This window comes from Coffea eugenioides, chromosome 11 (genome assembly GCF_003713205.1).
Source record: "Coffea eugenioides isolate CCC68of chromosome 11, Ceug_1.0, whole genome shotgun sequence".
Classification (NCBI taxonomy): domain Eukaryota; kingdom Viridiplantae; phylum Streptophyta; class Magnoliopsida; order Gentianales; family Rubiaceae; genus Coffea; species Coffea eugenioides.
In genome coordinates, this window is record NC_040045.1 from 4,517,817 (window position 1) to 4,639,877 (window position 122,061).

General features: G+C 35.4%; 7 protein-coding genes, 1 long non-coding RNA gene, 1 other non-coding gene and 1 pseudogene across 19 annotated transcripts; 3 read left to right on the top strand and 7 right to left on the bottom strand.

The window, feature by feature from the left end:
• Positions 1-1,718: 1,718 nt before the first annotated feature.
• Positions 1,719-7,917, top strand: LOC113754306 (annotated as a pseudogene).
• A 2,075-nt stretch (positions 7,918-9,992) lies between these two features.
• LOC113751400 lies at positions 9,993-16,683 on the bottom strand. Its single transcript, XM_027295407.1, has 15 exons — positions 16,296-16,683; positions 16,114-16,198; positions 15,868-15,970; positions 15,645-15,729; positions 15,087-15,173; positions 14,835-14,909; positions 14,191-14,651; positions 13,758-13,839; positions 13,476-13,652; positions 13,355-13,408; positions 13,077-13,169; positions 12,932-12,997; positions 12,158-12,204; positions 11,224-11,925; positions 9,993-10,694 (listed from the first exon to the last, which is right to left on the bottom strand). Exons 1-15 carry the CDS (start codon positions 16,413-16,415, stop codon positions 10,313-10,315), a joined length of 2,619 nt encoding a protein of 872 aa, XP_027151208.1. The 5' UTR covers positions 16,416-16,683; the 3' UTR covers positions 9,993-10,312.
• A 548-nt stretch (positions 16,684-17,231) lies between these two features.
• Positions 17,232-21,194, bottom strand: LOC113753749. 3 transcript variants are annotated; one of them, XR_003465073.1, is made up of 5 exons: positions 21,023-21,194; positions 19,092-19,204; positions 18,284-18,330; positions 17,736-18,063; positions 17,232-17,590 (listed from the first exon to the last, which is right to left on the bottom strand). It is a non-coding gene; the product is annotated as an uncharacterized LOC113753749 (long non-coding RNA). The 3 variants fall into 3 exon arrangements; XR_003465071.1 differs by having other exon boundaries at positions 17,736-18,330; XR_003465072.1 differs by lacking the exon at positions 21,023-21,194 and adding an exon at positions 19,693-19,732 and having other exon boundaries at positions 17,736-18,330.
• A 190-nt stretch (positions 21,195-21,384) lies between these two features.
• Positions 21,385-30,747, top strand: LOC113751212. The gene is made up of 8 exons (XM_027295139.1): positions 21,385-22,189; positions 25,697-25,796; positions 25,976-26,032; positions 26,612-26,721; positions 27,650-27,737; positions 28,999-29,060; positions 29,175-29,271; positions 30,260-30,747. Exons 1-8 carry the CDS (start codon positions 21,702-21,704, stop codon positions 30,317-30,319), a joined length of 1,062 nt encoding a protein of 353 aa, XP_027150940.1. The 5' UTR covers positions 21,385-21,701; the 3' UTR covers positions 30,320-30,747.
• A 16,919-nt stretch (positions 30,748-47,666) lies between these two features.
• Positions 47,667-50,697, top strand: LOC113751842 (gibberellin 2-beta-dioxygenase 8-like). Its single transcript, XM_027295991.1, has 3 exons — positions 47,667-48,154; positions 49,080-49,401; positions 50,455-50,697. Exons 1-3 carry the CDS (start codon positions 47,667-47,669, stop codon positions 50,695-50,697), a joined length of 1,053 nt encoding a protein of 350 aa, XP_027151792.1.
• An 827-nt stretch (positions 50,698-51,524) lies between these two features.
• LOC113751688 lies at positions 51,525-58,283 on the bottom strand. Of its 2 annotated transcripts, none has more exons than XM_027295786.1 (14): positions 58,131-58,283; positions 56,716-57,391; positions 56,268-56,480; positions 55,804-56,008; positions 55,431-55,506; positions 55,161-55,296; positions 54,940-55,044; positions 54,639-54,719; positions 53,983-54,072; positions 53,837-53,902; positions 53,272-53,328; positions 52,255-52,332; positions 52,121-52,168; positions 51,525-51,995 (listed from the first exon to the last, which is right to left on the bottom strand). In XM_027295786.1, the coding sequence occupies exons 2-14, from the start codon at positions 57,340-57,342 to the stop codon at positions 51,924-51,926; spliced, it is 1,854 nt and encodes a 617-aa protein (XP_027151587.1). In that variant the 5' UTR covers positions 57,343-57,391; positions 58,131-58,283; the 3' UTR covers positions 51,525-51,923. The 2 variants fall into 2 exon arrangements, with proteins under 2 accessions (XP_027151587.1, XP_027151586.1); XM_027295785.1 differs by having other exon boundaries at positions 54,639-54,722.
• A 4,140-nt stretch (positions 58,284-62,423) lies between these two features.
• LOC113751542 (probable tocopherol O-methyltransferase, chloroplastic) lies at positions 62,424-71,217 on the bottom strand. Of its 5 annotated transcripts, none has more exons than XM_027295585.1 (9): positions 71,087-71,217; positions 70,913-70,979; positions 67,975-68,075; positions 66,956-67,225; positions 64,250-64,419; positions 63,472-63,576; positions 63,154-63,357; positions 62,888-62,990; positions 62,424-62,783 (listed from the first exon to the last, which is right to left on the bottom strand). In XM_027295585.1, exons 1-9 carry the CDS (start codon positions 71,136-71,138, stop codon positions 62,680-62,682), a joined length of 1,176 nt encoding a protein of 391 aa, XP_027151386.1. In that variant the 5' UTR covers positions 71,139-71,217; the 3' UTR covers positions 62,424-62,679. The 5 variants fall into 5 exon arrangements, with proteins under 5 accessions (XP_027151386.1, XP_027151389.1, XP_027151388.1 ...); XM_027295588.1 differs by lacking the exon at positions 70,913-70,979 and adding an exon at positions 67,689-67,749 and having other exon boundaries at positions 71,087-71,185; XM_027295587.1 differs by lacking the exon at positions 70,913-70,979 and having other exon boundaries at positions 71,087-71,184.
• A 2,380-nt stretch (positions 71,218-73,597) lies between these two features.
• Positions 73,598-80,437, bottom strand: LOC113754484 (protein FAR1-RELATED SEQUENCE 9). Its single transcript, XM_027298922.1, has 3 exons — positions 80,265-80,437; positions 76,160-78,015; positions 73,598-74,085 (listed from the first exon to the last, which is right to left on the bottom strand). Exons 2-3 carry the CDS (start codon positions 77,720-77,722, stop codon positions 73,918-73,920), a joined length of 1,731 nt encoding a protein of 576 aa, XP_027154723.1. The 5' UTR covers positions 77,723-78,015; positions 80,265-80,437; the 3' UTR covers positions 73,598-73,917.
• A 3,503-nt stretch (positions 80,438-83,940) lies between these two features.
• LOC113751680 lies at positions 83,941-99,846 on the bottom strand. 4 transcript variants are annotated; one of them, XM_027295773.1, is made up of 14 exons: positions 99,180-99,846; positions 97,835-98,116; positions 95,692-95,871; positions 94,992-95,127; positions 93,072-93,415; positions 91,418-91,547; positions 87,952-88,080; positions 87,779-87,823; positions 86,841-86,920; positions 85,735-85,831; positions 85,555-85,644; positions 85,311-85,364; positions 84,562-84,627; positions 83,941-84,491 (listed from the first exon to the last, which is right to left on the bottom strand). In XM_027295773.1, the coding sequence occupies exons 1-14, from the start codon at positions 99,635-99,637 to the stop codon at positions 84,339-84,341; spliced, it is 2,244 nt and encodes a 747-aa protein (XP_027151574.1). In that variant the 5' UTR covers positions 99,638-99,846; the 3' UTR covers positions 83,941-84,338. The 4 variants fall into 4 exon arrangements, 3 of the variants coding, with proteins under 3 accessions (XP_027151574.1, XP_027151573.1, XP_027151572.1); XM_027295772.1 differs by having other exon boundaries at positions 93,072-93,412; positions 95,692-95,883; XM_027295771.1 differs by having other exon boundaries at positions 95,692-95,883.
• LOC113754559 lies at positions 95,900-96,054 on the bottom strand. The gene has a single exon (XR_003465242.1). It is a non-coding gene; the product is annotated as a U1 spliceosomal RNA (small nuclear RNA).
• Positions 99,847-122,061: the final 22,215 nt, after the last annotated feature.

Below are 122,061 nucleotides of genomic sequence, written 5' to 3' on the forward strand. Positions count from 1 at the left end.
TTTTGAAAAATATCTGATATTAGAGATGTAATAATTGTGGATATGCGTATTCACACGATAAGTTAGTTATGTGTAACTTTGGAGGTGTAATAATTGTGAATATGTGCATTCATATGACAAATTAGTTACGCGTGAATTAGGTGCTTTAACAGATGCCTCATTAGAGAAATGGTTAATGAAAATAGTGCTCAAATACGGAAGTACAAGAGGTCTAACTTATATATGAATTGGGAATCAAGGAAAAAAAATACTAAAACAAAATATAAGCACAATCATCTATCTAAGGAAATGATATACACAATTAATCAATTAAGATTGGCAATCCACAAACAACTCTCTAACTTCTACACTTACTAACAACTAGCTAGTAATAAGTTAGGGAGACACCACATGGCCTCCCTCCCATGAATTTTATTTGTTTTGTTTTTCTAATAAAGTTTCTTTTAATTTTTTTTAGTGAGAGTTTTTATTTCTCCTAGGGATTCATAGTGAGAATTTTCTAGAGATTTTGTGTTTTTTTCTTATTTTATTGTCAGATCGAAATTTATTTCAGATCTGGTTGTCAAATTTGAAATGTTTTATCTAGTGCATGTTTAACCTATCATTAGAGTAATGATGTAAATGAAATCGTGTTGGACAATTTCTAGCAATCTATTAATAAAATTTGCTTTTATATATATAAAAAAACAACTAGTAATAGGTTACATGTTTTGCACGTGATTATAGTATCATAAAATATAATATTTTAATGCTAAAATTGTTCTTTTTTTATAAAGTTCTATTGTTAATATCATAATTTAATATTTGCATATTTTCCATCTTCTTATTTTCTTAATTTTTCATCTTCTTTAACCAATTGTTATTTTAAATTGAAAGAGACAAGTTTTTTTTACTCATTTGTTAAGATTTCTTAGAGATTTCATTTTAATTTATAGATCTAAAATTTTGTGAATTTTTTTAGCTTTTCAAATGTTTTACCGGTAATCTTTCACTTAAATCACAATGTTAGAGTTTTTATACACAAAACAAGATGAGAAAATTAATGTTCCTAGATGAGAAAATTAAATATACATCTCAAGCGTGGGAGCAACAAGTACAATTATAAATACTTATAAAGTAAAGGTTTAAAATATAATATCAAAATCTAGAGAGGCATTAGGGTTAATGTATTTGCTTATATTATTTTTTATAATTCAAGACACTTGTTATGCTATTCTTTTACTCCCAATATCCCTTCCACCATACACTACAAATATGATTTAATTCATTTTTCCATGGCAAAATCATTAACCAGGCAGAGTTCAAATATGTATTTTTTTTGAAGCAAAAGTAAAATTCATAATGGATTTTCTAATGAAATCAACAAATTAACACTACACTGGATAGTAGGGGTACTGAGAAATGGTGGTTTTGGTGTTCTTTATGAGATAGTTCATGTTTCTTGGAAAGGCCATGGTGTTATTGTGTTGCATTTTAGTCCACCAAAATACTCAATTGAGAAAAAAAGTGATTGAATGTTGAGAAAAGGGTACTTACAACTGTTCCATTACCAAGTTGCTTGATATTTGGATAGGAATATCTGATCTAAGTATGTATGGACCAAGTGTTCCAATATCTAAGTATTAGATTCCATATATATGGTTGGTTCATGGTTGAGAAAGAAAAAGTGATGGTGTGGGGGCAAAAATGTCCCAGAAAAGTGTGAGGACATGGCTGGCACAGTACAAGATATTGGGAGGGAGATGGGAAGCAGTTGTTATAGCATATTACAGAAGCCAAAAGCAGTTGTATATATATATGGTGATATATATATATATATACATATCATATGAGGAGGAGTCAAAACTTGCAAGGCTGATCCTACATTTGATTTGTTGTATGAATCTGCCAGTGTACAGACATATATAGCAGTGTACTATGACCTCCTCCTCCATGTTGACAATGACATGTCCATCTTCAGCAACATTAACAGCAACAACTAGCAGAGCTAGAACTAGTCTGCTGCTGCAACTCAAATTGGGTTGTCATCATTGGTCTCCGTCCAGGTCCAGGTCGTGGACGTGTCTCAGATATGGACATGGACATGGATATATTGGAGGAGAAGGAGGAGGAGGCGGGTCTCTACTTGGTACGGCAGCCCGCCGGCACAATGTTAGAAAAAATCGGGCTGTGCGGGGAATCTCTATGTTCCTCAACACCAGACCAAAACCGGTGGTTAAGGATGGAGTTCTGAGCTTTAATGGGACGGAAGCACTCAAGGACATGCCCCATAACATTGTCATTAAGCCCTGGTACGACTCATCATCTGCAGCATTCTTGGGTGCTGCTTTCACTGATGAATCTGAATCCTCCTCCTCCTCCACTTCTCGACTTGTCTTCAAACTTGGAGTCATACGGTACTACCCTCCTCCTCCTCTATCGTCTCCTTGCACCCTTTCCATTTTTTTTTTTTTTAAATCTAGTATTAGCATTCTTCTTGTAGATAGATGTGGGAACTCTCTGCTTTCTTTCTGTCATGTATGCATGAAGTCTAGGCATTGTGGGAAGAGGGGTAGGAGCGATTTTCAGCACAACCGTTCAGGAAAGTATAATTGGAAAGCACATTAAACAATGACTAAAAGAAATCAGAATGTTCTGTTTAATCTCCACATTTTCTATTTCTCCTATCTATCTTGGTCCGGAACATTGTTGTCAAAATTCTCTCAGATTTGATCCTTTCAGTTAAAATTACAAGTACCTGGCAGTTTCCTCGTCTGTAATTTGATTGCAATAATGTCTCAGATGTTTAGTTTGTTCCTGGCAGGGAAACCCGATTGTTGTGTTTGTTTAGATTCAAGATTTGGTGGTCCATTCCACGAGTAGGGAATTCAGCAAGTGACATTCCTGTTGAAACTCAAATGTTACTGCTGGAAGCTCCCCATGACCACTCAGCTTCTTCTGATGGAGCCACTGCCTACATTCTCTTCTTGCCTTTGTTAGATGGTGAAACCAGAAGCAGCTTGCAGGGAAACTCTGCTGACGAGCTTCAAGTTTGTGTTGAAACTGGTTAACATTTCCCCCCCCCCCCCCCCCGCCCTACTATATACCAATGCCTATTATTTGTAACAGATCATTCCTGCTTAGGACGGACATTCATCTGTTCTACTACATCATCAAGACATCCCCTTGATATGTTCTGCTGAGTGATACTCCTACATAACCTTCCCTCCTTAAACAAAATCCCACCTAATTTTGCAGGTGATCCTGCTTTACTTGCATCAGAGTCTACTAAAGCCGTGTTTGTTAACTACGGAGGCAATCCCTTTGATTTGATGAAAGAATCTATGAAGTAGGTGGGCCTCTGAGCATTCTATCTATATATATATTACTGGAATTGCTTGAAAAAACTTCAAAGCTTTCTTCGCTTTGTAGCTCATTAGCCAGAAAACTATACACTACTATCATATATGCAATATAAGATGATGATTTCTAAGAAGAACGCCTCGCAAAATGTCTTTGATTTCCATTTTGACTTGGATTTACCTACTTTAGTACCATGCATAAAAGTATCCAAATTTTTGATTCTGATTTTACTTCCAAATACGCCCAGGATCCTGCAGACGTACAGCGGAACATTTGCTCTGCGGGAGACCAAACAGGCAAGTAGCAGTGTGGCCACACTGAGCAGAGTCTTGAGTTATATTGTTGAGATAACGCCTATTAAGAAATAAAAATCTCCTCTCTCTCTTACTTCAGATGCCTGGAATGCTAGATTGGTTTGGTTGGTGTACATGGGATGCATTCTACCATGATGTCAATCCTCAGGGAATCAAAGATGGGCTAAGCAGGTATATCTCCTCCAGTTTTACATATTCCCAGTGCTTTCCTTTTCAATTGATTCTTCTTCCTCAAAACCTTGACTTATGGACAAGATGACCATAAGCTGCTTCTTGTTTATTTTATTTAAACAGCAAATGATTCAGGTTTCTGTTGTATCCAAAAAAATACTGCCCTCGAAAATTTGTGAGATGAACAGCTCTATGTATTAGCAAGGGCTAGCTATAAAGACATCAGTATCACAAATGAGTTACTATTTTTGTCACCATGTCGAAAATTGTATCCAAGAATAGGAAAAAGGTTGAAGGATTAGCCTCACATTTCCAGTTTCTTTTTGTTCTATGGCCATGTCTTCTTCCTGTTACTTCTTCAAAATCAGTATTCTTCATACTCCAATCTCATATACTCTCAAACAAAATTAGCTTGTCAAAAGGTGGCACACCTGCTAGATTTCTTATAATTGATGATGGTTGGCAAGACACGACCAATGAATTTCAGAAAGAAGAAGAGCCTTTTGTTGAAGGGTCACAGTAAGTCTCCTCATTCTGTTCCTTGCAGTTATAATATAGTTTTATGAAATTCTGTATATCATCAATGCAGGTTCGGTGCCAGGTTAATGAGCATTAGAGAGAACATGAAGTTCCGGAAGGCATCAAGTAAGGCTTCCAGCGCCCCGAATAGTCTCAAGGAATTCATTTCAGATATAAAGAGTACTTTTGGCCTCAAGTAACTAGCCTCCCTTTCCCTTGCTTTCTGTTTTTTTCCTCTCTTTCTTGATCTAAATTAGCACAGTAGAGGTTGAAACAAGCAAAAAGGAAAGACTGATTCACTTCTTTCATCATAAACTCCGCCATCTACATGTATCTAAGTAATGGATCTCTGAGTCTATTGCTTATTTGAGTGTAGGATGAGTTTAGATTTCTTATGATCGTATCTTCTCGCCCAGGTATGTCTACGCATGGCATGCACTGATGGGATACTGGGGCGGGCTCCATTTAGATGCTCCAGGGACACAGAAGTATAATCCAACGCTGAAGTACCCAGTACAATCACCTGGAAATCTTGCACATAAAAGGGACATCGCTATGGACTCCATGGAAAAGTACGGTGTTGGCACCATTGATCCTGCCAGAATTTTTGAATTTTATGATGATCTACACAGATATCTTGCATCACAAGGAGTAGATGGAGTTAAGGTAGATGTGCAGAACATCCTCGAAACAGTAGCCACTGGTTCAGGAGGCCGGGTTTCACTTACTAAACATTTCCAACAAGCCTTGGAGGAGTCCATTGCCAGGAACTTCCAAGATAATGGCATAATCTGCTGCATGGGTCAGAGTACAGATTCTATTTACAAGTAATAAACTCATTACCTGATGACATTCTTTGGACAATACTTTTTATGACTTAGGCTTAAGAATATGGTAAATCTTTCCTACACTAATGAGTAATTACAGGTAGATTGTAAACTTTTGCTCTGAGATCACTTAGGATGAAGAGCTTATTTTCTTGGGCTGCAATCTTTAAACTGATGCTTGAAAGTCCATTTTCTTCTAGCTCTCCAACAGTTATTAACACTTTTGTGGCATCTGAACCGCTGCAGCTCAAAGAAAAGTGCCATCACGCGTGCATCTGATGATTATTACCCCAAGAATCCCAACACGCAAACACTCCACATAGCTGCTGTAGCTTATAACAGTATATTTTTTGGTGAAGTAGTTGTGCCAGATTGGGACATGTTCTATGTGAGAAGCTGTCACGCATTATCATTAATAAATTTCTTGCAAGTCTCAACTAAGGTTTGTGAGTTTAATTCTCTTACCAATGACTTGCAGAGCCGCCATAATGCTGCCGAATATCACGTGATTGCTCGAGCTGTTGGAGGATGTGGAGTTTATGTAAGGTAAAACTTCCTAATTCGGGGACACACAATCTGAAGCCCAAGAGATGAAGTATCCATGTGCTATCTGATATCATCTCAAGAAGAATGCCTTTTGAAATGGTACAATATGAAATCTAAATGTGATCTATAAAGCAATGTGTCCTTGAGATGATCTCTAATGATGAGTTTAATTTATAAGGCTAAACTGTTAAAATGCTAGGATTGGTGCAGCAAAAAAAGGAACCATGAAATTCGAATCCTTAAATTTGTTTTCTCGGATGATTAAATTGGCATGGTGCAGAGTCAGGCAGAAACTTATACTAGCATTATGCATATACATCTTCACTCGTCAAGGATCATATACTACAATAGGAACACAGAAAAGTATACTTCCCCTGGATCGAAGTCCATGTAGTTTTGAGCTTTAAATTCAGTTTAAGAGGATGACAGCAAGTAATAAAAATCATTGGGTATGTGCAACCAATTTTTGTCATCTGGCTTATACAGCTTCTGCTGTTTTGAACCAAAGGAAAAAAGTCATTTCCACAGTTTAGAACTTTTGACATTTACTACAAGTTATCTAGTTTATCTGACTTCCTTTAAAGGAAGGTTTGAAGTGCAGTTGTTTAAAATCTTCAATTTGTGCTTTGCAAATTGCCTGGTATTGCATTGTCTTCAACTGAGATGATGGACAAGAATGACATTCTGAGATTGCAATAGCTATTTCTTCAACTTCACCTCTTAAACAGTGTCATGTAGTTTATAGCAGCCTCATCCATACGCGCTGAGTGCTGATTTCTATCTTTCGAAACTTATGACTAATTTGCTGCAATGACTTCTAAAAACCAGCATAGTACCCTGGTCTGGAGTTTGATTCATGCATTAGATATCTTGATTTTCCTGCTAAATTATCTGCCTATGCTGACAAGAAATATAAAATTACAAAGTTCATTTTCGCACAGAAGCTAGTACCTTATCGTTCTTTAGTTTCCTAATTTACTTGTATCTTTGAATTGTCTCGTTTTGAGCATAATCCTTTCTTTATCTTTGTTCTTGACAGTGATCAACCTGGTCAGCATGACTTCAACATACTTCGAAGACTCGTGCTTCCTGATGGATCAGTGTTGAGAGCTAAGTACCCTGGGAGGCCTTCAAGGGATTGCCTATTTTGTGATCCAGTTATGGATGGGAAAAGGTAAAAGTTTCCATCAGTTTATTCGGATTTTTTAATCTGGAGGTATTTCAAATTCTGACTTGCCTGCATACCATTTAAATTCAAGCCTTCTGAAGATATGGAACCTTAACAAGTGTACTGGAGTCATTGGCATATTTAACTGTCAAGGAGCTGGTAGCTGGCCTGGTTGGAAGACAGTCCTAAGATGAACAGTCCTGAGATATCAGGAAAAATCTCTCCATCTGACATTGACTATTTTGAGGAGGTTTCAGGAAAGTCATGGAAAGGAGATTGTGCAGTCTTCTCCTTCAAATCAGGTAATACAAATCTATTGAGTTAACAACTGTGGAAGTTCTTGGATGTTCAATCTTCTCAAATCACTATAGATAAAAAGGAAAACACGAATTACAGAAACCTTTCTTGACTTGTTACATATAATCTGGTGATAAAAATGAAACATCTATACAGTCTAGTGACATATTTAGTGCTGCTTCAGCATCACTCTTTCGGCTTGCAAAGCATGGAAAGCTCGACATCACCTTAGGGACATTGCAGTGTGACATCTTTACTGTTTCACCTATCAAGGTTCTGCCATCTTATCCCTGCTTCAGTTTCTCTCTTCTTCCTGTGGATGAATGTATCATCATGACCATCACTTTTTCTTTTTGTTCAGGTTTATGGTAAGAAGGTTGAGTTTGCACCGATCGGTTTGATCAACATGTACAATTCTGGAGGGGCTACTGATGCAATTGAAGTCATTACCGAGTTTTCTGATTTTGGCATAAGAATCAAAGGAAGAGGTCCAGGTATTTTTGGAGCATATTCCAATCTGAAACCGAATTCTTGCTCCATGAATTTGATGGATGAGGGATTTGAATTTAGAAGTGAAGATTGCCTTTTGACCATTCCTATTCCCAGCGGTACAGATACGTGGGAAGTTGCAGTTTACTATTAAGGCCTCAGAGTCCACCTGAATACATTCCCAGTTACAGAAATTATAGGAAACAGTAACCACTAGTGGTAAATTACAATTCATTTAGGGCTAAATGGGGTTTGGGATTTCTCCCCCCCCCCCACCCACTAAAAAAATATATATATGTATATAATTATATATAATATTTAATTTAATTAGTTATAAACTTATGATAATGATATATTATTAGTTATATGTATTATATAATGTCTATTAGTAAATGTAATATAATTGATATTATCAATTATATTAATAGAAATTATTAATTAGTTATACTAAATTTACTAATACATTTATATTAAATTTCTAATTACACTTAACACAATAACTCTTTTTTCTCCAAAAAAAAAAAAGCACAAGCACAATAATGAATTAGTGATTGTATTGGTGCCAAAAGTGAAAATTTGACTACTTTAGTTGTATTTATTTCATCATATTGGATTGTATTCAAATAATTTTTGTTTGATTGTTTTTATGTGTTTCAATTATAAAATTACAATAAATAATAACTTGGTGATGTATTGATATTTTAGTACTTGATTATTTGTTAAAATTTAATTATAATAAAATTATATAATAAATTTTTATTAACCGCGGAAGCAGGGCGGGGCATGAAGCGGGACCAGGGCGGGGGAGGGGTCCCCCGCCTCAACCCCGCCCCCGTTGCCATCCTTAAGCACAGCAGCAGAGGAAAGCAGTTGCGAGTACTGATCAAATTCTTTAAAGCGTACCATTGGAATGTTCATCAAGTATAGAATTCCACGTTGGTACACTCCAATACAAAGTAAAAACCTGAAGAATTTGTTCGCTGTATGCGGCGACGGCTCTGTAGAGCCAAGAATCCAACAGCTTTTTCGTATATTGGAATGACTTATACATCATTGGTCCGGTGGTGGCCACCATCTAGCTTGGTGGTGTGGGAGGCAAGGTTTGAACCCTTAATTGTCACATTTAAGTGGTTTCCTTCAAAAAATCCAGGCGGGTGTGTTGTGCACCCGTTTGATTCGGTAGTGATTCAGTCCCATCCGGATTATCCCTGGACCTCCTTAGGTCCGCCCCCTCCTCCTTAGTGTAGAATAGATTAGGTTATACAACAATTGTCGTCTTCGGAAAAAAAAAAAAGAATGACTTATACATCATTGGGAAAATTTTTATTGATCATCAGTACACTCCAACTTAGAATGAGAAATTTCTTTGTCGTTGTCATCTTTTATGGATCATATGATCCAGCTAATGGTGTAGCAGGAGTAATAAAGAGGTAATAGTAAGGGATCCAGGAAGAAAATTCATTCAGCAGAAATTGGAGAAAGTCCATGACCAATCAGCCTTGCAATTTGGAGGCATTGGCTCGTTTGAATGCTTTCGTTTGGGCGTAGCATCTCTGTTTTAAGTTTTAACATCTGCATTGGTGGAGACAGATTGTCAAACTCTGTCGTCACAGATAAAAGCATCACTTTTTAACAAAAATTGTGCGTGATATGACTAAAACGCTGCCCATGTTTCCTCTAGTAGACGACGATCTTATACATATTTGTACAATTCATGTGAGCATGAAGTTGATCAATTCTAATTCTTTGAGCAGTGGAAAAACCATGCGGTAAAACCTATGTCAATTGATCATTTTCTCTCTAAATTCAGTTTTCGAGGACTCAATTTCATGAGATTTGAAAGTAAACTTGCTTTCTAACGTTCAATTTGGACATAGCAAACTTTGTTAATCAAACGTTTGAAAATTGTTGGATAGTTTTCGACTTTTAGAAAAATCAATCGTTCTTAGGTTTTGAGAGAAAGAAAAACCCACAAAAAAGTCTCAAGTAAGTCCCAATTAGACGTATATTTTAAATGGATATCATTGAATATATTTTCAGTTAGATCTAGTCTTGTATTTTACATACCCATCCCGTCCAAATTGAAAATCTGGGCATGAGAGCCCATTGCCGTTGGGTGCTGAGACTTTTTGCCAGCTCCACAGCTCAAATGGAAATGGGGAACTTTGGAGATTAGAGCGAGTAAAGAACAGAACATCATTCCGTTCGAGTTTTGCTAGTTTCACAATATTTTGGTGAAGGATGAAAAAAACACAAAATGAAAGTGTGTATAAACATGGATGAATTGAATGGAGCACAACCAATGAATCAAATCCAGAGAATAGAAAAGGAAATCTTCAATATGGACATGTACGTAGTAAGAATTATCATACTTGCTAGGTCCTCAAAAATTACTACTAACATATAATTAACTCATTTCATTTCATGCTCTTATAATCAATCCTGTGGGTGGACGCCATCTGCAATTCATTGGCTAAACTTTATATGCCCACTCAACTCAACAAGCATAACGCCAGCCAGAAGTCTTCCTTTCCTTCCTTTGACAGCATGCCCCTTCTTTCCCCGTACATGTCTCGTCTCTTTAATGTGAGCAAGTGCTTGGAGGTTACACAAACTTACCAAAAACATTCATGTACTAATTATACAGGAGAAGGGGAGAGAAGAAAATCCGGTTGTGGTCTTTGCAACAATATCCCACAAAATGGACACAAAGGTTTTCTAGATTCCTCAGGGGTGAGAGATTCAGAAACATGATTGGAGTCTAATGGAGATTTCGGCATTGTAAAAAGAGCCGTATGTGCTAAAGACGAAGCATATCTATGACAACATATGCAAAACCAGGTAGGAGTGTTAGGGCAGACCATCATGGAAACGGCGCACCGTCGTAGTTTGTGGCTCTGCCCAACTCCATCATCAATTCTCTCTCCCTCACAAAATGCAACTTCTGTTGATTCAAATGGAACAGGTGCTGAACAGAAACTACATCTCTCTTCCGCTACATAATCGCATAAGGAGCGAAGTCTGCCACAGAGAAAAAATATAAGCAGTTAATCAAATCAGCAGGAGGCTATCCAAATGAAGCAAAGACAGGAAATGTACTCTTTTAAGTAGTACAAGAAGCCCATCACCGAGCTTCATGAATAACAAATACTACTACAGGCATATATATATATATATATATGTCATTCTTGTTTATACCCAAATACTGATGGGAAATCTGTAGTTTGTTTATAAGGATAGGGAATCATATACATATGGTTTATAACCTTCAACATGTCTTAGGCAACACCTGTTGTTTACTCGCAAAAGGGGTTCAATTGACACCATGGCAACAAAACTAGGCAATAAACCGTCTAGAATGAAATTTAAGGTGCAACCTGAGAATTAAAACAAAGGAATAGAATCTTTCCTTCTTGATCTCCATCACAAAGAAAGCGTATTGAATGGCCCAAGACAAAAGATCCAGCACTTAAAAAGAAATGACATAGAGGATTTAGCATGCAACTGAAATTTATGCATGCCAAGATGGTGAAAGCAATAAGTAGAGTACCTCTTCTCAATCTTTCCAATTTTTTCTGTGAGAACTTTAACATGATAGCTTAATTTATCAGGATTAGATGCAACCCATTGCACCATCTGGCCTAGTCCAACAGCAGTCCAGCATCTAGATTTTGAAAACTCGGCGGTGGAATTTGAAACAATTCTCAAAATGGCCAAGAAGTTAAAACACACAAGCCTTTCTCGTAGTTCCTTTTCAATGTTGCACACCAGATTTAACCAAAAACTTTGCTGCGGTTCTGCACCATCAAATCCCTCGAAGTCCTGCAGTTTACAATTTATCTGCTCTGCCTTCAGTTCTTTAAGAAATACACATCTGCTAATGACATTGAGCATGTGCAACTGACGGGATGTGGTGTTTGATAGTAGTTTACATATTTTAGATGAGATTGAAGGTGAAACCTCAAATTCTGATCGAAAAAAGGTTCTCATCCATCTAATCAATATATGCTCCACATAAGGGGGTATAGACTGCCTGAAGGCCAAAAATGGAGCTACAACGTCCCAGATAACCAGTGGCTTATTCATATGCTCAAATTGATTGAATGACCAAAATACATTATTCTTCCAGCTCATTAGTTCTCTCTCAGGTAAACCTGTAAAAGCTTCAAGTTCAGGATCTGGATGCATGTTCAATGTAAGGTCCAGCTGCTGTCCTCCAATCCAAAGGAACTCAATGGCACCTTTTAAAGTCCTGGGTGATTTTGCCAAACTATAAGCATCTCTAAAGCAAAATACTCGCAAACATGTAATGCTAGACAGGACCCTTGACTGAAACTTGTAACAGTCAGATTTTATTATTTCAAAGAAAATCTGGGTAAACATGAAAGAGGGAATGGGTCTCTCACTTGAAAATTTTGCTTTTACCATGCACACTAAGGTAGTAGAAACTTGTATACAGCTTCGGAATATTATTAAAAACCAACCTTGCCTCATACATCGGATCTAACAGATCAGTGTCAAAACTGTGAACCTGCAAAACCAGGTAATGCCTCACCAAGTTGATCAAAGGATAACTATGAACATATCTGAAACAAATCATCGCATGGAAGCCAATTTGATTTAAATCCAAATGAATAGGAAAAAATAATAAGAAATCAGAAGCCACTGCAGAAGTACAGGTCAAAAGAATATAAGATCAATTACCTTGGGCCATACTTGATTAATAACACTAATAACTATTAAAGAGAGAGCTAAAGAGCATAGCTATTTCAACTGTGAAAGAGATTCAAGGAGTAGCACACCTGGAATCCCTTAATCTCATGCTTTTTTCTGTGAACAGCACATTAAGCAAGACTTGAGGGTCTAAAGCAATTATGCTTGAAGTAGGCCATCTAGGGAAGAACATGGCGGGCTCTAAATTAAAAAAATTAAGCCTAACATGCATGAAGGACATGGTGGTTCTAATGCTCAAGAAATGAACCAAATAGAAACGCCGAAACCAACATCAAGCAAAATGTATATCTTTCAATATTTTACAAATTTATATTGTTAATTCTCCTGAGGTTCAGCTGATTGCATCCATTTGTTTAGTCACAAGAAAATCACATGCGAGTGAAGCTTGATTCTAGTCATCTGATGTATAATGTAAATACAAAGTGCTAAGAGCGCATGCAGACCTACATACCCAAAAAAATAAAATAAAATAAAATAACAAAAAAGAGCCTAATAAGAACTTTAGAAAGGAAAAAGTGTCGTACCGCGGCCATTGCTAAGTTTCCAGGGGATAATGCCAAACCAAAGCATGAATCATATACGTTTGGAACCTACAGGGAAGTGATCAGCTTTAAGTTTACCATTAAATTCGTATGTAAGAGAAACAATACATAAATAGCTTCATCATACATCAAATTGGCTCCTCACGCCAGTGGTATTTGAAGGAAGTGGTACTCCACTCAGGACATCGTCATGCAAAATCCAGCAGCGGACAGTGTCATCCTAACGTTATGAACAACAAATAACAGTAAATAAAACTATTGGCTTTCTATTTTAGGCAAAAAATTTGACTAATAATCTTTCATAAGTTCTACAATGGTAAACTCATGAGACAACATATTGTTAAATTTGGAAAAGGTGACTCAGATAAGGACCTATTGCAACCGAGTCCTATCCATTTTACACACCTGGCTGCAGCTATACAAACAATTTGTGCCAAAGGCCCAAGCTAAACCGGTAACCTGAAGTATGCCACAAGAGTTAGCTACCATAATTGGTGGAAGTGTTAAAAAATTCGCACAAACTTACTATATGCTCATGAGCATCAGGACAGCACGCTTTGTCAAAGTTGCTAGATTTTAATTCACCAATCCAAACTTCTAATGATCCAGATCCTCTGCCAATAGCTAAGAATAGTTTGCCTGTTGATTCTATGGGCACAGTAAATGAAATCACAGAGGCTGGGGAAGAGTCAATGGTTGAAATCTGGTCACATGACAAAATGGAGAAGAGCAAAGAGTATGCAGTCAAGTCCTTTTGAAAGCAGTCAAACAAATAAGTGAAAGTGTAACAAAATTTAAGAAAAATAACCTCCTTCAGCAGAGAAACTAGTACATCACTAACTTCTGACGACTTCAGCAGTTGATTGACATATGCCTGCCATACTTTCACACTACAAAAGAACAGATTGCGAAAAGATAATTTGAGGAACTCAGAAAACTAAAAGAACTCGATGAAACATTCAAGAAATGATATTCAGACACCAATAGATGTTACCCAATAGAAAATGTTTGCACACTACCCTTAGAGCTCTCTACTTTTAGTTAAAGAGGTGACTAGTTACGTGTTTGCAGACAAGGTATGTCGGCAGACCTTATAAGTTTCCTGGAAAAGAAAAAAACTAAATAATTCACCCAATAGCTGTAGAAAATCTGTACTGAGGCGGCCCCCTTATAGAACTTCTCATAAGCTTACTATAAGTGCAATATAGTGGCATGACCAGTTCATTGATGTACCTACTTACCACCCATTAGAACTACCAGTAGCCAGTAGAAGCTGAGGGTTTGAAGCATCTGAAATATGCAGCCAACTAAGTGCTGTTATCCAAGAATCGTGTGCCTGGAAAAGTCCAATGAGTGAAGCAGTTGTCAATTCCCTAGAGTTTGTGCTAGAGTAGCGCTGTGGTTGACATATCCTCCAGAGTGATATTCTACCAGATTTTGCTCCAACTGCAAGCACAGAGCAGTTGCTTAGGACATAATCAGCAGAAGCTTCTTCAACCCCTGCAGTCAAGATCATATCGGGGGACCAAGCCACAACAAGTGATGCCAGCATCGAATTGCGAGATGCAAATTGCTCTGCAGTTATTAGTGACAAATTACAATCTTCTGGGCCTTTTTTGGCATGCTTCCGTCTAGAATCAGGCACAGCAACAATGTCACGCACATTATTATTTTTCAGGTTGCCACGTGCATTCTCAACTACCTAATTACAGAAATAAACATCAGCAAAGCAGAAAAAACCAGTTTCCTGTACATACAGATCGGAAGTATGAGATTAAGCAACAAAATCAAATATAGTTAATGATCATCTCTTCCGTGAAATGTGAATTATCAGAAAATATATGGACAAAGAGAAGCGTAGAAGGCAATGACAAGTGTACATTACTGTCAATGCCTTTAAGATGGACACTTGCTGGGTATCTCCGCAACTTTGGTCCATCTGAGTGTCATTAATTTGCTCCTAAAAACAAAGCCAAGAAAAGGAGATCATGATCCTTAGATCCAACTAAACAACAAAGACAACCAAATTGTGGAGTCAGTAAGAGTGACATTTAGTTGGGAGAAGAAGTCCAAATAGCAGCGAATAGCAGAGTTTAACTGAAACTGCAGGATGGATAGGGAATCTAGAAAACCAAACCTCTACAATTCCAGATGATAAAACGTCTGATTCCTTAAAATTGACACTCGCAAGATAAGAGTGAAACATCTCAGAAATATCTGCAACCTAAATAAGTTCAGAGGAGCATTTACTTCAAAGATCCTGACGAGTTGACCATTAGAAGAGAACAGTGCATCGATAAGTTTCTCTATAAAAGTGATTGATGCTGATTTGCAGAAATAATACTTAAAAGCAGATGTGGAGTATCCCGGAATTTCATGCAGGCAATAAGATATATGCAGGGAAAGCTGTCAAAATAATTGTTTATCCCCTTTCGAGTATGACGAATGGATGAATGTATCTAAGAGGGTGACAATTGAAATGATTCTTCTATTTTAGATATGAATCTTTAATTCCAGTAAGCACACTAGTCCATTTTATAACAACATCTCTTAGACTTTCGTAGCAGAGCTGGTAATAGTTCAAAGCTAAATTTCCAGAGAGAAACTAGGTCCTCGAAACTGGTATGTTCTTGGACTTGAAGTGCACCCATACTAAGTAAAAAGCCACCTACAAGTTTGGTTGCTGCATTTTTACCTCTATCCACTCTGCTGAATACTCGCAGTAGGGCATACGATAAAGCTTCACATGTCCATCAGTGCTGCAAACAGCAAGCAAACAACTACACCGAGTAGAGCAAAAAAGACGCATTTAGTAAAAATAAAAACGAACCACATCATCCGTTAGAAGGGAGAAAAAATAAAATTTAAGAAGAAGAAGAAGAGAAAAGGCATATGTGAGATGCAAGAAAGAATAGTACCCTGCATTAGGAGCATATCCAATTGGAGACCAAGAGATTGACCGGACACAAGGACGAGCATCACGAGATAAACTAGTAGGTAAGATACAAGGAGCGAGGATATCTGCCAAAACAGCAATTGGAGAACCAAAACAATCAAGAAAAAATAGTCAGAAAATCCATCATCATTTCGCGAAACAAAAAATGTAAACTGGTGAAATTACAGATTTTTACAACACATAAATGGTGTCTAAAAATGGTGTAAACCTTGTGGATGAATCACTCCAATTGGAAAAGGCTTGTAAGCAGGCAATGTGATGAGGCCTCGTGGTGCAACTGGAGTTGCTGGATTCTGACAACAAAAACGAATCGAATCGAAGAAAGTAGTAGTAGCAGTAGCAGTAGTAGTTAAGGGGGGATGGAATAATAATAATGGGTATTAGGATTACCAGAATGGTAACAAGGTGGCCGGATGCAACTGCGATTAAGTTCTCCTCGGACCAAGCTACGGCGTTCGGGTAAGACGGCGACGCCACCAGCGCAGCCGCCTGGAACCTCTGCTGCGACATCGTTTTCTGGAAGGAAACAGAGTGGACAAAATAAACGAGGTGGAGGAGAATTAGAGAATCAGACGATCATGGTTTCCGTTGGAAGGAAGACAGCGAAAGTTGGAGGGAAAATCCTTTCATCTTTCTTGTGCGCGCGACGACGCGAGAAAGAAAGATAGATTACCCAGCCAGGGATCGAAACTGCCTAGCTGCGAGAATAAAATAGAATAGAATCACAGATTAGCTAGCAACCATTCTGCTCATTGGACTTTCTTTCACTTCTAGTCGTCAAGCGGCACCAGCCAGAAGAACCCTAGTTCGAAACTTGGACTCGTCCGTCTTCCTCTTGTTTTAATTTCTACTATTTGCTCTTACTCATCATTATCGTCTATGAGAAAAACACAAAAATAGTCCCTCACCGTTTGAGTTTTGCACCTTATTTTTTTCAGGAGTAAATCTTATATATATACACACGGTCACGATTGGATGTACGACACACATGCAAAATTTGAGTTTCAAATTCAAATTCAGATTATATATCATGCATTTAACGAGGAAAGTGTATACACATATAATGTCAGTGTAAAGAAAATTAACCCTTTTTTCAGTCCCTCAATTTTAAAATCATGCATTTCAAAGCTTCACATATAGGAAAATTTGTGTTGTGTTGTAGTTTCTTTACTTTTAAAATGGTGTACTTTGATCTTTTACATGTCCAAAATGCACATGAGACGAGATGACACTTTCTTATTCATTATCTTTGTGAGGGAAGCAACTTTCTAGCAAGTCTCCAAACACAAAATACCATAACTCAATATAGGGGCTTCACATCACATGCCAACGCCCAAGATCAGGATTAAAGGATTAAAGAGTACAAAAATACAACGAGTATCTCAAGCCCTCCGGCATGACGCTACAATTTTTGACTTCAAGGTGCAATTTCATTTCATGCTATCAAAATGAAGCAAAGCTCCAGCCCTCACTCCCAACTCCAACAACTTACAACCGAGACAAAACTATGCATGCCTCTATACACTGGAAAAACTGGACCATCAAGATTTGACGGAGTAAACTTTGGTGAATCTCCAAGCGCCTGAATCCAGCTTTATGCAAGAGGACAAGGATGTTTCTTTCTCTGCAAAATTTGGTCCCAACTAGAAGGATGCTGGATAAGGACATTTACAATTCTGGTTCACCTGCAATGCAACAGATTCGTTAGCATTAGCTTTCATAATTAAACCACGACCATCATAATACGGTCCATTTAGCCAAGGGAATCCTCTATTTATGTACAAGAGTGGAAGTGAAAAAGCAAGATAATGCCAAAGATGAGGTCTATACCATCATCATCATCACTTATGTTAAAGTCGTCTTCGTCATCATCAAAATCAATGTTCTGCAACAATTTTCAGAGTTTTGGTGCATCTATACCAGATGCATGCATCTATGATATTTGCTATGACAAATATTTGCCGTGCTAACAGTTGATCCCACACCCCCCTCCACCCAGGCAGGGAACTCTGGGGGGGGGGGGGTGAGTGCTAACAGTCTTGATTGTTACAAATACCAGATTATAATCACCATCATCACTATACTCCTCTTCTTCCTCTTCAACGTTTTCATCTTCTTCCTCCTCTTCATCCCCCTCCTCCTCATTTATTTCTTGACCCTATTGCATTTGAGGTGAATAGAAACAGAATTATCAAGACAACCAACTACGACAAGCGAAGAAAGCGAGTAGAAAGATACATTCATCTTCTCAAGAATCCTTACTTCTATTGTGCTACTGAATAAAGAAATCACTTTCTTTTACTTCTGCTGTTTGGTGTTTCAATCTTCTCTACTGAAAGAGAGAAAGCAGTGCTTAAAACAAGCAGTGGCACTCTTACCTGACACTTCTGCTCAAGCTTTTCAAAGACATCCAACTTCTGCATGTCTGCCACATGAAAATTACTCAGTATGAAACTTTAGACTCTACAAAAGGCAAGCAAAGAGAGGCTTTACAGCCAGTTAAAGCCCTTGAAGCATCACTCCGGTGTTAACAATCTAGCACAGTCTGGTTCGTGGGAAACAAGTTTCAATATTTCTCAAGTCCTGGTTTTGGCGCCCGTACCCCCCCCCCCCACCAAAAAAAAAAACAACATTTTAAACAGAAAAAACTATCCTAGGTACCAATTAGTCAATTACTGGTTCCCAGAACCAACCAGTGAAAAGTAAACAAGTATAATTAAGCTTCTTTTTGGTGCGTAAATAATTAAGATTACAGATATTGATGATTTGATCTTACAGAGTTTAACTCAACTTTTATTGAGAGAAAAAAGTGACATGGGACCCCTAAGCCCACAGTAGTTGAAGAGATTTAATTCTCAATTCCGGTTTTTCTCAAGACAACCAATTATAAAAAATCTTCAGATAAGCTTAGATTTCAATTCAATTACTTTACAAGATGAAAGGCAAGTAAACGTAGAGATTGATTGATCACTGATTCAGATACGCTTTCTTTGTACCTTTCAAATGCTTACAATTCACTGCCCCACCACAAGACTTAACAGACTCAATCTATTTTCAATCAGCTCAGATTCATTCAATTGAAAAGAAATTTTTCACAACCAAGAAGGTGATCAAGCAGCTTACAAGAAAGGAAAAGTTAGGTAGACAAGACATATGATAAAAGGCAACAAATTCAGTTTTAGTTACTGGAAATAGTTCAAATTTCACTTGCTTGGCAGCATGAAAGCCACCACCACCAAAGCCATTACGTCCTCGCCCTCCAAATGCCATGTAACAAAATGTTCTTCTTTGCTTGCCTCCTAACAAAAAATAGGCCAGAAAGGTGCATCATTATCCCGTAAACCTGAGCAAAAATAGGGGCATATACAAGGTACTGATATATGTCATTCTAACTTTTCTAAAAGGCAACAGGTGGAACAATGTGGTTAATTATAGCTATAAATACCAAAATTTGGTTTACAGAGCTTCTCAAAAAAGGTCAGGGCCAATCTTTTCCACCATTTTTTTCCGGCCCAGGGGTGGGGGGGGTGGGGGTCTCTTTTCTTTTGCAATTATTTAAGAAAATTTTCTTTGTTTGGATAGAGTATTGAATAATTACTGTAGCAGTTTTTGTGATGTAATGTACGTGAGATAAAAAGGTGGATTGGAAAATGTGTTTATGATGCAAACGAAATTTTTTTTTGGAAAAATTTGCTATCCAAACAGAACATTTAACTGAAGAAATCAGTACTCCTATACATACAACTGCGGAAGACAAGTTTCATCTAAACCACCAAAGGAGTCCTACCCTCGAGAAATTCATATATCCAATCACGTGGTTGACGTTTGGTGGAAAAAAAAGAAGGAAATTAGAAAAGTTTAGTGAAGGTGATATCACTTCCATGACAGCAAGAAAAAACTGATGGGGAAGAAGGAATGCACATCTTTAGGCATGGTATGCTTTAAGCATTTCTTATATGTTGCCAACAAATGTCCAATCAGCTATGGTTACACATCATTAGATATTATTCTCAATTTAGAGGCCGTTTAGTTAAGAGTTACTTGGGTGACCAGAGGGAGGGAACATATATCAATTTCTGTAATGTAAAGACACTTGTAGTCTACATGATTATGCTAATCTTACAGGCTCCATTAAAGATCAAGGAGAGTCCACCGTAAAATCCCCAAAAAATGAACTTTCCCTTTGTAAATACTCCTTACATAAGTTATAAGCATGTGAAAGAAAAAAAGTGATACTTTTCTGGTGCTACTTGTTCATTAGGCTTTAACTATTCTGCTGCCTCCGCCTAATGCAATCATCTAGCTATTGTTCCTCAGATTCTATATGTCCATCAATGGGCGCCATGCCTACTGATATTTTTCCTCATTCCAAATGAAACATATCCACTCTGATGGAAAAAAAGATGATCCCAAAACTCACCAAGTGAATTTTACACTAATGAAGTTGAGAGTCAATTAGGATGTTTTTCCTTATTTCTAATGAAACATATCCACTCTGATTGGAAAAAGGATGATCCCAAAACTCGCCCAGTGAATTTTACACTAACGAAGTTGAGAATCGATCAGGGTAGCCATATATTCATTGCACATAGGAAAAAGCCAACACGACAGCAAAAAATGTTGGAGACACAAAAGCTCTCTGATTTCATTATGTTTCACAAGCCTAAAGTGATTTTTTTTTTATTGCACGAAATAAAAGTCTCTTAGCGCAAACACATTTCCATCTCCCAATCAGCTTATATGAACGCTGGAAACTGAAGGAAAATTCACCACTCCAAAAATGGGGAACAGAAAAATAAAAACCACTTCCCAAATTGCAAATGTACTTGTTTTTTTTTTCCAATCTGAACCTTAGGCATTCAATTCTAAACCTTTAATCCGGAAGCTAAATGTTAAATCAGCTCTAGCTCTAAGAATTAAAAACTCAACAAATTACGCTCATTCGATTTGAGGCTGAACAAGAAATTCCGTCTACATAGCCAATATTCCATGAGCGAACCTCGCTATCAAAAAGGAAAAGAAAAAAAAGGAATAATTCAACCCAAAAAGATGCTCCTGAAAGAAACCAATTTCCTTCTTTAAAAAGCTCTCGAATTTAATCAATATCCAGAATTTACCTGAAGTTCCGGTGTTTTGCAGGAACTCCGGCGAGTTTAAGAATTGGGGAATGAAAAAAAAACATACAGAGGTGGAGACTGGAACTTTCTAGCTATGGCTGGCCTCCAAAATTGGAACAGAGGAAGGAGGCGGCGGAGGAAGTGTTGGCGCTGCGGCGGAGAAAGAGCAAAGCCTGAGACTGAAACTGGGACAGGGAGTCTGGGAGTGTTCACGGAGAAATTAAAAAATTCGTAAGCCGAGCCTCAGCAGAATTACGATTGTGCCACCAAAATTTTAGGCGAAATTCCAAAACTGTCCCCGAATAAGATATAAATATGCGGATTTCGACTGTTTAAATTGTCTATTCTTTCACTTTCCCTTTCTCCTTGTTGTGTTCAGACTAGACTCCCATTTTTATCCTGATCCTATTTCTACTAAATTTGTCCCCAGTCCCCAGGCACTCCTTCTTCTTCTTCTTCTTCTTCTTCTAGCTCCGTTTCTAGGGTTATGTTTTCACTAATAAATCTCGCGCCTTTCCTGTAATGAATTCCTGTCCCAGACGGTCTGGATGATACTACCATTGGATTGGACAGATTTGATTTGATTTGCCGATTGCTCCTCGGGAATTCCCCAATGTAATGTGAGAATTTCTTTTTCTGTAGATTTCGTTTTGTTTCAACAATTGAATTTTGGGCAATAATGGCGACTCAGTCTAACACGGGGTTTCACAACCACTACTACCACCCCCACCACCACCACCACCACCACCATGCACAAGCGATATCCTTTGAATCGGGCACTGGATTATCGGAGATTATTACTCCCCCTGTCCCCGGGAACTACTATAATCACCACCACCGTGCCAGCACCAGCAGCGCCTGCAGCCGCCATGGGATGCTCATAAATCCGAATATTGTAAATGTGAGTAACAACAGCCTCATGACGACGGCAGCTTCGCCGACAGCAGCTGGGAATATTGTGTATTCGGGGGCTCCTCCTCCTCCGGGTGGGGCAGGAGGAGGCGGAGCCGTTATTACCTCCTGCAGCAGCGGCAGCAATGATAATAGTCCCGGAAATTCGTTGGGGTCGCTTCTCCTGGATACCGTGCCTGGCCTCAACCATGAAGCAGGCTTGGCTGTTGAGTGGTCTGTGGAGGAGCAGTACAAGCTCGAGGAAGGACTTGTCAAGTAGGTAGTCAGTTCCAGTCTTGATGCCACATTCTTACACAAGCGCACCCAACTATAGATGCAGTTTGTTTTCTTGGGCTTTTCCTTGTCACTCTTAGGTTTGATTGCTTTGGCGTTAGCATTTTGCAATTGTTTTGGTAGTTAAGTATTTCGTCCAGCATTTTTTTTTAAAGCTAGCCTGTAGCTATATAGTCCCCTGGGATGTTCTAGAATGAGGATTTTCAGCACAGATGACAAACCAATAAGCTGATGCAGTGCGGGTAGGCCTTATAGTTCTCAACTTCTATGCGTAGATGTATACATTAATGGAGAAATCAAGGCTGTGAATAAGACAGGACAAGATGAATGAGATCACTACAAATCTAGGATTGATATCTAGGCGCCTGGTAAAGTTGAGGAACCTATTCTGGAAATTTGGCTTCCAAAGCCACTTCTGTTCCATGTACCTCTAACCTGCCTAAATGTTGGAAAAATTTGTCCTTTCTTTGTCATAACCTTTGTTTTTAGTTGTAATTAAAAAGATTTACATTTCTTGCCAGCTACTAACTTGACTACTAAAGTTTATTGCCCTACTCAACTTGGTAAACTAGTAGCAAAATCATGTTAACAGTTCTTGCTTGAGGCTATTACCTTTTAGTAGCAAATTTCATCAAGCAAGTACTCTTGGACTGGGCCATAGCTGGCAGAACTAAAATTATAGAGATAAACCCAATCAATGAACCTTTCAAATAGGCATTTTGCATTCTGCTTTGGTTTTTTATAGTTTTTTAAACAACAGATGGAAGAGCGAGAATCAAATTTGGTTCATTACAAAACCTTCACTTTTCATTAAAAATCAAGAAAAGATTTGGAATAGGGGCCATTTTTACAAATCCTCATGCTCGCTAGAATGAACTTAGTGATGGAGTCATTCTCATTAATACAAGGTATGAGTGCTGTGAAATTTCTAGTAACCCAAACATGTACAATTCTTATCACCAAAGTCCTTGCCTAACTGACTTCTGGCCTTTCTCACTGTTATTTTTAAGATGCTAATCTCATTGATTTTTTTTTTAATCCTTCATACAGTGTTGATTATCTCATGCATCAATTCCCCTTGGAATGAAGAGAGCTCCTTATCTTGCTTTACTTTGTTTCCCATGACCCCAAGGAGCCTTAACAAACCTTTTGCCCCTTCCTATGGTTCCTTGCTTTGCCTTTTCAAGGAGCATGGATATATAGTTTGTGTTTAAAGTTGCTCTCATACTCTGGAAATCTCTGAAGTTGTCAAGACCAATGTACAAGAGTATCTTTTAATTTTTTTTTGTAAGACAACTTATTGCCACTAGAAACCTTTATATGAATTTTGTCAGCGCTTGAACTCTTAGTAACTATTTTGTTTCTGAATCTTTTTGCACTTAGTTCTAGAGATAACAGAAATGGACTTAGATCTCATATTAAAAAAAAAGACTGAGAGAAAGAATTTTAACTTAAATCAAGACTATCACCTTTGGCTGAGTATAGATTGGCATGTAACTCAATCTGCCAAAATTAGATTTTTCTGAAAATACCTTTCTTGTATGACTAGCTTCGGTCTTTCTGGAATCTTATGGCTACTTTCTTGCATCTCTACTTGAAATTTCAATTTTTGGTGGTTCATTTGTTGATCAAGCCATGGGTCAACCACTGAAGCTAATCTTTTTATTTTTCTTTTAAATAGTGACTGCCTATACTACCTTCTTGTCACAGTTCACTTCAAGTACTTATGCCATCTGATGGTTAGCAGAATCTTTGGAGAAAGAATTAAACTTTGATTTATAGATGAAACTTTGATCTTAGGCAAAATATAGAAACAATCTTGAGTGGCTGTTTTTGAGAGCTTTCATGTTCTCAAAGTGCCAATTAAAAGTCCTCATCTTATTGAGTTTCATGTCCATTTTATCATTAATCTTGAGAATACATAGTTTGAGTTTCTTATCCTTTTTATCCTTCTCACCTAGCTGGAACTTGTCCCATATTGAGTTTGAGCTTCCTATAATGCCCTTTGAACTCAAATCCTGAAACGTTCTTGATAAAGACACATTTTAGTGGTCATCTAAGTTAGGCCCATATTTACCTATGCATAAACTAACACTTGGGAAGTGGCAAGAAAATGAAAATCACTTTGATCCGTGATCAAAGTTTGGCTTTTAGGCTAAACCAATAGAAAAGCTTGATAAAGGGGCAGTAACAGTGCACACCCTTAGTAGTTCTAGTAGAAAAAATAATAAGAAACAATTGTTTTATTAGATGTCAAAAACTCCATTACACATTCTAAACCTGAACACTTATAGATATGAGATATGAATATATGAGATAGGATCTAATGTAATTCAAATCTCTAACTAATCCTAAGCATCCTAATCTAATGGTTTCCTTTTTCTTGCTAAGACAATGGAAGTCAACCTTATTGTACTAATTTTAGAAAATTCATCCTGCATCACAAACTGCATAAGTATCTTAAACAATGTGCTTAGATATGCAGTAAATGAAGTGCCTAGTTGTTTTCAGGGTATTTTGACTTGGGCAACATTTGGATTGAAGGAAAGGAATGGAGAGGACTCTAGTGAAGAAAGGAAAGGAAAGTAGATGAAAGTGGAGTCCATCTATCTTGTCTAGATTAAATATGGAAGGAAATGAAAGGAAACACTAAAGATATTGTTTGAATTAGGAAAGGAAAAGAAAGGAAAAATATCACGTACTATTTACGATTTTGCCCATAATTTAACAAAGTCCAATATGTAAACATATTTTAGGACACTCTCATGAAAATCTAGTTAAAAATGATTGACATGTTTTAATTTGCTTTTTTCGGGAGAAGAAATTATAAAAAGTTAAAAATATAAAAAGAACTTTTATAAATGATAGAAAATATTCATAAAATAATTAATATTTGAAAATTTTCAGATATTACTAAAGAAAAAGAAATTAGAGCTTAGGTGGTAAGGTGGTGTGGAGAGTGTATGAAAGATATATTACTAGCTACTTTCAAAAGTTAGTCATCTGCTGCAAAGTATGAAACTATTGATTAGGGTTGGCAATTTATAGGGAACCAGGTTCTACTTGGATTGATTACACATTCTTGCCCGTTTAGTACCTTTAATAGGCTGTTGGCAAAGCATTTATGAGGTGCTGAGCTTGACCTTTGTGGGACTTTATGTGGGTAAATAAAATGTCTACTCTAAAACCTGTAAGTTAAGAAAATTAGTGGTGATGTTTGTTCAAAAGTGGCCATGTAATTTGAAAAATAGAAATGATGTTTTGGAGGTGTTAAAATAAAATATGAGCTTGAAGTTTTGTTCAATCCAAACAATTTTATTTTCATTTTTGAAAAAGTGTGTTGATTATTTGTTTTTTGAATATTGTGATTTTCATCAAATAATTGCATCCCCCCCCCCCTCTATTTTTCTCCTGTTCTATGCTGTTACAATTTTTTTTTTAAGATTAGCAACTCTAGATATGATAACCATTTTCTTGGGAAATATGCAGATTTGCTGATGAGCCTAGTATAATGAAGTATATTAAGATTGCAGCTGTGCTTGGAGACAAAACCGTACGGGATGTTGCTTTGAGATGTAGGTGGATGATGGTGAGCTACTCAGTTCTTGCAGTTACTTCTGGCAATTAACAATCAAAGGGCAAACACGTGAAATTTAGTGGAATTGATTGGCCGATTATTATTTGTACTTTTCTTAGTTATACCCAGCATGATAAAATGTCAAGTCTACATATTTAAAAGGAAATGCTTATATTAATATTATTTGGCAGAGAAAACGAAGAAAACAGGAAGACCATAATCTTGGGAAGAAAGTCAAAGATAGGAGGGTATGCTTGTCTGCACCTTATCTATTATCTAAATGTTGAATTGTGTAATGCAGTGAAACACTTTGATGTTGAGCCAGGGTGACCTATTTCCCATAGTAAGACCTAGCATTAAGTTACCAAAGAACAATTTAGATTCCTGGAATGCATTACGGCAGTGAAAATTATGAAGTGCTCCTGCATTGAGATCTTAGGGATTTCTAATTTTTTCTTAGTATAGCAAATCTTGTGTCAATTTTGAACCCTGCAACTTTAGGAGGCTTCTACAATAAAGTTAATTTTGCGGATGGAGTCATGGCAATGGGTTTTTCTAAATTTCCTAGATCATCTTCCAGACAACTTAAACATGTGTGATAAATAAAAGCACTAGACAATTAACTTCATTCCTTGACTCAACTTTTCTTTATATGAATCAAAGTGGTCTTCCCATTTACCTTGTTGTATTGCCACGAGACTTGAATTCTTCTTATACTTTACATGCCTCTTTCGCAGGTAGGTTAAATTTTTTAAACACTATCAGATCCTAATAATTCTTTAATAGAAATCTTTTCTCACTGATGTTTCCTTCTGATGCTTCTTCAGGATAGGATGGAATCATGCTTAAAAACTACTACTTCTGCTTCACCAATGAACTTGGCTGCATATGCAGTTCCACTACAGCCTCATGATCAGAGTGATTCTACATCTCCAATATAGCATAAGTAATTCAAATTAATATGTTTTTGTTTCTTGCATAATGCATGTTTTTGTTTCTTGTAATTCAACTCCCATAATTCAAAGAGAATGTAGGGGAGTTTAGACTATTTATGCAATCTGAACAAAGATGCAAGATTCATACATATTACTAATCCATTTGAAGTTAGAATATTATTTGGGAATAACTTGACTCCTTGAGCTCTAAAGAAGACTAATAATACTCAAACTGGAAGAAAACAGTGTGTAACTGGCCTCAGTTTCCCTTGTTTAGTAAGGAAGGGAAGGAGAAAGTCGAGCAAAAGAGGAGGGATTATATGAGCCTCCAGTTTTGACACTTTTGTTTTCAAAATTTTTTTTTTTGCCCTTTTTGGTTTATCACCTAAACCAACTCTAAATTCTTGTATATTTTTTCCTTAAAAAATCTGGGACTGCTGGATTAATTTTGATAGTGATAGGCTTTTGATGCTTTGTCAGCATTGACAAATACTATGGAACCTGTTCAGTCATTTTCTGTGAGTGAAACATAACATCTATTTATTGTGTTAATACGACAGTGCTTCTTGTCAGAGCATTGTGTTATAAATAAATCATATAGGATGGCAACCATTTTTCTCCTACTTTTACTTTCACATCTACATATGTAGAGGGGAAAACTAAGGGAAAAGAGAAAGTAGCAGCACTATCAAATGTTCCCTTGAATAACAGATTGACAGTATTGCAATTCAAACTGGCAAAGAATGACATTATTTACATGGTGGTAGTTTTTGCCCGTCTCCCTTCGCTTTTTTGTGCAAACAAAATAGTGGTAAATCTGTAATTTTCATCCATGCGGGAACCATCTTTCCCTCCACCTGAGATTCTGATTTAGTTCCTTACAAATTTTCAGATGATATGGTTTTATTGATCTATTCATTTGATCTCAGTTTCAGCTTTAATTGGCACAACCAGACATCTCTTAGAAGAAAACAATCAGGCTCTTGGTCGGGTTTCAACTAATCTTGCCTCACTTGAGGTGATGTCTCCTAAGCCTTGTCTCTTTTCTTTTTGATAACTAATGAACTTTCTAACTACAGTGATAAAAAGAGAGAATTTATATCTCCTACACAAAAACAAGCCTAAAATAATATATGCCCCAAGATCCACGTAAAGTATATAGAAATGACAGGTAGGATGTGCGAATAAAGTTTTAAATGACTGCCTCATAGAGATTTGAAGTTGGCACAAATTAGTATAAAACTGCATTGTGACGCAACAGTTCCATTTACAAATTCTTTCCCTTGTTCCTTTAAAAAATCTATGCACATATAACAGTTGTAGTTTACTGCATTTTTATCCTAGCATTCTGTCTCTTCCACTCCGCCCATATAATTGACCACAAGAAAAGGGGAAAGCCCTTTCCACACCTTCCACGCGCTATAATCACTGCTGCCACTTGGCCTGATTCTACTAGCCTATACGTGAAACTTTGTTGTTATGAAAATTGCTCAGGGAACTTAATGTGGCTGATTCATGAGCAACTTCTCATGTTCACAAGGTTTGAAATGATTGGATAAATGCATGTTTTTGGGGGTTCATTTTTGTCTTTCCTCTTCACTGAGCTATTAACAGCATTTCTATATTTCTGTCTAATTTGGTTTTGGAAACTTCAAGTTACTTAGAGTAATATAATTCTGTTGGTTGTTCCTCCAAGATTTTTTGTTGGTTTTTAAGTAACGTGACAAAATCTTTCTGATGTTTCTCCTGAAAAATTTTGGGCGACTTGGTCAATGATGGCAAAACCTGGATAATGAAAACAACAGCTTAGACAAGGTGGCCCATTTTTTAGCCTTAATAATATTTAATTGTGGGTTTTGGTTGGTTAAGATTGCAGAAATTGGAACTCAAATGATAAACAAAAGACTTAATAACCAAATGTAGGAGCAGCTAAACATTTCGAATTTGTGGTAAAATAAATGAAGAACAACTGTAACAAAACTAAAAAACGCAAATTCAGCTTAAGTTACTTGGACTCTCTAGTATCTGGAGATGAGCTTTCTTGATGTGAATGGTCAGATGGAGGTAGGTCTGCATCTAGTGGCATCAAGCTGGAACAGGTTTCCAGTAAACAGTATAAATGGATAAATGATGAATACGTGTACCATGAGGAGTATGTTCAGTGGAATTTTCTGAGTTTGTAAAAAGTTTGCACTTTTGTATTTTTCTTTCTCTTGGCACACCAAAAGAGCTGGCCTTGCCTTTGTTAGCTGACATCTGATTGTAGCATATATCTACAGTTGCAGGATAACATTGATCTCTTTCTTCGGATAAGGAGTAATTTAACTTCAATTTTGAATGAGTATGTCTAACCTCTTTTAGATTCGAATCCTATTTAAATTGATCGCAAAAACTGTCCCTTGAATTTTCTTTGGTAACATGATGTTTTTGTGTTTCAATTTGGGTTGTTTTGCAGCATGAGGAATATGCCAGGAATAATGAGCCAAATGCCACCACTTCCTGTATTTATTAATGAGGAACTTGCAGGTTCTACTTTCTCAAGTTCAACTCAGGTACAGTCAGCATGTTTCACTCGTTTGTTTTCTGTATGTAATTGCTAAGCATCTTAACCTTGCTCTTAGGCTGTGTGATGTGCTACTTTCGATGATGTATGTTGTTTACTTTGATAGGCCAGATTGTTGTGCAATCCATGCAGGCATTTTTGTTCTTCATTTTTTCTACTTAGTTCATTCATATTATAGACAAACCTTGTGATTCATTACTACCCTTCAGTTTAATGCATTCTCGAATGAATCATTATTTGCCTGACCTGTCAGCTTGTTGGTTCTAATTGAAGTTTCAAGTGCTCATTGGAATATCTTGTTAAATCTTATTACTATTTCAGAATACGCCTGTGATTGTCATCTAGTAATTTGTGGTGTTGCTGCTAAGTTTACTGTGATTGGGTCACATTGATCATGCTGACGCCTTTTTGAATGCTATGTTGTTTGCTTATTGTGCCTGTTGAAGGGGTAAAGGGGCATTCACTTTTTCAAAAGGAAGTTACATTTTTGTCTTGTTCTTGTCTTGCATTTGTTTTGTAGAGGTGGTTGGAGTGGAAAAATTCAGAATGGTTTTTAGTACTTTTCCCGTGGAAATTTTTTCTTTTGGTTAACATGTTGTGTTCTATACCTTTCTAGATTAAGGTGGTTGAATATTCATTTGAATTTGTTTTGTGACGTCTTGACTTTTTGATGATTTATACGTTGAAGTCGGTGGCATTTTTTTGGTGTGCAAACTGGTTTGTGGACTTCTCTCTGAATACTTTATTTGTTGACATTATCTCCTAAGCATATTGCTGCTATCTCTTGGGTTGTGTAGTTTTGGAATGAGAGAGTGTGTGATGAAAACTTGTGTCGATGTCTTCGCTATATGAACCATCTGAAAGCAGTAATCATTCATGTGAATTCTGCTAGTTCATAAGAATTCCATCATCTCAGTGAGCAACCTTATTCATTGTTGTTGATGCTGAATGTGATGTATCTGTTTGCTGCCCTCTAGTGCATGATGATTGGCTCATCAAGCGGGATCCATCTGAAGCAGGAGCCAGGATGCTCATGATCAAGAACTTGGGAATTGAGCTCAGATATAGCTGATCTGTGCAAGTGCAGATATTCTGAAGCAGCTAGTGGGTCTGTCTGGCTTTCTTTATACATATTTATCGCCCCTTTTGGGTTCCCCAATAAGCTTATTTCTAGCGATCAATTTCGAAGCTAAATGCTTCCCGTACTCGATATTCAGACCGGCACAAGAGAAAAATAAGACGCAAGCTTATAGGTGCTTTTTTTTTCTTTTTTTCTTTTTTTTTTTGAGGTATGGGGCATTGGGGTTGTGAGAAGCATTAGGGAGCAGGAGCCTGTTCAGAAGATAACGTGGAAGATACATGTCAATTTATCTAACTTGTCTGTATAAATTATCTGAGCTAACAGCGACAATTTGGATCCCTGGTGCTGATTTCATGATTTATAGATAGGTGCATCGTTATTACATGCAGCTCCCTCGTTCTGTTATTTGCGTTTTCTTGGTAAAGTGAGTGCCTTGAACTTCATGAACAATAAAAATTTAGTGCAAATGCTAATCGGAAATGTTTGAAAACCGAGATTGACACGACAACAATAGGTGGGATTGTCCCTTCAGGAACATCGGATAAAATTGGAACTGTAGGTGCAACTAGCACTCATTTGGTGGGCGGCCATGAGGTTGGGTAAGATTCGTCCAAAAACGTATCTGGAGAAGTTATGTATTTTTCCTTGCATGTGAGAGATTGGATCTATGTTGCATCGATATTTGGCTACCTGAGGCTGAGGGTGGGTCTTCTTATAGATTATTAATGGAATTCAGAAGAGAATTTTTCTTAACTGGATGCTTGGTCAAATTATATCTAATCTTTTCTTTGGTGAATCAGACTGTCCAGGCAAAACCCAACTAATTTCCGTCCATTTTTAGTTTTTTTCCTTTGCAGTTTATTCTTTGATTTGGCAAAGATAAGATTGCAGAAAGCATTACATTTATTAACAAGGGTTAGGATTAGTTAAATTTAAAATGATCATATCCCTTTCTGATAAATGAAAGAACACGTGCACTCTGGAAAATGAAGAAAATCCATTGGAGATGAGCCAAATCCGAGTCTTGTACATCGAAGCGTAAATGTAAGCATTGTTGTGATCTTGATTTTTTTTTATTTCAATTATGCCCTTATCAATTGATTGTTGAAGTTTTATATTATTCCTTTTCAATTTTTATGATGATTAAAATTCATTAAATTATATCATTGGAGACTAAGTAGGATCTGATCTTAGTTTTTTATTTGTTCAAAATACGCTTGTCCCTAATAATTAGATTTATTGCATTTTAATAATAGCAATAATTGTTGCAATTAGTAAAAAAACTGTAACCTTAATTAAATTTGAATTATGAAGACAATAAACAAAATATAATACTCCAAATCAATGTGTCTCTTTGTGTTCTATTTTCAATTGTTTTTATTTTCATTAAATATTCTTGATTAGTCACAACCTAATTAAATTTTCAAATCTTTAAAAACATTGCTATTGATACCAAAACAAGGTGCTTTTAGGACAATAGATTTTTTGCCATTTGTGCTTTATGTCAAATTCTGGCAAAAAAATAAAAAAGAAAAGAAAAGAAACTTAATTATCTCTACCAATGAAAATTCAATTCTCAAAAAGTGAAGAGTTAGACGGAAAATTTTTTTACAGTGGATCATTTATACTCCATTATTAACAGAAATAACACTCAAAATAACACAAAGAGTTCAACTTCAAAAAATACAATTTCTTCATTTCTCAAAAAACGATACATATAACTTCATATTGAGGAATTTCATCAAGATACTGAGAAATTCAACTTGTGTAACATGAAAAGTAATAATGGTAAAGCATGCAACTGATATTTATTCAAACAATTAAGTATTGTTGTGTAAGCATTATTCTGATCTTAGTTTTATTATTTCAATTATGCCCTTATTCATTAGTTATTGAAGTTTCATATTATGCTTTTTTTAATTTGTTATGATGATCAAAATTCATTATATCATATTTATTGATTTACAAGAAAATAATGGTTGATGACAAGACAAAATATTAAACATTAGATTAATAATACCCTTCTACCCAATAATTAGATTTATTACATTCTAATAATGGCAATGATTGTAGCTGTTAGGGAAAAAGTTGTAACTTTAATTAAATTTGCCAATATGTCTCTTTGCATTCCATTTTCAGTTTTTTTATTTCCATTAAAAATTCTTGATTAGTTACAACCTAATTGAATTTTCAAATCGTCAAAAATATTACTATTCATACCAAAACAAGGTGCCCTTAAGACAATAGAATCTTTGTCGTTTGTGCTTTATGTCAGATTCTACCCAAAAAAAAAAAAACTCAATTATCTCTACCAATGAAATTTCAATTCTCAAAAAATTGAATAGTTAGATTGAAAAAATTTATATATGTTGGATCATTTATGCTCCATTATTAATAGAAATAAGGGATAATTTCAGAAACCTCCCCTGAGGTTTCTGACAGTCTCACTCTCCTCCCCTGTGGTTTCAAAAATATCACAAACATCCCCTAAGGTTTAGGATTTTGTAACAAAATCAGCCCATGATGTCAAGAGTGAACATAAAAAAGTGTTTTCAGGAAAGAGAGGGAATTTTGTTTCCATAAATGCTCCTAAGGTAAGTGTACAAGTTATATAAGTGAAATTATGAAAACTAATAAAAACCAAAAATAAATTAGAAAAAAGGGAGAATTTTAGATACAATATGTTATTCATCAATAATATTATATCAAAAGCTTTTACTAGATGATTATTTGTTCCAATTGCATATTAAATCAACCATTAGTGCTTATGAGAGCGCATTAAATATTTAGTAGAGAGGTAGTTTACTTCAATAAGTAGCATGTATATAAATACTTAGTGAATGTACAATCTGGTTGAAATAATGTATACCGTGTTATCGACCAAGTACGATGCATAGAAATTATTGAACATGCAGTTATTTGTTCACATGCATATTGCAGTTAGTCATCGCAACAATATGCATAGTACAATGGTATGTATACATTTGGAATGGTTATTGGTGCTTTGACCCACTTGTGCATGTCCTTACAAGCTGCAGTGGGTATGTAATTTTATCTATATGACTAATACTAATTTGTCTATAAACACCTTACACGGGGTGATCTATGAGGTACAATCAGTTTACAAATATATACATTATGTTAGATGTTAGTTATTTGACTGTGTATATCTATAAAAGGTAGTATAATAGTACGCATAAATTTAGAATGGTTAGGTGTTAAAAAAATATACATCATATTAGGTGTTTGTTATTTGACTATGTATACATGTAAAAGGGAGATTAGATATAGCGTAGAAAAAAGTAATTACGTGAGTTAGAATGTATTTGTCCTGATAATCACGAAATATTAGCTGACTTGTGAGGGTATTTAAGTCTTTTTTGCCATGATGATGTAAGAAATGGGACCTAAATTCTGACAGGGGAGGTTTGTGATATTTTTGAAACCACAAGGGAGGAGAGTGAGATTGTCAGAAACCTCAGAGGAGGTATCTGAAATTATCCCTAGAAATAACGCACAAAACAATACAAAAAGTACAACTTCAAAGAATATCCATCTCTTCATTTTCTTCAAAAATGGTGCATATAACTTCATAATGAGGAATTTCATTAAGATGTTGACAAATTCAGCTTACGTATTATGAAAAATAACAATTGTAGAACATGCAACTAATATTTATGCAAATGAATATTTTCTATTTTATTTTATTTTTACCCTCTCACCCCTCCTCACAGCCTTTTCATCCTTAAATACAAATTTCGAACCTTAAATCTAATATCGCAAAGAAGTCTAAGAGCCTTCTCCTGACTAGTAGGTCATTTCTAATGGTTAGCAAATAATTAACTTTTACTTAGTGTGCAAATTTAGGTCATCCACCTCCAAAAGCAAAAAAAAATTTGGTCATTTATCTTATTAAAAATCAAACAATTTCAGTGGTATTATCAGAATTTATTTGTTGTGGAAAAAAGAAAAAAAAATGAAAGAAGTAACTAAAAGTATCAATATTGTATATACAATTCAAAATATTGATGCTTTTCTCAAATCATTTCACATTTGGTCAAAACTGTTAATTTTAAATTGAAAGAGACAAAATGTATCCTTATTTGTTAAAAATTCTATTGAGATTTTCTATGAATCTATAGATAATAACATTTTACGAATCTTTTTTTTTTTTGCTTTTAAAATAATGGTTTTAAGGATAATTAATTAAAGAAGATGAAAAATTAAATAAAAAAGAAAATAGAAAATATGCAAATACTAAATTTGTTAAAAATTTTCTTAAATAAATTTTAATGTATAAGAAATGTTATACTTTATGATATTATAATCATATGTAAAGCATGTGACCTATTACTAGTATCTCCAAAAGGCTTCTCTAAGTATTTGTTGGGCTTGTCTCTCTTTCTTGATTCGTCATTGATACTTTAAACCATTAGATAATACTTTTTTTGGTTTGAGAGAGACTTTAAATCTTGATAGGGTAAAGGAGAAAGATTGAGAGCCAAACCAAGAATACTCACAATTAGTCCGTGAACCAATGAGTTGAGTTGAATTTTGGGACAATTTGATTGATAATCAACCATTTAAACATAAATCACATTAGTTCTTTACATCATTGCTTGGTTATCATTAAAACAACAGTACTTAAGGGAATATAGGTTCTTCACACTCAACCAAAAAAAAAACTTTGAAGAAAATTAACTAATAAAAGGTTGCAGTAAAGGCAGCTAAAGATTGGTGAGATGAATAGCATAGTTGTTTGTGGTAAAACAGACCAGAAAAAGTTCCCATTATGGAATCTTTTTTTTTTTTTGGGTGTTGTGGGTGGGGGGGGGGGGGGTTGGGGAAAAAGAGTAAAGTTGAACTTGAATAATTTTTAGCCTAAACATGAATATTGGTATGGAATAGCTAATGAATCTGTTTGTAAAATTGGCAAGACATGAGTCATGCAATTGGCATCTCAGCAAAAATGTAAATTGCCATTTTGAGAATGTGGAAGGTTGTACTTGAGAAATCAACAAAATAAGTTACTGATGGAAATTGAGTTTCTTGCACAAATATAATAAATATTCAGACATTGTAAATTAAGGAATGTGTCGAAATAACAAATACAATGTTATGAAACAACTAAAAATGTGGATGTTAATTTGTATTTCCAAGAAGATTGATTCAGAATCATCCACCAGATTCATTGGTACATTGAATGAAGTAGATAAATTGGATGAATCCTTTCAGTTCATTTATGGAGCTATTAAAATGATGTACTTGAAGTACAAAATTCATGAATGAGTGTTTAATAGGGTTCATGTACCTTTGATCTTGTATTACCTATAAGTAAAGGTATTCTAATCTCTCTTTGTAACAACAACAAGAAGAACAAGAGCAACTTTTCATCGGTTGAAATAATAAAAAAATAATTCTCTATTCTCTCTATACTTCTTACTCTAATATTTCAATCCATATTTTAATAGTTTATTTTATTAGTTTCACAACACGCTATCAGCACGAATCTCTACTTCTGAACAAAAGGTGAAAACGGAGCCTCTACCTTGAGCGAAAGTGAAACACGAGACTCTGTCGAGATTCTACTAGTGTCAAATTAACTATTGGGCATTTTCTTGGGCAAACCCTTGATGAATTATTGAGGTAAGTTTTTTCCCTATAAATTTATTTCAATTTCTTATGGCTAATTTTTGAGCAATCAAGAAGTACAAGTGTCTACTACTGAGCAACCACTAAGCACAAACATATATTTTTCGACATCTTTGAGGTAGTATTCCTTCTTTCAATTATATTTATTTATCTTTATTATCATGAAAATTATTTATTATAGATACTTACATCCTGATGCAATGAGTTTTGGAGATGCTATTATAGAAAATTAATTATGCTTGAGAATCCACTTGTCCTTTGAAATACTTAAATAATAAAGAATGGTCGTTCTTTAAAGAAAATATTTGACCACTCGAAGATGATCAATCATTCCAAAATCTGGTATGATAAATTTACTTATAGCTGCAAGTACACAATTCTGCTATATTTAAAATTATTTCTTAGTTGAAAACAATATGCTCTACATATTTCTCGAATATGTTTATGTAGTAGCAATATCGAGAGAAAATTTTGAGAAGTATTCTATATTTATTGCATGCTAGTTCTAGTTCATTTCCAGAAGTAAATGCGACTAAATTTCAACTTACTAGCTATGGTTGCAGCCATAACTATAGTTTTGGTAAATATGCATTTTATCATGGTAAGAGCAAAAAATTTGCACCTAAAATGGGATAATATTGATAAGGATAAGAAAATAAGGATCCTGAAGACAAATGTCCTAAAGTACATTTGATCAATTGAAATAGCATTTTGACATGGCTAATTTCTTAAACGCCCTAAAGGCGTATGATGATTAATTTGGTTTATAATAGTAATTGACTTTCTTTCTGAAGAAAAAATGAATGTCAAACATTTGGGATCTTAGGATTATGGTGATGATATTTGTCTCATAAGGATTTTGATGACAATAGTATGTGTCTCATTAAAAGTGCTACTATATATGCACACAATATTCTTATTGAAAATAAGGGAGACAAATACAGCCAATGGTAGTGCTCAAGTGATTGAAAGTTCCGGAAGAGCCACTGCTATATTTCTCTCTGTAGGAGAAAAGAAAGTCATAAATGAGGCACTACATTCTCATAACTCTTGAAGAGTTTATCGAAGTTTAATAATATCCATTGAAATGAATATCAAATTGAGACACTAAATGAGACAATAATAAAGATCATGTTTAGAAATCAAGTGAGATAAAAGTTGATTATATCATAATAACCATTCGAGAGAGAAATGGTTATCGATATAGTTGTTTTCATTCTCATTTGGTTCAAAATTATCACCCACAATAAACCAGAAGTTTACTGAATTAGTCATGCTTATATCTGAACTTTGACATCCTTGAAGGTGATTTTGTGGAACTTACTTTTGGCATCTTGGAATCTAGAGAAACTGGAAGAGAAACTTTTAACATGAAACGTTCACTATCAATTCTTTCACTCCATGGCATACTGTTCTAGTTTCTCTTGTGACAAAAGTGAAAATACTTGAGAGTCAACAATTATTTATCCATATTCCCTTTATATATATTATTTATGGCTCCAATAGAAATTTAAAAATCTATATCGGGTATGAATCACCCTTTACAATTAAATATTGTGAAATATTGATGGGTGATCTATTTATAGTTTCCAACTTTAGGGGGAGAAAAAAAGATCAACCGAAAGGAAATCATTTGAAAAATATTATTGGATTTCCTTAATCCTCGCCATACTGTGAACTAGAAGTTCAAAAGATTATTTCGCGAAAAGTTGCAAATCAATTGTCAAATATATTTATCGATTCCAGAAGAGTCATTAAATCAAATATTCTTGCAGGAAATACTCTGGGTAAAATTGATGTCCCTGAAGGACATGTCCAAGTGCTACAAATGAATTTAAGGCTAGGCTACCTAAATAAGGTATAAATTGATTTCAAATATCTCCGAAGATTAAATAAACGTCATGATAAAATTCAACCTCCTAAAGAGGTCGCTCCTGAAGAGTTTACTTCTAAAGAGAATAAAATCATACAAAATTTAAATGGAACCTAATGAAATGTAACACTTGATGTTATAAAAGTTAACGAGGATCATTGCAAGGACCCGGAAAAAAATTCATTATTTTATATTATTTATTTTGCTTCTATGCAGACATTTTTTTTCCTTACTTTACTTGATTATCTTAATTTTCTAGATATTTTTATAATTGAGTACAATTTTTAAATCATTTTTCTGGTATAAGTTAGCTCATGTTAAGTTTGAAGTGCAATATGGACGTGGGACCCGCTAGTGCGGTAAATGCGATAAAATTATGACAATTAGTTGAAGTTTTGTATAAAGGAATGTTAGTTTATAAGGTGCTAAGGGATAATTAGAGGTTAGCTAAATAGATTAGTTTTGGAAGATAAAAGAATGAGATTAAACCTTAGGAAGGCCAAGTGTCGCGAACCTATTAGAAGTTGGACTTTGATCGAGGTTTCTTAACTTCCTAAAATCTTACGAGTTTAGTAAAAGGATACAGATGGCTCTCAAGAGCCAAAATCCCGTTGTAGTACTTGATCCAACCTCGTTGACTCTCCGTCAACGTTTAAAGAACAAACATGACCGTAGACCCCACTTTACACCAAATTCCATCCACCAAACATATCTCTTGCCGGGCCCGAACACCAAGCAGAAAAATGGGGTAATATTCGAGTATACCAAATATCAGAGGGGTTTCAGGTTTCAGTGAATCAGTAACAGTGCCTCATGGTTCATCAATCTACCAATGAGGTTTGAGCTCAGATACTCGATTCGATTAACTACCAATGAGGTTTGAGCTCAGATTTCACAATAAGGTTGTTAGATACAAGCCTCCAAACGACATCAAATCATACACAGGTACAGATTCAAATTTACACAGTAGCCAGTCAAACAGGCAAGAAAACGAGTGTGATAAAGTACACCCTCGTCTCGTCCAGAATAAACAGAAATCACAATCATTCAAGTCACAAATCGAAAGTATAAGTAAACCAGTTAAGCAACAAGTCATGCGAGTAATACACTCACTAGTTCAAGCAAAGATAACTTCAAAAGTTTCCTCCCGGTTTATGTTCTCGGTCACCGACACGACCTAAGAACAACCAAGATAAACCAATCATAACTCCCACATCCAAAACCTAGTGAACGGAATTCACAAGTGAGACTCGATTACGAGTCGTGTGCCTATCCAAATGAACTACAAATGCACGGAAACAAAAGTGTGGCTTCGGAGTGAAAAGGTAGCGGTTGGTCCTAAAAACATGAACAACCCCAAAGCTCTTCATTTCTACCCAAAATCAACCCAAACTCAAAGGAATCAAGTAGCCCCAAAATTGGACAACACTTCCCCTAAATTTTCTTATTTTCCACCTTACAATTAACACCAAAACTTATCTCAATTCTACCTCAATTGCACATACAAATCATAAACTATTAAACACACTTAATTAGGGGCACAACACCCTTCACATACAACCAATTGATAGCTCCAAAACCAACCACAATCAAGCCTAATTTTGAAACCCTAATATGAAATTTACACACATAAGCTGAAATTTTCTTTAAACAAATCAAACTAACACATAAAACCTTAATATTTCACATAACAAAACCATCAAAATATGGACAACCCTCAATCATCACATATGGGCAGAAAATTCACCATAAAACTGAAAATTTCCATAACACCATTTCAAACTACAATATTTATCATAAAACTACAAATTTTGTAACCCTAAACCCCTAGGATGCTAGTATTAGAAGTAAAGAAGGATTTCTTGACAAGGTTACCTTAGAACCTCAATAAAGATGGTAGCTTAGTACTTCTTCCTCCAAAATCACTCCACCAATACCTCTACTATTCTTTAGTTAGCACTTTGTATGGAGTAATTTGTAATTTTTATGGTTGGAACTCAAGATTGTAGCAAGAAATTGAAGTGCAAGATGAAGTCTTCTCTCCCTTAATGGTTCGGCCAAGCAAGAGAAGAAAATGAAGAAATGTTGGTCAAAATTTGATTTTAGGAAAGTTAAGAAACCTTGGTCAAAGTCCAATTTCTAATAGGCTCGCGACACTTGGCCTTCCTAAGGTTTAATCTCATTCTTTTATTTTCCAAAGCTAATCTATCTAGCTAACCTCTAATTATCCCTTAACACCTTATAAACTAACATCCCTTTATACAAAATTTTAACTAATTGTCAAAATTTTATCGCATTTACCGCACAAGCGGGTCCCACGTCCATATTACACTTCAAACTTAACATGAACTAACTTATACCGGAAAAATGATTTAAAAACTGTACTCACTTATAAAAATATCTAGAAAATTAAGATAATCAAGTAAAGTAAGGAAAAAAAATATATGCACGGAAGTAAAACAAATAACATAAAATAATAAATTTTTTTCCGGGCCCTCACACTCTCTCCCCCTTAAAAGAATTTCGTCCTCGAAATTTCTCACCTTGGTTGACAAACAGCTCAGGGTATTTCTCTTGCAGCTCTCCCTCCACCTCTCAAGTTGCCTCTTCTACCCCATGATGTCTCCACAGGATTTTTACCAAAGGAATTTTCTTGGTTCTTAGTTCATTAACCTTTCGGTCAAGCAACTGCACGGGTTTCTCCTTATAGGTAAGAGACTCGTCTATCTCAATTTCCTCTGATTGTAGGATATGAGTCGGATCAAGATGGTACTTCTTGAGCATTGAAACATGAAAGACGTCGTGAATCCTAGCTAAACTCGATGGTAGCTCGAGTCGGTACGTCACTTTTCCAACTCTTTGGAGAATTTTGAAGGCTTCTACGAATCTTGGTTGAAGTTTCTTTCCTTTTCCCGCCGTGACACTTCGTAATGGTGTGATATTAAGAAATACCTGATCTCCAACTTTAAACTCCAGATCCTTCTTTTGATTATCCGTGTAGCTCTTTTGTCGGTTTTGAACTGTTTGAAGTCTTTAACGTATCAACTTGACATTTTCTTGTGCATCCTCCATCCATGGAACGGTTGTTGGATCTAAAAACTTCTTTTCCCCCACTTCATCCCAATAAATTGGTGATCGGTACTTCCTTCCGTAAAGTGCTTCATACGGTGCCATCTGAATAAACGAATGGTAGCTATTATTATAGGCAAATTTCATTAACGTCATGTGCTGGCCCCAACTACCTCCAAAATCTAAGATACAGGTTCATAACATATCCTCGAGGGTTTGAATGGTTCGCTCAGATTATCCATCCGTCTGGGGGTGATAGGTGGTACTAAGGTTTAGTTTGGTCCTTCGAATGTGGTTCGAAGGAAATCACGTTCTTATTTTGCATCGTATACAAGTTAGAACCTTCCAAGCGAAGAAACGGGAATTTCCTGGAAGTAGTTCGGGGCAAGTGGATAGGAGTACCCCTCCTAAGTTTGGAAGAAAAACTGGAGGAGCAAGACTTTCGGGAGTGTCAAGGGGAGCCCTGTCAAGAGGGGGTCAAAGTGGGCGAGGACAACAAAGAGGTGGTCCACAGGGAGGCTCGGCATCAACTTCTCGTGTCTCCTGCAGATATTGTGGAAAATCGAACCACACGGAAGATAATTGTTGGAGGAAGGAAAGGAAATGTTTGCACTGTGGGAGTGCAGAGTATCAAATTGTCAATTGTCCGGTTCCACCGCGAGAAGGGAGTGGGAACCAGCAACCAATTAAGACCAACCTTGGACAATCGAAGGTGGAAGGGCCTAGAGCGAAAGTGCCGACTCGGGTGTACTCCCTAAAGCAACATCAAGTCCCCGATTCATTTGAGGTCGTAGAAGGTAAGATCCCTGTATTCCACCGTTTAGCGAAAGTTTTAATAAATCCTGGTGCTACTTATTCCTTTGTCAACCCCGATTTTATGTGTGAAATTGATATGAAACCTATTAGATTGTCATATGACTTAGAAATTAGTACTCTTACAGGTGACTAACGTTTGATTACTAGTATGGTGTACAAGAATTTCGAGATTTGGGTAGGAGAGAGAAAATTGTTGGGGGATCTAATAAGATTGACCATTAATGAGTACTATGTAATTTTGGGTATGGACTGATTAGCTCGATATGATGCCCAACTAGATTGTAAGAGAAAATTGGTAGAGTTTCGTATTCTTGGGGAGGCGACCTTAAGGCTAGATGTAAGGGATAGATTAGTCTCATCTGCATTGATTTCGGGTATTCGGGTTAGGAAACTACTGAGTAAAGGGACGCAAGGTTTCTTAGCTTTTCTAATAAATACTCCCACCGATAAGTTGAAGGTAAAAGATGTACCGGTGGTGAAAGAATAACCGGACGTGTTTCCTGACGTATTAGTGACTTTACCTCCGGAGAGAGAGATAGAATTTAGGATTGACTTGTTATCGGGGACATCACTTATTTCTAAAACCCCATATCGGATGGCTCCTGCTGAACTTAAGGAGTTGCAGTTGCAAGACCTATTGGAGCGAGGGTTCATTCGAGAAATTGGATCTCCATGGGGAGCACCTATACTTTTGTTAAAAAGAAAGATGGGAGTTTAAGGTTGTGTATAGACTACCGGGGGTTAAATAATATTACGGTTAAGAATAAATACCCACTGTCCCATATTGACGAATTGTTTGATCAGCTGCAAGGAGTAATGGTATTTTCGAAGTTAAACCTCAGTCAGGGATACTATCAGTTACTAATTAGGAAGGAGGATATATCAAAAACTGTTTTCAATTCTAGATATGGGCATTTTGAGTTCGCAGTCATGCCCTTTGGATTGACCAATGTTCCTGCCACCTTTATGGATTTGATGCATAGGGTTTTCAAACCCTATTTGGATCGATTTGTAGTTGTGTTTATTGACGATATTTTGATCTATTCAAAAATTCGAGAGGAGCATGAACAATATTTAAAAATCGTCTTGCAAACCCTAAGAGAACACCAGTTATATGCCAAGTTTAGTATGTGTGAATTTTGGCTAGAGAAAATCTCTTTCTTAGGGTACGTGATTTCAAAAGAGGATATCGTTGTAGACCCGACGAAAATAGAGGCAGTAATTGAGTGGAAGAGGCCAAAAAATCCCACTGAAATTCGCAGTTTTCTAGGGTTGGCAGGTTACTATCGTCGGTTTATTAAGAACTTTTCAAAACTTGCCGGTTCTTTAACTGATCTGACGAAGTAAAATGGCCATTTTATGTGGGACGCTAGGTGTGAAGCTAGTTTTCAGGAATTGAAAAAAAAGTTGACCAGGGCACCAATTCTAGTTTTACCTAACGGCAAGGATAGTTTCACTGTCTATACCGATGCCTTGAGGAAAGGATTGGGATGCGTGCTAATGCAAAATAAGAATGTGATTTCCTTTGTCTCTAGCAAGTTGAAACCTCATGAGCAAAACTATCCAACCCATGACTTGGAACTAGCCGCAGTTGTCTTTGCTCTGAAAAAGTAGAGACATTATATGTATGGGGTAACGTTTGAGGTTTACTCTGACCATAAAAGGTTTAAGTACCTATTTTCTCAAAAGGAGTTGAACATGAGGCAGTGTCGATGGATGAAATTTCTAGAGGATTATGACTGTACGATTAACTACCATCCTGAAAAAGCAAATGTCGTAGCAGATGACTTAAATCGAAAGGTTCAAGTAGCTGAGTTAATGGTTAAAGAGTGGGATATAGTAGAAGCAGTTAGTGAGTGAAACCCTCACTAAAAGTACTAAGCTTAATACTAGCATCCTAGGGGTTTAGGGTTACAAAATTTGTAGTTTTATGATAAATATTGTGGTGTGAAGTGGTGTTATGGGAATTTCAGTTTTTATGGTGAATTTTCTGCCCATATGTGATGATTGAGGGTTATCCATGTTTTGATGGTTTTGTTATGTGAAATATTGAGATTTTATGTGTTAGTTTGACTTGTTTAAAGAAAATTTTAGCTTATGTGTGTAAATTTCAGATTAGGGTTTCAAAATTGGGTTTCATTGTGGTTGGTTTTGGAGCTATCAATTGGTTGTATGTGAAGGGTGTTGTGACTCTAATTAAGTGTGTTTTCATTCCTTCTTATTTGAGGGCTATATTTGATTGCGTACAATGGTACTTTTGAGATTCTTGAATGCTTGGCCTGTTGATACGTCATTAGGCGAAATCTCACCCCCGTTATCTTTGTTTTCCTTACAGGGGACAATATTTTGGAAACCTTGATTTTTGGAAGAAAAGAGTAGAGCTAGTTATAGATATTCTTTTGATTAAGCTCCTCTGTAACAGAAACCCCAATTTGTACTTTGATACCTTGAGAATATTCTGGCTTGTATTACCGTCGAACTGTTGAACACTCCAATGTATATCTATATAAATGTTTAATCATGCATTTTGGTGTATTTGGTTAAGATGATACATCCTTATGGCTTTATTGAACTTTACTTGCATTCGGGGAAAGCCGGATGAGTACGGGCCTCGAGCATGAGAAAGAAAAATTCTGGCCAGAAATTTTGGTTGGAAATCTGGCCGTATATCTAGCCAAATCTTGGCCGGATACATGGCCGGATTGGCAGGGCATCTAAAAAAAAATTTTTTTGAAGGCCTCTGCCTTGAATCCGGCCGGATTGTGACGCAGTCACAGAGCAAAGTTTCCGATCGTTCGTTTTCCTGCGGTTCTATCGCGCGTTATGTAGGGTTTTCGAGTGATTTGACTCTATAATCCTGATGAGAGTTGGGTAGGCAGTTCGCCAACCCTTGGGTACGCCCTAGGGGGAGGTGGAGCTGTCACAATCATGAACCTCGATCTGTTGATAAATGTCGATAAAGAAATGATTGGCCAAAAAAAGAGATGCAGTTCCATCAATATGAAATTCACTAGCATAATAAAAAGCTTTTGGACCTTTAGTTCAAAATACCCAAAGAGTATCAAGATAGTTGAATATAAATTTCGTTAATGATCTTAATTGGAACTCTAGAAGAGCTCTAAAAAGTTGTCGAATATTTGAAGAAAGAAGTTGAGATCAAAGATTTTGGGACGACAAAATTTTGCCTTGATTTACAAATTGAGCATTTGAAAGGTGAATTTTTATCCACCAAACTGTTTATACCCAAAAGGTATTAAAACGATTTTATATGAATAAAACGCATACATTAAATACCCCAATAGTCGTCAGATCACTATATCTTAATTAGAATTCTTTGAGACCACGAGAGGAAGATAAAGAGATATTTGGTCCTGAAATACTATATCTCAGTGCAATTGGTGCACTAATGTATCTTGTTAATTGTACAAGACCTGATATATCATTTACAATGAATTTATTAGCAAGATTTAGTTTCTCACCTACAAGACGACATTGGAATAGTATTAAACATATTTTTTGTTATCTCCAAGGAACAATTGATCTTGATTTATTTTATTTAAATAAATTTAAAACTGAATTGCTTGGTTATGCTGATCTTGGGTAGTTATCTGATCCATATAAAGCAAGATCTCAAACTGATTATTTATTTACGTGTGGCGGTACAGTTGTTTCTTGACGATCTACAAAATAATAATTAGCCGCCACTTCATCAAATTACTGAAATAATAGCAATTCATGAGAATAGTCGAGAATGTGTTTAGCTAAAATCAATGACCTACTACATTCAAAAGAGTTGTGGGTTATCCTCCAAAAAAAAAAAATCCTCCAACTGTATTATATGAAAATAATGCAACTTATATAACCCAATTGAAATGAGGATATATTAAAGGAGATAGGACGAAAAATATTTCACCAAAATTCTTCTTTACTCATGATTTGCAAAGGAAAGATGAAATTGATGTGCAACAAATCAGATCAAATCATAATTTGACAAATTTTTTTGCCAAGGCATGGTTGACTGCAACATTTGAGAACTTGGTGAAGAATGTTGGAATGGATTGGCTAAAAGATCTCAAATGATGCTTTGCATTAGGGGGAGAAATTAATACACAAGAATAGTGTACTCTTTTTCCTTCACTAGAGTTTTTATCCCACTGAATTTTTCTCTAATAAGGTTTTAACGAGACATATTCTTTGTGTAATGGATATCAAGGGGGAGTGTTATGAAACAACTAAAGATGTGAATGTCCATTTGTATTCCCAAGAAGGTTGATTCATAATTATCCACCAGATTCATTAATACATTGAATGAAGTAGATACATTGGATGAATCCTTTCAACTCATTTATGGAGCTATTCAATTGAGGTACTTGAAGTACTAAATTTATGAATGAGTGTTTAATAAGGTTCATATACTTTTGATTTTATTTTACCTATATATAGAGGTATCATAACCTCTCTTTGTAACAACAACAAGAACAACTTTTGATCAGTTGAAATAATAAGAAAACAATTCTCTATTCTCTCTCTACTTCTTACTCTAATATTTCAATCCCTATTTTAATAGTTTATTTTATTAATTTCACAACATACAATGCCTTAGTCAACTACTTGTTATGATATATATATATCTAACAAATAAAGTACAACTCCTAATTGAGAAACTTCTTCTTTCCAAGCTTGTTTTGAAAAGAGTCGCATATAAATTACAAATTGAAATGCAATCAAGTACACACACACACTTATGTATCATTTTATTGTGAAGACAGACTCGATATATATAGTTCATCTTGGCAGCCATTTACGTAATCACGTACATAATGCTATATCATTGTATATATATATATATGTGTATATCTCCACGAATTAAGTGGATGCACTTTCACAAGATTGATTCTATTGATTGTAGATCAATTAGATACCAAAAGGTTTGAGGCTTCCTCCTTTAATTGAATTGTTCTAATAATCTCGTCCTATCAAACTATGACTTATATATATATATATATATAGTGATTGAAGGGCGGAAGGGAACCGTTTTAAGAATATATGTTCTTCAACAACCGCTTGAGAAATGTTGATTGGGGTATACATTGAGGGTAGTGTGTGTATATATATATATATATATATATATTGTGGTAAAATCCAACTAATCATTTGTTGATGCATGTATAAAGTTTGGTATCCCAAAACCGATATAATTTCCATTAAAAAAAAAACGTACGACGTTTGAATGAGAGACAATTAAGACTTTGAATGAGAGTGACAGTATTGTAATTAGTTTGACAAAAGAAACTTCAAAGCTTAAACAACGTGAAATCTCATAAATTAACACCGACTTCTTCTTGATGCCTATGGAATCATAAGAAAACGCGGTTCCTGCACAAGCATATTCGATTCGACCATTTCATAAATATTTGGAGCTTCTTCTGATAATAATCAAAGTCAAAGATGAACCTCATTAATTAATCAGGCCTGGATTGACACAGTTTTTTTTTTTTTTTCTGGGATTTGGTTTTATGATGATATTAAAAAAAAAAAAAAAACAGACTTGGTCTAATAATTGGATGATTAGCATATATATATATAGTAACAGAAAGACATCAGCCTTCCTTGATCGACAATTGTCACAATTTGGAGTTTCCTCCTTTGTTTTGTTCCCCTTGTGCTCTTTGACATTTGCCCCTACCTCCCATGCCATTGCCATATATATAAATACCACCTCTTCTATCTTCATTTCCAGTATATATGCCCTCGATTTGTTTTAGCCAACTTAATTTGCAGTTCATGAGTAATATATATAGCCAACTCGTAACATTAATTAGCCAACCCGCAGTATTTTTACACAAATACTGCATAAGTTGAAGTTTGTCCAAATAAATACTTGAAAAAAAAAATGATCGAGTACTCCAACTCCAACCCCCCTCTTCTTCAGGACTATGCACAACTCGTCCATAAACTGCAAAGCCATGTAGGAGTTGATCAATGTGAAGAAGAAGGAATGATGATGATGATGGTGCAGGAGGAATGTGAACTACCCCTGATAGACCTCGGCGTGCTCATCACTAGTGAATCATCATCAGATGAAGCAAGCAAGCGGGAGTGCATGGCGAAAATCGCCAAGGCATCGTCAGAATGGGGGTTTTTCCAAGTTGTCAACCACGGAGTGAGCTCTGAGCTGCTGCGAAAGATGAGGGAAGAACAGATTAAGCTGTTTCGGGCGCCCTTCGAGAAGAAAGCCTCGTCTGGGCTGCTTAACAATTCATACAGGTGGGGAACTCCGACAGCTACTTGTCCCAAGCAGTTCTCCTGGTCTGAGGCCTTCCATATTCCCCTCGCCAAGATTTCAGACCAAGCCTCTTATGGAGACTTCACCTCTTTAAGGTACTACTTAATAATTAGTCATTAATACATACATACATACATATATATATATAGTAGGTACCAACTGCTAGCTAGTATAATTAATATTCTAGGCGTGCATGCATCCGTACCTCAAAACACAAATTCTTTATTCCACTGGCATCAATTCTTGCTCTTGGTACATATATATATTTATATATAGAGAGAGAGAGAATTCTGCAATGCAGTATATATAAACAGTAGTTAACCACCAGCCTTTTGGCTGCTGACCACTACCAAAGCATTAAAGTTTGGTGGTGGTGAACCCTGCCTCTCACCAATTGTCACACATTAAAAGTGGCTTTGCTTAAAAAAATTCAGGCGGGTGCGTAGAGTACCCGTTTGGTCTGGTGGTGTTTCAATTCCTTTCGAGTTACCCCCGAGCCTCCTTATGTCCGCCCCCTCCCCCTAGTGTAGGATAAATTAGGTTATACAACAGTTATCGTCTCTGGAAAAAATATATATATAAACAGTAGTTGACCTTATTTAGGCAGGAAAATTAATCATAAAACATAATGGAGCACATATGATTATGATTATAGTATAATAACAAAATAGTTTTTCATCTACTACCTACGCTGCGGACTCTTGTAATAATGTCAATAGTAGCATGCCAAGCCAGGTTGCCCATCAAAGATCCTGCTAACTAAGCCCCATTAATTTCCTATGTAAAATTATATATCACTACATAAAGCTAAGTATAAAAAGGGTACACTTACACGTGCATAAATTTTTACATTACATATTTCTTCACTAGCTACCTCTTATATTCAATCTAATTATATCTACTTTGTCCATGATTGATTGCTAAGCATAATGGCATATTGGAAATGAAAAAAAATCGTCATGTATCGTTGGTGATGGATATATATTAGGCAGTAATTGAGTCTACATGGGTGCACCGTAGGGAAGTGATGGTGGAATATGCAGAAGCAATGCAAGGAGTAGCCAAGCTATTGGCTGGAGTGCTGGCAATGAAGATGGGCCGTCCAAAGCAAGTTCTGGAAGAAATATGCGATGAAAACACATGCTTCCTTCGCTTGAATCGATATCCTGCCTGTCCAATTTCACCGGAGATTTTTGGCTTAGTACCCCACACGGATAGTGATTTTCTTACCATCCTTCATCAGGATGAAGTTGGCGGACTTCAACTCATGAAGGATTCCAAATGGGTTGCTGTCAAACCCAACGCAGACGCACTCATTGTCAACATTGGAGATCTCTTCCAGGTACCATTTAGGTTAATTTCTAGAAACTTTGAAAACCATAAAAAAAAAATGTTTACATAGCTATCACAAGCCTGTGGTCGTGTACAAGTCACCTGAATTTGTTAGTTCAGCCAAATCTTTTTCGGTAGACTAAAGAACATTGTCATTTTCAAGGTTGAATGAAATAGCTAGCAAGGGATGCCTAAAACAAAATTATAGCTGTTAATTAACAAAGGGCTGCTTTCCCCTGCCCCGATCATGGTCACAACTCAGAGATGTGGTCAGTCACTTTCAAGATTAGTACGTACTTATAATAATATTTCCATGAAAAACAAGCGCACGAGAGATGATTGATTTGATGGGCTTTTTCATAGTGAGTGCTAGTTCATCTTGGAGTCATCAATTGAAAAAAAACATTTATTTTTGGAATCTTGTGTCTGTCCATTTTTCGATTTTTTCTTCAAGCGCTGCCAAAACCCTACTTTAATTTTGGTCTGCAAGCTGCAGAGGTCCAATGCTTTGTTTTTAAATAATTATGGTCCAAACTTGCTCTGTCTGAGTCATCCTATAACTACCTTTTGTCTTTGTTTTTTGTTCTCTTTCTGGGTTTTTCCAAAAAAAAAAAAAAAATTGCATGAAAATTAACAAGATAACGAAAGCACGCAGGCATGCATGCATGACAAGCGAGCGGGCGGGAACAGTCATTTTCCCAAGCAAATGACTAATATGATCAATGGAGAAGGTTGCGTTGGATGTTAAGGTGGAAAGAATCATAAGTAAATAGTAATGCATAAAAATTAACAAGATAACGAAAGCACGCAGACATGCATGGCAAGCGAGCGGGCGGGAACGGTCACTTTCCCAAGCAAATGACTAATATGATCAGTGGGGAGGGTTGCGTTGAATGTTAAGGTGGAAAGGATCATTGATAATGCCCTTTTGAAAATTATGGTGTCCTTAATTTGGCCTAAGCTGCAGATTCTGAGTGACACGCATATTACCTATACTTTATTGTTTTGTGGGGTAGCCAGTACTAATTTCTAAAAAATGCATGCATGGGGGCGCATGGTGCAGGCTTGGAGCAATGATGCGTACAAGAGTGTAGAGCACAAAGTGATGGTGAAGAGGAAGGTGGAGAGATTCTCAATTGCGTATTTCCTGTGCCCTTCCTACGAATCTGAGATTGGCAGCTGCAAACGGGAGCCTTCTGCCTCCGTCTACAAGGCCTTCACGTTCGGCCAATACAGACACCAAGTCCGCGAAGATGTCAAATCCATCGGCCACAAAGTAGGCCTTTCCAGATTTCGAGTACAATAATAACTTTGGTATTTTATGTACTTAATTTCTTTGGTATTTGTATTGATTTATTCTTTCTTTACTTGTCATTTGTTCTTATTACGAGATCTATGGCAAAGAATGAAGATGCAATTATATATAGTTTAAGGGTTAAAAACAAAAAAGCCCCATGTGCTAAGCCTAATACACAGAAAAGCCCCCCATGGTTTCAAAATATACAACACGACCCCTCATGCTTTGAACTAAATTGTAAAGATGACGGAATCCGTTAAACTTAACGGAAATGGTCAAAATGACCAAAATACCCTTACATAATTAAACAAAAGACAGCTCAAAAAAATCATTTGTTTTATTTTCTAAGTAGAGAGAATTGAGAGTTAAGGGGTAGAATAGGTATATTTGATAAAAATTAGGTATAAAAATTTTTTTTTAGGTTCCAATAAGTCATTTCCGTTAAGTTTAACGGATTCCGTCACCTTTACAATTTAGTTCAAAGCATGAGGGGTCGTGTTGTATATTTTGAAACCATGGGGGGCTTTTCTGTGTATTAGGCTTACTACAGGGGGCTTTTTTATTTTTAACCCATAGTTTAATGATCTATATTACATGTGCTTGCATATCATTTTGATTTTTCCCCTCAAAGTCTAACAAAGAAAATCATTTTCAATTAAGCCGTCTATTATCTGATTTTGCAAACGCTATTGTTTAAAGTGAAATAGTGTGTGTCAACTAATTGCACTTATCACATTGGACGTCCATATTTTTAACCATGAATGTGCCTGACTATCACATTGGACGTCCATGTTTTGGTTAAGAGGGCTAAACCATCGAAAACTGCTTCGCGTGGCTGGCTCCAACCAAATTTTCTATACACAGTCAATTGAATTGAATGTTAAATGTTAAGGAGGCGAATGATTTTTGCAGTTCAAATAAATACCTTGATGCTGTCTTCAATCACATGTAGAAGTTGCCAACAGGAACGAAATGCATGAGTTGGCGGTCCATTGCATTGGGGGCGGGATTTACCGAGTGCGCACTCTCGAGTAGCAGCTGCGAGTTCCTTTGTCAACCAAAAAAAAAGAAAAAAGGAACGAACTACACGTACACAAAAATTTCCCAACATAAGAGACGTGCAATTTCTCTTTACAAACAAACTGCAGTTCCTTGCCTAAAGAGTGTGTGGTTTCTATCGAACTTGTATACTGAAATCAAGGTGTTATGTGTTCTTCTTTAATGAATCGAGCTTTTTATGTGTTCTTCTCTAGAACCGAAAGTGCTGGTGTCAAATAGTTATTTGCTTTGTCAGGTAAATGTGCAACCTGCCAGGAGAAAAAATAAAATCTGAGACACAACATTTAGCAAGGCACAAGCCGAGATAATTTCTGAAAATTGGATACAAGAACAAACAACAGCTAAACAGTGGCTGGCTTCTATACACCCTTACCAATTCGTATAGTTGTTTCCCAGGCTCAGCCACATACTCATAACAGACCTTGGATTCCACCAGAGAATTTAGTTAGATAATATGATGATTAATAGAATCAAAGCAAAAAAAATAAATTAATACTGTCTACTCACATCAAAGCTCTTGTTCCTTGCAGTTGAATCATGCAATGCCTTGACACAAATATCGGCCACATCAGCACAGCTTATTCCCTGCATGATTATCATGCATGTTAAGCTCACAAAAAAGGCTGCTGCAATACAGCTTTAGCAAAGCAAGGCCAAGACACAAACACAGCTCTGGTCATAAATACTTGAGTCGAGCTCTGGTTGACAAGAGCCATTTAAGATTGGTTAGTGTCAAACACAAAACTAGATACTTTGTTTGCTATTCAACCTCAGTTCAGTAAATATACAACTTTAAACTGATACGTAGAAGTGTCAAGCTACTCCAGCTCAGCTAAGCTTCAGTTGAGTCTCAATATTCAATGTCTTAAAGAACACAAATCAAAGCTTCAAATGTTTGGCTCTTTCAGGCAAGTTTATACCAGCCAAGACACAGTACACCCAAAGTATCGTGAAACTCAAATTCATATAATGTTCGATTTGTCAAGTTTATACCAGTAAAGCCAAATCAGACCCAAAGTATGGTGAAAATCAAACTCATATAATGGTTGATTGGGCATATATTCAAGCTCAATTAGCTTTAGCTTGATACACCTTGATTAGCAACCTTAATTCAATATCCCTCTGCCAGATATATGTTACAATATATTCTTCATTGAACTCTATCCAAATCCCTATGCTTTAATTTATAAAACCACAATTTACCAATAGCAATGACTATCACAAGTGTATATCTTATGCACAAGCACATATATAGATATATAGTATAAGTTTAAAGATCATGCATTTATAAAATTAAAAAGAATAAACATACTCTATTGGTGCTAGCTCACAAGTTCTGGGCTGAAATATTCATTTGATTCAAAATAAGCACACGACTAAATTGAATCACCGAGATTCTATTACAATTCATCTGCAAGCTCAGCAAGTTTCTAAGAGAATGAAAGCCGAAACTACTCATGAGAGGCGTGATTCATTTGTAGAACCAATAGCAATACACTAGTGTGAGAAATTGGTTTATCTTACCTGAGATATCCTGTTTCCCTGGTCAAAAATGAGAGCCCGCTGCCCACCTGGTTCTTCCTACAAAGAATCAATCTGCACATATGACTTGACTGATAGAACAAAACATTCTTGAACTTTTCAGAGTCAAATGAATTTAATAAACTATCAAGAAATCAAAAAGAGGAAAAAATGAACTATCATGATAAAGGATCAGATTCAAAGTCTTGACAGTCTGAAATTTTGTTGCCTTCCCAAGCTTGTATATAAATGCTTTCAGGCATAAATACTTTTTAGTGCTAAGCAAAGCAATTTCTAAAATAATCTTATCAATGAAAACTTAGCACAACCAACATATTCCTCCCCTTTCTCTATTTTTTTAATTGAATGAAAATTAACTTCAACTTCACCAGTTGTACATGGTACAAACTGATTAGGTATGTCGTCTGAACTGGCAGTAGATGATTTTGACAAATGGTTGCCTTTGAACATTCTTAACTTAGGCTGCTTGATACTAGTATGACTAAATGGTTGAATCATCTTAATTCTGAGGAGATCCACAAGTAAAAATAATTTTTAGAAAGCTTACCATCAGAGGACCCGGACGAATAATAGTGTACCCAAGGCCTGATCTTCTCAGTGAATCTTCTCCTGCCTTTGGGAATACGAAAAGCAGACAGTCAGCTCTTCTAAAAGCATAACAAGTTCCAAAAGCTTTTATAAGATAGACCAAACCTTCTTAGCTCTCAAGACCTGCTCCCTTCTGTTGGGTTCCATTCCTGATCCAGTACATGAAACCAAGACAAAATCCGTCTCTTGTCCAGTCTGCAAGTATGGATATTCTTCTACTTAGAAATGAGTTATTGAAGTTCAATTTCATTGAAGATGTTTCACTGTTGCCAAAGTACTCATTGGTGAATTGCAGAACCATGCAGACAATTTAATGACATGATAAAGCTTTAGATAAATATCAGCAAAAATGTAACTCAACCAAAAATTTCTTTCTGCATGAAAAACCGAAAAGCCAAGCTATTCATTCACAAAAACCGGTGAAACCAATCATTTCAAACATCCTACAGAGCACGAACACTTAGATGTTATTATCTTCTTGCATTTGTATTAAAAGCAAATTATAAACATAATCTGTCTGGCAAGCAAATTTATATGTCTCCATGTTCGGTATAAATAGGAGCCTTTGCAGTTTGAGAAACCAAACCATTTTTAACTCCAGCTTTCACCGTTTTAGTAGTTTGTGCCCTCTAATTAATAAAAAAAAAAATGAACAGAATGGCAAAATTGTTGGAATAGTAACATCATAAGCTAGTATCCAAATAAAGAGTAACGATTTTGTACAGTTACAAACTGAAAAGAAAACATATTGTATCACTTACAGGCAAAGCTTTGATGTACTCCAACATTAGTTTAAAACTTCTTAAGTCTTGCTTCACTCCATTAGGGCTCTCAACAGGTTTCTGCTGCGACAGTTCAAATGAAAACATCAAAAGGCACACAAGGCTTACTTGGATCAAGCTCAATACTTGTTTAGTGTTCTTTTCTTCTTCTTCATGAAAATCTCGTTTATTTTCATCTAGTCTTGACTTTCTCCTTTATATTTTTTCCCTCTTTTTGGTGACATACAAATCTGTTTATTGACAAAGAGAAGATTGGAACTGATTCGCTTTCCACACGAACCTGTCTTCTTGGTTCAAAACGTATGATTAAAGTATGTACAAGAAATGGATCCAATGGTGGATCATCTGGTTTCGCTGGTCGAAAGGATGAAAATGGCACTCTCACCTGTTAGTATGAAAAAAATACTAATATGATGTGACCACGAGTAAGAGTCAATTGAATACATGATTATCAATCAAATTTCACATTTCCCTTGATGGGAAAATGGAGATTCATCTCACCCTGCAAAATCCAGCTTTTGTGCTGATTCTTGCAAAATATATTTTGCTTTGAGTTGTGTCTGCAGATGGACCAGCTTCAAGGATAAATATATAAGACCGCCCATTTCCACCGACAGATAGTACTAGACCCTCATACCTGAACACAATATACATACATAAGATAGAACGATCACTGAATCGCTACAGTATATCAAATGTACAAAGAATAAATTATTAGCATGAAGTACTTGAAGTTATTACGTATGAAAGGATTATACAACTTCTGGTTACCTGTCAAGTGTGGAACCCAGAGGAAGTGAAAGCTTCTTTACCAACTCCACATAGCCACCTCGGGTGAAGACATACCCTTTTTTGGAAACAAACAAACAGAACCAGAATAAGATGAGACAACATCAAATATTTCATTCACTTGGAAGAAAGACTTTTGTCATTCATATTGTTGAGCACATTGTCAGGTTAATTCAAATGTGTCACCTTGGTCCTTAAGTGAGTCTCCATCAATACATAGTTCTCATTTCCAATTTTCTTTTACCAAAGAAGTTCAATAAGTAGGAAAAGTAAAAATAGGCTGTCCTAATGGCAGCATTCAAATACACTTTCAGGTCAAAATCTGTTAATTTAACCTGATCGCCACCAAGAGTACCTGAAAAAATTGCAGCTCCATTCTCTGTGTACTCAAATTTTGCATCCATCCCTCCATCATATTTAGAAGCAATAACATCTTGGAAGTATGTCCCTTGACGAACTTCCCACCCCTCCAGTGAATCAGCAGACTTGAACTTTGCAATTAGCAGCTTGCTTTTGCTGCTTTTTCCTGCTCGTAGTTGAGCTAGTTCATTATTGTAGTCCTGTTTTGTGCCACACAACAACGAAATATATTACTTTTAGTTTTTAGTAGAATAAAACAATCACAGAATATGAACATGATGACTTGAAGTACCAGCCGCTTACTGTAATGCTTACAAGCATAACCTTACAAGTATTTAAGCAACTGCTTGATCATGCTCCAACTTTTTACATGAGCATTTTATTAAAGCAAGCACACATGCATGGAAATTCTGAGAAATTTTTCATGGTTGATAAAGAGTCTGTTGAGGGGGAGGATACCTGAAATGCCTTGGCAATATTGTAAACTCCTTCATTATCGACCCTGTTCAGATCCCCAGTGATTGAGGAACGAGCTGTAGCGCAAAAGATAATTTTGTTACAACCTTCTACAGCAGTCTTGAGACTAGAAGGATCACCAACATCCCCTGTGACTATTTCAACAGAAGTTGGCAGCATATTCAGCACATCCTTATCGGCTTTCCGGACTAGAGCCTGGTGAAGAAGATTGGAAAGTTCGTGAATGAGATAAAGAGTATATCTAAAATTGAGAACTTAAATGATAAAAAATGCAAACAAACAGATTAATAAGATTAATGCTTGAAACCTCCCAGCAAGATGCCCGTCCATTTTCCTCTATGCATTACATGAACTAATTGAAAAGAATACCACCTTAACATTCTACTACTACTTATCAGCAGAAGGTTTAAATACAAAATAGCAATGAGACCTTGACAGTGTATCCCCTCAACATGAGCTTGCGGACAACTATGCGACCAACTCGACTGGTGGCACCAACGACAAGGACAGTGGTATTCTGAGCACCAGGAATGGCAAACTCACACATTGGACCACTCTCGCCAATAAGAAGACTCATCTCATCATTGGTGCGGGTGGTCCTAGAGATCTGTCCCAATCCAGAGAATTTACGCCACACCTCATCAAAGATCTGCCGTGAACGCCTGCCCAACCCAATTGGGTTAACATCATCCAGCGTCTTCATTACTGACACTGAGGAAGATGGCTCTTGCTGGGATACTTGTAACTCAGGGACATCCACTTTATCAACTTCCTTCGTATCTGTATTAATCAACTTCTTTCTCTTCTTCTTCTTCTTCTTCTCATTCGTTATCTTTCCACTGTTAGATCCATCCCCACAAATAACCAACAGGCCAGAGCGTCTGTGAGCTGCAACATTCCAACTACCACACCTTGTTGCAGTTGAGTAGTAAAGAGAAAGGTGGCCTAGTTTGAATTGAGATGAAGTTCTGATTTCCTGTCTTGCACCGACGTCGATGCCAAACCCAAGAGTGCGAGCAGGTGCGAATGAGGAAGTCGCAGCAGCAGCAGCACACATTTTGTCATAACACGTAAAACTTCTAACTTTGTGGCACCAGCAAAAGAGCCTAATCAATTTAACACGAAGAACTCAATCGGACAGTAATAACTACAGAGTAAAAGAAACTTAATTCAAGAAAAACTGCATCCCTAGGACAGGAATCAATCATCTTTGTTAGGAATAGGATGTAATCTCTCTGCATATAATATACGTCCGAAGATGCCTCACTGGTTACATATCATTCAATACAGGAAAAGCAGCTAGAACACTAATGCCAGCATGGAAAGAATAACGTAAAGATAGATTGCCTGTTTTGCAGACGAGGGAAATGAATATAATGCTTGTAACTTGGTGAAGAACAAGCATTTGCATATTGTTGGATGGGTGATCATATCTATGGACACTAGACATGCTTTCTTTACACTAGTGCCTTTTCTCATGATCAAATGCAAATGTAATTGAGTGCACAAATTGGCAAGAAACTACAAGAACTGAGTCAGCAGAAGAGTATCTGATTAAAGGCGAAAATTGCACATTGATTGGATCAAAATTGGAGGAGCAAGCAACCGGCAGCAGCAACTTAAGGGACAATTGCAAATTCATGCACACAGAATGAATCAGCATAAGAATTTTCACAACAATTATACTCCTTAAAGAACAAGAAGTATTCTAGTAACTCTCTATACTTAAAGAACTAAGGATAGGATGAATTGGTGAGGCCTTCGACAGCCATGATCATCATGATCATCATATAACTTTGCAAGCAGCAAATGCTCTACTACTACTATTCCGGCGAACCAACCTACCTGATTCAGCTTCTCCAACAGAGTGTATCAGCGTTGCGTTGGTATCTCCGGCGGTGGGAGGGGGATGACGTGGCAGCTGCTCAGCCAGGACGGAGGAGTTGGGAGGTCTGTCTGGTGAGTGAAGTGAATGACGGTGGAGGAGAACGAAAGACGGTCACTCAGCTCAGGATGACGATAAAAAAAAATAAAAAATAAAAATTAAAGTTGGGGCCCAAACTCTTTTGTTCATGTGGTCAGCGTTTTTTTTTTTTTTTTTTTTTTTTTTAGCGAGGGAGGGTGAGGGGTGGGGGCCATATTGTGGTAGTATTTGTATTTTTTTTTTTTGACAAATTGGATTGGATAATTGAAATTATTGGCCACCAACATTTGTGAATATTGAGAGTTTTTCAATTACTTTGTGACAATTTTTATTCTGGAGTTCTTTTCTAGGGATCATGGCTAGTACACATATACTTACTTGGTATTTTTATTTTGGATTATTATCACTTTATCCTCTTAATGTTACTTTTTAGTTTTTAGTCACTTTACCTCCAAAACTAGCGGTCAAACTTCACGAAATTTGTTAATTAAAATGAAAAGACATATTTAGCCCTTAAAATTATTATTAATTTACCCCATAACTATAACATCATTATCAATTTACCACTTATAGTTATTTTTTAGACAATTTATCCCACCATTAAACCAAAGAAGCAACTTAAAGAATTTTGAAAAAAAAAGTACCCTCATTTTTATATAATAAAAATAATAAGAAATTTAGAGTGACTCTTCTCCTTTTTAGCACTCCTGTCAAGAAAAAAATAGAAACATGGAGAGGGGGAGGGGGAGAGGGAGAGAAAAAGAGCTCAATTCTTTTTTTAAAAAAATAGAAATAAGAAAGAATTAAATACTTTTATTATTTTAAAATTATTTCACTTTTTTGTTTACCATTAAATTTCAATCTTAATCCCGACAATTTTAAAGTAATACAATAATGTTAGACTTTTCTTTATTTTCTTTTTTTGCAAAATCTAATTTTCTGTCTTCTTCTTTCCTATCTCTTTTTTTTTCTAGCATTAATAAGTGTGAAATTTTTTTTGAGAAAATCCTTTTATTTATATGTTTTTGGATCCCTTAAAGTGAAAAAAAGGAAAAATAACCGTTTCAACTTTTTATTTTAAATTATGTATAAAAAGGGTAAATATATTTAAAAAATTTTGACCATACTAGTTAGATTAAAGATGAGATAAAATGCTTAAAAAATAATGCTAGAAATTAAAGCGATTGTATCACTATAATTTCAAGGGATAAAGTGATAATAACAATATGATAATGCTATAGAATAAAGGGATATTTTTGTCCAAAATTTCTTAACATGTTGAGTTGAGTTACTTATAGGGGTGAAGTGACTAAAAGACACGTTAAGGGGTAAACTGATAGTAGTGATATAATTTAAGGGGGTAAAGTGATAATAACCCTTTTATTTTTTATGAAATAATTTACTTAATCCCAAGATGCCGCGAATTTCTAGGAATATTGTCAAAATTGAAAAAGTTTAAAAAATTGGTGTTGTGTAGGGAGTGTTGCTGGATAAGAGGTCATCGCTAGGGATATAAGCGAGCCGAGTCATAATCGAGTAGCTCGCGAGTAGCTCGGTCAACGGCTTGGCTTCAACTCGGGTTGACCGAGTTCGAGCCGAGTCTCGAACTACTCGATTGTTATTCGAGTCGAGTTTCGAGCCAATATTTTGAGGCTCGAGACTTGTCGAGCTACTCTTCGAGTCAGGGGTATTTAAATAATATATATGTATTATAATTATAAAATGACCATTATGGGTATAAGTTTTACGGAATTTACAATAAACTCTTCTTTATAATAAAATTTCATAATGGCAAAAAAGTAATAACATAATTGTAAAAAGACCTAAAAAGAAAAAGTGTCTAAAAAAGGGAAGATTGGTCGAGTCGAGTTGAGTCAAAAAGTTTGATTAGGCTCGACTTGATAAGGCTTGACTAAAGGTCGAGCCTTATCGAGTCGAGTCTCGAGTTTAAAGCGAGTTCCTCGAATTAAGTTTTGAGTATTGATTTTTTGTACTCGGTCGAGCTCGAGTCAAGCTCGAACCTAGATATATATGAGTCGAGTCGAACTTGAGTATAGCAATATTCGAGCTTGACTTGACTCGATTACATCCCTAGTCACCGCAATTGAGATGTGATGCTACTAATAAAAAGACTTTTAATTTTCATTTTTTTTTGTTTCATTTTTTTTTTAAAAATAAAAAAACGCTTCGCGCTCATCGCGAAGGAATTTTAAATCAAAGGTTTTGTCTTTATTTGTCGCCGCTCATCGATACATTCTTGTTTTTTTCTTTTTCCGAAGCGTTCTCCCTAATACATGTACTAAAAGGCAGCGCGACCATATTTGCCCATGTCCATTATTGATACGTAGTCATGTACTAGAACTATAGGGCATTAATTGTGCACGAGTGCTGAATCCATGCATGCTGTGACATGCAAATACATGTAAAAGGGGAATAGGTTTGTCCAACTATATAAAAAGGAATTTTTCTTTATAAGATTTAACAACTTGATAGTTATGGTAGTGAATAAGGAGAGACATTTCTTTTTCTTTTTTGTTTCCAAAGATAATATTAAATGCTTTTCTTTTTCTTCTAACAAAATTATTAAATAAACTAACCTTATCAATGATATATCGTTTCTTTATAAAATTTCTTTCCAATCCATCCCTCAAATTATAATATTGCTTTCCTGAATCGTCGTCTTAATCGATCAGCTATCCTCGAAAATCTAGGAGAAATATAAGATGAAAGAAGAAGATAAGGACCACTAGAAAGAGAAAAATCTAAGAAAAATTTGTGAAAACGATGAAGAAGAAAATGAGAACCACACCAGAAAGAAAAAGAAAGAGAAAGGTCGTGAAGGAAGTGGGTTTTCTCAAGTGAATATATAGAGAAGAGAGAAAAGTTGAGCTTGTCCGTGAAGATGAGGCAGAATAGTTATTGTCGGCAAACAAATAATTGTAGTATTGCTTTGATTACAAATTGTTTTTTGACTAAATACTGAACTTTGATTAATTTAGTTTTTAAAAAAATTAGTGCATGGCCGTTAGCATTTTTTATAAAGAAATAATAAGAGCGTTAATAACAACCATTGGATATGTTGGGTAGGCGGTATTGGCGGTGGGAAAACTATTGCCGCAATCGAGATTTGCGGTTTTATTTTAAAAATATTCTTTTTCAGTTAAAAAAATTAATTTTTGCGTAAATCAATCAATAATTGCCTTCTCACTTTAAAAGAAATTATTTTGGCCGACAATCTGCGTTCGTCAATCACATTGTGATCAACGGTGGCAAAAAATAAAAAATTTTGACGCCGCAAATTTGATTTGCGGCGTCAATTAAAAAAAAAAGAATTTGACACCGCAAATCCTGACGCTATGCCGTCAGCTTTTTAAACTATAAAAAAAAAAAAAATGAATGCCTCCTATCCTAATTTGTCCGTATGAGGCAAATAATTTGCGGCCTCAAGTACGAAATGTCAAAAAGCTGACGTTATGCCGTTAGCTTTTTAAACTATAAAAAAAAAATTGAATTGTATTAGCTGTAGTCCTGCCATCCTGTCAAGTCATTGTTAGCCTTGTCAGTGGGCAAGCCTTTCGCCGCTCATCTTGGAGAAAAAAAAATCTGAGAAATTATACAAAACTACAGCAACCAAAAATAAATACAAATTAATTCTACTTTTATTGATAGCCGCTTACCTAAAATGCGGCGACCCTTAAATCAGAACCCCCTCCCAAATACCCCCAATTTTCTAAACTTTTTCAATTTTGACAATATTCTTAGAAATTTGCCCAAGATGTCTCATATCAAGGTTTTGGTATGGTGAGGCATTTTTCTTATAGTAGTTGAAGTTTTGGTATGGTGGAATGGAAGGAAGCGTTTTATCTTTTACTAATTCAGTCTTATTCCAAATCCCCGAGTTTTATTTATGTTTCCCAATAATGAAAGTATTAGTCCCAATAATGAAGCCCTTTTACAATGAAAAGTGAAAACCAATTTCATCTTTTGAAATTGCCAGATATTCCAAGCTTTGGAGTTGTGCTTCTTCTTCTAGTTCTAGATATAAAAAAATAAAAAAATAAAAGAGAGAGAGAGAGAGAGAGAGAGAGAAGAAGGGTAGCAAATAAAGTTTCAGTCTATTTCAGGTCATATTCATGTCATCTTGTTTCAACTATTGCCTTGAGCGTTAACATATTTGGCAACTATATATATATCTTCCTTGTAGAATCCAGAAGTTTCAAGTTTATAGCTTTTCTCTTTCAGCAAACTTCCATCAGGGCCAAAGCAATTTGCATGAACATATAGGAATTTCCACCGTACATCCAAAATCTTCATCAAGTGAACTAAATATAGTTGGATGAACATCACAAAATATTTCATACACAACAGGCTGAATGAGCAGTCAAACAGACATAGCATGCTCTCACATCAATGACATCATTGGAAATGAGAAATCCTACGAATCACAGACAAACTGGATGGCTTTCTTGTTTATTCTGGCTTCCGACATGTTATAATTGCGAATTTAATCAAACCTTTCTTATATCCTTTCATCATTAATGGCATAACCATTGCTCCTTTTATGGTCTTCCATCCTGTTGAATGAATAGGAAATGGAAACACAAGGAAAAGAATCCGATTATTTCACCAGAAATATCAGGAATTTGCAACTTCTGCTAAAAAATGAAGCTTGTCTTACCACTCAGTATCAGTGATGTTATCCCCTTCCATGTCAATGCCGATCTTATTACTGCTGGCCAAAATGGTGCAACATATTCAGACCAATCTGCAGCCTTGATATCCTGACATTTCAGTCTCAAATTAGTTTCGCTTTCACCGAGAAACCAATGCAGTGAATATCTATCTAGCCCCGATCTCCATGTCCGGCAGCTATATGCCCTAGAGGATGAGACCTCTATAACGGTGTAATCCAACATGGCATGTTGCGGATGGTTAAGTTATTACCTGAAGAGAGAGGGACTGCAACAACTTCACATAATCATCTGTGGAACACCATGTTGGAAGATAATATGCATCACATATCTTGTCTAGCAGCTTTTTCTCATCTGGATTTAGTGACTGTTCAGAGGAGGAAAGATTCCTATGGCACCATGTAACAATGATTATCCTTGCACCAGGGGCCGCAACCCGAGCTAACTCGTTAACAAACTACAAGTTCAAAAATAAAGAAAAGGATAACATGAAAATACAAAATAAATATACAGTAACGGGTACAAAGAAAATAATTAAAGCCAACATAAGTGCAAAATAAAATTCTCAAACCTTTGCCTTCTCTGGCATGTGTTCCCCACTCTCCATAGACCACACCAAATCAAATTTCCCATCTGGAAATGGTTGATTTAAGGCATCTGCAACTTCAAAGGAAACCTGCTGTGGTTCAGTGGTTATGGAACAAAGAAAGAAATAGTGATACATCTCGTGGTTTTGATTTTCTCATCTCCTTTTTATTTCAAGTGTGTGGAAGGGGTGGCTTCCTGGGCTGTGGTGTTCCACAGGAAAATGAACCCCATTTCTATTTCTTTCACTAAGATCCTTCTAAGGCGACAAGTCTATGTAATTATTCTCTGCTGGGATGTGTAATGACTGTGCTTCAGGTTTTGAAGGTACACGAGGTACTTTTGCTGGCAGTAGTTATCTTATCATGTCAAAGGTGGCAGGAAAAGGATCTGCAACTTTTCTCCTTTCAATATTCAATACCTATTTTGGCAATGTTCAAGAAGGTGAAAGCGCACAGAGGAACAATTTCACCAAGTTGTGGCAAAGCCTATACAACTGGTAATCAGATTATCAAACTGCACTTTTAGATGCAACATCATCTCTTTTCTTTTTCACAATACCATCCTAATTTTTTAACTGAATTATGGCCAAATTTTTAGCCACATTGTAATATCAGGAGATAAACAAATGGATCAGAAAAGTACTGCTAGCATATTCTACACAAAAGTTTTGTGAAAATTGGTTCACTAAGGACCCACTGCAAATTACTTTTGTATGGTTATGACTTACTTTAAAATGCGTAACAAGGACATTCATTTCATACCTTGTTTTCTAGTCCTTGTGCAGCAGCAAGAGCTTGAGCTCTTTCCGCTTGCACAGGGCTTAGGGTGATACCCGTACATTCAGTACCATATTTCCTTGCTAGGTACTGAGAACTGCCACCTATACCACATCCAACATCAACAATGCTTTTTGGTTTCTTCATTGGATCCTCTAGAAATTGATGACAAAAAAGTAGTGCATGTCAACTCCCAAATAAAAGAAAAACAACATAAAACAGCTCATGTTGGAGAGGAGAACATGATGAGGGGACATTTGGGAAACAAGCTTCATTCTGGAGCAGTGAAATACTGATGCAGATCTAATCAGAAAAGGAAATGGACAACAAATCTTGTTATAGATGTGATGGACTAAGTAAAAGAAGTGCAGAAATTTGCAAGAGATCTCTATTATTGAACACAAATGAAGAGTGTGCACTGTTAAAACAAGAAAGGCATAGAATGACAAACAAATTTGAGCTGAGACGGATTTATTTTGCATTTTAATCCTTCATTTCCTCCTTTATTTTTTCCCTTTTTGGTTCCCTGTTCCTTGTTTTTGTTCATTACACATATCACTTAAAAGAGAACTCCAATAAAAATCAACAGCAAAGTGACTGCTGTTAGTCAACAGAAACACCGCAAAAGTAGTAAACCAAGAAGGCTCTATATGCTGCAGATATCCAGTTTGCCACTTTTTATTTACGTCTTTCAATAGGATAATGCTTGATTTCTATCATTAATTTACTTCATATCATTAGCAAGTCTGCAAGTGAATCATCTACAACGCAATGAGTGTGTGCTTGGTGTAGCAGACACTAATAATTTGTTAGAAATCCATTTCCAAGTTACCCCTGGCCATCATAATGGTCTGTGAAAATTCCTGGAATTAAAAATTGTACCACATCATATTTCTTTCTTTCTTTCTTTCTTTTTCCATGAAAACCATAATAGATTAATGTGAATAACTTTAAAAGACCTTTTGGGTTCTCTTGCAACACAAGTCTCTGGAAAAGCATTGTAACAGATTTACCTCTAAGTGTCATGATATATTAGAACTGAATATATATTTCTTTTGAACTTCAACATTGTCTTTATTTGCAAGGACAATAGCAAATTTTCAATTTTCTAACCACCATTAGGGCTTTAAAATCACATAGTTAGTTTAATTACTTGGCAGAAAATAGTATGTAACAGCACAGACAATCTAAAATTCATCAGGTTGGCAAATGTTTCTAAGGAGTCATCATCCTAGTGGTGGCAGATTTGCATCTGTACTTTCAAGTAATCTAGTCTTCTGATTTAATGAGTTTGGAGACTATTATGATTGAATTTCAAAAAAATGACATTACTGAACTTCGTTGTGGATTCAAGCGCAATATTACTAGTTCTTTCTGTGCACTCTTTATTCATTTACCTTCCTTTTTTCTGGTGGGTCGCAGGGTAGTGATTTATATATATATATATATATATATATATGTGTTATGAACTATAAATCAGTCTAATCTCATAAGTTACTTGTACAAGTGTATTTTCGGTCTCCTGTCCTCCTATCATCTGCAAAATAGCCCATTCAGTGGGAATACACTTTCCAGAAAGATTCTGCTTTTACTTTACATAAATTAGTGTGTTCTTTTAAATGTGTTTGAGCTTTAAACTCTTCAGGTATTTCGTGTTATGTGGCTTTCAAAGTGCTTCATTATGCAATAGGACAAACCTTGACCTTTTTTCTAAAATGTAATGGCTGTAATGCCGTTCAATTAAACTCAAATATCTCAACCTGATACCCTTGGACTGGCTGTACGCATTCATATAAATGTAGGATTCATCCAAGAGTAACTCAAATCCCTACTTACCTTTCCATTAGAGTCAATGACATGAATTCTCAACTCTTCACCATTCTTATTCCGCACCTGTTGATCTTTGTTTTGGAAAGACTTTTGCTTGTCATTCCCAACTAATTGACTATGCTTTCAGAAGTTTAGCTTAGGGTTAGCAGTGATTGCTCCATTCCAGCTTTTTCACTCGTTTTCATTGTTGAAAAAACTTCACGTCTGCTTACTAGCTTAAATTCTAATCTTTAAAATGGCCTATCCCCCTTCCAATAAATCAATTGAAAATTTTCAAATTTATAAGTCTATCTCTCAGTTCCCTCAATTACAAGTGTTGCATTTTATCACTTGGGTGGATTTTATTAGTTCAACTCAAAGTCATGCTTCTAGTGCGTCCTCCGACGGTTGCAATTATTAACTAACCACTCTTACCACCAAAATATTTATTGTTAATTTTTCTTGAATTTAATGAAATCTCAACCTTCATTACAAAGTAGACTCGTTAGTAATGCATGTGACAAGTAAGAGACATCTTTTTATAAAGTTCGTGTGAAAACTATCAATGTAATGTTTATGTGATCCCAATACTAGGAAACTCGAAAGGTTTGAAATCTGATCCACACAGGTCTCTCGAAGCTTAAATAAACAAAAGTGTTTGGCAGTGATCTTGTTCAACTGCATATAGAAGCACCACAATATTACTGATGGAAGAAAATAAAATCATATTAAATGCCTAGAAAACGATATTAGCATATTCGCTGACAATTAAGAAAAAATTAAATGCAACAGGGAATTAAGAAAAGTGTAACTAGTACAACATATATATAAATATCCACAATGAGACAGGCACATTTAAGAAGACAGAGAGGACACAGTTACCTGGAACTGAGGCAAATTTAAGGGCCTCCTCAATCATCCGAACCTGAGCAGCACGATGATCAGATAGGGAGACGGTGGAGTTAGGGTCATAGAACCCATGATGCATATGGTCTCCCCAGATGTCCTCCCATATTCCCGATGACTCGTCATAGAACTCTGCAATTCCTCTTTTCAGCTTTTCTACATTTGTCTTTGTTTCTAAATCCACATCCACCCCACCTAATGATGCCTGTCTAACTGCCATCTCTTTCTTGTTTAGAATTCGAGCCCCTGGAGTTGATGATGATGAGAACAATTCTAAGTTGAAATGGTTGGCATCTTAGTCATAGACAAGTAACTTATGATCTATAAGGAGTCATAACCTTATCAATAACACACAGAAAGAGAACAATTTTCTGCAGAACTACTTAACAGCGCAATGCAAATTGATGAGGAAGTTAATTTGAGCTCTACTCGTCAAGTATTAACATGTTTCTTGAAAGTCCTTCATCTCTAGCTTGCAATTCATAATAATTTTCCTTCCACAAGACAAATTTAGTCAACAAATGACTTTTCCTGGATTAAAAAGCTGACTGAAAATGAATTTGGATGCTATTAAATTCCACGGGTAATCAATCTATCACAAGGGTCATAAAATTCACTATTGGTTTAGTGATATCACTAAGAGCAATATCAAGAATAAGGAAATAAGAAGCAGAATATACCCCCACTTAATCCTGCTAGAAGCTCATACCTGACACTTCCTAAAAAAATTAACTCAGGAATTCACATAGAAAGTGAAATCCACACCATACCTGAAAGGAAGCATGAAAGATCCTGTAAAATATAACTTATGCTTAAGGAAATCCAGTTGTTGCTCATCTATGTTGTAAAATTAAATGCGTCTACTTGTAGTAAACCAAAATTCATCCAAGGGGCTATGTGTTTTATTTCAAGAAACAGATACTGTTCTCCTTGCCATCGGGGAGAAGAAAGTCCGACAAGGTGAAAAAACCAAATCTGGGGAGAAGAAAGGGCACCTTGAACGGAGGTAGTGAAACGATCCCGTGGCAATGGACAGCCAGTGAAAAGTGTGATGTGCTTCCTTGTTAGTCCACCTAATACATTTGAAGCTGCAAAACTGTATAGTGTGACCCAAAATCAAGTTGTTGTTGTATTTCCTTGCAAGAACACATGTTCACATGCATAGCATAGATATGCTACTGTCAGAATAGTGATAGACACATGAGGTCGTGGAAGATGAAGTAAGCAAACGTGAGCCACGTGTTTAACCACCGAAACAACAGCCACCATCTTTTGTCCGACTAAAATCATAAGTTTTGCAATTCAGGGCTTTTTTCTATTAAATGTGAAACTTTTATTGATAAGACCAAGAAAATTACACTTCAGGGTATACACAAACTAACAGCCAAGTCAGCATCTCTTAGCAGAACTGATTTGGAGATATGCCTTACTCCATTGCAAGTTTGCAATTTTCTCTATTACTTGGAAAATTTCCCCAGGACTATACAACACATTTTACCGCATAGTAATAGTTTGCATTAGGCCTAAAGGTGGCACCTGCTTTGTTTGAAACAACTTGTCATTCCTGGCCCACCACAGTTCATAAACGGTGACAGCAAGGACCAGTCTTCTGAGTAGAATCCCAAAGCATTCGCTTTCCAGTGTTTGGTCAACCATCTAATCTCTTCTTTCCCAACTATAATTCCCCCTATATTATTGTAGCTAAAATTCTCTGTCTTCTTTTTGTTAGGAGAATATAAGTATTCTTGTAAATAATAAATTAGTAAGAATATTTTTGTAAATAGTTTTTAGATTTTTACTCCTATAAATACTAGTTGGTCACTCATAATACAATGACTAGATATTTTCCCTCCAAGATACCTGTCCTCATGGTATCAGAGCTAAAGTCCTAGAATTAGGGTTAAACATCTAGCAAGAGTCTTGTTCACGCGATACTGTTCATCGCGTACTGTTCACGTGATTATTCAAAAATACTGTTCACAGATACTGTTCATTCGTACTGTTCAAAATACTGTTCACGATAGAACTATTCATCGTGACTGTTCACGAGCACTGTTCATCTCGAGTTTTGACCCTTTTTTTGGTTTGAAGTATTATTCGCTATGGCTGAAAGTTTTGCTCATGCGGTTACCACTGACCAAGTTGAATCAAGTTCTTCAACACATGGGTCCCAGAAGACTTTTACTATATCCGAGAAAGATTATGTTAAATTCCTACAGTACAAGTTACAAATCACGCATCTCTTTCCTCTGCTTCTTTAGCACAAAAAGGTAATGACTCATGGATTATTGACTTCGGGGCTACTGATCATATGTCAGGTATCTCTAAAAATTTTGATATTTTTCAAGAGTCTGCTTCCTTTTCTCATGTTACTTTAGCTGATGGATCTACCACTAAAGTTAAAGGACTAGGCACTGTAGAAGTTAACCCATCTCTTCCGCTGTCTTCTGTTCTTTACGTACCCAATTTGCCCTTTAATCTAATGTCTGTTAGTAACCTCACTAAATCTCTACAGTGTTCAGTTACTTTTTCTCCTGATTTTGTTATCATTCAGGATTTGAAGACAAAGAGGACGATTGGTGGAGGGCATGAGCATAATGGTCTTTATTTTCTCAACTTCAATGGTCCGATTGCATGTCCTGCTGCTACTGTTTCTCCTCTTGAAATTCACTGTCGTTTGGGTCATCTGTCTTTACAAAATTTGAAAAAGTGATAACATTGAAACCAATCATAGTCAGAACTGTTGGGTATGGTAAGTGATAACATATCAAAATTGATTTCACATTTCTACAGGTGGGATAGAGAATGCTTAACCCATCCAGACTGATGTCATCTAGACTAAAACCTATAAATTCTGTAACCAAGGAAACAATTAGCCATCTTCCAGGTTCAGTATAGTTAATTAACCTTCACTTTACTTTCCCCCACCCCCTCCCCCCCAACCTATGAATTTGATAAGTCATGCATGAAAAGTAGCAGCAATCACTAGAGGTATTAAACAGTCAAGTGCAGGATCTATTATTGCATTGATAAATATCCAAACTATTGATTTCCAAATTCTTTGATGGCCATTCAAATGAAAATAGCCTATTGAAGTGCAAAATAATCTTCCTATCAAACCAATATAAGGTAAATACACATTATTTACTCGGGCAGCATTTAATAACAGTTCACCAGATCACTAATGTTAGCCTTCCACACTTCCAGCGCATCCATTATACCAGTCCATTCACTGACCATCTCACTTTTTAGTTCTGAGTGGGTGAATTCAATCAAACTTTTAGCAAGAAATTTATAACATGAAGACAAATAAAAGGTACAATTGAGCCCAATGATACAGCCATCAAAGAAAAGACTATTACTTAACCAATTTATCAGGTAACCATCAGAAAGCTTCTCTATCTGTTGCGTTTAAGACCCATGAAACCAAGCAGACTCATTGGAAATACGCGCGTGCACACACGCGCACACGCACACACACATATATATACGCGCGCGCGCGTGGAGCAAATCCGCCATCAATGCCTCAAGGATCGACATTCTTAACATGCATTCATCGACCCATGCTTTTTTGATAGTATTGATGTTACTTGTCATGCTGAATTTCTCTAACGATAACTTCAATTTTGTTAATGCAGGCTTGCGATTCTTGGATACAGATGGACCTTATCCATACACATATAGTATATCCCAATATGAAGCTGGCGAAATTGCACACACCCCAGACAAATTAAAACGATATATAGTTTCTCATTTAATTCAGACGAGAACAAGCTCAAATTAACTGTTCGGATTCCAAAAATTTAATGTTCATATGGGAAAGCTAGAATTAATTGACGGTAAACAAGAAAAACCCATAAAGAAGACTATATGTAACCAAACGAAAAGAGCAAACTTGAACAAGTTGAGAGATTGAAAAAGCATCAGATGAACCTTGAAACACTCCAGAAAGAAGAATGTATACAACCAATTATCATCCCTTGAGAAGCTTCTCCAGATGCTTGGAGACCGGATTCGTATTAGTATTATCTACTCTCTCGAAGAAGAAGAAGAATTGAATATGAACTGAAAAGGAAGGAAGGAAGGAAGGAAAGAATAATGACTAACCTGTATGAATGAATCGAGTGGTGAGTTGTTTTGTAGATAAGATTTGAAGCATAGATCCGAAGAAGCAGAATAGAATATCCGAACAAACAAAAAAGAAGAGAGCAGCCTTTTGCTGGCTCTTATAAATATGACGCTGCCGCTCCCGTCACCAGAAAAATAGTACTACTACTAGCATGGGCACCGTACTTGGATAGACTTAATCCGCAGTTTACGGGGGCATGCAGACTCTTTCATTTGACACTCGAATAAAACCAACTCTTTGATGAGTGGGATATGGTTAGGGGTGTAATTGAGCTCTACTCTCTAGCCAAAAGAAAAAAACTCAAGTCAAGTTGGATCACAATTTTATTTTGCATTAATCGATTTCGAATTCGAATTTGTGCTTATCAAGCCTAATCGAGTTTATTTTGAACTCAATCGAGTCTAATCAAATTTGAGAAATATAAATTTATATTTTATATTATTTTAAACAAGGGATCAAATAGATATTTCACACGAATAAATAAAAAATTAAAATAAAAATGTATATATATATATATACCTTCATCATTGTTGTTCGGATGAAAACAACTTTCTGGGTTGCAATCACATCTCCATAAAAATATAAATTACACATTTTTCCTATTTCTAGTTAAAATATCATGGAAAAAGTAGTAAGTGGTGAAAGGCAAAAAAAAAAAAAAAAAAAAGGTGTAAATTTATCTTTCAAAAAGTACCCAAAAAAAAAACTTCTTTTTTTTCTTTTTCTTTTTCCATTGCAAAGAGTGCTGGTTTAGTTTTAGGTTTTATACATTGCAGCATAATATATTTTCAAAATATTTTTTTTAAATTGTCTTAAATAATGTAAGATCCTACTACATTTGTACTTTTATTTTAAGAGAATCACTCAAGAGTGATTCCCACTTATCTTCCTTGATGATTCGAACCCGTGACCTTTGATGACTCGAACCCGTGATCTATCAATTACAGGTGAAGCGTCTTACCAACGACTACTAGACTGCACCACATAAGCACTTACCACTCAGCAACGCAGAAAATCAATCACCATTTACGTACCATGCAAGCACTTACCATTAATCAACCATACACTTTTGAATACTCTTTCTTTCGAGTTTTGATACTAATTGGCATAAGCTCCTCATAAGCGCTTAAGAATTTGCCATAATTCAATATGTAGTTTCCCATTACTAATTCAACATTATAAAGGAATGACTTATTGATATTGTGTGTATTTACCAACAATGACAATAGTATAAATGGAAAATAATGCATCACAAATTTCGTGGTTCTTTACGAGGATACATTTTTAGTCTAAAATTCATGATTGTCATTTCAGTGAAAATGTGTATTCTCACTAAAAGTCTACAACAAGCCAAAGAGGAGAGTAGCCCCTTTGAATTGTAGTAGTCCTTGCTAGGCTCAAAGGTAAAAGACAGGAATTAATCCAACCACCATTTGTAGATTTCAGAAACACAAAACGAAAGAACCAAGCCCATCAGCGCCAACATTGAAGCACCAAGGCGCCACCACTTTCCTGCTCCTTGCAGACCGACGCAGCCTTCATGAACGTCGAAGATTCAATGGTGACTACCTCAAAAAATGATCTTTGTTCACCAAGAAGAAAACATGCCAGCTACCACCAGCCATGTACGGTTGGAGTTGCCCGGACAACCATTGCGTTAAAATTGCTGCAATAACAGTGCCAAATTTCAAGGATGATGCACCTATAATTGTCATTTCATTGCAAAAAATGTGGCATTTGGGCTCAGGCAAGCACCTCTATGGTCTACACAATCCTTTTGGCCGCGATGTCATGCCAGAAGTGTTGTTTAGACTAGAACACCTTTTCTCCAAAATACTCCTTTGGAAAGTTCTTGTATCAGGTAATCCACGACTGCTTTGGAAAGTTCTTGCACAAATATAGTCAGCAGATGCACCAGCAAAATTCATGAATACACGATGTGAGTTGTAACAGCTTCTACTTTCTCTGCTTGGGCTTCCAGCAATCTGCTCAACTTTTTCTTCCTCTTCTACAGAAATAACTTCAACACAAATATAGTCAGCAGATGCACCAGCAACATTCATGAATACACGATGTGAGTTGTCACAGCTTCTACTTTCTCTGCTTGGGCTTCCAGCAATCTGCTCAACTTCTTCTCCCTCTTCCACAGAAATAACTTCAACACAAATATAGTCAGCAGATGCACCAAAAGATCCAAGGGGACTTCGGTGGCCAGGGAAATTACAATCTCTATGAAACTGAAGATCTACTTTTGTGAGAAGATTTCATTTAGCAAATGCTTTGCCGTAGAGAGAGTGTAGACAACTTCTCTGGAAACCGTTTGTCTCTTTAATGCGAAGGGAACCTTCAGTTTTCTTAACTTTTGAGGAAGAACAGCCAAGAGAGGCATTCGTCATAATGGATTGAATAAGGCAACTGTGAGGAGAGGTAATCTCTCTCTCCCAATTACTTGTACGTCAAGCATCATCAAACTCAATCTTGCCAAGCTGTAAAATGAATAACCTTCTTAGCTGATTAAAGATCAGCTTTTTGGTCTGCAATCTTCCAATAAATTAGATCTTTCACCTGTAATATATACATTGGCGTAAAAATGATGATTGGCCACCATTTTAATGTCATACACCTAAACATTCAAGATATCGAGAATCCAGCTCTAATATTTAATGTTTTAATGATCACCAAGTTGTACTATCTGCACTATCAAATGTACAACCCAAAAAGAGAATCTCAGAGACAACTATACGAGCAACCTCTCATATAAATTTGCCTTTTCCTCTTATCTATTGAAAGCAAAAGAAGGCCAACATGTTTACTCTTTCAAGCTAAGCCGAGCATTTTGTACTTTAACTGATAGCTTTAGCTTTTGATCTTCCATGTCTCTCAGAACGGCAAGAAGATTTGCACGATAAACTTCACATCGCTGATTTGTGGATTGCAACTCAGCTGCTAGTTCCCTGATTTTCTTCTCCTTCTCAACCTGAAAGCAAAGATGTTATAGTTGCAATTAGACAACAACTTACTAAGCTCTCAATGGCTTCAGAATCCAAGCTAATAATTTAAATGCATAATCAGATTATTTTATCCATTCAGGGGTGAGAATAATCTATTCACGGGCTTTCAATTACATTGATATCAAACCACTGAAAAGTTTGTGGTTTGCAAGAAAATAATAAGCGCATGGTATACCCATTTTCATAGATAATCGAGAGGCTGACTATCATTTTGCGAACAAAATTTCCATAAGAAATAAATGCAACCCTGATACGTACGGTTAACCAATTGAAATGAAGATCTTCTACTTCAGAACTTGCGCTAATGGAGCTGAATATGCCTTCACTGAACAAGTTCAAAAATGACACCACAACGAACTTACCCTTTCATCACCAAATACAATTGGTTAACTTTTTCATGTATCTGAATTCATATAAATCCTTGTAGCAAACATCTTCATCTGACAGGCACTCAAGTTTTTTACAATGACAATTAGTAATCAAGAGGCTTGCCTTAGAATCTCTTTAATTCAAAATTGACATCAATGTGACAATTATTCAATTGCTGAAGCCAATGGCATCCAACTTAGCCACAAAGAAATCTTCTAAAAGGTGTACGAAGTGTCTGATACATCCTCCCAGAATAAGTTGTTCATTTGTAAATACACTAGCACAGCTGACCTGGCACCTAATTGAAGTAAAATTGAGATCTTTAACAATCTTCAATCGATCTTGCCTTAGCTAAAATTCCCCTTGTAACTAAGGCAATTATAACGAAAATTTGCAGCCAAAGCTGAACCACTGGCTGATGGACACTTAATAACAATCTCATATCACCTTCTAGATCAATAACTCATGGTACACCACAATTCATTGATAGTTCTCTTGGCTGGAGACTTAAATTTCAAAAGTCATAATCCTTAACCCGATTAATACACATAGATTTAGTGGCTAAGAAGAATCTTCCACATATACAAGGCTATAACAATACATATGTTCTATATGATTCAATCTTGCAGCAGCTAGTATTGCCATGATGGAATACATCCAAAAAGGCATTGTTCATGGAAGTCACCAATCTAGTCACACAAAAATTGCGTTCACATACTCTGTTTACCAATTAAAACATCAATATCAGTACTTAAATACTCCAGTTACAAAACAAAATGCAAAATGTGAATTCAAGATCCATAAGCTCTAGGTTACATCATCGACTCAGAAAAACAGCAAACTCACATCATTTCCCAAGCCACAACTATACGAGTATACACTTATACCATGTATCTATATGTGCATAAAACTATATACATTCTCTACATTACATGCTTAAATATTGATAAAACATTTTAAAAAGAAAGATTGGAAACTCACATCAAGTGAACAACTCTTCTTCCCCCTGATTTTACTCTCTTTGTCTAACAACAAGGAAACTGGAGGGAGGGAGGGGGAAAGAAGAGGAAGTGTGGGGAGAGATGGCTATTTATAGAGAGGTTTGGGCTATAGGATTAAGACAAATGGCATAACAATCTTTACACTTGTTTAAAACCACCATTAGTTCTCCATGCAGCCCATTGTTTTGAGGAGACATTGTATCTGGTTTCTCTCTATCTCTCTCTCTCTCTTCTTTTTTTTTTTTTTCTCAAAGGTAGATCAGCTTTTAGGGTCTGGGCCATAAGTAAATTATTTAACTTTTGGGCTGCACTTAACATTCTAGTCGCCCCAATAACATAAACCCAACACCTAGGAACAGAATTATATTCTTCATATATTCATTATTCTAGTAAAACAATTCATGGTTTAGAGTAAATTTAGACAAAACATGTAAAGTAATCTTTTTTTTCACAATATAAATACAAGTAACATACTCAAGTTAGAGAAGTGAAGTTAGTGTCACTCAATTTAGGGGGGGCATTGGAGCAGAACCATTTTAAAGTAATAATGAAGGCATTAAACATGACCTTTGTTCTCAAAGCTAGAAGAAAAATGATCAAAATCTTGAAAGAAAAATCCTTTTTGTACAAAAATGAAAAAGAAGATAACAAATAAACTGTATAATCTCACCGAGGAAAGATGTGTACAGGTTTTTGATTGATTATCTTCCCCTGCATGAATCTCATGATTGCATCCATTAGCTTCAAGGCTTCCCTGTGTGGCATCGAACTTTTTCTTCTTTGCAGTAGCAACCTTCTTTCTAGCCTCTTGTAGAGCATTCATCGCCACATTATAAATATAAATGGATTTTGCCCCTTCTTCTACAAACTTAATAGCCTCTTGGCGAAGATTATTGTAACGAGAAGTCAAGGACTCCTGAGAATCGCTTGAAAACTCAGGAATGATTTCATCCCCAACACCTCCAACACCACTCTTGGCATCTCTTGTCCATCGTTTCAAAATATATTGCGAAGGCAGAGTGAGGACATTTTTTGCCCTACACACCGACAATATATGCCTACAAATTATTCCCGAAAATTCGAACATCTGACAGCTACAGTTGGCTTTCATCTCAAGTTCATTGATGCTAACAATATGAGCTTTGTGCTCTTCACCAAATTTGGCCACCCGATATGCTGCGACTGTTCCAGAGTCATCAATTTTAGTAGCAGGATTAGCAAGAGTCTCAACAAGCTCCCCTTGGAATTTCATGAATATTCTCCTTGTGTAGAGATTAGCAGCCTGTTTCTCCATGGGAGAGGGTGTCTTCAGCACGGGGGTTATATTAATAGTATCCAAATCTGCCTTTAATTCTTTTTCATGCCAGCTTGTTATAGCTTTCTGACATTGTTTAATCAATGACTGTATGGTAGTGGATGCATTCACAAAACCGTCAAAAAAAGAGTTTACAGGGCTACTTGCCTCGGCCATGGAAAGGTCCCCAAAGAAGGTGTCTCGCATGTAGACATGCGCCCAGTGATGGCGAGCATTGTAAAGTGACTGAAGCCATTCATTATCCGTCAAAGCACATCTATCTAGAAGTGAGAGCCAACATGACTCAAACTCCTCGATTGTCTCAACTTCATTGATGCACTTCTTAAACTCCATCTCGAACTCGAAGGCAGGGTTTGTTTTTGTTTTTGTTTTTGTTTGACAAACAGAAGCTAGCTTCTCCTGGGTTTCTTTGAATATGCTCCAACTACAAAAACGATGACGTACATTTGGAAGAACATGCTCAACAGCCATCTTGATGAGGGGATCAAGATCAGTGGTGATGGAGACAGGATGGTGTCCAGACATAGCTTGAACCCAATTCTGAAGAAGCCAAATAAAGGAGCTCTGGGACTCGTTGAAGAGCAATGCACAGCCAAACAGAACAGGTTGCGCGTGATGATTGAGGCCGGTGAAGGTAGCAAGTGGTAGTCTATAGCGTTTGGACCTGTAAGAAGTGTCAAGTCTAACAGCGTCCCCAAAATAGATGTAGTTGGCCTTGGAAGCTGCATCAGCCCAAAACACATTATTCACATTCACATTATTTGCATTTGCATTGGAGAGGTCATCAACTCCCTGAATTGCATAAAAGAAACAAGGATTCTCAGCTTGCATTCGCTTCAGATAGTCCAACACATACTGACCCCCGCCGCCGCCGCCAAGGGTCTTGTAGTTTTGCCCTATGTTACGCGGACTCGCCATTCACCGAGGGTCTTGTACGGAAGAATCCGTACCTGTACCTGACCTAATATGGTCAAAACTTCACAGATGTGCTGCAAGATAGCGATGTTGATAAGAGATGGACATGAGAATGAGAGAGTGAAAGAGGAAGAAGGGTGGCTCTGCGGCTGCTAGAGATTTGAATACAAAACTACTCATGACACCTGCCTGCCTGCCTGCCTGCCTGCTGTATTGTGTTTTTGCTCGATTAATACCATACCGGCAGCTTTGATTCTCTTCTATTGGCGCATATGGGATTGTAGCAATGATGGCATCTGAGAGTAAAGAGTGGCTTTTTGTTAATTAAATGGAGAAAGAGGTGCTCTGTTCTGTAAAATGAGGTGACAGCACCCGCACCGCTGAGGCTGAATGAGGGAGGAGGAATATAGGGTTTGACAATGATATTTATTTTGCAACTAAATCCCTGTGTTTTGACTTTAATTATCATTTTCAACAAGTAACTTAATCTCTTTACAATTTTGCACTTTTTTTATATAATGTCAGCCCCTCATACTTGAAAATTTTACCCTTTCTGACCAAGCTTATGGTTCTTTTCAACCTAAGTGTACATTTAAATGAATTTTTTTTATTAAAATACACTTTATATATCATTGTGCATAAATTTTAGAATAATTTATTTCTAAAACCCCCGCACCTGTACCCAAAATCGGACACATATCTCCGGATCCTACAATTTTCAAATATGCGAATCTGACACTTTGACACGCACCCATATCCGACCCCGCAACCGAGTCCATGTAATGTAACATAGGTTTTTCCTGCTGATATTCATTTAATTATCTCTCTAATCTCCAAATTCAACTGCAAAGTGGACAGAGTAAAACTGAGGTATATCACAATGGGTAAAAAGGACTATGTACTAGACAAACCAAGTACTAGAACCAATAAAGCTCTGAATTTTGATGGAAGGAGAACAGTGCCTACTTTTCAAATCAAAAGGAGGCTAAAACAAAATAATCAACAGCAATGCTAAAACCATATCCCAAAGTTTTTCTCACTCAAACTGAAACACTGTGATTATGCATATGTCACGGAAAGCAAGAAGCAAAACTTACTTAAATTTCACAGGCATCAATTTAGATATTTGAAACATACTAGGGTTATGAACAAGGTGGGAGAAAAATTAGGGAGATTTCTCGCTTCCATGGGGAGAGAGAGTTGTTCCTGTTTGTAAAAAAGGGGAATGAGGTGTTTTACAATAACAAGATTGAGTTGGAGGTGTTTCAAGGATCTGTGACAGGTGAGGAGGGAGTAACTAGTCCAGTAGTGTAGGGATGAGGTGCCTCTGTGGTTCAGCAGCGTGCAATCACTTTAGGCTAATTAGAAACCAGATTAAATAAGTGATAGCATGCCATAAATTAAGATCACAACCAAATCATTGAAACGTTCGACCTCCTTTCTTCATATTAACTAGTGTCTCAAAGGATTTCAAAAGAAGAAACTAGGGAAGAAAGTTGTATGACAGATATAGAGAAATCTTTCGTATTAACTAACTCATCGAACCGGCCCCTGTGCTGATGAATATGATAATTCTTTCATCTGAAAAGTAAACATTTATCAGGAATAAGCATCAGAATTTAAAGAATACAGAATCAGGTTCCAGATAGGTAACTTGAAGAGATGCTGGAAGCTGAAACTGCCAACTAATAAGTCACATGCACCTTTTGTCCATCCAAATTGGATACATTCGTTCAGTTGTGACCGTGCAAGAAACAAGCAGAAGAGAAAACAAATTGACGTATATCTCCTTCACAGAATTATCAATGTCTAAAACATCGAACCATCACCTTCTTTGTTTTACAAATACGTAATTCTCTTCAATTCTATTTGATACCATGTCATGTTTCCAAAAAGCACGACTTAACACTAAGTGGCCTATCAAGTCTACACAGAAAACTAGAATAACATTACTTCTCCTTTCCACTTCCTCGCTATACCGTGTACTAAACAAAGAGAAATGCTCCAATATGCCAATGGATCCCCGTTGCACAGGAGAACAAATAACCAAACGCAACTGCCCTCGGAAGTCAGTAGCTTTCCAGTTTATTTTCATAGGATGGAAAAGCAAAAAGCTTTTTTCAGCTTAGGTACACATTACATTTCTAGTAGTTTTATGCTAGGATTAAGAGCAAGTTATATGTCAAAAATTTTTTATTTTTAAAGAACCCTCTAGCTAGTTCCATTTCTTCGCTTAACAATATCGTTCTTTGTGCCTGATGTAATTACAGGTGAAGAAATTTGAGAGAACTAAACAAGCTGGGATTTTCTGTGATTGCATACGGGGAATTGTAGGATCAGTTCTAGGCTATGTAAGCATGTCATGTTGCGTCAAACAAAGGACCTGTTTTCACAGCAGCATTTATTCCCCTTTCATAAAAAGAAAATTAAAACAAAAAAAATGAATAAACAAAAATTCAAAAAAGTCCCAAATTCAGCCATTCAAATCAAAACGCTACTAGAGTTGATGCTTCAATTAAAGATGCAATGGAGAATTGGAACTTACATGAATATTTGCAGGGCGGAGCTCGAAAATGGGTCTTTAGAATTGACAATTAGTACTAGAATTCTGAATGTGGCGCCGAGAGAGAAAGAGGAGTGAGCTGAGCTCCTTGGCTTCTTAAGAGAAAGTGAGCAGAGAGAGACAGACGGACAGAGTAGTGGGAGGAGGAAGGAGGAAGGAGGGTGGTAGTGACTAGTGAGTGCCAATTCTTCAGCCACAGGAGCGGCGGGCCGGAGGTAGGAGGCAGGAGGACTGAGACCGACCGAAAATATTTGGGACAATTTTACATACCTTCCCTGAAGTTTTACATAATTGCAGAATGTTCCCCTTGAGTTTTAAAAATTACACCCACCGACCATATTTTCATTGTTTAATCAACATTGTAGATCCAAATCCAATACCTTTTCTCAAAAATTCTAGAATGCTCTTATGTTACAATTCACAACATCTAAATCACCACTAAGCAAGCGCTTACCTTTGCTCCTTCCACTGCAAATCATTGAATCAACTAAAAATGCCACGTCAAATACCTAAAAGCTTACCTACAATCTCATATCATCACCACTAATATCAATATAATTTAAATCATTACCACTAATACCAATACCCAATATACTCCATTAGCACGGAATTGAAATTCAAAATCAATCAAATTATGTCTTTGTAGGAATATCATCACTAATAATTGTAAATAAAAAATAGAAACACAGTACAGTTATAAATATATTAGGAATATCTTTTTTTCCATAACAACCATAATTGTATAATTTTTATTTAATTCCTCTTAGACTTTCCACCCTTTATTTTTTTAATCATTGCCGCTATTTTCATCTCCATCTAATTTACTAAAAAAATCATCAAGCAATCTATTATTTGACAATTTCAATTTGCTAATACTTGCCAAAAATTGAAAACAAAAATGGGCGCAAAAAAGCTCTTTAATAGTGGAAGACAGAGAATTAAGAATAGACACCAAGATGGGTAAAAATCGGCGATTGTGTGTATGACAGTTTTGTTGGTGACAGTGGTACACATTTAATCGATAAAAATAGATAAATAAATTTGAAAGGAAAAAAAAGATGTATGAGAAAGAAAATAGAGAATTAAATAGAGAAGGCTGGAGTTTGAATCATTGCCTTCAACAATTTACAGTTTCATCTATTTTAAATATATATATATATATATAATATGTTTTACCTGTTATACAATAACAATTCCTTCCTCATGTTCTGCTATTTCCAAGTTTCCTATCTACACATTATTAATTGTTACATGGGTCAATAAAACCAATAATTTTTTGTGTAGAAAAATTTATTATGTAGGTTCTTTTTTTTCTTTTTTTTTGTCGATACGATAGAATTCCTATAACCTAAGCTAGCCTATTTTAGGGGGGAGGAGGAGGGGATTCGATGTGAGTAGAAACTCCATCGCAACTGGTCAATGAAGACCGTCACATATTGTGACAAATTTTGTGGGAGGCAAGGTTCGAACCCTTGACCTCCCGCACCACCAAGCCTAAAAAGGCTTGGGATGACCACTGGACGGCTATTATGTAGGTTCTTGAAAATGCTATTGTTACAGTTTGTTATTGTTGACACTCTCTGAGTACTATTAATTATTACATAAGTCAATAAAAACAAAACTATTATTGTTGTGTAGGTTTTTGAGAAGTTGGAGAAATGTTTGATATTTTTTTTACAAATGCCTCACTTTACACCTTTTTATTTTTTTCCTAAATACCATACAAAAAATATGATATATTCTACATACTCTTTTTCCTCCCTAATGCTTAGATGCTGCTGGTGTGATTCTAACCGAGGAATCAGACGCTAACAACAAACGAGTTTCCAGTGGAACTCAGTAAAGTGAGCTCTCCATCTTTCAAAGTCAAATTATATCGATCATATATATATATATATTGTTTCTGTATTTATTATTTTTGACAATAGATCAGAGAGACTAACTTTTGTTAGAAAATTTCAATGAATTGATAATTAAGTGAAGGGTATTGTTGTCTTTTTGTTACATCAAGGGAGGTCCTCATAATTATATGTAAATCTCAAGGAAGTCTCGTGAAATTGTTAGAAATCTTAATGGAGGTTTCTGAAATTATAGGAACATAAATAACAACCTATTTTTGGCCCCTGTTATTAATAAAGTAAAACCTCTATAATTTTATAAATTTGGAACCATATAAATTCTATTAATTTAGAGAGGTATTAATTAATCGATAAATTGATAATTTATTCATTATTGAATGTACTAACAATTCAAAGAAATACTCATTTAATCAGCTAAAGTTTTACTTTATTTTATGAAAATATAGACTATTCTATTAATAAAAAGGAGGTTCAAAATCTAAGGAATATAAACTAATCCATATCTAACTGATTTGCAAGTATAATTTAATTCTATTAATGTTTTTACTCTATGTATGCAATTGATATCATTTTTCTATTATTAAGATGTCAAAAGTATTAAAAAATAGTAAATGATAAATGCCCACTTTCATTTTATTAAATACATACAATGAATTATATTAACAATATTATGTATATAGTCTTTTTATGATAAACAAATACAAGGTTTGCTTACATAATTCATCGTTAAACTACGACTTCCTATCTAAAAAATGTTTATAAATCAATAATAGACTTGTATTTTAGAAAAAAATGTGATATGTAATTTTAGTGAATTATATATTTATGAAATGAATGGGACCAATGAGTTAAGTAAGGTTTTCAAAAAAATTATTATCTTATTATTTTATCAAAATTATTAATTTAACTCATTAGCCCAAATCGGGATGGATAAAAATTATTATTTAATAGAGGTTATTAATTTATCAAATATTGACTAAAAGCAATTTTATTGTATCTATTAATAAGGGTGGCAATGAGGCGGGGTGGCCCCGTTGTCAAATAACTCCTCCCTCCCTCGCCCCTTGTCCCATTTTCCTCACGAGAGAAGAAATCAACCTACCATATTTAACAATCTGCTCATTCACGGGACAATTTTATTATTTATTCTATCTCAAAATATTCATTAACAACAAGCTCAAGTTCTCAACTTTAAACTATTCAACGAGTTGCAAATACTAATAATTAAAGAAGATTAGCAATATGTCAATACCATGAAAATGACATTAAAACATTCGACTGAGATGTAATAGAACGAAATCACAATTGTATGTTCACTTATAATAACACAATTGTAAACAACACTAAATAAGATTAACAAACTATCAAGATAAAAACAAAACACAAGAAGTCAAGTTACATTCCGGTATTCAACAAACTTAGTCAAGTTGATTTCTCATATTACTAAGAATTGGATTATAACTAAATTATTATATTGTGTATATATATGTATTATATATACATCTTATCTGTTAATGACCATGTTGTTGGACATATGTGAAGAATTTGTTCGTATTAATTTATGAAATTGTTTTCTCAAACTGGCCCTGTTTATGTGAATATGATGATTAGCTTCTTGATCCGGTAGGTAAGAGAACTATCAGAATCTAAAGAATAAAAAATTCAGATACCAAGGGGACAATTTCGACAGCAAATGGAGCCAAAATTGCAAATTTACATGTCAAATGGATTTCCTAATTGGATATACTTCTTTCTTCTGCCCAAGAAGCAAGCGCAGCAGATAAAACCACACATTAACATACATCACCATCAAAGAGTTTCAATGGCTATAGCAGCAAAGAATATCAATGCTTGTAACAACAAACTATGACCTCCTCCTCCTCTATTTTATTCAAACATGGAGTTGTCTTCCATATCCAGAGGAAATTGTACATGATACAGGTGGTTTCTGGAGAGCATGAATTAACATTGATTAACCTAACAAAGAATTTACAGAAAATCACAATAACATCCTCATTCTCCTTTCTACATCCTTCCTCTGCCATTTATGAATGAGAAAAGCTCCAGAATGCCAATGCATGCCATCACATAACAGAACCAATAACTCGTGTTCCCCATCTCAGCAACAAGCCGAGGTGACAGCATCACTTAAGCAGAGAGGGCATAGCTCAACCATCCACTATTCAACCATACAAACTTAAGCAAGCAAGCCATCCCATTTTTGTCTAAGAATCTCAGCCACCCTAGAGCAGGGAACAGCCTGGAGTATAGTTCCGTCTTCCAAAGCTGTTTCCGTTACAAGCCCAAGCCTCAACAACGTGTTCTTTGCCTTGTCAATTGGCATTTCAATCTGCACAAATATCCAGATTTTCATCAACACAAATAATTGCAGCTGACAAATAAACATGTCACGCTTTTACCTTTTCGTTGAAAACATCAAAAATAAATTTCTCACACTCGTCTCCAACCCTCCTTGCAGAAACCATCTGCATTTTAAAAATTCCTGATTATATGCAGATATACATGAGGCTGATAACCACAAAGAAGCCATCTCTTTGCACAAATGTGCAAACCCAAAATTTCAAATGTACAAACACATGAAGGTTGTCAATGTATACATCAGAATTTCCAGTTACAAGTGCATGTCTTTGATTTGTTGTGACAACGAGCTGCTATTTCTAATTTATGCACGTCATTTACAGCGGCAGTCAGTCCAATTTAAGGAATCCACTCACAGCAATACCTTATAAATGTCCTTCAGCATAGCATTCCTAGCAACCTTCACTAGTTTCTCACAAGGGCAAGGTCTGTCTTCATTATTGGTACTGTGTTAGGTGCAAAGTGCGTGCAATCTGAGAATAGCCGTTTGCCCAATTAGAGGGCAGGTTGCTAAATCCTAGACTAGTAATATGATTTTGGTGTACTATGCCATGTCCGCAATGCGAAATTGGTGCAAAAATATCACAGGAGTTCAAGTTCATCGTAATGACATATGTCAAAAGGAAAAATATAAACAGAAAATATGGAAATGAAAAGAACTTGAGCTTAAGAAGCATACTGGAAGTTTATCTAATGTAACCCTGAGAAAACAAAACTGCCAGGAAGCAGATGCACTGAACTTGTTGAAGTCAATGTATACAAATAGAGGACCAAGTAGATTAATATAGACCTGGCAATTCTCTCCTTTAAGTAGGATTGCATATGCAAGAATGGCTTCCTTGTACTGCAAAAAAAATCATTATATAGATGAAACTTTCTGCCACCACCAGGAGAAAAAAAGGGATATCATGCAAGAGGAATTGGGATGGAGCAGGAAAACTTTATATTACTTAGCTAACTCTAAGTTGGAACAACTTCGGAGTTCTTATCTCTATTTGTCCAGCTAAAATGAGTTGACGAAATAGAGCCCTTACTTGCTGTTGTTGAGAAGCATCAAGGAGAAAGAAAACGGAACCAAAGCCACTTGCGACAGTTTTCTCATAAAGTGTCCTGTTAACGAGAAGCTTAAAAAAATTGAGAAAATAAACCATGAGATCTGGAGATGCATGCTAAAACATAACCTGAAATAAAGGAGGGGGACATTCTGGACTCACTTGGTACCGATCCCTGGTAGTTTTATAACCCAAGACCACACGAAAAACATATATTAAAAGTGCACTAACTGTAATTACATCCAGAAGTATAGCCGATCTGCAAGAATCAGATGACAAAATTCAAATCCTCACCGTCAATTAGCACATAGTTTAAGTATATGGCTTAGATATCAAAGGCATTGGTGAGGAAAACATTGTCCTTGGATCACCAATATTGGAAATACGAGAACACGCAAATTAAGGAGCATGTAATATAACATCGTGCAGCTGCCATATGAAAATGTCAATCAAAACAAATTCAGCAGGTCTTTTAATCATAAACTTTTTACAACATCCACATTATGAAAACACAAGGCAGCTATAAGGTGTTAATAATCACTTTCCATAGGGAAACACAATCTAGAATGATAGACTGCATTTTCATGAGCTCAATTCTAAAATAAACTCTTAAACAGTATATTGGTACAACATGCTCATCTAAATGCAAAGTGCTATTACTCCAGAGAAGAAATTTAGAAATCTGATAATGTTGCGGTATCATAATGACATTGAAAGGAGCATGCAATATTATAAGGCTATAAAACCCAAGCTATGAGAGCTTTAATCTGATAATTCCAGGCAGAATATATGATTTTTTATCAAATTTTTATCAGCTGGGGACCTTATAGAAGGATAAATAATAACTAACATGCCAGACAGATATCCATGTACATATCAAAATCACTACATGGCAATCAGAACAGTGGTAGGTCTGATGGAATGAGTAAGATCCTCCAAACTGAAACTGTTTGTGGGACAGTCTTTTCCAGTTCCGTAGATCCTTTTGCAATGGCATACATCTTTCCCAGCACTATTCGGAATGCTTCAATCCCATACGAATCTGGTAACTTATGTACCTTGATTGAATCCTGGTGCAATTTTTATACAATGATCTCTACCTTTTAAAGAACAGAAAGGGGGGAAAAAGGCCAGCAGAACTGTCAAATTGCCAGACTGTTCCTTGCACAACAAGGAGTCTCGGTAGATCTAAAAGCGAAAAATTTTCAGAAATAACATGCCAAGAAAAGGAGAATTTTAGAAGCAATAGTTAATTACTGAGCACATACGGGGAAGATAAAATGTCCTCAAACTTGTAGTTTATGAAGAATGCTAATAGTCCCAATATAGTAGCCACATCCAAGCGTACCTACAAACAGAATTAGCATAACATCATCAAGAGGAGAAAACATTTCAGCAACGATGCATATTTTATTTAATAATATGTAAAGCAGATCCACAAGCAGAAAGAAAAAAGGAATAAAGGCAATATGCAATTATCACGCCTAGTATACCAACGAACAACATTAGCATGACACGCTGAAGAGGAAAAGGCATATGATATATATACACGATGAAGCATACTTTTATGATATCTAATGCACATCTAAGGCATGAAAAGTAACAGGACTAAAATCAATTTCCAATCATCACACTGAATCTTTTGAACATACTATACAATTAATATGGAAATCATTAGAAACGAGATCAATAGCAAGTTGGAAACAAAAATTGCTGAATAACTGCACCCGATTGAATTATAACATGCATTGACAGGTGAATTGAAATGAAAAATTGAACAACCGGATACAATAAATAAGTTTATTTCGTTGAGTTCTCCATATCAAAGTCAATTGCTATCACTTTTTCCTTACATTTTCATCATTCATGTCAAGTGACAAAAACTTCTTTCACTGGAGTCTTGAACCTGCTCTCCTTTAAACCACTTCTATTTATCTACTCTATTTATTTAGTTGTCAGAAGCAGATTAGATGATTCGAAACAGGACAACAGAAACAATAACAACCAAAAATTGAAAGAAGATAATAGCCTACATGATTAGAAAAGCCAAATTAACACTCCAACCGTCTTTAGAGAAAAAGAATAACAAATGAGCCAAGACAACAATTTGCTATGATACGAGTAAAGCAATTAGCAAGAAGTCCAAATTCATAAACATTTATCAAAAATTTTTGTGTGGAAGAGTATTACTGAATTTTCTCCATACCGCATCAAGGATGCGGAAAGAAAGCTTCTTGTGAGGAAATATAACCTACACCAAAATACACATGAGAAATAAAGTAAAGAACTGCCCCACCTAGACATTGAAAATTCAAATAGCGTAATAAATTTTCACCAATAGAAACAGACTAAGTCTAAGTGTAGTTCTAGTAATTTTACTGGTAAATCTGGTATAGGAATTTTCTCATAAATCTTCAACTCCAAGGGAGGAACATTAGCTTTATCTTCAGTATCTGTTCCATCCAACTCCTTTGTATAGAGCAGAATCAACTCTTTGAATGCTGGCTCCTATCAAAGACACTTTTCTTGAATTCCAAAGTGATAATTTTGAAAAAACAAAAAACAAGAATAAATTGATCAAACAATTCACGTAAAGGTATGGTAATACCAAAAGACAAGCGCAGAGGAATGTGTAAATTCTTGAGACATTTTTGCAAGTTCAAGGGTATTACATACTTTAGAAGATTCCACAGGTCATGATAGTCTGATCTGATCAATTCTGGGGCAGATGGGCAAGGAATCAAGGATATAAAGGCAAGACGTTAACAAAATAATCAGGTAGTGTCTTTTTAACAACCAGGTATCCACCATAAAGAAAAGAATTGAATTTTGATTAATATTCATCTGAGTCCTACAAGTGCCATTGAAACACAAGTATTAAACCCTCTAACATGCATAACAGTCCTTCAACCATGCCAATAATTAAAGAAATGAAAAGCGAAATTTTGAAAATGATTTGTAAATTTACCAAGTGTGAAATGTTTATTAGTAATCAAGTTTAAAATAGTTATGAAAGATTCGATATGCAATATCCACAATTTACATGTGCCATATAATGAGGAAAAGCATAATACAATTTGTTAAACAACTGATTTACTAGTAAATGTTAAAGACAGCAATTAAAATTGCATTCACAATGATAATAAAATTATATTTATTTGACATAGCAACTATGCTTTAGCTTGCAATGTGTGGCTATTAGAATAAAATAGGTGCGATGTCAGTCCTTTAACCCTGAATATGTTTCGAGAACAAAATGTGCACTTCTATACTCCCCTTTTGTCAATCTACAAATATATCATACATTAAATTGGTAAATGAAAATTTTTGAAGGCATGTATCCATTAAACAAGTATAATACTTTCATGTGTGGAAAAATTTTGAATCCCTTTCTGTAAAAATGTTGTCTTTGTTTGTCTCTGTCATGCCAATTCCATGTCTATGCTTCTATAGTATGCAAGTTAAAGTCATGGACTTCTACTGCTTCGAGGACCACATGTTTAGTTGATTCAAAACTTTCTTAGGGGAAGTTCACCTCAAATGGCAGGCACATTAAAATTATCAACACCTCTAGTCAATTATGTATCATTTCATCTACGGTCTGTTAAAATTGCTACGAGGACATCTCATAGATGACTGTAAATTCCATCTCATAAATTCTACATAACTTTAACATCATTCAAGATATATCAGGTTCATATACTTTTCTTGTGAAGAAATTAAGTTGCCTCCAAGCAGTTAGTAAACAGAAAACTTCAACTAAAAAGGAAACCAACCCAATACCAATAGAAAGGGCCTTTGGCCAGCTTCAACAGGGACTGGATGTTAACATCATGTCTCAAATTATATGACACATCAAGTGAATCAAAGGCACTGGGAACCTCACCAGTTGTTCTCATGCTTGATTTGGTTGAACACTGTCTTTCTTTCTTAGCTTATATAGAATAACATATTTTGCCAGATACAACCATAAGGAGATTTTGTCCATATCTCAGCATCAGTGTCCATTTACTAATCATCAGAACTGTGTCCAAGCTATCAAACAACTACTTGGAGCCTCCACACATGACTGAGTTAGTTGAATTTTAAAGACATTGCTTCTATTAATAGAAGTTGCTACTAACTGTATTGATAATCATTAACCTTAACTGTTAATTCCAACATGATCGCAAGGAATTATCATATATAAGTACAGCAGACAAACTAAGAGTCCATTTCGTAAACTGTAAAAAATTCCCTAAAGAAAATATTTCCCCTGAAAATAAATGTCATGGAAAATATAATCATTTTCCAGAAGAATTCAGGTGTTTGGTTATTAGTTCTAGGAAAGTGTTTTCAAAATATCCCCCAATCGCTGACTGTTCTTTTTGGCAGAATCACCAATCTTCCACCACAACTCTCCCAACCAGTGCCCCCACCCTGCTACTCGCCCTCCCCCATCCCAACTGCTGCCTCTGCCACCACTGTACTATCTATGAAAAGAAATTCTAAACCAAACCACACAGTAGTGTCTATGAAAAAAACAAATTGATCTTCTGAAGAAAACCCATATGAGAATTATATAAAGATATTTTAAAAAATAAGGCCAGAGCAATCTTTTTGCAACAAAATATCCTCTGCAATCCATCCTCCCTCCAGCCATCTCTTTTCTTTCCTTTTTGCATCCATCTCCCATGGCTGTCGCTTTGCTCCCCATATTAGATTTCTGGCAAACTCAGATATACCTATATTTTGTGTGTCTAATGGGTATGTGCCAAGGGGCATACAGTGTGTGGATTTGCTTGTGATAATGCTGGCGTTTGATTTATTTGGGGGCATGGGAAGGAGGAACAGGGAAGAAGATGAGGAGTCCAGGCCCTGGTAGCCTGACTATAAGGTGTTTATTTCTTCAAATCGAGTTCCCTTTCGAAAGTGGGGAACGATGAGATTACTTGTTGATGTAAATGAAAAATAACTCAAGAAGTTGTGATCAGGAACTTAATTTACACCCATTTGACGTGAAAAATTTTCAGCAGTAAGCAGTAAAATAATTTCAGGGACTTTATAGTAACCAAACACCGGAAATTCCTGAAAATGTTTTCTGGAAAACATTTTCAGTTGAAACAAACACACCCTTGTGCCACATCAATAAAGTTGAACTTTTGTAGAAGGCGATCAAAACCTTTTTAAATGGATCAGGCTCCATCTAATTTTCTACTTCCATTAGTAATTTGGTTTCAAAGCTTCCGTAAAAAGTTCATTAATCCATCGGATAGTGTTTTCAGGCATTGGAAACGAAGTCATGGTCTTTTGTCAAACAGAGATTCCATTTTATCCTTGTAGGACGTAATTTTGTTATCATGGTGATGTCTGGCACATAGAAAAATCATAGTAAACCAACTAATCAACTTCAGGTGACCAAACTTACATCTATCTGAAAACTAATGATTCTGGAGTAAAACCAAATAAAAAATTCAGCTTCAGCCACCATTGATGAATTTTTATGAACTTTTCATCTTATTAACAACAATACTGCTTCATTTTATATCTTTTGTTTAATCTGTGACTTAGTTCATGCACAAACATGAGTTGCCGATAATATAAAGCACATAACAATAATCATACCCCACTTGGTTTCAACTGGAATTAGCTAAAAATCCAAAATTACTTTAGTAAGATTTTAAATTTTTTGGGTCAGATCATCTTGGAATCAGTAATCACGAGAGCAGTTCAAGCACTGGAAGCCGAAACTTGAGGTTCTTTTATGACATTCAATTTTGAACTTAAATTCTGCCAGATTTTGTGGAAAATCAGATTTATCCTAGCAAAGGAAGAAAAAAACATAAACATGTATATGCGCCTATACCTGGAGAGTTGATTGAGAGATAAGAATGGAAATGGCAGTTTTCAGCATCTTCCAGAAATCATTTCCACAATGTTTTAGTGAAGCAGGTCTCCATATATCACCAAGTGTTATCCTTGACAAGAATATAGGCCTACATATACAGATTATTTTTCATAATTTAATCATTTCAATGTTCAGAAAGTCAGATTACCAATTGTAAAAACAAAGCTGGTTGATGGAAAGCAATATCATCATACAGACACAAGTTCTTGCTAACTCCCTTTCCACCATGCCGGATCAGAGTTTTCAAAACTACACTAATAAGACAAAGATACACGACAAGATGCATGCCTAAACATATATATGCAAAGGATTTTCATGTTTTTACAGATGTGGCATGTAATTCTGCTTGGGAGATTAAGTACCATAGGTCCGCAAGTTTGACTATCCTTTCACAATGGCAATAGTAGTTTAACAGTGTATAACAAACTCTGCCACAAACCACAATAGTTTACAAGACCTTTAACACTGCACAGCACATGTGAAAGGCCGAGTTGTGAACAGTACGTATAATCTCCAAGGTCATAATAAAGCATTGAATATTGTTCCGAGGTGGTCTTTTAAGTAGAACTAGGAAGGTATGTGCAAAACAATCAAACTTCACTGAACAAACAGTCCTCAAAGGTTCTGAGCTTACCCTGGGTAAAGCTTCAAATTTCACTAATAATTTTAACAACTGGCAATACATTATTAGTCCATGCACTTGTGGGGTACTAGCATAGGAAAAGTCAAAACTACATTTCTGACCAGGGCTAAAAAACATAGCAACCAAGCTTCACCAAGAAGCAGTCTTCAAAAATTGTGAGCATAACCAGGGTTAAGCTTCATATTTAAATAATAAATTTTGCCAAATGGTAAGATGTTGTTAGTCCATGCACTGGTAGCATGGCAAACAGAAAACATTACATTTCCTTGTCACAGAAAACATTACGTTTCCTTGTCATACATTGGGTTGAAGTAACTTAGAAGTAGCACTCGCTTAAAAAAAATACAAAAGAAGAAGATAAAGAAGAAGAAAGTAAAAAGCACCTTGCTCATATAAAATCTTAATGTTAGCAAAATTGCAGAATTTTATCCTCTCCTCTCAAATAAAAAAGAGAAAAGCTAAACAGTCAAGAATTCTGCATTACTATACATGCTGTGCAATCATGCCATGTGAGTGCAAGCAAGCCTATAGTGCCTCACAAAACATATGCTCTTCTCTCTGAGTAAATTACTAGTGTATACAAATCACCACTTTACATGTAAGAAAGACTATGATTTGGTCAAAGAGAAATGTAAGACAACACAAATCGTAACAAGTAGCCATTATACATTCAGAAGCTCTCTCTCTCTCTCTCTCTCTCTCTCTCGACTATGATTTGGCCAAAGAGAAATGTACAACACAAATAGTAAGCAAAAGCGACTGTACATGCACAAGCTCTCTCACTCCTGCTCTGTGACACAAATACACAGAGAAGTGGGGAAAGCCAGGTGATTCACACATATATGCACTTCACAGATCATATTCACTTTGCCAACAAAATATAAGTGCATCTTTTGGGTTGATGGTGCAATCTCAGCATTTTACAATGACAGATAAGGACAAGAGAGCCAATTCACAATTTTTACCTACCCTGAGTAAGGTTTGGAGTCACAAACAACGGTCCTTGACTTGAGATCCAGCGCTTGTTCTGGGGCCGATGGTGCAAGTCCAATCCATGTAAGTAACTTTCTCAAGAGCCTGCCACGGGGCCCAGTAGTTGATAAGATTCCCTCATAACGAGTTACTGCCCTTTGAGCTGCTAACCAGATAGGAAGGTCACTGGATGTTAAAAGGTCAACTTCCAACTCATCTTCGGATGAGAATATCTCATCCAAATATGATTGTTGAAAGAATGGCAATTTCTTCAGCCAGTCATTTAGATTTTCTGTCCACAATATTGTATTGCGTATCTGTTTGTTCCTTTTGAGAACCTGCTGTAGAATAAACTGTAGTTAACTTCTGGTATGGATAAAAATTCACTTGGGTATCAGTTCCTTCTACTGAAGAGGTTCCTTTCAGTTTTTAAGTGTATTTACTTGCAAAATTGATTGCAACAACATTTGAATCTTGTACTTCAGACAGACTTGCTCAGATGCCTGAAGTCACTAAATTCCACCGCCCACAATCAAAAAAGGCCAATTCAAGGGCATGTTTAACAGTTTAAGCAATTAGTAAAGGAAAAAAGAATCATAATGCAGTCAGTTAATTGGCCCTGCATTGCTTGGCCAGTGATGTAAATGCTAATCACTTTAAACCACTGTGAACAGTATCAATCACTTAACCTGCAGTTAAAAATCTGAAGCAGCACTGAACAGTCAATGATTTTGAAATACATTGACAATCAATCAGACTACTCAATGTGCTGCGGACAGGTTGTGATGAAGCAACACTTACATTGACAAGTCTAGTGCCATAAAGATATCGAAACGCTCTGACAGTTTTGTCTATGAATCTACTGTACTAGCTTTCTAGGAATGACCAAATAAAGTCTAAAGAAAGAATAACATGATAATTTCAAGGGTAATTGGCAGTAAATCCCCTTAATGTTTGGTCTCAACACCACTTTGCCCCCTACCATTCATTTTTTACCACATTGCCCCCTTCTGTGTTAGTCTAAAGTTATATTTGACTCTTTCAAATTATTAAACTTCCAAAAATGCCCTTATTTCTACATATTGGAACTGTTCGATAAAACTGCGCTTTTCCTAAACAGATATCTTCCTCGTCGTATAAACTTACACGCAAATCCTATTTGCCTCTTATCATCCTTCTTGTATGAAAAACCCAGATCCTATTTGTAGGTTGCTTTGTCAATTTTTCTTCTTTGGAAACCTAGTAGCTAAATTCCCAAAAAAAATTACTCAAACTAGTTGGTACCAATTATTTAATGTCATGTATTGAAATTGTTTTTGCATAAAATTGATTGGTTCTTTCATTAAATTAGTTTGCATAAAATGAAGACAATATATGAATACATATGAAAAGTAATTTCAATACATGACACTAAATAAATGGTACCAAGTAATTTGAGTAATTTTTTTCTGAATTCAGCCACTAATTTGCCAAAGCAACAGAATTGACCCACACAAAGGAGCTGGGTTTTTCATACAAGGGCAGTAAAAGGATGCCCGTGTACGTTTATAAGAAATGAAGATATCTGTTAGGAAAACGGTAATTTTGTCCAAAAGTTCCGACATGTAGAAATAAAGGCATTTTCAGAAGTTTAATAATTGAAAATCGTCAAGTATAACTTTTGACTAATGGAAGGGGGCAAAGTTGTTAAAATTTAATGTTAGCGGGCAAAGTGGTATTGGCACCAAACCTTAAAGGGGTTTACTGCCATTTTCCCCAATTTTAAATCAAAACTTACTACGAATTTATTTTGATGATTAAACAGACAAAGACCTCAGAAATAGATTCAAGGACATGGAACACATAATGAAGAAGTATTTCACAAGATTGGCTAAATGGAAGACATAACAGATAAGACAGAAAACTGATGCCAAGTACCTCAGCTAACCATACACCAAACTTCCCCAGTGGTCTTGATATGAGAAAGAAAATTCTTTGTAACAGCATCGACTGCAAGTAATCCAGTTTTTCAACTGTTAACAATCCTTTCTGCCTCTCAGTCGCATGACCTCGCCTGTATTACAAGAGGTGATTACTTGTGAAGACTCCTATACAAAATGACAAGAAGAAGAAAAGAGAACCTCCAAGTTAGAAACTTCTAGTGTATCATCCCCTGTATAACACTAAAAATAGAATAATTTTGAATAAATGAGGCCATTGAACAAAAGGAGATTTTGAGTGCACTAAACTGTAAACAGTTGGCAAGCCTAGAAAAAACCACTTAGAAGATTCATACTAACCCAATATATAAGGTTATGGTACATAATTTCTCCCCAAGTACAAAAACCTACATATTCCATATTTCTAAATGCCATAGTTCTAGATTCACACTAGAACAAAAACATGCAAAGGCCACCAAGAGCAGACAAAAATGGTCAGCCACAACTGAAGCACCTTCAAGGAGAGTAAAATAAAAAATTGGAGAATCAAAACTCCAATACTCGGGGTTAATTTAAGAAACAAGATACAAGGAATAAGTTGTCATGTATCGAATGTTAAAGACAACAGATAAAATGCACTTGATATGGACATGTCTAAGGTTCTTGGGATGCATGATGCAGGATAAGAATAATGGTACCTGTAAATGATTGCATTTGATTCAGAAGCCCTTCTCCAGTCAACATATATTGGCAAAGTGAGAAGGTAATCGGTATTTAAAGAGGATGTCAATAGCAAATCCCGAACTGACAATTCTTCAAACTCGGCATTAGAAAGCAGCTGCACAAACGAACGCTGAAAACGGGCATGCACAGCAACTCTACAAAAAACTCTGAATAACTAGTCAAACAGATTTAGATAATAGATCAGGATCAGCAGAATTATGACATAAGCTCTAGCACTTGGGTGGACCTCGGGTGGACATCCTCCCAAGTGCAACGGAGGTCAGCAACCTAGGCCATCAGCCTTCTTGGTCAATCATTCTACCCGTCCAGGTGAGTGAATAAGAATAATAAGGATGATCAAAAATGTACAATTCATAAATGTGCACACTACAGTAGCAAAAACTACAAACAGATCAAATGTTTCAAAGACAAACTGCAACATAGAAAGTTGTGATTGAGTTCAACAGTTAATAAGCCTAGTTTTCATTTTGGACAATCACTCTCTCCCGCCTGTCACTATTCTTTCCTTGTGTTTATTTCATTAAAAATAATTCATGGGTAGCTTTTGGCTCTGTCACTAGTGCTCTGGCTTTCTTACCATAAATGGCAATTTCAAACAAAGAACCTTGACAAAGATAAAGAAAAGAACAAAGAATCCAAACCACCCTACTCAAGTATAACAGGAAAAAGAATATTAAATGGTACTCAATAATCTATTTTTGTTTTTGTGCTTTTCATCTGACTATTGTCTAACACTCTTATCGTGTTTCGGCAAAATTAATCTAGTCCTGCATTCAAGACATAGGATCTAAATATCAGCTCCAGTCAAAATATTGCTAAAGTACTGATCCATGCACAGGAGCTATGGTGGTTAGAGAAGGCTAGATGATCTGGCATGACAATAGCAAAATGGTGCTTATGTCCCAATAGTACTACCTTAACCGGGAAGGCCATACACAGTTGGCAAATAACAAAACCACAGCCACACAACCCAGAGGAACTAAAAGCACGCCCTTCTATTAAATGAATCATTCTTTTCCAGTTGGTCAAAAGACAAGGATGTAGGCTGGTTGGACATCTGGCAAACAAGGCTCGTACACATTTTACACATTATTTTGCAGGGATCAAGTATATCATGGAGAATTCTTTACAAACATTTGTGTCTTTGGTAATGCAAGCTGATGAAGATAGAGAAGAAATCTAAATAGAATAAGGAGGGATTTCAATTTTTATCTGTTTGACAGGACATTTTCCAGTCCTGGTCCTTATATGCATACGAGACTTACAAACATTTATGTCGTTGGTAATGCAAGCTGACAAAGATAGAGAAGAAATCCATATAGAATTAGGAGGGATTTCAAAATTTATCTGTTTGACAGGACAATTTTCTAGTCCTGGTCCTTATATGCATGCATACACCCTACTGTGTTCTGTAGTTGATCATTTGACAAGAATTGGACAGAAAAGTGTGTTGACTTAATGGTTTGCCACTTATCATCAATAAAGCTTGCCTAATTCGCAAAAAAAAAATGAAGGTTTGAGTTTTCAACAATATTGGAAAATAGGTGAAGAGAGAGAAGAGATAATCAATACTATGTAGAAAAATTATAGTCAGAGAATGAGTGCCTTCAATGACCTCCAGTATACTAATTTCCACAGGAAACCCCTATAAAGACCAGAATTACAATATTTCCCACAAACGTAATAAGAGGTAGAAGAACAAAAAGAGAGAGATACTAAGAGATTGATGTTCAAACTGTAGATTTAGTACCAAAAACTACAGCTAGAGTCTATTATAGTTCAAATGAGTGCAAATCATCAGATGCTAAAGCAATCAACAAGTAATATCCCAAAACAAATAAAGCATATGGCCATCATTAGAACTATCAAATAAGCAACCATAAGCTACCACTCATAAATTGACTGTATCTGTATCTAAAGAATTGCTTCAAGTTATTTTTGGATTAACATGTTCATGTTTGAAGATTGATTTAATTTACTTGTCATGTACATAATCCCATAGTCAAAACATATTACTTGAAACTTATTTTCAGAACATAACACAACATAATAAAAACATAATACACATACAAAATCAACAATTATAGAAGGTTGGACCTTTTCATGGGATTTGTCTTCATATTGTCAGAAAAAGAAGCCAATAGAGAAGCCAACTCAGAAGAAAGATCAGATTTTTTATTGTCAAACCCATTCACCCCATATTCTTCCATGCTACCAGCAGCATAAGAATTCTTTCCATTTGATTCAGATTTTCTTTCCAGATTAGATAAACCTTGGTAAACATTCCCCTCACTCTCCACAGAATTCGTCAGATCATAGTCAAGCCGCATTTCCTCTAAGATGCATTTGTGCTCAGCAAGAAGTATAGAATCCAAGCATCTGTAAAAATACATGAATAAAAAGGTCTCATTTGCACAATGATCTGAAAACATCCTTCAACTAATAATTACATGAGTTCCTTGTCGTTGCAAAAGGATAAATTGCTTAAAAAACCATGACCAAATGTAACCCTTTCCACAAAAGAATAGGGCACAGCCTTGCAGAGCATCATATCTCAAAATAAATAATACGCTTCTAGATTGCAATAGCAACTTCCATAAGTTTCAAACTTACACATAGCCTAGTCACAAGAGAAAAGGCTGCAATAGAGCACTCACATTACATATACCTCAAGCTAATAGAAGAATGCACAAGGAAGAGAAGGCGACCTGTGTTGCACAATTTTGACACATGAAAAACCCGTGCTATGCAAAAATATTTGATAAGTTTTACATTGGGTTGGTGAATCAGGAATCCAAGACACAAGGCAGCAAAAGGTAGAGTTTAAATGAAGTGTTGGCTACAGGTGGAGACATTTAAACCACAACTCCACAAGGAGATTGTCGGCAATCTACTCTTTTATGGTCAGAGGGACCTCTTCATTGGCTTATAAATGTTAATCTAACTTCATTGCTGATATGAAGGCCTCCCTCAAGCAAGAGAAAATGAGACTCGATAGCACAAGTCTCCGTTTCCTAGGACCATGGCCAAAAGAAAGCCACTACCTCCATTATTTGAACTAGGACTTGAGAGCTCACTCTTATCCATGTATCTTTGAATATCAGGCTCGCTCTCATTTCCATGTCCAATTATTTTATCAGGCCTTTAAGGTGCAGGAGTAATTAATAATCGGTTCCTACAAGTTTTGATGTACTTGGATATGTTCTGTCTATTATACCAACTAAAAGAGAATAGGTTGACTGAGGCAGTCAAACATCATTTATACAAACACTAAATTTAACATCAATTTACAAGGTAAGGAGACTACCCTCAATATTTCATGTCTTCCCCATAACCAATGCTCAAAAGTCACACAGCGAACATATAAAGAAGGGGGCAGTCGGTGAAATGCGTTAGTCAAAACCAAGCTATGAAAATTCAAAGAAACAATAACAATGCCTACTTGGAAAGATGAAGAAAGTGGTCGGCCTCGAGTTGTGAGTCGAACAACTCGGAAACGATGGCGTTGAGGAGCCTTGCCTTAGAAATGGAGATGTATCTCGGCCTAGGAACTTCAATTCCCGATATCCCATCACTACCATTCTCACTCCCTTCTACTGCTGCCTTCTCTGAATCTCCATCAGCAGGCTCTCTCGCACTGGGAGGACCTTTTTCGTTGTTGTTAATGTTTATCTTGACATCATGAGGAGACTGCAATCCAGGAGCAGGAGGACGGCCAGCGGAGGGTACTTGGTGGCAGACTCGAGAGCAACATTGAACTGCAGAAGCTGCAGAAAAAGAAGGGGTAGCAGCAGCAACTTTGGACAGAATAGGGGAAAAAGAGGGCAGAATTGTTGTTGATGAGGTTGTTGTTGACAAAGCAATTGTGCCATTGACGAATTGTAATGATAGAAACGCCATTTTGAATCCAACAAGTGGAAAGATAGATTCTTGAATCGTTTTTCACATCAGGCGGGTGAAGAAGAAGACGCCATTTTGAATCCAACAAGTGGAAAGATAGATTCTTGAATCGTTTTTTCACATCAGGCGGGTGAAACAGGAGGAGGAGGAGAGAGTGGATGCGCGGGTGAGTGGAGGGGCGTTGGCCTTGCTTTTGCAGATTAGAGAGAATCGTACAGTGTTAGCAGCCTTCCACGTCTTTCGAATGTATCTTTCAGAAAGAAATTTATTAGGAAAAGTAAAATAAAGAGTAAAATATCAAGAAGGTCCCTGTGGTTTGGAGAATATTCAATTTAACTCTTTGTCGTTCAGAAACCTACATTTTAGCTCCCTACAATTTTATTAAGGTGTAAATTATACAGAAACCATCTAAACTAATAGTAGCATGCAGAATGTCACAATTAGCCCTTTGGTCTACCAATGGACCAATCGAAAGCGAATAACGTGAAATATAAGCAATTGAAGATTTATAAAGGGACTCGAAGGATAATGGGTAACTTTCATATTCTCTCTTGCTGTTTGTTATGCATGATTTTGGTTTATGGGAGCTCTTAATAAGTTGAAATTGGTTGTAATAATTTGGATAACCTCGTAGATATATTGTTGTTGCATGTGGGTGTAGCGTTCATATTGGCCTTTTGTTGGGTTTTCATATTCAGTCTTTTGGTCAAAAAAGGATTCATATAATATATGCTACTGTAAAGGTTGAAACTTGATTGTAGTTCGATACGCTAATTTTGCTTTGTTTTTTTATCCCTGTCATCATCAGATTTGAAAAATATCTTCTCCGTTTGAATTAGCTGTTTTTTGAGGTGTTTTTAAAAAATTTTATTGTAACAGAGTTTTTAGAGTATAGTTTGGGATATTTTTAGAAAATATTTTGGCATATTTAAGAGTAGTAGAATTTTTAAAATATATTTTGAAATATTTTTTAAATATTAAAAAATTTTAAACTACTTTTTAAAGTATTCTTTAGAGTACTTTTTAAAAATTTTTATAGTATTTGAAAATTACTTAGGTGAACATAGTGAACATAACATAGTGAACGTTATAGGGACAAATTACTTAGGTGACTAATCTATACTCTTTTTTTTTTGCCTTATTGTATGAAACAGAAGAAAGTTGAAAAGGAGATGAACTAGTTGAGATTCACATGTATTTTGAGGGAAAATTTAGAAGTAATCCAAATATCGCTTATATTGGAAACTATAAAATAGGCATATAGAAAGATATGGATCCAAATGAAATGTCTATAATTTAGCTGTGTAGGATATTTAAGCAAGTGGACCTTGATACAACCAAGATTACATTTTGGTGGTGTGTCCCTGATTTAGACATGGACAATGGACTACTATCCAATTACAGGGATGATGATATTAATCTTACAAATTCTTCACGTCTTTACCTTCCTATAAGGGATATACAATGTAAGTGGGGAACAAGCATTTGAAAAGCCACCCCCCATGCTATTTTTTTTTTTTTTGTCGAACACGATAGATTCTATATTACACCTACACTTACTCCTACTTTATACAAAAGAGGTGACCCAAAGGGGTCAAGGAGTAACTCGGCGGGAACTAAAACACCATTGACTCAAATGAGTGCCTACGCACCCACTGGCGGAACATTCTAAAAAATCTTGGATATTAGAATGTAGACCAAAGGATTCGATCCCTTGACCTACACCCAAGTAGAGTCTTAAGATTCTTTTGGTGGTCGACTACTCTAGAAGTTGATTACCACCCCTCCCCCATGCTGCTGGTGGGGTCAATTTTAATGAAAAGGAGGGTGCACATGCTAACTAAACAGATAGAGCCAATGAGAAAGGGAACAAGCATGATGCAGAATAGACAGTTGGAGCTAATGTAGACCAAAGCAAGAAGACAGCTATTCCTAACTAGTTAGAAGAAGGATTAGAAATCATAGATGATGAAGCTATTTTTGCTGCCAAATCTAAAACTACTGGTAAATCTCATATGCTTTAACTTCGAAGCTACATGTATTTGCTAACAAGGGTGATGTGAAGAGTCCAAAGAAAAGGGTTGAAGTTGAGAAACCCACCATTCAGCCAAAGGAAACAACAGCAGAATTTTATTCAGCATGTTCACATCTCAACAGTGAAGGGATATTAGGAGCATCAGACAAATTGTGAAAGAAAAAGGCAAGAGTGCAAACAAAGGGAAAAAGATGAAAGACAAGGATGTAGACAAGTAGAAAAAGATAAAGGCAAAGGCGTAGACAAAAGGAAAAGGGTGAGTAAATCAAAGCTCAAACTTAAAGTTAGTGAACAATTATCAATCCATGCTGGTGATCCATTGGGGACCAACAGTTTGAAGACCTAAACAGCAACCATGGACAAAAATGTACTAGAATGAACTAGCTATTCTTGACTAAGAATTGGTAGACACTACTAGATGTGATGGTGAGGATCAGGTAGAATATTTGGATTTTAGGGTCTGTTTGTTTGGACTGAAAATCTTTTCCAGAAAATATTTTCTTCAATTTCTGGTGTTTGGCTGCAAAAGAGGTCAGGAAAATTTTTTCTGGTAAAAAATCTTTTACATAACTTGGTGTAAAATGACTTCTGGAATTAAGATACGGAAGTTAATTTCCGACAACTATCGGGACTTATCAGTTTCCTCGGCACTTGGCTATTGTACAAAGCCATCACGCACTATACCACAGAGATCAAATCAAGAGCTATGTTCCTGCACTTGCTTCTGCAAATCCCACAACTTTGCACCTCATCGAGCTCTCCTCTTTCTCATGTTCCTCTCTACTGTTCCCTTTCTCTTGCGCCACACAAACACATTTATGGATTATACAACTCTAGATCTAGATTGGGCTTGCATTGAGAAGTTTTGGAGAAAGGAAAAAAAATGAAGCCAATGGAGGCAGGAGGAACATTTTTAGAAGAAGAGTTAATACAATAAACATCAAATTTCAATTGCTAATTTCTTATAATGGTTCAATCAGCTGTAGGCATATAATTTAAACTTTTTATTACAATGGCACTCAACTGGCTTGGGGAGATTGTGAATTCCTGGTTCTGGTCTTTGATTTATTTTTTGAGACTTGAAAGGATTTGGATTGGGGATTGTTTGTGGTGGCTGATGAGGTGGGTAGAGATAATGATAATTAGTAGTAGCAATTAGCAAAAGAGAAATCCGGGAACGATATTATCGTTGGAGGATTTTAATTTTTTTAGAACATTTTCTTAAAATTGCACCAAACACCAGTAAATGAAGGGAAAATTATATATTTTCCAGGAAAGAATTTTCATTGAAAATGTTTTCTTAGGGAAAATATTCTACATTGAAACAAATAGACCCTTAATTCAGAATTTCAGTTTAAGAAGCCTAAAATTGAGTTGAAAGTGGGCCACAAGTTCAAGAACTTCATCTTATTTAGAATGGCTCTAATTGAGTGGAACATTAGAGAAGGTTATGAAGTAAGCGATCTAAGAAATGATTCACATAGAATCACAGCTAAGTATGCAAAGGGTTGCACTTGAAGGACCCATGCATCACCAATTCAGAAGGCTAATACTTTCTAGATCAAAACTTTTAAAGGTGAACATGTATATGGGAGAGAGTACACCAACAAGCATGTCACAACAACATACTTGACCCACAAATACCAGTTTAAGATTAGGCAAAATTGTAGGATTATTAAACCAAGCTTTTTTAGGATTTAATTTATTGTTTAGTTGTGATTTTCTATTCTTAGTATGATTTGGTAGTTTAAATCCCAATTGGATTTTGATATTTGGTAGTCTATATAAAGATCATAGGTCTTGGTCTATCAGTGTAAGAAAGAAAGAAAAGATTCAGAGAGATAATAAAAGCCTCCAATTCTCTTTCCTCTATTTCGTCTTTTGGACTTGGGATTTATTTTGTTTTCTTATGATTTCATTCAATCGTGAAAGTCTTATGGTTTATATTGATTATTTTTGTGGACTTACATAGTGGTATCAGAGCAAGGTTTATTGTAAGACATGCCTGCATCAACTGTGTCAAGTAATATTACCTGTATAGTACTAAAACTCACAGAGAGAAAAGATTATAGTTTTCGAAGAACGCAAATGGAAACTCATCTTGACGAGTATAATTTGCTTAGATTTGTTCAGCAAGAAATTGTTGCAGATGAAGAAGAAAGTGTCAAAAGGCAAGAATGTATGGTGCTGTCTCAAATCCACCAGACAATTGATGCTTCGATTTTTGGAAACATTGCTAATGCAAAAACTGCAAAACAGGCATGGGATATTTTGGCAAAAACATACAAATGAGTTGATAGAGTTCAGAAAAATAATGTGCTGATGTTGAAAAGGAAATTTGAGTTGATCACCATGAAAAAATCAAAAACCATTGAATCATATTTTTCCAGACTGATTAACATAAAAAATGAGATGAAGCACAATGGTCATGATCTCAGTGATGAGGTGCTAGTAGAAAAAGCCCTCAATACTTTACCCATGAAATTTGATCATGTGGTTGCTGTGATTTAAGAAACAAAATATCTCTCAACTATGACCATTGAAGAATTACAGGTTCGTTAACTCTTCATGAACAGAGAATTAATGAAAAATTGGAAGATGGTGCAGAAAAAGAAAAGGTGGAGAAAGCATTGCAGGTGCAGATAGATAAACTCAAAGAGAAAGGTGATGGCTCCAGTCAAAAAAACCAAAATTTCAAAGGAAGAGGACGAGATTGTGGTAGAGGCAATTTTAGAGGTCGTGACAAAGGTAATTTTTACAAACAAAGAGGTAACAATAATTATCCCAATAGTGAATTAGAAAATAATAATTCTCACAGACATAATTATGAATGCCATAATTACAAAAAAAAATTGGTCATTATAAAAGTGAGTGCTAGTATAATTCTGACAATAAAGTTGAGCATGCTAATATAGCAGAAAATAATGGTAAAAAGGATGAAACTATTTTATTCTCTAACTTAGGAGTGAAAAAAATAAAAAAAAATTGATTTTTGGATTCTAGCTACAGTAACCATATGAGTGGTGACAAAATTATATTTGCTGATTTGGATGAATCTTTTAGATATTTTAAGTTTGGCAACAATGAAAGAGTGTCTGTGCTTGGGAAAGGAAAAATCAGGATTATTTTGAAGAATGAAAAATCTAATTTTATTTCTAATGTCTTCTATGTGCCAAATCTTTATCATAATTTACTGAGTCTTTGGCAACTTATTGAGAAATGATATGATTTGCGATTCAAATACGGCATTGGTACTATTACTGATGATCATTTAGGACTAATAGCAAAGATATATATGAACATTAGCCGCTTATGGCCCATCACTCTTAATTGTCATGATTTACCTCACTTTAATTATGTTGTTTCTGATGATATTTGGTTGTGGCACATGTATTTTGATCACTTGAATTTTGAGAGTTTGAGTTTTCTTACCAAAAGAATATGGTGTATGGACTGCCTTCTATTGATTTTTCTACAAAACACTGCGAGTCTTGTATTTTGAAAAAGAAACACAGAGATTCTTTTCCTAAAGGCAAGACTTGGAGGGCTGGTCGTCCATTGGAATTAATACATTTAGACCTGTGCTCTCAATTGAGGTGCCTTCCAATGGAGGTAGTAAATATTTTATTACCTTCATTGATGATTTTAGCAGAAAAATTTGGGTATATTTGTTGAATAATAAATCTAAAATTTATGATATTTTTAAGAGTTTTAAAGTATATGTTAAGAAGCAAAGTGACCAAGTTATTAAAATTTTGAGAATTGATAGAGGAACTAAGTTTACTATCTGTGATGATTTTTTGAAGAAACGTGAAATTAAACATTAGTTGACAGCCAGATACACTCCTCAATAGAATGGAGTAATAGAGAGCAAAAATCGGACTATAATGGATATGGTAAAATCAATGATGCATGCCAAGAACATGGCTAAAGGTTTTTGAACAGAAGCAGTTGCTTGTGCTGTATATGTTTCTAACAGGTCTCCTACGCGATGTAATTTTGGGAAGACACCACAGGAGTTATGGACTGGTAAGAAATCAAACATTTCTCATTTAAAAATATTTGGTTGTCTTGCTTATTCCCATGTTCCAGATGCTGTTAGAAAGAAGTTAGATGACTAAGTAGAAAAATGCATCTTCTTTGGTTATAGTCATGAAATTAAAGGTTACAGGCTATTCAACTCAAATACAGGAAAGATGATTATTAGCAAAGATGTCACATTTTATGAGTAATGAGTTTGGGATTGGTCTAAGAAAGTTACAGATTTTACACCAAAGAATCCACCAATACCGTTTTATTTGGATGAAGGGAATTCTTCTAATCAACCAGTAAAGTAGTCCGACAACATACTGGTGATTCTTCATCTTTTGGGGTGTAGTCAAATGCTGTGCAGTCATCTAATCATCCACAACGAGAACGTCGCATGCTAACTCGCTTGGAAGATTATGTTGTTAGTAACAATAATGAATTGTCTGATGAAGAAATTATAAATTTTGTTTTATTTGCAGATTGTGACCCAGTTACCTTTGAGGAGGCTGTCAAGGATGATCATTGGAATCAAACAATGGATGAGGAGATGCATGCAATTAAGAAAAATAAGACATGGGAGCTGACTATACTTTCATATGGGAAGAAACTAATTGATGTCAAGTGGATCTACAAGATCAAGTACAAGCCAACTAGAGAGATAGATCGTTACAACGTAAGATTGGTGGTTAAAGAATACAAGCAAAAGGCAAATATTGATTATTTTGAAATTTTTACTCCAGTTGCTAGACTTAATACTGTTCGCATGATTATATCTATTGCTAACAATAATTCTTGAAAGATTTATCAAATGAATGTAAAATATGCTTTTTTGAATGGAATTCTTGAAGAAGAAGTATATGTTGAGTAACCTGCAGGTTATGTGAAGAAAGGCCAAAAAATTAAAGTCTACAGATTAATGAAGGCTTTATATGGTTTGAAACATACTCCCCAAGCTTGGTATACTCGTATCGATTCTTCCTTTATTAGGAATGGTTTTCATAGATGTCCATATAAGCATATTTTGTATATCAATCCAATTTTGGTGGTGATATTCTTATTATATGCTTATATGTGGATGATCTGATTTTTACTGGCAATAATCTCAGAATGATTTCTGAATTTAGGGAGGCTATAATTAGTCATTTTGAAATGACTGACTTGGGATTAATGTCATATTTTCTTGGCATTGAGGTTTCTCAAACAGATCATGACATATTTATTACACAAAAGAAAGATGCAAGTGACATATTAAAAGGGTTTAAAATGGATCTGCCAATCCTATATTGACTCTAGTTGAAGAGAAGTTGAAATTGGTGAAAGATGGTGATAGTGAATTTGTTGATGCCACTAATTTTAGAAAATTGGTTGGAAGTCTATGATACTTGACGTCTACAAAGACTGACATTATTTTTGGTATTGGGTTAATTAGCAAGTTTATACAGTTTCCATGCCAATCACATTGGCAGGCGGCCAAAAGGATTTTAAGACACATTAGAGGTACACAATTTGATGGTATTTTTTATCTATATGCTAATAATTCTAATCTTGTTGGCTTTATAGACAGTGATTTGGATGGTGACATGATTTAAAGGAGAAGTACATTAGACTATGCCTTTTATTTAGGCAGTGGTGTATATTCTTGGTCTTCTAAGAAACAACAAGTAGTGGCATTATCTACGGTAGAAGCGGAGTATATGGCAGCTACACATAGTGCTATTCAAGCATTATGGTTGAGAAGAATACTTGATTTTCTACGGCATGAACAAGTTGGTCCTATTAAGACCTATTGTAACAGCAAGTCTGCTATTGAGCTACCAAAAAATCTAGTATTTCATAGAAGAAGCAAGCATATTGATATCAAGTTTCACTTCATTCGTGAACTAATTCAAAATCAAGAAATCGCCATTGACTATTGTAAGAGTGAAGTTCAAGTGGCGGACATTTTCACGAAACCATTGAAGGTGGAGCTGCTTCTCATGTTGAAGAAAATATTTGGTATGATGCGATTTGAAGACATTTGTTTAAGGGAGACAATGTAGGATTATTAAACTAAATCTTTTTAGGATTTAGTTTATTGTTTAGTTGTGATTTCCTATTCTTAGTATAATTTGATAGTTTAAATTTCAATTGGATTTTGGTATTTAGTAGTCTATATAAAGATCATAGGCCTTTGTCTATTGGTGTAAGAAAGAAAGAAAGAAAAGATTCAGAGAGATAATAAAAACCTCCAGTTCTCTTTCCTCTATTTCGTCTCCTGGTCTCGGGATTTATTTTGTCTTCTTGTGGTTTCATTCAATCATGAAAAGCCTTGTGGCTTATATTGATTATTTTGTGGGCTTACAGAAATGCTCAGCTATACTCAGCTATGTTTAACGTGGAATGCTCCTATTGGGTGAAAGTGCTTTTGTTTTTTGAACAAACATAAAAATCTTCTTTATATTTATTATAATAAATTGCATTATTTTTAGTGTAACTATAATTGTTATTGTGTGTGTGTATTTAGTATGCCTTGTAGATTTATTGCTTAAGGGCCAATTATTATTAGCTGCATTTTTATAGTTTGTTTTGTGTATTTGGTGTCCATAGATTATGTGGGTTGGATGGTTGTATGAATGAAATTTGTTTGTGTAATATTGTTATGTTGGTAATGGTAAGTTTTTAGGTTTCTTAAATTTTCAAATGATTTTTTTTTGTGTCAGTGGCCATTCTTTTAGTTTTAGTGATATTACTATTTATCTTGTGAATATTAAAGGCTTTTTTATTTTTTATTTTTTTGACAGAGTTGGCAGCGTTGTGCTTATTTTTGTGATGGTTAGATAATTAGATAGTCATAATTTTTATTAGATGGTATTTTTGTAATGGTTAGATAGTCATACTTTTTTTGGGGTAAAATACCAAAAAACTCCCTATGATTTAATAAATACTCCCTCCCTTTTTTTATAACTGACGTTTAAGGTTTTGCACACCAATTAAGAAAAGTTTTTCATTGTTTAAATCTATACACTACTTTCCTTTTGTACCCTCATTAATTGTCCAATTCACCCATGTTTTCTCTCACTAGAGTATTAAATGGTGCTGTTTTACTAGGCCAAAAGCAATGCAAACTAACTCCCACCAATTATGAAAAGAGAGATAAAAGGGTAAAATTGTGAAAAAATAATTAATGCTGCATGGGGATAATAAAACGACAGATAAAAGTACTTAAGAGCAAATTTCTTAAACGTCAGTTATAAAAAAAGGGAGGGAGTATTCAATTTAACTTTCTCTAGTTTGAAAACCTACACTATAACTTCTTGTGGTGTTGACTAAATTGAAAATTGGACAGAAAGCATCCAATCTAACAATTGCATGTGAAATATCAATATTGCCCATACTATATCTAAGATGCTTTCCATTCAATTTTCAATTTAGTCGAAATCACATGGAATTATAGTGTAATTTTTCAAACTAAAGAGAGTTAAATTGAACATTCGACAAATCATACGGAGTTCATTTATATAGGGGCAATATTGACATTTCACATATACCCGTGGATGCTTTCTATCCAATTTTCAAATTAGTTGAAACCACAAGGAGTTATAGTGTAGATTTTCAAACCAGAGGGAGTTAAATTAAACATTGAGTAAACCACAAGAAGTTTTTTGGTATTTTACCCTTTTTTTTCTTTGTTGTTGTAATTCAATTAAGAACAAACCCATGTTTTCCTCATTAGTATGACCATTGTTGGTAGCCTTATCTTTGGTTTGATTTGTGATCCTTATACCTTACAAACCAAGATACATATATTGAAGAACTATAGCATTAACACACTATTAGATTCATCAACTATGAAAATGGATCGAGAAAATTTAGAGAAATAAATGATAACCATTTTGGATTCTTTTCCTTTAGTTTTCTTTAGTTTAGAATTGACTTTTCTACTTTGCAATACAGAATACGATATATTACTCAAAAATAGTACGAAATGTTATACTCACGAGTATCTTTTACAATCTATTACTTGATTGTAACTATAAAGGGTCACGTGCATATTTAATTTGAACCCATGTAGCATCTATATTAGACAAACTCACAAATGCATTTTGATTGGGTTAAAGCTCTTGATCATTTTCACAGCTTTGACTTGATGCATCTTGAGTTTCATTTCCAAGCTTGCATAACCTTGTGTTATGAGCCCTTTTAGAACAATCAGTGCATTTGATGATCTGCACAATTTTGCTCATCTTTTTCCTTTTCTTCTTTCTTTACTATGCTGGATCTCATCATCATTTTGCCCTTTTCTTTTTCAGATCTACCTAGTACTCTCTCATAAGATGATAGAAGTAGTAGTTTCACATTAGTTGGCAGCTAGTCATGCTCTTCATCGCAGGAAGTATACACGAGTCATAACACTTGAGGTATGTCTTTACACTATAACATTCATCGATATAGTCCATGGGATTTTTTAAGGTTATCCAAATTGCTAAAATAGCATGAAAACAGGTATACATGTCTTGTGAGTGCATCACAATAACCATTAACCATCTTCATAATCAGAATGTTACTTGGATCACTCTTCTTAATCTCATTAATATAGTCAGGCAACTTGTCATACTGATATTACTCATTGCCTTCAACCATCTTCATGGCAAGTTATTTTCCCTTATAGATTTGGTCTTTGTTAAAAAAAAAAGCTTGTTTCCTTCATATCCTAAGTTCTAAAGCTCTTAACGTCTAGTTTAGGATTCTTTCTACATGTCTCACAATACCTTGACACTACTCACCCATAATTCACACTTTTGCTGTGGTATGAGAACCCATGGTTGTGTTTGCACTGAATGTTCTAACATGAATAATATCAGCCCCTTTCATTTTTCTAGTACATATTTCCCAATCAGAACTTTTTGTAGGGCACTTAGCTCTAACTCTCAATTTTTCACTCTTACAAAACTTTGAATGGTCTTTCTCTATGTATATTATAGGGCCTGTTTGGAAGGTGAGTTTTTTGAGTGTTTGTATAAAACTTTACCGTAGATCACTATAGAAGTTGTAGAAAAACTTTGTAAGATGAAAAAACTTTTTTTAGAAGCTGTAGAAAAACTTTTTGTGTGATGAAAAACTTTCTTTCCTTTTCCTTTGCTTTCTTTCTTTTTCTTTTTTCTTTTTTTTTCTTTCTTTTTTCTTTTCCTTCTTCCCTTCCCTTTTCTTCTCCCTTCCCCTTCCCCCTCCCCTGTTCCCTCTTCAGATCACTGCCAATGCAACTTTGGATTTTTCTGCAACTTTTTTTTTTCTCCCCCTCTCCTGCCCGCCACTCCTCCCTCTCCCTCCCCGCTACCCTTCTTCTCCCTCTCCCCTTCCCATTCCTTCCCCCGCCACCCATTTCCTCCCTTCTTCCCGGCATCCCCTCTGCCTCCCCACACCCATTTGCTCCCTTCTCCCCCGCCACCCTCTGCTCGTTACCCCTCTTCTCCCTCCCTCGCCACCCGGCACCCCCCTCTCCCCTTCCCCTTCCTTCCCCCGCCACCCCTCTTCTCCCTCCCCTGCCACTCCTCTCCTCCCCTCTCCCCATCCCTCTTCCCTCGCCGGCCTTTGCTCAATCTGCTGGCACCTGAAATTTTTTTTTTTTTTTTCAATTTTCCTTCTCCCCCCCTACTCCTCTTTCCCCACCACCCTCACCCTCTCTCGGTGCGATCTGGTCTGGCGACTGGCCAGAGGGGAAGGGGAAGGGTGGTGGGGGAGGAGTGGGGAAGAGAGAGAGGGAGAAAAAAAAAGAGAGGATAAAAATCGGGCAAAGGGGAGGAAGAGGGGGAGAGGGAGAAAGGGAAAAAAAAAGAAGATCGGCACCGGAAGAGGTGATCGGCGCCGGAACCAGCGGCGGAGGTGGTGGCAGGTTGGGGTGGGGAGGAAGAAGAAGAAAAGGGGAAGGGAATTTTGGATTTTTTGTGTTTTGGATATTTTAAAGTGTGTAGGTTAAAAACTTTGATAAGTTTTTGGGGTTCCTGTAGCAAAAGTTGTTAAAAAACTAGTATCATACAAACTTGGCAAAAAACCAAGGTTCCAAACAGGCCCATAGTTTCTACTTGCCCCCTTCAACTCTTTGAGCTGCTAAAAACTTGTTTAAGTTCAATTTTTGGATTGTGCACATCTCTAAGATTAAACATGGGAAGTTTCACTACTTGATCTTCATTTGATTCACAAAGACTATCAAGATTGAAACCTGATTCTACAGTTGTATCTATGTCAGAATTGTTTTTTGCTATCTCAGAATCAGTCAATATATCTCTCCTACTTTGAGCATTAGTTTTCTTTTTTCCATCCCTCTTTATTTGCTCATGAACTGGTTTTTACCCGGAACCACTCTGAATCTTGATCAACATTTTGTTCATATTGATCATTATAATAATCCATCTCATAATCAATATTCTTTATCAAAAAATTCTTCAAAAGCACTATCAGAATTACCATTATACTCATTATCACTATCACTTTTTTCATCTTTTATGACATATCATCATCATAATCACCATAGACTTTAATAGTTTGATATCCAAATCTACCACCATACCATAATCAAAGTAATCAACACAATAAGCATGTAATTCCCTGTCATGTTGTAGCAAACGAAATTTATATTTTCTATCAAAATATGGTACTTTTTGTCACCATAAGTTTTAACCTCTCTCAAGCAACCTATCTACTTGAAAGAGGCTAATTCCTATTGCTTCTACATTGTCAAATATCTTCAATTCTCGACCCTCATAATGTGCATCATCTCCTCTTATGTTGCTTCTACATAGAGTTAAGTAGGATCTTTATATGTGCGTATGGAACTCTTCCATTCGTCCTAAACTAATTACTAGACATACTTACTAGTCGGTCCGGACTGACATAAAATTTTCCATCTTAACTCATTTAGGCCAGAAATTGATTGCTTTAAAAGTCTCCAAATAATTAGTAGGATTTCAACATTGCCACTAAATATTGGGTAAGGTTATCTAGCTTATCTACCAAACAAGTTGATTGATCTAGCTTATGTTCAATTCTTCATTCATCTTAGTTTATCTAATCAAGAAATTAAGCCAGAAAAGTAATTGCTTCAAAAGTCCATACAACATTTAATGTTACTATTAAGTATTGGGCAAAAAAATTTTGTTGGTCATTGAACTATTGCTCACGTCTACTTTTGACCGTAAAATTATTTTTCATCTTAATTTGATCACTCAACTAGTTAATCAGTACATCCATGGACATTTCATCGAATTTTGCTCTTAATCTACAAAATAAATAGAACAGTCGCAACTCATGTGTCAAAACCTGAGAGAAAATATATCCATTGAACTTTTCAACTTGAAGACAAAAGAACCAAATGGCCATTAAACTATTCTACTCATACAATTTTAATCACTCAATTATTTTTTTATACAAAATGGCTACTCAACTTATAAATGTCTACACTAGTTGTCATTCTGTCCAAATTCGGTGCTAATCCTGACGGAATGAGTGGCATGTGCATCACATATGCCAAAGTATGTGGGTAAAGTCATCCATATAAATGAGGCAAAATATTAAATAGCTACTGAACTATACAAATAATATACTTTTAGTGATCTTTCATTCGAATTATGTCATTTGATCTACTATTTTCATTTAATTTTAGGGTTCTTGGAAATAATTCAAAAGAACTTAAGCATATAATTTAGATTTTTTTTGTCAGAACTTATAAATTAGAATCCTTTAAAGAAGCTCATATAGATTCTAAATTTTATCTTTTGTTAATTGGAAATTTAAAACTCTATATGGGGAAAAACTTAAAAAAATTGATCTTATGAAATTGTCTTTGTTTTTGGCACGTGAAATGCACAAAAAAGTCATTCTGTTAGCATTAATAGCAATATTAGATAGAATGACCAGTAGCATGTGATTTAAGAGTTTAGTGATTATATTGAGATAAAAAAAAATTTTGAGTGGCCAAAAGTGCATGAATAGAATAGTGTAGTGCCCGTTAAGATTTTTGCTTTTAGGTTGAGAAACTTAGTGGACGTATTTACTCTTAGATTTTGACATATGAGTTACAGATGTTTGATTTATTTTGTAGATTAAGAACAAAATGAGCAAGGGTATACTGATTAGTTAGTTTAGCGGTTGAATTGAGATAAAAATAGTTTAATGGTCAAAAGTCAACGTAGGAAATAGTTTAATGGTAGACTAGGTTTTTGGCCCTTAAATAAAGTAAAACCTTTATAAATTAATACTTGATAAATTGATAACCTCTATTAAATAATAATTTTTCGATCCCAACCTAGGCTAATGAGCTAAATTAATAATTTCGATAAAATAATAGGATGATAATTTTTTTGAAAACGTTACATAACCCTTTGGTCCCAATCATATCATAAATTAATAATAAAAAAAATCATTCAAACGTCTCTCACATTTTATAAAATGACTTGTTTCGTCCCTCACTTTTAAAAATATAATTTTATATCCCTTATAAATTCATATTAATTAAATTTGGTCCATACCTAGATTTTCGACCAATTTTTTTATTAGAATTCATCAAGTGCCTTGCATATGATCATTTTCTAGGGTAAAATTGTCAAACTAAATTTTACATAATCCGATCTATAGTCCCTTACATTTCATAAAATGAATTGTTTCATATCTTACATTTCACAAAATGAATTTTGTTATTTCTCACATTTCACAAAATAAAATTTTTCATCCCTTATTGACCATGTTTACGAATAAATTTTTTTTTAAATGAATGCATATATCTATTTGATTTCACTTGAACAGTACGAGTAGCATATAATTAATATATGACGACCTCATCTTCCCCTAAAATGAACCCAAGGATTTGGCAAATCGTTTGTCCAACTCTCGTCAGAACTCACTCGCTAACATTCTTGAAATAGTCTTTCACGCCTCTAAATTAACATAAAAGTTCCATTCATCCAAGAATTTCAAATTAATTTACAATTCAAAAATGAAACATGGGATTTCATTAACAAAGATCCCAAATACATTTCATCTATAAAAGTATAAGTACATGAAGATTATATACACTAGTTCACATTTACTTGACCCGGCCTCCACTCCTGTAAGGAAAGCAAAATTAAAGAAATGAGGTAAAAGCCCAACGACATTCCCGAACAAGCAATCAAGTAGATAAAACGTGGAAGTATTACATTTAACAATTTACACACTTTGCACAGTAATAAACAGTCATTCAAGAGACAAACAATCAATCATTAGAAAAATACGTGCTCATTTGGAGCCATTCATTTAGTCATTCAGTCGCCGACCATTTCCCTTATTTCTCCAATATTTGAAAACATTTAAAAGTAAAAACTCCTGCAGTGTTCATTTCATTCATTCATTCAGTCATTCATTTCAATTATTGCATTGCATTCACTAGCTAGTACTCCACCCGACTTCGTGATCATACTTGAGTATACCAAATACTGTCTCAAGGTTACCAGCCGCCCGACCGAGTCCGCTTCTGGCTCGAGTCGACTGGTAACGAAGACAAGGGTCCAGTTCAGCCAATGACTTACATTCATGCACAAGTAACATTCAATTATTTAATCCTTGAAAATTCACATTCACTTAGATCGAGTGTGATAAATTACATACTCGCCCATTGAAAATTACTTAACAATCATTGAAAAGCATTTAATATTCAAGTAAACATTCACAACATTCCACATAGTCATTGGAAGCACAACATGCAAGGAATACTTACCGATATCAATAGATTAAACGTCAACTCTCTGGATGATAACCTTGATCGCTACCACACCCTGAGGCAAGACTCACAATTACAATAGATTTAAATTTAGTAGATTCAACTAGCCAAAACATACACGTCTAGTATTCCAAAGTATTCCATATGCTTCTCACTTTGAGTTCAAGACTTTAAGATAAAATCCAACAGAAGTATTCTAAAAATGAAGAAAGCAATTTAAACATCTAAAATCACACCAAATTAAGGTTTAAGACTACAAAAGTTTTTCCAAAGTTTTTCAAGTCCCACTCAATTCATTTGACAAAATTTTCAACTTTGGTGACATACTTTGAAAAAGTATAACTTGAGTTTCGTATGTCAGAAAATCACAAAACTTACACCATTAGAAAAGACTCGAAGCACTAACGGGTTTTAGAAGACATTTTCAAGTTAGTCAAATTTCAATTCAAACTCACTGATGTCTCATGTACAAAAACAGAGCAGTCATGATTTTCAAGAAATTTTCCAGATTTATTGGTATTTATAGGAATTGAACCAAACCCTAAATTTTATATCATTGAAAGCCCTATGAGTCTAGTTTCAAACAAAACTAATAGAACTCAATTCTGACTTCTTATATGAAGTTATAGCCAATTTTTCAAATCCGCATAGGGCTTCCTGCGAAAATTTTCCAACAAGCAATTAGTTTGGAAAACTAGGTTTTTCCTTTCTTAAACCTCTTTGTTTTGGCTCAAAACTAACACACATGCAAAGAAATAGATTATAACAAGTGTTTTAAGTAAAATCATATGCAAAAAGAAAACAAAATATCCTAAATTTACACCTTAACCCTCACTTGACCAACAAGGAGAAAATCCAGAAATATGTCTTCATATCTCTTCAAGTTAATCATCCAATTCAAATCTTAATTTCATAGTAAATGAATCTCAATCAAGGCCACAAAACTATCAACTTTGAACATATATAACAAGCTCTAAATCACTTACACCAAAGCTGAAATTTTTTCATCTCAAAATTGAAATTTCAAACCAAAGTTAGAAATATTCATATCAAAACTAAAATTACATACCAAAACTTGAACATCTCCTAATAAATCTAAAATTGGCATTCCAAGGGTGTAAATTAACATAGCAAAGCTAGAAATTAACTACTAGAGTTGAAAATATCATATAATAAAGTTAGAAGTGCATATCCAAGCTAGATATCTTCATATCAAATTCACAAGTCCATATCAAAGTTGGAAACTCTCAACTCAAGGCTGGAAAATATCAATCAAAGCTGGAAATTCGAATATAGGAGTTAGATAACCTCATACTAAAGTTAAAATTTCATATCCAACCTTATATCAAAACTAAACCATTCATATCAAGACTGACCAATACATTCCAAAGATGAAAATTGTAACCTACTAAGCAAATCATGAAATCTTCCATAAAACTTCTATATTCAAGTCATCTATCCAATAAAATGCAAGATGAGAAAGAGAAAAAAATTGGTTAGCTTCATACCTTCAAACCCTTATATGAAAATGCAAAACAAATGTTGCCTATCCAAAATCACTCCACCTCAAGCTTCTTTGTCACCTTGTTGCACCTTTCTATGGATTGATTTAGAGTTTTAGGTTGATTTCTCTCCAAAGCAAGCAAGAATCAAAATGAAAAATTGAAAATTTTCTTCTCTTTTTTTCTCTCTCTATTTCGGCCAAGGAAGAAGGAGAATGAAGGGATTTTTGCTGAAAATTATAAGATAAAGACTAGAGAAGTCTTTGGTCAAAGTTGGCTTGATAACCAACACTTATCATCCACCCATTTTTCCCCCTCTTTCTTTCCTTGTTTTTCTTTTCCTCTCTCTATTCTTTCTCTAAATTCAGCCAAAACCCTAGAAATGCAAGGGAGAAATAATAAAAAGGAAAGTAAGGAAATTAATGAAGGAAAGGTCTTGATTAAATGGTGTCTTCAATCGGTGACAAGTGGCGCGAGTTGGTTCAAGCCTATCTCTTTGTTTTCTCTTGTTTTCTCTTGTTTTGTAACTTATGTTTCACTAATTTACTCTTGACACTTTCAATCACATGCTCCCTCTAATACTACACTTGCTCTCATCCACCAAATATAACACACATATCTCACTCATTGGTCAAACTATCTTAATGTACTATGGACCTTAGCATGCACTAAAATATAAAAAGAGAAATGATAAAAATCTTAACTTAACCTTTAAATCACTGTCAAATTAAGGCTAGCAAATAAGCAAGTAAAGTTAAATTAAAAGGAAATATAAATTAATTTTTCAAAAACAGGAGAAAATTTTAAAAAAATTTTCGGGTCCTCACATAATATATCTCTATTTAATTTCACCTAAACATTTACACGGGTTTAAATCTAATAATTTTGTTTTAAATACATATATATTTATTTGATCTCACCATGTGAATCTATTCAATATTTGTGGCCTTTTCTTTTTTAATAATAATTCATTTATTGAGTTGTGCAATAAGGTCATCTAATTAATCGATCCTAATTCGAATTCTATAGTCATACTAATAAATTGCAGTTTAAATCTGAAGTTTCTACTTGCCACCTTTAAAACCAACAGTTGAATTTCTTGCCTTGTGATTATTTTAAAATTTGAAAGTGTCAATCGCTTACTTCTTTTTGTCATACTTTTTCTTTGTTTATTTTTTTGTCCAAATTTAATTCAATATAAATACTTGATAATATTTAGGATTAAATGTCTTTTTATTTTCAATTTTCGAGTAAAAAAAATTGAACATGAGTGAAAAAATAACAATTTTTTTAAACCCATGTATATATCTATTTAATTTCATATGAACAATACGAATAGCATGTAATATATTTCTATTTGATTTCGCCTAAATATATTGTGATATATATGAGTTTAAAAAAAAATTATTCATACACATGATCAATGAGTGACAAAAAAATTATTTTGCAAAATGTGAGGGATGAAAAAATCCATTTTTGTGAAATTTGAGGGATGAAACATTTCAATTGTGAAATGTGAGGGACAAAAAATTTATTTTGTAAAATGTAAGGGATTATGGATCAGATTATGCAAATTTTGATTTAACAATTTTATTCTTAAAAAATGATCACGTGCAAGGCACGTGGTGGATTTCGATAAAAAATTAGTTGAAAACTTAGGTAGTGACGAAATTTGACCAATGCGAATTTGTAAGGAATGTAAAAGTGCACTTGTAAAAGTAAAGGACGAAAAAAGTCATTTTGTAAAATATGAGGGACGTTTTGAATGATTTTTCCATTAATAATTCACTAAAATTACATATCATATTTCTAAAATATAAGTCTATTGTTATTTATTTTTTCTTAAAATTTAAATCTACCTAAATGTCATTAAAGACATTAATAGCATTAAATGATATCAGTTACATATGTACATTGAAGACATTAATAGAATTAAATTATACTTACAAATCAAGTAGATATGGATTGGTTCATATTCTTTAGATTTTTAATCTCCTTTTATTAATAGAATACTTCATATTTTTATAAAATAAATATAAGATTAAGTTTTGGTCAAAGAATAGGTTGAATTTCAAACGCATAGGTGGGGGTTTTTTGGGAATGTGAAATGTTGTGTATTAGTTTAAAAGCTTTAAGTACAAGTTAAGGGAGCATGTATTTGGGTATGTTTACGAAAATGACCCGATTTTAATACATTTAAAGTTGTCATTGATGAGCCATCTGGGTATTGATGGAATGTGTAATTAGTGTGCAACCGTTTTTGCTTTTTGTACAACCCATATATGCTTGTATGTTGGTGTAATTAACGGAATATCCCTTAGCTACCAATAATTCCACTTTTCAGCCGCAGATAACCGTTTGAGATGTTGCTTTGTCTGAAACGTTTGAATGGCAATCGGATTTAGGAAATGAGCCAACGATTTCTCTATCAATGGTAGGAACCCATTTCTCTATCATTTATAATCTGCATTTATGAGCCACAAACGTTGGTCAGTTTATCCCCTTTCAACTTTAGGAGTTAAGTTTTCCCTTTTTGCCTTTGTTTACAACGATTTGCCTTATTGTTTTCTCTTCCATCCGAGCTCAATTCTGAAATTACCTATTATTTCATCATTAATTACACCCAATTCAATTGCCGAACCGTTGGTATGTTAATGTCTAAATGGTTGATTATCAGTTTCTCCCTGTTCGCATTTTAGAATTGGGATAATTCTACCTGGCTTCATACTAATCAGCTCAGAATGCTCTTCAGTCCCAGCTACTCCTGGTGGTTCAGCGTGAGGTTAGATTTCACCCCTCCCCACAATTTTTCAGTTCCTCCCTTAATTTTGTCAGTGTGTTCTTAGTACCTACAATTAGCGACTCTTATCGCGTTGTCTAGCTGCAAGATAGCAATTTTCACATTGCCTAACCCCAATTGGTTTGGGTTGGTTATAATCTTATAGGTTTGGAGCAACAGCAAGAAAGAGCTCTTGGTGGGGATTATGGAATAAGGTTAGCTTACTGTGTTGCTCTGTCTTTCTGCATTATCAACGACCTTCAATTTGACACAGTTTTATTGTAACGCTGTGTGAATTGATTGATTATATCGTTTATCTTTTCATACTAAACTTTATTTCTTCTTACAATGTACTATTGTTTGTTTAACAAAAAAATCTCTTTCCCCACAGGCATTAAACACCCCCGTGATGCGCGGGTACTCCCCCTAGTTTATAAAATAAATTTTAGTTGATTAAATAAGTGTTTTTTTGAATTATAAGTACACTCATCAAATTATTAAATTATAGATTAATCAATACCTATCTTTTTAAATTAATAGAATTTGTATGAATCCAAGATTATTAAGTTATTGATGGGTTGATGGGACACTTATCTAAAAGAAAGTTTTCAACATGAAAAGGTTAATTATGACCTATGTGTATTGCTAGTATTCATTTATAAGTCAGTTTAATAGATGTTCATTAGATACTCGTTAAAATATATTTTATGTGTTATATTTTTTAAAATATAAGTTTAATTAAGGAAAGTATATAAATACATGGGAAAATATGTAAGATTAAATAGGAAAAATATATAAATCCAATAGACGATAATAATTATTAGTATGGGTATATTCATAATAGGTTAAGTTAGATGAATTGTAAGCGTGTTAACGAGTGTCCAACCATTAGAAAAATTCTTTATTTACTTCTATTATTATATTTGTTTACTATTATTACTACTTCCTTTTTTCATTTTGTTGTTGTTGGCTCTAATTTTATTACTACTTTTTTTTTGTTTTGTTGTTGTTGGCTCTAATTAGGTAACTATTATGGTTACATTTTTTTTTCTTTTTAAGTGTAAGTGGGAGGTCTTGGTAACTCTCACTTACACTTCCTTCGTACTACCACCCAATCTATCCATCCCCGGCTCTAATTAGGTAACTATTATGGTTTCATTTTTTTTTTCTTTTTAAGTGTAAGTGGGAGGTCTTGGTAACTCTGTGAGGATCCGAAAATTTTCTTATTTTCGTCATATATTACTGGTTTATTTAAATAGTTATTCACTCATTTTCTCCGAATTATTTAATTCGACTACTTAAAATCCATTTATATGAAAAAACACATCTCTTATGTTTTTAAAGCGTTTTGTTAGAAAATTTACTTTTCGAAAACTCGTTTAGTTTGGAACAACGAGTACACGTTTTTCGAGACTATATTTGAATCGAGAGTATATTAATTTCGGAGAAGTAAGAATGATCAATAGTAGATTAAGAAAAATTAATTTGAGATTTGAGGAGTTAATACTTGACTCATGTGAGGACTCGCAAAATTTATTATTTTAAATTTTATTTCGAGCTTATTTAAATATTTAATTGCCCATTTACTCCGAATATTATTTTCTAGTTTATTTAGACCTAATTACATGAGTTTATAGCTTAATTATATTTTTAAAATGACTTGTTTCAAAATTTAATTTTTGAAAGCTCGTAAAGTGAGAAAAGTGAATACGCCATTGGAGTAAATAATTGAATTGAGGATACAAAAAACTTGGAAAATTGGAGACTTGTACATTAGTCTCAAAATAGGTATTTTTATGCTTAAGTGCTCAATTATTAGTTAGTAATACTACCGTTATAAGAATTTCTTAGAAATTTCACTATATCGCGCTTAAATTGGAAATACGCGTTTTACGCGCGCGATTAATTGAGGAACCTTAAACCATTATTTTGGGACTATTAAGAGTGAATAATAATAATATGAATGTAAGTGCATTAGAGGTTTAGTGCACTAGTGCAATAAACTCAAGAGCAATCGAGCACGAAACGCACGTGTACGTGCATTATTTTAGTGGACAACTTTGAGCAAATTTGAGCCACAAGTTTTAAGCTTACCTTAGAAACTAATAACATCAGAATTTCCTTCCTCACATACACTCAAACAGCCGAGCAACAAAGGAAGAACAAGACCAGAAAATTCCTCCACTCTTTCTCCTCAATTCCTTGCTCAAATTACCTCCAAATTTTACACACAACACTCAAATCACTTGGTGATCAAGATAAGCTAGGAAAGGAGTTGCCTCTCATGGTTTTTCTCCAACCCAAAGTGACCGAAATTTCTATCTTGGCTCTCTAAGAAAATAAGTAATGATC

Coding starts and splice junctions, on each gene's coding strand:
- LOC113751400 (XM_027295407.1), bottom strand. CDS start 16,415: ATGTCGCAGCAGAGGTTCCAGGCGGCTGCGCTGGTGGCGTCGCCGTCT. Junction 15,730..15,867: donor GGATATGCTCCTAATGCAGG/GTACTATTCTTT, acceptor TACTCGGTGTAG/TTGTTTGCTTGCTGTTTGCA. Junction 14,652..14,834: donor CCATCTTAAAGGCATTGACA/GTAATGTACACT, acceptor TTCTGTAATTAG/GTAGTTGAGAATGCACGTGG.
- LOC113751212 (XM_027295139.1), top strand. CDS start 21,702: ATGGCGACTCAGTCTAACACGGGGTTTCACAACCACTACTACCACCCC. Junction 25,797..25,975: donor TGAGATGTAGGTGGATGATG/GTGAGCTACTCA, acceptor ATTATTTGGCAG/AGAAAACGAAGAAAACAGGA. Junction 29,061..29,174: donor TTAACTTCAATTTTGAATGA/GTATGTCTAACC, acceptor GTTGTTTTGCAG/CATGAGGAATATGCCAGGAA.
- LOC113751842 (XM_027295991.1), top strand. CDS start 47,667: ATGATCGAGTACTCCAACTCCAACCCCCCTCTTCTTCAGGACTATGCA. Junction 48,155..49,079: donor GGAGACTTCACCTCTTTAAG/GTACTACTTAAT, acceptor GGTGCACCGTAG/GGAAGTGATGGTGGAATATG. Junction 49,402..50,454: donor ACATTGGAGATCTCTTCCAG/GTACCATTTAGG, acceptor CGCATGGTGCAG/GCTTGGAGCAATGATGCGTA.
- LOC113751688 (XM_027295785.1), bottom strand. CDS start 57,342: ATGTGTGCTGCTGCTGCTGCGACTTCCTCATTCGCACCTGCTCGCACT. Junction 54,723..54,939: donor GTTTTGAACCAAGAAGACAG/GTTCGTGTGGAA, acceptor GAACTGTCGCAG/CAGAAACCTGTTGAGAGCCC. Junction 52,169..52,254: donor CAAGGAACAAGAGCTTTGAT/GTGAGTAGACAG, acceptor GTGGAATCCAAG/GTCTGTTATGAGTATGTGGC.
- LOC113751542 (XM_027295585.1), bottom strand. CDS start 71,138: ATGCTTCAAATCTTATCTACAAAACAACTCACCACTCGATTCATTCAT. Junction 67,226..67,974: donor TTTCACTACCTCCGTTCAAG/GTGCCCTTTCTT, acceptor CATCAACTCCAG/GGGCTCGAATTCTAAACAAG. Junction 63,577..64,249: donor CACAAGGACTAGAAAACAAG/GTATGAAATGAA, acceptor GAACCACAGCAG/GTTTCCTTTGAAGTTGCAGA.
- LOC113754484 (XM_027298922.1), bottom strand. CDS start 77,722: ATGGCGAGTCCGCGTAACATAGGGCAAAACTACAAGACCCTTGGCGGC. Junction 74,086..76,159: donor CCTGTACACATCTTTCCTCG/GTGAGATTATAC, acceptor CTTTGCTTTCAG/GTTGAGAAGGAGAAGAAAAT.
- LOC113751680 (XM_027295771.1), bottom strand. CDS start 99,637: ATGGCGTTTCTATCATTACAATTCGTCAATGGCACAATTGCTTTGTCA. Junction 93,416..94,991: donor TTGGTGTATGGTTAGCTGAG/GTACTTGGCATC, acceptor TTTATTCTACAG/CAGGTTCTCAAAAGGAACAA. Junction 86,921..87,778: donor CTTTCCGCATCCTTGATGCG/GTATGGAGAAAA, acceptor TTCTGTTTGTAG/GTACGCTTGGATGTGGCTAC.